This window comes from Vitis vinifera, chromosome 11 (assembly GCF_030704535.1).
Source record: "Vitis vinifera cultivar Pinot Noir 40024 chromosome 11, ASM3070453v1".
NCBI lineage: Eukaryota > Viridiplantae > Streptophyta > Magnoliopsida > Vitales > Vitaceae > Vitis > Vitis vinifera.
This window is the reverse complement of record NC_081815.1, coordinates 15,064,252-15,208,430: the sequence shown is the minus strand read 5'-3', so window position 1 is coordinate 15,208,430 and position 144,179 is coordinate 15,064,252. Positions and strand designations below refer to the sequence as shown.

The window sequence follows — 144,179 nt, the reverse complement described above, 5'->3', positions numbered from 1 at the left end:
AAATTAATATAAAGATTTTGTATGAATTATAATGCTATGAGATAAGGTGGTTTAATTAGAGGCATTAGAATGTAATAATGAGTTAGATTAGTTAGTTTAGATTGGAAGTTTTCTTTTTAACATTATTGAATTTAGATTGGAAAGAAAAATTTATATCAGGATTACCCACCTTATTTGCAGAAAAAGTTAGACAAAAAATAAGAAATATTCATAATGGTAGGATTCCTTATGAGTCATTAACATATGGAGAATTAATTACTTTTGTTAATAATGAAGGTTTAGCCCTTTGTACAGATCTTAAATTAAAGAGTCAAATGAAAAAAGAGAAACAAGATAACATAAAAGAATTAGGAAGTGTTATTATGCTTAAATTTCTGTAATAAATTAGACAGTATTAGACATTAAATATTTCAGTTTTTATGCTTGGAGATAATTAGACAGATTTAATTATTTAATTATTGCGTGCACGAACTGTTGTACGTCCTGGGTGCAAATGGTATCAGAGCCATTTTCTGCTTGAGAACCGAGTGGTGTTACGAGTTGGAACAGTGATTAATCGCAGATTTAGTCCTGACTTAGTTCGGGTTGAATTTCCTGTGAACGGATTGGTCAGCCTGTGATAAGCGGTGTTTAAGGGCAGAAGGAGCGTAAGTCCCGTGTTGATCCGCTTGTGGTGGTCCCTGTTTAGGAAATTATCTGAATTGATTAAGGATAAAATTGTGATTATTTTCTGTGACAATGAGTAATATTATTAGGAGATTAAGTAGAGGTAGTTCTTCCCAATCACTTAGGTCTAATGATAGTTCTGCATCATCTTCTGCATCATTAACTGCATCATCACTTACTCAAAATATAGTTAATAGTCAAGAAATAAATATTGCTCAAATAGAAAGTCAACTTCATAATTGGTTAATTCCGCACATGAAAATTAATACAATATATCAACAAGGAAATTTTGAATTTAATCAAAATTATTCAATAAAAACTGAAGAAAAAACTATATCTCTTAATCAAAATTTAGAAAGTCTTCAATTATTAAGTCAAAATAATATTAATCATCATAGGAAGAAATTTAATTATATTCACATAGGATTAGTTCAAGTTGCTATAAAACCTTTATTTAGGCTAGGATTAGATATTCCTGTATTTGCATGCCTTAGAGACGCTAGATCTATAAACTTTACTGATTCAATACTTAGCATGATAGATTCAAACCTTGCTAATGGTCCTATTTATTTTAACTGTTTTCCAAACTTTTCCATGAACATAAATGATCCTAGTACACTTTCTAGTCTAACTTTAAATATTAAAACTAAAAACATGAATTTTGTAGAAGAAGCTCAAACTATAGCAATAATTTATAGGATATATTATAAAGTCATGACTACTCAATTAAATCCTAGAGCTATATGTCAATCTGTTAAAGATGAAACATTATTATTACAATATAATCCTAATAATACTCAAGCTTTTGTTCCTAAAAAATTAAAATGGAATGAAATTACTCAAGGTAGTCAATGGGAATTAAAAGATTTAACTCATCCAAAACCGATTAAGCCTTTAACAACTCCTTCAAAAATAATTCAACATATTGATGGTACTATTCAAATAGAATTTTCTCCAGCTTCTAGATATTCTTTTAATCAAGATTTCGTGTCTTCAAGACCTTCTAATTCAAATGCTAGCTTAAATAGTGTCAATTTTGCTCCAAAAATTCCTATTCCTGTTTATCAACAAAATGAATCTCCTCCTGTGTCTCCTACTCATTCTGATATGTTTCCCAATCAAGTCAACATAATTCATAAGAAAAATTACAAAAAGACTCCTTTTACTCTTAATGTAGAATGGATAAAATCAGATTATTTTTCTCCTAAAAATGATTCAAAAAGAGCTTATTTTCAAACATTTCCTCCTCAAACTAGAAATGCATTAAGAAAACAATATGAAAAATATATGAATCAAAAGAAAATTACTATTCCTTTTTTCTATTGGTTTTTCAAACTTAAAAAACAAAGAAAACAAATTATAACTTTAAGAGATAAAGAAGGACACCAATTAGCCTTAAAACACTCAGAAAATATTCAAAAAAGAATTTTAACAATAACCTCAGAATTAGGTTCACAACCACCCTTAAATAATCATCAATTCAATTTTGATAATAATTCAATTTCTGCATCTCCCTTTAAAATCCCAAGAACTAAAGATGAACAAAGTCCCATAATTTACAAAGACATTAGACAAATTCAACAACAATTAAATTATACAAATCATTCTCTTCAACATGTGAATCAACAAACAACAAAAATTTCTCAAATTTTGTTTTCTTCTGCCCCGGGAGAGAGGATAGGAGAAACAACATCAAAATTACAATTTTCTTCAAAAGTTTCTTCAACTTTATCATCATCATCATCTTCGTCACCATCATCTTCTAAGTGTTTAGACCAACCTTTTATTATTCCTATAAATGCTGCAAAATCAAATATTCAACTAGCAACACCAACAGAAATAATGTTAAAAGAAATACAAATCAGATTAGATAAACTCAATATTAATGGTATTAATCAAACTAAGAATCAAATTCAAACCATAACAAAAGGAAAATCAGAAATCAATAAAATAGAAGAACAATTCAAAATGTCTCCTGATTCAATAGTAAAACCTCCTGCAACAGTCAATGCAATTTCTAATAATTTTGTAAGTAGAAAAAATTATTATTCAAAACCTTCTTTTCCTGATGTCCAATTAGAAGAAAGAAATTATCAATTAGCTGCTAGTTATGATGGTAGTAGTTTTTATGAATGGAATATAGATGGAATGAGTGAACATCAAATAATCAATCTGCTTCATGAAATGATGATGGCTGCTAATGCATATAGAATCAAGACTAGTAATTCTGACTTTCATGCTGCCGGTGCCTTAGTCATAGGATTTACTGGTTTGCTTAAAGGATGGTGGGATCATTATTTGAGTCAAAATGATAGGATTAATGATTGATAAAGAAAATGATGAATCAAGTGAAAATTATGAATCAGAAGAAGATAATCAAATCCTTATAACTCAAGAAATATCAAGTGAAGAGTCAAGTCTAGAAGAAGAATCAGATAATCAAAAGGATTGTGATGGTATTTGTGCATGCTCATATAAGTCAATAAATGTGATTTCAAAATATTTAAAAACTCATTTTAACATCATTATTAGAAATTATGTTCCTCTCATAAACTCAACATATTTTCAAATTTGGTATGATAAAGATAAAATCATTAGATATTTGTTTTATTCTTCAATAGAGATACTAACATTTAAATTTTGTCTACAGATGGAGCAAGAAAGAATTACCTTTGGGAAATTTACTCTTCCAGTATTTCCTAAATGTAATCTATCATTTCGAATTCATAAAGATATTGAAGGTTTAGACAGATCACAAAAATGCATTTTAGACAACCTCTGGAATGCAAAAAGTGATATTCAAAAGTTGGAAGCTTTAAATGCCTTATCTTTCCATTTTAAACAGTTAAATGATAAATTAGAAAGTTTTTCTAATCCTTCAAGTTCTGATATACATTGCACCCCAATGGATACAGATCTTGAAAATTTCATTTGCAGGAAAAAAGCAAAAGGATCCAAAGATGCATTTTCAAAAGATTTTCAAAATGAATTTCAAAAAGAACTTTCAAAACCCAATGAAGATTCAAAACTTTCTCAGGAAGGCCAAGAATGTCAAATTTCCAGATTTTCATTTTTCAAGTTGAAAATTTTGGACCTTCTTGAAAGCATTAGACATATGATATGTGAAAAGGCTAAAGCTATAGGAGAAGCAAAGCAAGAGCATATCATGCAATTTCTTGCTGACTGTAGCACTTTTGGAATTACTATTCAAGGGATGAGCTTCACTTGGATTTCTTTTTATGACAACACTTATAATAATTGTCCAAAGACCGATCCCTTGTGTAGAGAAATTCCATTAGAAAGGCATGACTGTAAGTGTGCTCTTACTTATAGTATATGCAAAGCCAACATTGACCTAGACAGTTATAAACCAATAGTCATTAAATTCAACAATGAGTCAATAGAGCTAACTCCAACCCTCCTCATGGACTATGGAGTTCTTTATCAATTGATTTTCTCTCATCCTGATCAAACTGATAAATTTGGAAGAAAATTAGCTATTTGTGTTTTAAATGCCTTCATCAATAATTTCAAATCTGTTGAACTCATCATAGAGAGTAAACCTCCTGAATGGTCGAATGATGGAGGAGTCTACCCTGCTCAACATCTCATTTTACTCAAAGCCAATTAGAGAAAACATCAGTTGTTTGGTACAGAGGACCCTTGGCCCTGTACTAAATCCAGTCTCAAAAAACAAATCAGACATTGGAGATCAAGAATGATTGCAAGAGACCTTGATTCTGAGATTTATAGTTCTTCTAACTATAATCTCATTACTGAAGACAATATTCAAAAAATCATCTCTGCAAATAACTTTCATGAAGTCCCTCTTTTGTTTCAAACTCAATTTACTTATCTTGTTGATAAGTACAAAAAAGAATATGTCCTTGAAGAAAAAGCCAGAAAAACTTTTGAGAAATATCTCTTAGAAATGCTCAGTTAAGAGATATCAAGAATCAAGAATCTTTTGTACATCTGTAAAGTAGCTCTCTTGTGATTATTCAAAAAAAAAAAAAAAAAAAGAGAACAGTATATGAAGTCTGAAGAAGTGCACAGTGCACAGATTGTAAAAAAAAAAAAAAAAAGTGAATAGTGTTTTGTGAATAGTAAATTCCGTCCTTTAAAGTAAAAAGCAAGATGACTCATTGCCCATGTGACAAAATGAAAAAGAAGAAAGGAAATTTACCTCCTGCATACACGTGGAAGACATCAAAGGCATAAAGCCTTCTTGATAGCCCAAAGCCTTTGCTATAAATAGGGCTCAAATGCTTCCTCCCAGGGCAGAGGTCGGCAAGGGTTCGAGAGCTCTGTAAAGAGTTAGCTGCAAGAAAAAAATATTGGAGAGTTTCAAAAAATTCTGAGAGTTCAAAAAATATTCTCTTGTAATTTTCTTTTTGAGTTAGAGTCATTCCTCTACTGTCAACAACCTGTAGTCATCAACTCTCTGTAATCAACGTATATTTTCAATAAACAATATTTTCAGATTCAAATATTTGTGTTATTATGCTTAAATTTCTGCAATAAATTAGACAGTATTAGACATTAAATATTTCAGTTTTTATGCTTGGAGATAATTAGACAGATTTAATTATTTAATTATTGCGTGCACGAACTGTTGTACGTCCTGGGTGCAAATGGTATGAATTATAATGCTATGAGATAAGGTGGTTTAATTAGAGGCATTAGAATGTAATAATGAGTTAGATTAGTTAGTTTAGATTGGAAGTTTTCTTTTTAACATTATTGAATTCATTCTCCATACTTGGTTTTATATTAGTCATTGAAGACTCAAGATCATCAATTTAAACATGTGATCATTCATGTTAGTATTATTGAGTAGGGATGGTATGAACAATGGCAACAAACGTATTTGTGTGTGTGTGTGTGTTTTTTTTTGGAAATATAAAAAAACTGAGTAAGAAAAATGTAACAAGAGACTGAAAAGTCCTAATAGCATTTAAATGCCCAAAAGTGATCAAGTGGCCCTTGTGAGCACTTAGCACCAATGGTGACTTAGGGGTTTTATTTTTAAATTTTAGAATTATTTGAATTTAAAATAACGTTATTGAACTTGGTTCATTAAGGTTTCCATTATATAAATATGCCTTACAATGTTGAAATATACACGTGTCCTAGATTGATATAGCTATTATTCCTTCATTCATTCCCAACACTTTTAAGAGTCAAAGTCATTGTTAGATGATTGGAAAACAAGTTCACTAATGATTTAAATCATATGAAGTTTTCAGGTTTCAATGAAGAATTCTAAAGAAAACTCAATTAAGCTTGAAAAAAAATCAAATGACATGAAAAAAAATTGTAGATATTTTAAAGACTTAAAGTATCTAGAAAATCAATAAGATGGTATTGTTGGGTATATTTAGGTCTTAAAATCTATTTCATGCACTTCAAAGTTGTTTTACTTCATCATCTCTTGAGTTTAAAATTGACGTTTTATAATGAGATTGGATGAATATGTGTTTTAACTCAAAACCTTGAGTCTATTTTTTTCTAAACTGACTTAAAAAGGTTTTTAAAAGAGTTAAACTAGTTATTGTAAGCTTAGAACCAAAAAATGGAATTTTTTTTTGCCCTCTTAGGTGCAACTAGCTCAGGCTATTTGAAACTAGTTGAACTGATTGGGAATCGACTCAATTGATTAGGCTCACCAGGTTAAGGGTGCACAAAATTTTCTCTCTTCTATTAGTTGGTATGTTGTCAATTAAGGTTTTGACTCACCCGATCAAGGGTTAGTCAAACCTTAAAAGCATCAATGGTCACTTGTAGTGTATTAAATGCATTAACAACTAGTTAATTGATCAAACTGAAGCTTGATCGATTAAGGACACTTTTTATGGTTTCTGGTGTCTAAAGTTACTGTCTCTAAATTGAAGAACCACACCATTTTTATTGAGATGAGAACAACTGCATTGAATTGAAAACCTTTATTTTCTTAGATTCAAAGTTTTTCATTTAAGTGTATTGAATTCTAACTTGCAAATTTCATTAGTACACCTTCAAAATCCATCCTAGTTTCTTATGTATTATGAATCATATTTGTTCTAGGATTGAAAACAATAAAATCTCTCCTACTTATCCATTTTTTAGTGAAAAGATTCCAAGTTGGTAGAACACTTGAAGGGTTTGTGAAGGTCCATTGGAACCTAGTAATCCAAGTGTAAGAAGGTTGAAGACTTTGGTCTTAAAGTCTTGATCATGCTATACTATTTTTTTCCATGTTTTAATTTTTTGACTCAATATGTGGGACAACTTTGATGTTAGATCAAGGACAAGAAATTTTCATTGCCTTTTCTAAAATAATTGTATAACCTAATTTAAACGTACCATTATCATATTTATATCCAGATTGTAAAACTCTTTAAGTGCTTCAACAAGTGCAATACCTTCATCTTTCGTCCATAATCGACGATCTCTAGTCTTGCCTTTCTCTTTAGGTTGAAAATTTGATGCACTTTCTATTCCTATTTGTGTCATATAACAAATAATATTTCAAACACTTGAACAACAAACATATATCATTATATTATTACTTTTTCCTATTTATGCAAATAGTTTCATACATTTATTTCTTCAAAAAAATTAAAAATTTTAAAACAATGTCAACAAAAGATCATATGTCCATGAAGAATAGAACATAATATCATGTCTTAAACAAAAGAAAAAAAAATCAAAACTATTTGACAAACTAAAACCTTGATTGGGCATAATTGAAGGTCAAACTCTAACATTATCCATCAACCAAATAAAAGACAAGTTTCCTTCATATCAAAGACAAAATGATTGAACATGTGTCATCAACAATTTCAAAAATCAAAGTGAAAACAATACTTAAATCCAAACAAAACATTAAACAAATACCCTCTCATCCTAACCCTCTATTTCCTCACCACTCATTGAACATTTGCATTGCCAAGTTGGCCCTCCATTGAGACCACTGATTGGATGCTTCTATGGTAGCAATGGGTTCATCATACTCTAAGTTAAGTTGCATTTCACTTTCTACTTCAACTTATTCTTCTAATGGATATGTTGGCATTTCCATTCTAAATAGATTATGAAGAAGACAACATATGGTGATTATGCGACTTTGTGTTTTTACTGGATAATATGGACTCCTTAAAATACCCCAACGTAACTTAGGCAAACCAAAGCATTTTTTCAATAACATTTTGTGCGATAGAATGCTTCATGTTAAAAAATTCATCTAGGGAATTTGACATATTTCTCTCTCTCCATTCTTATGAATGATATCTCTGTCCTCTAAATGGAACAAGAAACCCCTCACTATTTGTATAGCTTGCATCTACAAGATCATAATAACCTAACCAAAAAAATTAGATGCATTGTTTTAGAATATAAATAAATATTTTGTACTACTTGATTGATGTATAACACTATTAATATAACTATGAGAGATTTTTAACCTATTTTATCTATGTATAACATATCGAAGCACTCTAGAATTAGCAACAAAGCCTTCCCAACCTGATAAAAAATAGATAAATTTCATGTCTTGTGAACATACTCCTAGAACATTGGTAGCAATGTCACTTTTTATAGTACGATATCTAGGCTTCTTAGTATCTGGTACATTCATCCTAATGTATATCCCATCTAGCATTCCTAAATAGTTCTACAATATAAAAAAAAAAAAAAAATTATTTTTGAATTATGATGTATATAAAATAGAAAAGCACTTTCCATAAAAGTTAAAATGCCACTTTGCAATTAAAACATCACTTTCTATATATCCACGTACATATCCCAAAAGGAAATAAAATATTCTATGAAAAGGATAGGTTGCCATATAAATGGGACAAAAAGGACGGTGCGACTTTTTCTTTAGATGGAGACTTTTTCTTTGAGGGGAGATCAACACACGCAAGAGTTTTTTGGAGGGAGCGGTAAAGGACTTGAAGGACTAATTGGGCTGCCATTTCGACACATCAAGAGAGTATTTTTCCGATACAATACAGGTTAGTTTTTGGATTTTTGATACAGTGTTTCTTTTTAGTTTGGGTTTTAGTTGATTGGTTTAATTAATTGTTTGTGATAAATTCTTTTAAATCTTGATTTCGAACAATCTTTTATTTTTCTTAGATTAAATGTCTTTCTTTTATAATTGCAATTCATTAGTTCTATGCTAGTTTATTTTAATCTACATGAACGTTTAAATAAAGTTTATATTTTTAGTTTAATTTTAGTTTATTTTTAATGTGAATGAGTTATTGATCTTAAATCTATTAGTTTAATTGGACTTGTAAGGTAAAGTTTATATTTTTAATTCCGATTAGTTTAAATTCTAGTTTATTTTTAATTTGAATGAGTTATTGATCTTAAATCTATTAGTTTAATTGGACTTGTAAGGTAAAGTTTATATTTTTAATTCCGATTAGTTTAAATTTTAGTTTATTTTTAATTTGAATGAGTTATTGATCTTAAATCTATTTGTTTAATTCGACTTGTAAGGTAAAGTTTATATTTTTTATTGCGATTAGTTTAAATTCTAGTTTATTTTTAATTTGAATGAGTTATTGGTCTTAAATCTATTAGTTTAATTGGACTTGTAAGGTAAAGTTTATATTTTTAATTCCGATTAGTTTGAATTCTAGTTTATTTTTAATTTGAATGAGTTATTGATCTTAAATCTATTAGTTTAATTGGACTTGTAAGGTAAAGTTTATATTTTTAATTCCGATTAATTTGAATTCTAGTGTATTTTTAATTTGAATGAGTTACTGATCTTAAATCTATTAGTTTAATTGGACTTGTAAGGTAAAGTTTATATTTTTAATTCCGATTAGTTTAAATTCTAGTTTATTTTTAATTTGAATGAGTTATTGATCTTAAATCTATTAGTTTAATTGGTCTTGTAAGGTAAAGTTTATATTTTTAATTCCTATTAGTTTAAATTCTAGTTTATTTTTAATTTGAATGAGTTATTGATCTTAAATCTATTAGTTTAATTGGTCTTGTAAGGTAAAGTTCATATTTTTAATTCCGATTAATCTAAATTCTAGTTTATTTTTAATTTGAACGTGTTACCGATCTTAATTCTTTAGTTTAATTGATCTTGTGAGGAAAAGTTTACATTTTTAATTCCAATTAGTTTAATTCTAGTTATTCATGTGTTTCTTAAAATCTAAATGTTAGTTTTTGGATGAAAATTTTGTTAGTTTATTTGATTGGGAAGTTATAAATTTGTTGCCTTAGTGATTGTTGGTCAATTTTTTTTTTGAGGGCCACTGGAAACCCATGAAGGTTGGCCTTTACTCTCACCACTTTAATTGACAAGATTTCCTAAAATCTTTATTTTGTGATCTTTGTTTCCTTTTGTTTTGATTGATATTTTGTTTTCTATTTTTGTTATTTTAAAAATTAATTTCCTTTATTTTAAGACAAAACTCTTTTTCTCAAAAAAAAAAAAAAACCTTTTAAAAGATTTTTTTAAAAAAAAATTCATTTAAAGCCTCTAGAATCAAAATCTCTTTTCTATTTAAAAAAATAACATGCAACCATATCTTAATCGGTTTGCATCCTTCTCAATTTTCAACAAAAATTTTGGTTTTAAACAAAACGCGAATCAAAGCTTGTGGTCCCAAAATAAAATGGGACAATTTTAGGCTAAATTCGTGTATATTAATTTGGGGAATCGGTGAAACCCCTACATAAGAAAATCTTTTTCAAAATTTATTTTTTCTACCACCCTGCTATTTATTGTAATTATATTTACATTTTTCTTTTTAGGAATTGTATACAAGATATGTATGATAATTAATTATTCCATATTCTGATAATTTTTGCTAATTAATTAGATAAGCATGCTAGGATTTATTATTTATTATTTATTATCTAACCCCCATGTCTTGAGGAAGCACATTAGGAGTTATATATGCTATCTAGGTACGTTCCCTAATACCCACTTTCTAAACCTTATGAATATGATTGTCGTTGTGTACTATGCCCATGCTTGCTATCCTGTTTGATTGCCTTGATATATATTTGATGATTGTTTGATCGTCCTTGATAAAATGCATGTCGTGTGTCATATTTTTTAATTAACCATTGATGTTTTATGATAGCGCTTAAGAAGTGGTTCAGGTACGCACCCTAACTCTCCTTTATTGTGATTGATCTCCTTATTTAGCATGCTACTTTTCTGAAATCACCTAACTTACTTAGGTATTTACAATTAATCAATTAATTGCCACATAACCCCCAATTTAGTCAGTAGAGACCTCTTTAGGGCTTAGAGGGGTGCTACCTTCTAGAGGTACCTTCCCAATAAGTAACCTGATCCCCAGACTTAGACTCGGGTTTTTCAAAGACACGTTTTTCCAAAAATTATGGATTCATTTTTTTAGGGTTTTATTTCTTGTTTTATTTTCCCTTTAAAATAAAAATAAAATAAGTGGCGGCTCCAACTTTTCCAAAACTAAATAATTTTTCATAAATAAAAAGCGAGTCTCGCCGATCGAGTGGGGACGCACGTGAAAAATGCGGGTCCACAACGTGGCTTGTGCACATCACACGTGATTCTCGTGCGGATCTCGTGCATGCAACCCGTATAATTCTAGTGCGCTTCTTGTACACCCAAGATCTTCCGCCCAATGACTCTTCCTTATATATAGGCACTAAGATGGTGGAAATCTCAATGGTAGAGGTTAAGGTCACTTAACTTAACCCAAAAAGGTTGCTAATTGATTAATTAACCATATAAGATTCTAATTAGTCAATTAGCCCAATCCAAAGGTATCCCTCACTTATCCTTGTGCAACCTTGCGTAATTACCAAAAAGCCCTTATGCATAAAAGTGAACTAAAAACTCATTTAACTCTCATAAATTGTGCTATCAAGTAATATAAGCTTAAAGTGGAAACCAATAGGACCCATAGGAGTACTGGCTCCCTCATAATCAAGTTCTTAAATTGACTCAACATCCCACTATAGAGAGTTAACTATACTTCAATACCCTATGTATATTACAACAGTCTCAATACCCTCTCAAGATTAAGAGTCTATGTAGTATAATAACTTGGTGAATCATGACAACTGATAGCCTTGAGTCATGATACACATGTTAGTCTTGTCCAATGTGCATTACATACACTAGTGCACTCACCATAGGAAACTCATCCCAACGACGAAAACAAGTCATCCATCCAATTAGGAAGTAGCGCATTATAATCTCTATTGGATTGCCAAAATCCATAAACCAACTATGAACAACTTATCTACTTACAAGGAACCCATGACTTGTATCTTTTGTGCAACTCTTAATGCACTCAAGTCATGTACAACATAATATACATAGATTGAATGCTCAAATCAGTGTAAGTACACCAAAAGGATAGTAAGGGGATAGTTAAGTCTAACTTTGTTACATCATGTCTTGTTTTTAAGGGCTCAATCCCAACGAGAATTGCATTGATGACAACATTAAAATGTCTACTAACTATCTCCTCATAATGAATGAATCGAAAATTTACAACTCGATTCTTTGTGTGATGGACTAAATGTTAGGATTGAGCCCTTAAAAGAAAAACATGATGTAACAAAGTTAGACTTAACTGTCCATTTGTTATCGTTTTGGTGTATTGATATTGATTTGAGCATTCAACCCTTATCTTGTACATTGTACATATGCATTAGGAGTTGCATAGAAGATATAAGTCATGAGTTCTTTATAAGTAGATAAGTTTTTCACAATCGGTTTATGAATTTGGGTAATTCAATAGAGACTATAGTGTACCGCCTTCTAATTGGAAGGATGACTTGTCTTGGTCGTTAGGATAGGTTTCCCATGGTGAGTGCACTAGTGTATGTGATGTAGATTAGATAGGACCTATGGTGAATCATGATACGAGGATATCATTTGTCATGATCGACCAAACTACTATACTGCTTGGACTCTCAACCTTGAGAGGATATGGAACTTGTGTTAAAATCAATTGGGGACTTTGACTTGTGGGTGAGACCCTAAAATAGTCATATATTCCTATGGATTGAGTCACTATTGATAGGGGTTGGTGACAATAGGTATTTTCAATAGAGGCAATATGATTTCTTAAAGAATTGAGACAGTGTATCCCTTTGGGTGATCTAAGGGACATGTGATCATGAAATTTGTGGCCATAATAATTCCTTTAGTAGAATTTGACAACTCTTTGAAGTTGAAGTATGTCAGTTGATTACATAATAAGTGGGATATGTAACTCAAGGATTTGAGTGGAAATCTAAATAGGTGATAACACTACCTTACTAGATTATAGATGCCAATTCATGGGGAGACTGCATATAATGGATAGTAAGTCATAGACCCAAGCTTTGTTTTATTATTATTTACATGGAGGAATAGAGTGCAATTGATTCTCTTTAGTAGAATGTTGAATAAACTTCATAATTGGATTCCAAGGGAATTCGTACTCCTATGGGCCCAATAGTCCCTACTCTGAGCTCATATGCCATGATGTCACGGTTAATGAGGGTTAGATTAGCTATAGGTTCATTCTTGTGCGTACAGGTGTTTTGATGGTTACGGAATGTTGCATAAGGGATAATGAACAAGGTCTTTGGATTAAGCTAATTGATTAATTAGATGACCAAATGTATTAATTAGTTAGGACCCGTTTTAGGTTAGATTAAGCAACACAAGTCTTGATGGGCTCAAGTCACTTAAGCTCAGTAGGCAACCCTATAATTACCCCTCTTAAAGGGTTAGAGTTTCCTAATGACTTTAGTTAGTTGTTTTCCACCTCCATAGAGAGAGAGAGAAGGAGAGAGAGAGAGAGAGAAATAGCCAAGGTTTCCACATTTCTAAAGCCCACACTTTTGAGTGTTAAAATCGTGGTTCAAGACATTGGGTGCATGAGACTTCCAGACTATTCAAACATGTTCTTCACCATAAGAAATTAATGTGAAAACTTTCAGATCCAGGTATGAGGTTGATATATCTAGATCTATAGTTAATAATGGTTTTTATTGTCATTTCATTATGCTACGATAGATTTAGAGATGACTAGGAATAGACACATGCACCCTACGGGATCTAAGGCATGGAAATGGAGTAATCCAGGGTTCCCAACACTAAAATATGCAAAAACATTGCAATTTGTTCCTTAACACGTATGATTGTTGTGTCATGAAGATGACCCATAGAGCAAAGAAGGGAACATAAGATCCTAAAGGTATGCATATCCATCCTAAGCTATTCAATGCAAGGTCTATCATCCGTGTGAATAAGTTGTTGTAAATTTCTCATTTGTAACTCAAACCTATCCTTTACTCTTCTCTTGAGGACATATTTTTTGTAATGTCTTTCTACAATGAGATTTATAATGGTTACTATGAATGTAACCATTAACATGTTAAACTTCAAGTTTAGTAAATAATGAAGACTTCTAAATCCTCACTTGCATTAGTCATATCTGAAAAAATATCAATAAATGTAAAAAAAAAAAAAAAAAACCATTTAATGAACTTAGAAAACCATGAGGAAATGAAATCATTCTGTAGACCCTCCATTTTGTCCTCCTAGCAAATATCCTATTAGGTATTTGTCCCGTATTTTACAGTAATTCCCTAGTGGCCAATTACTACTCGTGTAGCCTATCTTTTCTAAGCCACCTTGGGGACTTTGGTTGAGGGATTTATCTATCCCCATTGTGACTCTTGGTAACCCTAATTTAGACTTAGGTTCACTTAGACACCTTAGGATCACTTAGACACCTCAGACCCACTTAGGCACCTTAGGATCACTTAGGCATCTTAGGTCCACTTAGGCACCTTAGGTTCACTTAGACACCTCAAGCCCATTTAGACTTAGGCCCACTTAGGCACCCTAGGCCCACTTAGGCACCTTAGGCCCATTAGGCACCAACTTAGGTCCACTTAGGCACCCTAGGCTCATTATGCACCACCCTAGGCCCACTTGGGCACCTTAGGCCAACTTGAGCACCTTAGGCTCACTTAACCACCTAGGCCCACTTAGGCACCCTAGGCTCATTAGGCACCACCTTAGGCCCACTTAGGAATCCTAAGCCCATTTAGACACACATGGCCCATTAGGCATGACTAGCCCACTTAGTTTTACCAGTCTTGCCTAGGTCACCTTTTAGGCACATCTTACATGATTGCATGACTTTATGGCTCACATTTTTGCATGGCTTGCATGACTTTCCTTTTTATTATTATCTATTTAGCCATTTTGTATATTACCTTGTGTATTTTTTTTTTTTTTTATCATTTCATAAAACACTTATATTCAATCTGATAATTTTGTAAAATACTTTCATTTATTTGAATCTAATAATTTTATAAAACACTTTAAATATAATCTAATAATTTTGTTTAATTTAATCTAATAATTTCATCAAATACTTTTAGTTAATCTAATAATTGTATAAAATATTATATTTTTTGTCAATTCAATAATTTTTTACTCATTTCCTAAAACACGTTTTTTTAATTTAACCTATCAACTTTGGAATTTTTTAGGGAGATTTATCAATGGGGAGTTTGGCTTCTTTAGGAAAGGAAACTTGGAGGTTGTGATTGAGAGATATTCAGTCCACGTTTGAAAAAAAATAAAGAAAGGAAAGAGAGGCCCGGGATGGAAAGATAGTGTGAAACCAAGGTTTGGTTAATCTTGATTTTGATGATAACAAAACAAGGTTTAGAACTAATGATCATATTTCAAGTGTGATTAGGCAAGACGATTTCCAAAGTGGTAATCACAAAGACAAATCAAGCCAAGGAGAAATCATGAAGAAGAAAACCACCTCAAAGAGAAGAGTTTTTCAAGACTAAAGCTTCATAAGATCTCTTTGTAAGGTTGTTGGTGCACTAGGACTTTCATGCATTTCATTCTTTATTTATGCACCAAAATCATCCAAGAGTAATATTGTTTTCAATATCTTAAGAATTGGATGATTTCATGTTTTCAACTAAAACCTTGTGTTAAATGATTTTCAAACTTGTGCTAAAAGGTTTTAAGTTGAAAAAAGTTGGGTGTTGAGCCAAAAAATGGCTTAATCGGTTCAACTGGTTGTGCTCGTCCGGTCGAGGACCGGTTGAGGGAGGCCAAAAAGTTTCTCTCTCTCCCAATGGCCTTCTTTTCCCGGTCAAGGTTGAACCTCAACCGGTTGAGGTCCGGTCGAGGTCCGGTTGAGGTCGGTTGAGGCCTAATGGTCACTTGCCAAGCATTAAATGCTAACGACTAGTCAACCAATCGACCCCTAGCTCGACCGGTCGAACCCCCAACTGCTAGTTTGACTTTTTTCTTCTATAAATAGGCTCAAATCTTCATTGTTTCAAATGCTTAACCTTCCCAAATCTTTCTTGATTATATTTAAGCCTTAGAAGAGTATTTTTGAGTGCACCATTATTTCAAAACTTGCATATCTTTAGTGCACCATTCAATCCTAGTTTTTCTTATATCATTTGAGCTTAAGGTTATTGAGCTAGGATTTTTGAGAGGTCATTCATTTGTAAATCTTTGAGAGGAAGTTTCTCAAGTGTGAGGTATCACTTGAGGGATTGTTCAAGAGTGGGATATCTCTTGAGAAGTGTAAAGGGTGCTTGGAGCCAAAAGTCCAAGAAGGTGAATTGGAACCATAATCCAATTGTATTGCTTGAAGGCTTGGTTTGGAAGCCTTGGATTAGTGGAACCTCAAGCTTGGGATTGAAGCTAGAAGAGAGTGGATGTAGGCCGGGTTGTGCCGAACCACTATAAACTCTTGTATTTGCATTCTCTCTTCCCTACTCTTTAATTTATATGCTATTGTCTATATATTGATTATTATATACTTACATATAATTCTCTTTTGCATTCACTTGTTTAAATTTGTGAAAAGAGACCATCACCCTATTCACCCCCCCTCTAGGGTGATTACTATAGGTTGGATTAGCCTTAAATTCCTAACAAATAGGAAGATGTTTTTTTTCAGGCCATGATGTTTACAGAGAGTAAGTCCACGTTCAAGGAAGATGGGGAAAGTGCAGCCGCATGATTGATGGAAAGAAACATGATTTCTCAGGCGAAGAGGAGCATACATGAGGAGAATTGATAGAAAATTTTTTGAGGGGCTGAATGAATCTGACTTTCGGGAAAGATACAAAGAGGTTTTGAAAGGCATTATGGGGATTTTGAGGTATGAGATTCAGAGTTTTATAAAAAAAGAAAGAGAGTTTTCTGGAAGGAGGATTCAATCGAAAAGTGGAAGAGGAGAAGAGAACATTTTTTTTTAAGGGATTAGAGGCTGCCGTTTGGGGGGAGATCGACAGCCACACCAGAGAGAGAGAATGTTTCAACGCGTAGAGAGGTGCAGCCGCACCATTCTGGAGCAAGAAGGGAGCCATTCAGATTGAGAAAAGTAAAGGTGCAGCCACACCATTTTGGAGCAAGAAGGGATGGGTTCTAAGTCAGCCGCACCATTGAAGCTTCGGGGAAAGAACGACTACCTCTGATACCACGCACCATTTGGATTGTTTTGGAGCACGCATTGTTGGTTGATTTTTGATTCATCCTATCATCCCACATGATTGCCACTTCGAGAAGCATACAACTCACGCACCCCACCAGTTGTGTGAGTTACTCCTTTCATATGGGCATTCTTTTGAAAATTTTAAGTTTGGTTTCAATGCAATTTGGATTTATTATGTTGAGTTAAGAGACTTTGATTTTTTTTTTAACTAGTTTTAGTTTAGATTTGTTTTGTCAAGTGATGGCAGCTAAAAGAGGGAAGTCGTCTTTTGAAAAGGAAGGTCTTCAGGTCGAAGCTAATGACATTGAAGTTGGAAAGAGAACAAGGGTTTAGATCTTAATGTGGGTCTTGAAATGGAAGACAGTTCCATTTGGATGACTAGGAACCAGTAGACACTCTAAACATGTACGGTAGTAACAAGAAGATGACTTTATGGGTTGTGGTATTTGAAAATAGGATGTCTTGCATTATTGTGAGTTGATGTTAATCAATTTTATTAGTAGTCTCTTTCTAGGACCTGATCCAATTCTGTTAGATTGAGGGCTGATCCAAGTTAAACCAGATTTCTTCTAGGAACTCTATATTGTCAACAATCAGGCTCAACGTAATTGCATTGCCCATCATACTTCTAATAAAGGTATAAGAACCTTAAACCCAGGAAATATTTGGTCGGTATACACATCCTAATCACCAACTAACAACTAGAATATTATTAAGATCATTACGATCAGCTGAACAGGGATTTTCTTGCCATTGATCCATGGCCATAAAATAAGAACATACATTCATCTTTGAAATCAAACGAATTCCAAGAATACTACTGTGATTTGACTTGCTACTGATTCATCTCCACAAAATGGATGGTAATCTCTATGACTCTTCAAAAGACACGTGCTTCCTATTCCCGATACCATTTGGCTACAAATACCTGACTGTTTCTTAGTGGAATCATCATCCTCTTTGCTGTTTAGGATAAGAGGTACTTCATGGGACCCACTAAAATTCCTCTTCAATTCTTTAATAACATCAAAATTGCAACTACCCATCGTGAGTTTATTGTTGACTTTGTAAATCTGAATTTTATACCTTGTGGAGGACATTTTCCTAACGCAACAACATGGCCATTTTGAGAGGACAATTCTAGTGGTGCAAAAATTTTCAAAAACTTTTTTTTTCCTTGCTGCCAATTTTCATTCAGCCACTAACCCTTTAGATTTAAAATTCGTTTTAGCAAATTTAGAATGTTTTTAAAAATTTTCCAAAACTTGCATGACTTTCCTCACTTCTTGGACTTGAATTTAAAGTTTCGTTTGAGTTAGAAAGCCATTCTAAAATAGAAGATATAAATGAATATTTAGGGGGACTCCATTTTCACCCAGTTCTAAACACCTGAGATATTTTTGAAAAATAAAATACCAGAAGACCTTTTCAATTTGATTAAATATTTTTTCTCAATTATAGGCTTCTTGAAATTGATTTATATACATAAAATATTAAAAAATATGCCTCTTTGAGGGAGATATGATTTTTCAAATTTGTACCTATTGTGCATGATGGAATCTGGACATCTAATTAAGTTGGAGAGTTTTAAAAATATTTTTGAGCTCTAACCAACCCTAAATTTGTTTTCTTTGTGACATAGACACCTTGAGTAATGTATGTGATTTTTTTTTACGAATTTATGTGATGTCTTATTATTTTTAAAATTTTCGTTTATGCATGTCACCATTTTTTACCTAATCTGGACCTTCTGGAACTTTTAGGTGTCTTTGCTGCAATTTGTCATTTGAATGAATGTTTGGATTTTGGCATCTTGTTCTATATATGTAGGCATTGCTTCTTGAAATTTTTTGTGATTAAATTCCACTCCAAGACATTTTTTTAGCAATTGTTTTATGATGTTCCCTTTACTATATGCATACTGATGATCATGTATTTTGCCTAAATTTATTATTTATTTTTAGGGCCATTTGACTTATTTTGGCTTAGTTTTGGTTTTAGTACTGTATATTAGACACTATGAATATGTTACATAATTTATACTTGTCCTAACCACTCTAGCATTTTTGAAGGAATCTTATGAATCATGCATGTTATCCAGGTATACTCTCTATAACTTACTTTTCAGAATTTTATGAACATGCATGTTGTTGTGAACCATATCTATATTTGATTCCATCCTTGGGTGTCTAGATGTCTGTTCAATTTGCTTTGATTAGATGCATGTCGTGTGCTATATTTTTGTGCTAACTTTGATGTCTTTTGATAACGCTTAAGGAGTGGTCCAGGTACGCATCCTAACTCTCCTTTATGAGTATGATTGGTTTTTCTTGTTTGATATGTTAGTTTTGAAATCACCTTTGCCTACCTAGGTACCCTCAATTAATCAATTGATTGCCACATTTTCTTCAACTTATTTAGTACAAACCTTTGTAGGGATTAGAAGGGTGCTACCTTTTAGAGGTACCTTCTCAACAAGTAAACTGATCCCTGGACCTAGACTTGGGTTTTTCAAAGACATGCTTTTCTAAAAACTATAGAGTTATTTTTTAGGGTTTTATTTCTCGTTTTGTTTTCCCTTTAAAATAAAATAAAATAAGTGGCGACTCCGACGTTTCAAAAAATATAATTTTTCATAAATAAAAGTGAGTCTCACCGATCCAATGGGGACGCACATGAAAAATGAGGGTCCACACATTCATTTTCAATTTACACAATAGTTAAATAATATATTAAAAGGCAACCAAGCCAGTATCCTCCATCAAATATGTTAGCCCAAGGGTTCTCCTAATCGGGTTTTGATGATAACAAACCATGATTAAGTAACTAATTGGTTTAATGTTTAAGAATCTCAGGTATAAACTCGAAAATTCATTAAAGGACCAAATGGATACAAGATCGAGACACTTGGAAGACTTGTGATCATAGGAAACTAATGTAAGGTGAATGCATGAGTGCACTTAGGATTTTCATACGATTCATGCATCCAAGGATTGAAATATCGGTTTTTACGGATATATCGGTACTTCAATTTTACGGATATATCGGAAATATCGGAGAAATATCGGTGGATATTTTTTCATAAATATCGGTGGAGTGAAAATTATTTAAAATTAATAGGAATGCTTGAAAAAACTTCAAAAAATGATAACATAAGTAAGAATACACATTTTAAAGTTATCTTGTAAGTGTAATTGATATATATATAATTAAGAAGAAAAATATCGTAAATAGAGATATATTGGTAGATTCGATATTTGAATTTTAAAAATAATATATATGAATTTTGAAAGTGTATAAAGTTAAAATTGAGTTAAGAAATATGAGATTGCAATAGTCCTTATACTAAGAAAGATATCGATGTAGTTTCAATATATTATTAGATGAAGGGAGTTCATCTTGTTGAAGACAGTATTTATTTTAAAAATTTTAAAATATTTTTATTAAAACATATTGTATTATATTTTAAATGAAAAATTAAATTAATTTATATAAAATATCTTATTTGAGATTTAATTTTTAAAATTTTATTAAAAATATGTGATAATAACTTTTTCTATTAATATTAATTTATTTAATAATAAAAATAAAGGTTGATAATTAATAATTATTTATATAGAGAGTGGAAAATTGTTCTCATGATTTTTTTACATATTTTATTATATTTTAAATGATAAATTAAATTAATTTATATAAAATATCTTATTTGAGATTTAATTTTTAAAATTTATTAAAAAATGTGATAACAACTTTTTTTATTAATATAAATTTATTTAATAATCCAAATAAAAGTTGAAAATTAATAATTATTTATAGAAAATTGTTCTCATGTTTTTTTTATTTTTTATTTTTTATTTTTTTATCTCCCCTAAATCTAAAAATAAAAAAGGCACCCACTTCTCTCTCGGGCATCAAGAACCCTTTTCTGAAGGTGTCTTCCAGCGAGAGAATCCCTAAAAAGCCCTATTTTCCTCTGCTACTCTCAAATCTCAATCCTCGCAGGTACTAATCTAATCATGTTATTATTATTTTTTTTTTTGCAACCCCCGTTTGATTCCCAAGAAAATCCATCCCCATTCGATTTCCGGGAAAATTCATCCTCGTTTGATTTCCGAGAAAATCCATTCAAAACTCCCAAAGAAAACCAAAAAAATTGCTTTTCTTTTGCTCCCTGTGTTTTCTGGATCTGTTTTAGGGGTCTCTTTGCTGTTGTGCCATTGGATTTAAATTTCACGAACCCTAAATCCACGATTTTTGAGCCAGGCTGAAAAACACAACTGCGCGGGCTGGACTGGTAGGAAATATCGCGATTTTTCTCCGATTTTTCGGTGCTTCACCGATATTTCGCCGATATATCGGCGATTTTGTCGATTTTTGGCCGATTTTTCCGTCGATCGATAATCGGTGCCGTTTATCGTTTCCATGCCGCCCGATAACCGATATTTCGACGAAATATCGGCGACATTTTCCGATTTTTCAATCCATGCATGCATCTTAGAAAACTCGGTTTATTTTTTAAAATGTTGATTTCATTAAAACCCGAGTTTTTAACTAATTTACTTTAGGCAAAATGTTTCAAAATTGGGTTAATAATTTACCTAAAGACCTTGCCTAAGTGTTAGAAAAGAAAGGAATAAAAAAATAGGTTTTTCGGGGCCAAAAAAGCTCAACCGGTCGAAACTATGGCCAATCGGTCAACCGGTTGAGGAACCGATCGACCGGTTGAGGTTGTCCGGTCGAGGACCGGTCGAGGAAGGTCAAAAACCTTCTCTCTCTCCCAGTAGCCTTCTCTTCCCGGTCGAGGTCCCGTCGAGGACCAGTCGAGGTCCAGTTGAGGCAACGATAACTTGTCATGCATTAAATGCTCCAACGGCTAGTGAACCGGTTTATCCCTAGCTCGATCGAACGAGGTTGCTTTTTGCAGTTTTTGACTCCCGAGCTTAGAAACCTATAAATTGAGAGCTCCACTTCATTTATTGACAAGAGAACACTTGCATTCAAAGCTCACCTACCTGTTCTTGATCAAAAAGCTCTCATTTCTTTCATAGTGCATTAAATCACCACTTGCATATCCTTTAGTGCACTCTTGTTGTCATCCTAGCTTTGTCTTGTATTTGAGTCATCTTTAAGCTAGGTTGAGTGATTATATTTTGTAACAATCTGAGTGTTAAAACCTTTAAGAGGGTTGAATCTTGAAGAGGTTGTGTAAGAGCCCATTGGAGCCAGAATCCAAGTTTAAGAAGATTGGAAGCTTGGTTGAAGCTTCAAGTTAGTGGAACCCTCTCTCGGTTAGGAGGTTGAGGAGAGTGAACGTAGGCAAGGAAGTGTTGAACCACTATAAACCCGAGTTTGAATTCTCTCAACTCTATCTCTTTACTTTACTTATATTTTGTTTAATTTTTTTGTGATTGAAAAGATTTTAAAAACCTAATTCACCCCCCCCCCTTTTGGGTGTTTTTTTTAACTAAACATAGCCTTTGTTTTCTCAAAATATAATCTACTTGTTAGCATTCCCAATCGTCGTTCAAAATTCAGTTTCTAGCTTATTTTAGGAGTTAAAAAAATAACGACAAAATATTTTAAAAAATATTTTGTCATTCCTGAGGTAATATTTATTTGGAAAGGCATGAATTACAAGGTTCTTTCGTCACTCCACCATTATTACCAAGGTAATATTTATTCAAAGAAAAAGAGAAAAATACACATACAAGAAACTCTCTTATTGAAAATTTCAAGCTTGAAGATTTGAATTTCTCCATTTGCATTTACACTTTTTCTTTCTTGTGTTATGGGTGGTTTTGGTTGAATTCTTGTAGTTGATAGACCATATAGAGACAAATCCTTACTTCACGAACCAAATTTTTTTTTTCCAAGAAACCCATATTTAGGAATGATGATTTTAATGCATCAATGGACTATAATTATATGACTTGTTTGGCTTTATGTACTATGTCATAGAAATGATGACAATGTATTAGTATAATGCACCATATTCTTCACATGCTTGTTCTTTTAATCATACTAAAAAAATTTCAATCCCTTGTCTTTTACTATCAATTTCCTCATCAATTTTGCTCAAGTTTCAAAATATTTTTTTTTCCATTTTTCACAACTTTTCCCCTCTTTTAAATTTGGAAATAATATTATATGGGTGTTAGAAGTAAAAAAAGTTGAGTCATTTATAAAGCATTTCCTATTGACCTACTAACTTTTTAGGCAACTAAAGAAACATTTCAATAGAGAAAGAAGGTTAGGAATCTCAATGGAAAACAATGGAAGTATAGAAAAATAGTGCATATTCAAGGGGCCCCCATACAAATATAGTAGTTTTGAAGTTGTTGAACATAATAATTAAAAAATTAATTGATTGGGAGTTTGTTTAGAGTTTTAGAAATTCAAAAACTTTCATTGAATGTCATATTCCAAGCCTCCAAACAATGGTTAGATCCTTGGAATCCTCTTTGTGTCAAATACAAGAGGAATCAAAAGAGGGAATAAGGTTTGATTAAAAAAAACTTATCATATGTCATATCCCTCCATTCAACACAGGAAACCTTTTACTCCATTATAGTAGAAAGATGCTAGAAAGCAATTGTTAGAATAAAATTTGGGCCATAATAGAAAAACACTAGGATCGTGTGCTTTTGTCATTGAGAGTGATAGTTGAGGGTAGTGATGTATGAGGGCTTAAAGCCTTAAAGGTGGATTCCACTAAAACACCCCCTTTCACGCTTTGTTGCCTTTGTCTCATTACCAAACAACATAGAATTCAAACCCACATTCCCACCCACTCACTAAAAGCCTCTTTGACTCTACCTCCATATCTAAAACAACACTACTCTCTTTGTCTACACTGAAAAAATGTATGAAAATTGCAAAAATTCAAAGCAAAGTCCCTAAATTATCTTGCTAATTTCTTTTGAGATTTCCTAAATTGCTGCCAAAGAATAGATATTGATTGATTTGATGTTTCTAGTTCCAATCAGTTTGGGAGTGGATCATAATTCATCAAGAATATATGGAATAATTTAATAGATAATGTGCCAATGGCCCAACAAGTAGCCAAAAGAGTCTAGAGTTTCTTCATCACATACCTATTAAATCCAGATGATATTGAATGACTTATGGCCTAGAGAAGTAAACAAATCCTAAAAAGTTTGAAATTCTGAATACTTAACACTTAACACTAGTTGTACAAAGTAAATGCAAGAAAGCTAAGAAGAACATATAGATTCACAAAAAACCAATTGGAACAAAGGACAAAATTCAAAACCCCAAATTCATTTCTTAGCCCCACATTTGATTTACAATAAAAACAAAAAATAAATCATAAATAAATAAGCTAAAAATAGACCTGAGTTCCCCAAAGAACAAATAGAAAACCTCATAGTTAGGTGACTAAAAATAAATTAAAGAGAAAATCTAAAATAATAAATTATGAAATCTAAGGAAAAAAAAAACCCTTGAAAGATTCTCAGGAAATGAAACACTTACCTTCAACCATCCAAAGCTTCACTGGTGGTTGGAGACAAGTAACCCTCTCTTAGAAATCCTCTGATTTGCTTAGAGCTCATCTATCACAAATGTCGGCTTGTATCGGGTTTAGTCTTTTAAGAGGAAATGAGATGAGATTTTTTAATCCTTGGATAAGTATGTCCCATGTTAATGCATGAGATTTTTAAATCCCTTGTATGAAGGATTAAAAATGAGCTCCGGATGAGTAATCCTGCCTCATTTCCTATCCAATTACAATCCAAACATGGGATTAGAATTTTAAATCTTACCCTCTCTTGAAGAAGCCACAATTACAAAATTTGCAACTTGCAAATTTTTATTTGTTCGAGTATGTAAATAAATTGTGAATATGGTCCAAGTAATAAATGCCCAAGTTTCTTTTGGGTCCTAATTCCAATATGACCCTCATGCCTCTTTAACCCACAGTGCTCCCAAAAGAATACCTATGGTTAAATTAAATGGTTCTATTTTTTAATCTTTCTGACTTGCTCATACAAACAAAGGTCAAAAAGATTGAAAAAATCAATCATTCACAACCATTGATGAAGGATTCCTCGAAAAAGTTGAGGCTTAGTAATCCTTTTTAAAAATCAAATGGATTGGGTCTTATACATATGTGAGGTTAGACTATTTGGTTGATTGTATTATACTGTAAGATATGATAAGAGAGAGAATACTATATCGTATCTCATTTTTGGTTGGTGATGAGATATGATAATTTCTCTCGTTACTTATACTATCTTATATTCAACTAAACATGGGAAATAGATAACTGGTGGAATGTATTATTTTTATTTATCTTTCTTAATATCCTTTTTCATATGTGATATGTTTATCTTATACTAAGATATGAGATATACATATCTCATGTATCATAATTTTTTTTTTATATTTTTATATACTTATTTTGTAAAATAAAAATTTTCATTATAAATTAAATTTATGGTTAAAAAATAAAAAATATTTTTTTTATAAAATATATTATAAAATAATATATATATATATATATATATATATATATATAAATTTTATATGTCGAATAACATAATATAATTTTTTATTTATAATATTTAAATATTTTAATTACGAATATTGTTAAACATAAGAGAAAATTTATTTTTTTAAGTAAAAAATATTAGAATATAATATAATTTTTATTTTAACCATCAAAAAATATATTTCATGTCATTTTTTTTATTCATTTCATAAACTAAATATAATATAATATAATATAACATAACATATTCTATGAGATATGTTATTTTAAGCTATCATGTGCATTAAATATAATATTTAAGTATATTATATCTTATTAGAAATTATATTTTACTATATGGATTTTTTATTAAATGAGATATAATATCCTAAAATATACATATTTTATCTCATTCTGTCACCCAAACATAATTTTAAAATTTTTCATTTTTCTGTTATATCAATTCAAACAAAATATAAAAAAAAGTTAAATTAGTTATGAATATAGTTATAATAGTCTTGAGATATTAAATAAACTTTAAAAAACATGATTTGTGACAGGGTTTGTAATCAGGAGGAAAATGAGTTCAGCAATAAAGAGCTCTCACGTAAGAAACCCAAATTTGATCAATAGCATGATAAACAGTAGTTGAAACAAAACCACACACTTCAATTTCAGTGTGATCTGTCTCTACAGCTCTTATACACTTGCATTCTTTCAAACTCTTATGAAGAACAATACCCATTGATTTCTGGAGTATTGTTCATCCGCTTTTTGGCAGATGGAATTAACCCATTATGCCTCTTGTTCATCACATTATCTTCCCAAGTTGCTCTCTCCTCACAAGCCTCCCCAATGGTGGAATCCAACTCCAAGAGGCAAAAGCTCAAACAATTGGTCTGCAAAACCCTCCAACATGAGATTCTCCAAGTGGGTCGTTGCTGCTGTAGGTAGTGGGGCTGAGGCCGAGACTGTGGTCGTGGAGAAGCCCAAATTACAGCCGTTTCTGGTGTTCGAGGGTTGTCCCGCTCCGTTGGGTGCCACTGCTAGAGACGGTGGGGTGAATTTTGCGGTATACTCGGGCAATGCTGTTTCGGCGACTCTTTGTTTGATCAGTGCTTCTGATTTGGAAGAGGTGTGTGGATGGTTTTTCCATGTGGGTTTTACTTCTGTTGGAATATTTTTTATTTTGAATTTGATGCTTAGTGAATTGAGTTTGAGGGGATTGGATTTTGCAGGGCTTTTTGTTAGAATGTAATTTTCAGAACTTATTACCTAATATAATATATGGGTAGAGTTTGAATTTAACTATGATGGAGATGTTTGCTTTAAGTTGACTTAATTGTTAGGTATGCAACAACCCTACGGATTGGGAAATAATGGCTCAGTAAATGAACCTGCGACGAGTGTGTTTGCGAATGCCTGGGGATGAGTGTTGCCTCACGATGAGTGTGAGGACAACTCTGGATGAGTGTGATATCAAATGCCATAAGAAGATTAACTTGACGTGACTTGCAGTCAATTAATTGGTTTTGGTTTTAGATGAGATGTCTAAACCTTTGGGCCTAATAAGTGGTATCAGTCATGGGGGCATAATGTTGGGGAAATGACAGATCAAGAAATAACCCCCAGGATGGGTGTAAATGCCTGGAGGAGTGTGGACCTTGGGATGAGTTTGATATGACATGGCTCAACTGATGAGCCCAAAAGTGGTATCAGTCATGGGTTTTCACGAACAGTTTTGTATAGTACAATTTTGAATTTGAAATGCTGTTCTTTTGATTTAGTGTGATCTCTTCTATTTTTTGAATTGGGTTCAGTTTCTTAAACTCTATTTTTCTTGGGTTTTGGCTTGAAAATCCCATTCAGTTTTATTTTCTTTGGCTTTTATTTATATTTTTTTATTTTTTTGGATTAGTTTGTTAGTGGATTTGAGTTTGTTTGAGTGACTTTGTTATTGAATTAAGCATAGTCTGCTATTAGAATGTGGGTTTCAGGACTAGTCTTCTAAAAGATTATATGGGAACAATTTGGATTAGAATGCATTAGAGATATTTTCTTTTAGTTGTAGGCTGATTTCATCAATCCTTGGGATTGCATTCGGTACAACAGATGATTTTAACTCTGTGATTGACACAGTCCTTTATCTCTGCAAAGTCAAAAATTTTGTCACACTGTCCAGTGATTTGATTATAACTTGGTGAGAACAATGATGAAAACATGCTAGATCATTTTTCTCATTGTAGTACTAAAGCAGGAAGCTTAGGTTGGTTAGCAGCAATTTTTTTATCATGTTAACATGATATATGAATTTTGAAGGCAAAACATGAGGACTGGATGGGAGCTGAACCCTGTTTTCAATCTCTTTATTTGAATTAGAATTTGTCTGTTGAATGTTGTTTGATTGTCTTGATCTTTTGTTGCAATCTTTTTATCATGTTAACATGATATATGAATTTTGAAGGCAAAACATGAGGACTGGATGGGAGCTGAACCCTGTTTTCAATCTCTTTATTTGAATTAGAATTTGTCTGTTGAATGTTGTTTGATTGTCTTGATCTTTTGTTGCAATCTTTTTATCATGTTAACATGATATATGAATTTTGAAGGCAAAACATGAGGACTGGATGGGAGCTGAACCCTGTTTTCAATCTCTTTATTTGAATTAGAATTTGTCTGTTGAATGTTGTTTGATTGTCTTGATCTTTTGTTTCTCTACCAGTGTGCTCATCATCATGATTTCACATTGACATTTTTTTTGGCTTGTCAAAGAAAATTTGTAGGATAGAAGTAGGTTTTGACTTGAACCCAATTATATGCTTCTGAGAAAGTAGTGGAAGTTTGGTGTTGGTGGTGTCTGGATTTGAATGTAGTTAAGATGGTGGACAAATGGTTAATGAATTCTTTGTTAAAAAAACTATGGTTAGAATGGGATGTTCCTTTTTGTTGGCTCCTTGCCTAGCTAATCAAGTGGTGGGTCTTTTAATCAAAAGGAGGAGTAAAATTCCTGGTGTCTTTTTCTGTTGGAGATCTTTTGCCTCCCTGGGCTATATTTAATGGGTTCCTCAAGATGTTTCTGTAATTTCTTTCAATCATACAGATTGTTTTGACTCTTTTGTTGGGAGATTTTCTTTGTTTTTGTTTTAGTGATTGTACATCATGGGAAGATGTGTTATTAATCCTTCTTGTTTCTTCTTATTAGTAAATAAAATAGTTGTTTCTGAGAAAGAAGTTTATGGCCAGATGACCTGTCACCAGCTGTTTCATCATATTGTCTTAAAAAATCTTTGCCATAGATGTTGGCACTTCCTTTCCGTCTCTGTGATTTAAACTCTGGATGTTTTTGGTTGAGGCATTTTTAACCAGCTTTCTTTTAACACAATACCTGACCTATAAAAAACACGTGGTACACTGGTGGTTATCCATTAGTTTTTATGCTATAGTAAACTTGAATGCTCAATTATATGTTACAAGTTTTTTAGTTTCTAAGTCTGTAGCACAACTAATCATTGCCTTTTATCTGATGCAGGATAGGGTGACTGAGCAGATTTCTCTTGATCCATTGACTAATAAGACTGGAGATGTCTGGCATGTATTTTTGAAGGGAAATTTTGAAAATATTGTGTATGGTTACAAATTTGATGGAAAATTTTCTCCTGAAGAAGGGCACTACTATGATTCATCTCGGCTGCTGCTGGATCCTTATGCAAAAGTTAGTGGCCTGTATAGGGGCATTTGCTTAAAACTTGTTGTAGTGTTTTGTTTGGAATTCTTTTGCTCCTTCCTTTCACTTTAGGACAAGATATCTCCTTGCTTCTGGAACCTAGATTTTATTGTTTTGTATATTTTTGCAATGAGTCAGCACTAATTTTCCTTTCATGTTTGTAGGCAGTTATTAGCAGAGGGGAGTTTGGTATTTTGGGACCTGAAGGTAATTGCTGGCCCCTAATGGCTGGAATGATACCTTCTTCTGATGCTGAGGTACCAAATGAATATGTGTGTATTTTGCAGAACCTAATCAAAATATGCATAGCCACTTCTCACTTCAATAACTCTGCTTTATTTTATGCACATGCTTTACACTCACATATTTTTGGTTGTCCAGTGTTAAATACCCTTCCTAGATTTGTAGAACTTTTGTTTCTGGGCTCTGAAAATGTTTTCCATTCTCCATGTACAACATTTTTAGATATAATCCTGCTTCCTTGGTAAAGTCAGGCTTATCCCTCCCTCTCTTCCTCTCCCTCTCCCTCTCCCTCTCCATTTCTTTTATTTCTAGGTTATACAGATATTTCTACTTTGGAAATTGTCCTTTCTGATCTGCTTCTTGTCTAAACACTATTTCAAGTTGTTTTTTCCCTTCTTGTAGGGGATTAACCACTGAAATTTTCCACAGGGACATATCGTATCCTCTCTAGCTTGCTTGTTTTCCTACCATGATTCTTTGTTGAATTTTGAGTAATTCTCAATCTAAATTGAGTTAAGTCTATAAATATGCTGTCATTACTGTTTATAAACTTGCTTCAGATTAAAAAGCTGTAACTCTGAATCCTTATTCTTATCAAGAACTTTATACTTTCCAATAAAGCCTCCCTTCTGGTTTGGACTTCCTTTCTTATTTCATATTTGGCAGGATTTTGAGTAGATGTGTTTCCAGATCCCAATCTAAAAGATTTTGTATTTTTATCTTTGATTGAATGTATGCCTTGTCCTTCTTCTCCAATAGTTATTTCTTCATAAAGCTTGTTTGAGGTTCTGTGTTATTCAAAAGTTAGTGAAACATCATTTTCAGCATCTTACTGTTGGAAACTGACTTGAAGGCCCTAGAGAATGTTTTCAGTAAAAATAATATCATTTTGAAAGGTTTTGGAAAAAAAATTGGAGCCTCAAGGGTCAAAAGTTACTTTGCATAAATCCACCACTTTTATTTTAACGAATTATTTTAAAAGAAGCTCGATTTTAATTTTAAAAAGGATTTAGTATACTTCTTAGATCTACCACTTTTGTTACTATGTTTTTCATCTTAATTAACATAATTTAGTTATAATAATAAATGAATTATATGTATATTTATGATCAAATATAGTTTAACTTTACCTTAAAAATATATCATAAATAATTAATAATAATAAAATATGGTGAATTATTAAATTTGGTTCATCATGAGTTTTTTTTTTCTCTTTTAGAAAACGTTTTAGGATATGGTGGGTTCTCAAAAAATGTTGAGAAAAAGTTGAAAAAAAAAAAGAACAGGGAAAATCATTTTCCTTGTTTGGACCTTTGGGTGACATGGAAAATGAGATAAAAAAAACAAGAAAAAAAATATTATACTAAAATTTAAAATATTTTCCCAAAAAAGAAGTAAGGAAAGTTTGGAAAAGTGCATTTATTAACAATTTAATTATATTTCTCTCAAAATTTTCATGGATAATTGTCAACTTCTTGATTTGGACAATGCAACACCAAGGCTTCAAGTTTCGTGTGGTGGCACCTTGCACCCGTGAATGCCTAAGGCATGTGGGGAAACATGCATGCACAAGACAAAGGTTGATCACCAAGAAGGTCAAGGAAGGACCATGCAAACTTGGTGGAGGCTTGGAGGTGCAACAAACATTGCTAGCACATAGGGGGCAGTGCATAGCACTTGGGCTAGCATGTGTGGACAGCACATCAGTGGCTTGACATGACAAAAACTCAAGTGTGGGATTTTGGGTGGCTAATAATTTTCCTTCAAATAGGAGGTTGGAGAAGGGGTTTCCAAGTGAAATTTCTTGAAGACAAAAATCAAGGGAAGTGTGGTTGAAGGAAGGGGATAGAAATACTAGTTTTTTCCACAAGATGGCTAACATTCACAGGAGGAGGAACTCGATGGCTCGAGTTAAAATCAATGGTACTTGGTTAATAGAGGAGAATGAGATTAGAGATGGAATGGTTAATGCGTTTAAGGTTTTGCTGTCTACTGCAAGAAATTGGAGACCCGACTTTAGTGGCCTTTCCTTTGCAAGGCTGGAGGCTTTTGAAGCAGCTAGGCTGGAAGAGCCTCTTTATGAAGAGGAGGTTTTTGAGGCTCTTAAGGGTTTTAGTGGAGACAAAGCGCCATTTTTTTTTATGGCTTTTTGGTAGTTTTCTTGGGGGTTTGTGAAGGAAGAGGTCATGGATTTTTTGGTGAGTTTTATGACCATAGCTGTTTTGTCAAAAGTTTGAATGCAACTTTCTTAGTCTTGATCCCAAAGAAAGGGGGAGCAGAAGACTTAAGGGATTTTAGACCAATTAGTTTGGTGGGAGGGCTATAAAAGTAGTTGGCTAAAGTACTAGCAAATAGGTTAAAGCTGGTGGTGGGGAAGGTGGTCTCCAAGGCCCAAAATGCCTTTGTGGAGGGTAGACAAATTTTGGATGCTGCCCTTGTTGCTAATGAAACTATAGACTTGATTTTGAAGAGCAATGAGTGTGCGATGATGTGCAAACTGGACATTGAAAAGGCGTATGATCATGTGAATTGGTCATTCTTGCTTTCAATTTTGAGTATGATGGGTTTTGGGGAGAAATGACTAGGGTGGATGCAGTGGTGTATTTCCAGAGCTAGGTTCTCCATTCTGATTAATGGGACTTCCTTAGGCTTTTTCCAAAGGTCTAGGGGATTAAGGCAAGGGGATCTTCTCTCTCCATATTTGTTTGTGATTGCTATGGAGGCCACTTAGTTGTTTTCTAAAGAGAGCTTTGGATGGGGACTTTTTGACAACTTGTAAGGTGAGGGGTAGAGGTGGCGAAGGGGCCCAAGTGTCCCACTTATTGTTCGGAGATGATACACTTGTATTTTGTGAGGCTTCTCAGGATTAGATGACGTATTTATGTTGGACACTTATGTGGTTTGAGGCCATTTCGGGATTGAGAATTAATTTGGAGAAAAGTGAGTTAATTCCAGTGGGGTGTGTGGAAAATGTGGAGGATTTGGCTGCAAAACTTGGTTGTAAAGTAGGGAGTCTTCCTTCCTCTTACTTAGGATTGCTGTTGGGTGTGACTTTTAAGTCCGTGGCTGCTTGGGATGGTGTGTATGAGAGGTTTCAAAAGAGATTGGCAATGTGGAAGAGACAGTACATTTCCAAAGGAGGGAGAATCACATTGATATGGAGCACTTTGGCTAGTTTTCCTATTTATTACATGTTTGTACTTTATTTACCTAGGACGGTCAGATTGAGGTTAGAGCAGATTCAAAGGGATTTCTTATGGGGAGGTGGGGCTCTTAATAGGAAAACTCATCTTGTAAGGTGGACGACTATTTGCTTAGACAACAAAAAAGAGGGGTTGGGGGTGAAGTGCCTATCTATCCTCAATAAGGCTCTTCTATGCAAATGGAGTTGGAGGTTTGTAATTGAGAGAGGGGCCTTTTGGAATCAAGTGAGAAGGGGAAAGGATGGGGAGGAGCAAGGGGGATGGTGTACTAAGGAAGTGAGGAATGGCCATGGTGTGGGGTGGTGGAAAGCAATTAGGAAGGAGTGGTACTTGGTAAGTAGTAGACTTTCCTTTATGGTGGGTATTGGACGGAGGGTGAGATTTTGGAAGGATAATTGGTGTGGGACTTTACCCTTTTGTGTCTCTTTTCCTTCATTATTTGCTCTAGCCGTCTCTAAGGACGCTTGGGTGGATGATGTGTGGAGTTCCGCTGATGGAGGGGGGAGTTGGAGCCCGCTTTTCTCTAGACCCTTTAATGATTGGGAGGTGGATGAGGTGGACAGATTCTTATTGAGTCTCAATGGGAAGAGTGTTAGCGGGATGAGGAGGATAGGGTGCTTTGGAAGGAGACTAAGTGTGGGAAGTTTTCTGTTTAATCCCCATACAAAGCCTTAGAACCAAGCTCTACAATTTCCTTCCCATCAAATATCATTTGGAAATCTTGTGTGAGTTTTTTTGGGTTGGAAGCAACATGGGGAAGAGCTCTCACTTTGGATCAAATTTAGAAGAGAGGATGACTGTTAGTGAATAGATGTTACGTCTGTCAAATGCATGAAGAATTGATAAATCACATCCTTCTCCATTGTGCCAAGACAAGGACCTTGTGGGAGCTGCTTTTCACTCTCTTTGGGGTGCAGTGGATGCTGCCTGCTTCAGTTAGGGAGACTCTTTTAGGATGGGATGGGTCCTTTGTGGGTAAGAAGAGGAGGGAAGTTTGGAGAGTAGGCCCCTTATGCATTTTTTGGACAGTTTGGAAGGTAAGGAACAAAATTGTGTTTGAAGATGATCCATCCAAAGACTTAAAAGTTCTTTTGTTTGTTTTCTTTGGTCGGAGATGAAATTGTTCATAAAAGATGGTCCTTCGAAGTTAGTTGGTTTCATTGATTGGTTAAGCTCTTATTGAGGGTGGGATCTTTTTTGTTCCTCCTTGCTCACAACTATTTTTGTTCCAGCTGGGTGGGGGTTGGTGTATCCTTTTTGTTTTCTTTGAGTTGCTGTTTTGGCATCTCTTTATAATATATTATTACCTCTCTTTACTTATAAATAAAAAAATAAAAAATAAATATTTCATAATAAATAAAAAAATGTACTACCTAATTTATTGCGTCATCATTTTTATTTTTATTTTTTTATCAAAATCATCTAAAGGAATATAATTGTCATTTTCAGTTTTTCATTAACCATTTAATGAAAAAATTAGTTCTTATAAATGAATTGTGTAGAATTTATTTGGACTTCTAATTTTATTTTAAGTGGTTAGCTCGTTTATCATACACCCCATAGAGTCTTCAACTCAGTCATTTACTTGGCTTTCTCTTAAAAATCAAAATTCTTCTCTACCATGGATTCTCAAAGTAATCCTAAGGCATAAAAGATGAAAAAGATAAGAATTTTGAGTTTCTCTCTATTGAGAAAATATCTTGAGATCCATTTTTGAAATGTTTTGAGGGTTTTCTTCAAAAATCCATGCCATGGAAAAATAAGAGAGTAATGTTTTAGAGTTCTTCAAAACACTAGAAAACCCTTAACCATTCATTTAAATAGTGGTTGGTGCCAGTGTGATCTAACAAGGAGCAAGGAGCATCAGATTGTGGAAAGTTGAGTATTATGGGTAAGTAGGACTGTATTGCAGTTGGTGCATAAATTGCGGTGTTCCTTGTACGAAGTTTCTGAAGTGCTTTCTTTAGAGGTGGCCATGACCCAGTGGTTTTGCTCTGATTTGAATGAGTTTCACATGTGCCAGCATTTGTTTTCTAATTTATATTATCTGCTAGCAGATGAATAATATTTGAATATTGGACAGGGGATTAAACAGATAAAATCAGTACAGGCTTAAAATTAGTTTTATTAATTGTAATTTAAAATTGAAAGTAAAATAAAAAAAACATGTTCTCCCACCTCTCAGTTGTTTCCTGGCTATCAATGATCTAACCACTGGTATCTGCGCATATATTTGATCCAAATATCTAGAAATTACTATGTTTTTCTTTTCATTTTACTGCTCAGAATTCATTAAATCTTGTGACCATTGGATGTTTTCAGTTTGACTGGGAAGGGGATCTACCTCTGAAGTATCCACAAAAAGATCTTATAATATATGAAATGCATGTTCGTGGGTTTACAAGGCATGAATCTAGCAGGACCAAATTCCCTGGTACTTACCATGGTGTAGTGGAGAAGCTTGATCACTTGAAGGTACTTATTTTAGTGCTTAAGAGTTGCCTAGAAGTATTTCTGAGGAAGTTTTGTTTTTGTAATTACAAAACAAGAAGTTTACCTCTTAAAGCAATTTGGTACTAAGACTCTTGTTTGGACCCTATTGATATGTTCTTTGTAGAATGGTTATTCAGACGGGAAAAGTAACTAAATAAATATTTTATTAGTTATCAATAAATGGGGTCTCCCATAAGGATTTTGTTTTATATGTTCAAAATCTGTAGGTTGCCTCTAGTGAGAAGGCAAATTGGATTGTAGGATACAAAGAGGTTAAGATACAAACTGCATGCATACTGGGATGGAATTGCTGCAAGGGTCATATGGCAATGCTTTTGTGGTTCTGGAGAACATCAAGTGTTTTCATTTTTTCTGCTATAGAGGTGGTATCATTTTGGGCTGGTACATCTGGAGTAGCAGCTTGTTAAATAAAATGGTATTTGGCTCTTGAAAACCTGCTTTATCTTGAAGTCCTAGTTCAGAGATCTGCATTGATTATGGCTCATTAGCTTCATAAACAAACGAAAACTTTACAATAATTGATGCTAGAGTTCAATCTATTTGCATTGCATTTTTTTAGTCTTTCAAATCTATCTGGGTGCTTTGTTTTGGGGAAAAATTCCAATTTGTTGGCCTTGCTGCTAAAAAAATGGAGGAGCAGAAGTATAGTATTTTTATCCTTCAAGTTAAAATATGACAGATCACTGATTTTGAATCTAATTAACTTCTGCTTTGGGAACTTCAAACAAAGTAACAACTTGTGCTGCTTCCTCTTTGATATCTTTTAGAATTGAGACGAAATATGATTAAATGGAATGCATTCCATTGAATGGACTCAAATATGTTTTCCTATTCTGAGTTTCTTGTGGAAACTTGCCCACGAATTTGTTTTGGATTGGGAGGATGGTTCCAGTTAATTAAAAGTAGTTTGGAATAACTTTTCATTTTTTTTGCATTGGCTAGAAGTTGAAGTTCAAGTTAAAGTCATAATTTTGAAGGGGTAATTCTGGTATTATAAATTTTCATTACACAAAATAGTGTATAAGCCCCAAATGGGCTTCTATAAGATGCAACATTTTCCCCGCTTCCATATTAAGCCTTATTAATAAAATTACACAAATAGATGTAGAAGCTTTTAGTGAGCTCAAAACAGAGGTTTTGGCTTCTTAGAAGCCGATCAAAACAGAGCATTATCTTATCAAAAAAATCAAAACAGGACCTTAAGAGTCTAGGGCAGTTATCTCATAGATCAAATATTAATATGTTTTTATTTATTAAACAGAAAGGTGTGTTCTTTTTTAGATGAATAAAAACTAACTTTATGAAGTCCCATGTTGCTCTTAAGTTATACCTGGCAAAGATCAAGGTTATTCTCCATAGTCTTTCATTATCTTTTTTATTTCTTTAATCTTTCTTTATATAATACCAATACATAACTTTCATTTTACTATGTCTCAGCTTTCTAATGTTTCAGATTTTCTGGAAATTAATGTGAATGCTTAGTTCTATGACCCTCAATTATATAGTTCTTCCTTTATCATTTATCATAAACTCTATACTTTCCAATAAAAGACATGTTTATTATAAACTCCATGCTTAAGAAATATTTTGGCTCTCATGTGATTTCTCTGAGGTTGCCCTTTTAACTTTTTATCTGACAACTTGTTGTTAACTGCTGTAAAGATACTGTCCAGTAGTCTTAAAACAATCCAATTATACATTGTTGGCTGCTGCTTGTCATTGTAAGTATTTCTAATTGTGCAGGAACTTGGAGTCAACTGTATAGAGTTAATGCCATGTCATGAGTTCAATGAACTGGAGTACTTCAGCTACAATTCTGTCTTGGATGACTATAGGTACACAGTACCTACCTTTTTTTAAAGAATTTTTTTCCCTTCCTTTGTTATCCGTAACATGTTATTAACCACCTTGCAAATTAGTCCGATGATAGGTCATTATCTAATATACTGAGCATTATCTTACCTTTCGTCTCAATCTAACTGATACGAAGATTGTGGATCTTGAAAGATTAATGTCCCTACTTTTCATTATTCATTTGACCCCTTCTGTTCCACATGCGAAAGCTTGGGTGCTGTCCTCTTCAGGAGTTTTCTTAGTAAAATTGTTTTTTTCAGCCTTATCAGTTTTGTCAGATTTTGTTCCATTCTACCCAACTAATTTTTTGTGGAATTCAAGTCCTCCTTCTAAGGTCAGGGCCTTTGCATGGTTAGTGACACATAAGAAGGTAAGTAGCAATGACATGCTATAGTTGAGAAGACCTTTTTAGCCCTGATTGGTACATCCTATGTAGGAGGAGTAGTGAGACCATTGATCATCTCTTGCATCCTCCGATTACTTTGGGATTATGGCATAGGATATTTACACAGGTTGGGATGGAGTAGGTTCCACTAGGCAGTATCTGTGATATGATGGTGATCTCCTTCGAGTGTTTTGGGAATTCAATTAGAGGTAGAGCTCTTTGAGAGATCATGTTTCTTTCTTTGTTGGATTCTGTGGAGAGAGAGGAATGTGTGGATTTTTTAGGAAACTTGAAGGATGCCAGAGTCATTGTGGGATTTGCTTCATTTTTATGTTTCTTTTTGGGCTTATTGTATAGACATTTTTAAACCCTATCCTTTGGGTGTTATTTAGCTTAGTTGACTTTCAATTTGTACACCATAGGGTTGGGTCTACAAGGTTTAAAGTTGTTATGCTTGTATATGCCTTCTATCCCTTTTGTATAGCCTTCTTTGTTTAGTGGAGGTTTACTTAGTTCTTTTGATCAGGTTTGTACATCTTGGGGAGGACTTCTCATCCTTCTCATGTTTTTATTTTCAATTAATACATTTGTTTGTTTCTGATAAAAAAAAGAAGAAGATATTATTATTCTAGTTTTTAAAAATAATTTGCATTTGCGTTAAGTTTGATTTTTCATAGTTTTAAATCTATTGACCTACAAATTCTTTAGTTTGCAATTTGCTATTACAATGTGAAGAATTTCTGAACTCCTTTATTGATATAAATCGGTACACACCATACACATATATATACACAAATGACTGAATAAGAAAAAATCAATCTAGCTTAATTCTCTCCTAAAATTAGGAAACTAAATCATAAGGAAATATCCTAAATGATCTCTCCTTTTTTATTCCTAAATTAAAGTCCTAACTTTGGCATTATTTCAACACTCCCCCTCAAGCTGGAGAATATATATCATATAATCCCAGCTTGCAAGTTAAGTCTTCGAAGTTAGGCCTAGGTAAAGCCTTGGTGAGGATGTCTGCGGTTTGGTGCTTGGTAGGAACATAGTTTAATTTGACCGTCTCACTAGTCACCTTCTCTGTGATAAAGTGTCTGTCAATCTCAACATGCTTGGTCCTGTCATGATGCACGGGGTTCTTTGCTATGCTTATAGCTGCCTGATTATCACACATCATCAGAATTGGAGATGAACTCGTTTGTCCCAGTTCACTAAGAACCCTTTTTATCCAAATCCCTTCACAGATTCCCTGTGCAAGAGCTCTGTACTCAGCTTCTGCACTACTTCTGGCTACAACTGATTGCTTCTTACTCCTCCAGGTAACAAGATTTCCCCAGACAAAAGAACAATATCCGGAAGTGGACCGCCTGTCAATGATGTTTCCTGCCCAATCCGCATCTGAGTATACTTCAGTGTCACGGTTCTCTGTCTTTCTGAAGAATAGGCCTTTCCCTGGTGTCATTTTTAAATATCTAAGAATCCTGTAGACTGCTTCCATGTGTTCCTCAGTGGGGCTGTGCATGAATTGACTTACAGCACTCACTGCAAAGCCAATATCTGGCCGAGTGTGTGAGAGATAAATCAAGCGCCCGACAAGCCGCTGATATCTCCCCCTGTCTACCGGTGTACTTTCTTTCTCGATACCAAGTTTCTTCTGACTATCCATAGGAGTATCAATTGGTTTGCATCCAAGCATACCGGTCTCCTTAAGAAGATCGAGTATGTATTTTCTTTGAGAGACTACGATTCCCTTCCTTGATCTAGCCACTTCCATACCAAGGAAATATTTCAAATTTCCAAGGTCTTTAACTTCAAACTCTTCTGACAAATACTTCTTCAAATTCTGTAACTCCCCCATATCATTTCCAGATAGAATAATATCATCGACATAGACTATCAATATGGCCAATTTCCCGGCATGAGACTTCTTGACAAATAGAGTATGATCAGCCTGACCTTGTTTGTAGCCCAGCTTCAGGACTGCTTTTGTGAATCTATCAAACCAGGCTCGAGGAGATTGTTTAAGGCCGTACAATGATTTTTGGAGTTTGCAAACCTGATTCTTTGCCATACTTTCTTCGAAACCAGGTGGTATTTCCATGTAGACTTCCTCTTCTAGGTCCCCATTTAGAAACGCATTTTTTATGTCCAGTTGTTGCAAGCACCAATCTTGATTGACAGCCAATGAGAGAAGGATCCTGATAGTGTTCAGTTTTGCAACAGGAGCAAAAGTCTCCTGATAGTCTATCCCATAGGATTGTGTAAACCCTCTAGCTACCAAACGAGCCTTGAATCTTTCGACTGATCCATCTGCTTTGTATTTTATGGTGAAAATCCACTTGCACCCCACAGGCCTCTTCCCAACCGGCAAATCTGTGATAGTCCACGTCCCATTCTTCTCAAGTGCATCAATCTCATCTTGTACTGCCTTCTTCCATTCTGAAATTTTTAATGCCTCTTGTATTGTGTTGGGAACCTGAGTATCATCAAGAGAAGTAGCAAATGCTCTGTAAGATGGTGATAACCCTTCATACGTAACATAATTCCCAATTGGATGATCTGTACATCTCCTAACACCCTTCCTCAATGCAATTGGCAAAGTAGAATCATCAATGCTGGGAATTAACACCTCTCCAGCCCTATCCTCACCTATGTTCTCTTCAGGAAGACTTGAATTGGAGTCAATATATTGGCCACATGTTGACTGTGATCCGTGCTCTAATTCCTGTCTTTTCCTCCTCCTGATGTAAACTTGTAAGTTCTCATTAGCAAGTTGTGGGGCTATAGGTTGAATAGGCATGGGAGACTGGATGGTCACGGGAGAAGGAACATTTGTGTGCTGGGCTGGCTGAACTGATGGCGGCATGGGTGTGGACAACTCAGTGGGCGCGAATTGAGAAGGATTTGGTGACTCTGAGTGAAAAGAAGGTACACCCTCAAGAAAAGACTCCCAAACTTGATGTTCATTCATGCTCTCCCCCTGAACATGAGATTTGGGATAGAAGAAGACATGTTCAAAGAAAGAGACGTCCATGGTGGTGTAAAATCTTTTGTTGGTTGGAGAATAGCATTTGTACCCTTTTTGGGTTGGAGAATACCCTAGAAAAATGCACTTATTTGCTCGAGGAGCAAATTTGCTACGATTTTGAGGATACACATGAACGAATGCCGTACAACCAAATACTTTGAGTGGTAAATCAGAAGAGGCGGCATGGGTGTGAGGAAACTGTTTTAAGAAAAGTTGACGTGGGGATTGAAAGGTAAGCACTCTGGATGGCATACGGTTAATCAAATAGGTAGCTGTGAGAATAGCTTCCCCCCAGAAATAGTTTGGAACATTAGAGGAAAACATAAGGCACCGGGCAACCTCCAAGAGATGTCTATTCTTGCGTTCGGCCACCCCATTTTGTTGTGGGGTGTCAACGCAAGAACTTATGTGGATAATGCCATGATTTTGAAGATAAGTACTGAGACTACTAGTAAAGTATTCCTTTGCATTATCTGACTTGAGGACTTGTATTTTGGAATTGAATTGATTTTGAACCATAAGATTGAAGGTTTGAAAAATGTGCCCGACCTCTGACTTTTCTTTCATAAGGAAAACCCATGTTACCCGAGTATGATCATCAACGAATGTCACAAACCATCGAGTGCCAGAAATATTTTTTATCCGAGAGGGACCCCACACATCACTATGTACTAGAGAGAAAACAGTCGAAGGTTTGTATGGGATTTGAGGATATACTGTTCGAGTATGCTTTGCAAACTGACAAATTTCACAGTGATAAGATGCTGGATTTTTATTGATAAATAATCTGGGAAACAATTTTGCAAGGTAAACAAAGCTAGGATGACCAAGGCGATAGTGTAACATTATAATCTCACTATCTTTATTGACCTTAGAATTTGACACAGAATTGAAAGACTCTGACATACTCTGAGACTGTACGCAACTTGCTTGAGAGACTTGGTTTGAGAATTGGCCACATGAAAGGAGGTAGAGCCCGGAACACAGTTCAGCACTGCCAATCATCTTCCCCGATTTCAAGTCCTGAAAAACACACAAGTTTGGATAGAATTTAGTAACACATTGGAGATCATGAGCCAATTTGCTAATGGACAAAAGATTACAATCCAAGTTTGGAACATGGAGAACAGAGTCAAGATATAAGTCTTTAGTAAGTTTTATAGAACCTGTCCCGGCAATTTTTGACTTTGAACCATCAGCAATATGGACGGATGAATGACCATTACTTGGCTTGTAATTTTGAAGAATGGCAGCATCTCCTGTCATGTGATCAGAAGCACCTGTGTCTACTATCCACGGCCTCATTCCTCCTCGATTAGCAGTGAAGGCTACACCGGTAGTACTGCCACTGCCAACTTGGCTTAATAATTTCTGTAGCATCTCCATCTGCTCTTTGTTGAATGGACTCGGCTCGGGAACAGATGTGCTCTCAGAGTTGGCAGCCACGTGTGCTCTGCCATCTCTGTCAAACCGTGGCTTTGGTTTCCAATCAGCAGGTTTGCCATGAAGCTTCCAGCAAGTCTCCTTATAATGGCCTGGTTTCTTACAATAATCACACCAAGGCCTATCCCGTTTCTGACGATCTCCACCACTACTATTAAATGACCGAGCAGCAAGGGCAGAGGCATCCAATGTTGGGGCAGGTTGCTCTTTTGATCCCATCATCACTTTCTTTCTACTTTCTTCACGCCTAACCTCTGAAAAAGCCTCCCTGAGACTTGGCAGGGGTTTAATGCCCATGATTCGGCCTCTAACATCATCCAATTCCCTGTTTAGTCCTAGGAAGAACTTGAACAGTCTCTTTTGTTCCACAATTTGCCTGTATGTTGCTGCATCATCCGAACATTTCCATGAATGAGTCTCAAATAAGTCAAGTTGCTGCCAATACCTTGTGAGTGTGTTGTAATACTGAGTAACTGACTGCTCTCCTTGGCGGAAGTCATGTAGAGCTGATTCAACCTGAAACAGTTCTGAAGTATTTTCAGAACTTGAGTAAGTTTCTTTGGCTGCATCCCATATGTCCTTTGCAGTCCCAAACAGCAAGAAATTTTCGCCTATGTCATTGTTCATGGAATTGATAAGCCATGACATGATCATGCTGTTTTCAATCTTCCACTTCCTGAAACCCGGTTCTGTAGTTTCTGGCATGACTGCTTCTCCAGTGAGGTACTCATCCTTTCCTTTACCGCAAATGAACAGCAACACAGATTGTGACCACTGTAAATAGTTATGGCCATTTAATTTGTGTCCTGTGATGAGAATAGGAGAGGAATCATTGCCACCAAGGTTTGGAATTTCAGATCTGCCCCCTGATTCTGGTGACGTGACGCTGGATACTTGTGATGATGCCATTCCGTATTTTGTCATGGACCGGAAAGGTAGAAGAACACTTTTCAAGGCACGTGCAGGGACTGGAGTTGAGAAAAAATAGCCGGAGGACGCCGGAAAATCTGATCAGAGGACCCGCGGAAGCAAAAGAACCCCAAAAGAGGCACGTGCAGGGCTCGGATTGCACAAACAGGTAGGAAGGGTGGCTGGTCGGCGTCAGGCGAGCCTGGAGGAGGAAGCGCGTCGTCGGAAAGTGGCTCACGCGCCCTCACGCGCCGGCGCGTGAGATGCAGTAGCCGGCCGGAAAAACGCGCGTGGGCGGCGCGTGGATGGGTTTCTGGTTCCGGTGCTTTGGGACAAATTGGAGATCTCCTCCAGGCGCTCCTTGCGGTGTAGAAAAAAATCGTCGCCGGGAAAATTCGCCGGAAAAGTTCGCCGGAAAAGTTGCCGGCGGTGAGTGTTTTCTGACGACGATTCGACTGTCCGGAAAGCGTTTTCTCCCTTGGCTCTGAGAACAGGGACTGATGATCGGAATGAGAGAGAGAGAGAGAGAGAGAGATGATCGGATTGAGATATGGCCAGAGAGATTTGGCCGGAATGAGTGATGGCCTGAATAAGAGGTGGTCAGAAGGGATTAGGGTTTCAGAAAACTGGCTCTGATACCATGAAGAATTTCTGAACTCCTTTATTGATATAAATCGGTACACACCATACACATATATATACACAAATGACTGAATAAGAAAAAATCAATCTAGCTTAATTCTCTCCTAAAATTAGGAAACTAAATCATAAGGAAATATCCTAAATGATCTCTCCTTTTTTATTCCTAAATTAAAGTCCTAACTTTGGCATTATTTCAACACAATGGAATGAAAATATTATTGTTAGAAATTCTTCTACCACGTTAATTCTATGGAAATATCTGATTTGAAATTTGGTTTTAGCTGTAAATTGTGTGTTGCTACTATTTATAGTTTAAGCTACTATTTATAGTTTAAGCTCCAATAAACTACTGGTTTTCTTGAAAGTTTAAACTTGTAGATTTGGATTTACAATGTATATCATGTTTTTTAACACCCTCCCCCACTTATGGTCCCGTACCCATATGTGGAGAGATACATAGGCCCGTAGGCAAAACAACCACTAATAGCCTTTTGGAGTCACAATAAATTAGGGAAACAAATTTGTAAATGGGGAAACAAACATGTGGTGAGGGCTCAAACACATGACCTCCTGCCAAACGAAGCTTTGATACCATATTAACCTATCAATTTTCTTAAAAGTTTAAACTTGTAGGATTTGAGTTCACAATGTATATTATGCTTTTTAACACCCTTCCTATTCTTGGTACATACTTTTTAGAAAATGGCATTGTTTACCACTCTTCGTGTAACAAAACTCCCCAACAAAATTGAGTGATAGAAAGAAACAATAGACACCTTCTTAAGATAGCCTGATCACTCATTTCCACAGATCTTGTCCCAAAATAGTTTTGGGGTGAGTCTATTTTAACTGCTACTTATCTAATAAATAGGATGCCTTTGTAAGTCCTCGGTTTTGTCACACCTCTGTCTACTTCCACTCAACTTTATTTGCTACAAAATTATTCACTTTTCTTTCTCCAAAAATCTTTGGCGGCACAACATTCGGTCATGACCATGATCCTCATCGTAGTAAGCTTAACCCTATATCCATTAAATGTCTTTTCTTAGGATACTCACCAACCTAAAAAGGGTACAAATGCAATAATCCTATCACCAAAAAGATGTTTGTCAGCCTTAATGTCACCTTTTTTGAAAAACCAACCATATTATGCCCACGCTTACCTTCAGAGGGAGAATTCTAGTGAAGCCTCATTTTAAGAAATCATTCCTCTACCGGTCTCATCACCCAAGAGCATGCCTTCTACTCTTGTTCGGAGACCTATTTGTTCTCCTATACCTTTCCTCACCTTCCTCACCTTTGTCGTTTCCCTTGTCTAGAATGCCAACAGAACAACTAAGGGAAGAAGGTTTACCACAACCAGAGCTTCATGTCTACTATAGGAGAACTACTTTGAGGAGGACAAAATAACCATCACTGCACTGCTAAGAACCCAAACCGATATCCATTGATTTGGAAGGCACAAGTAATTCTTATTCTTTTCTCGTTGTTGATGATCTTGATTTACCTATTGCTCTTAGAAAAGGAACCTGGTCTTATACACTTAATCCAATTTCAAATTTTGTGTTCTGTCATCGTCTCTCATATTCCTATAAAGTTTTTTTTGTCTAATATGTCCAGTGTAGTTGTTCCTAAGTTAGTGCACGAAGCTCTCATTACTCCTGAGTGGAAGAATGCGGTCATGGAAGAAATTAAGGCACTTGAAAAAAATGGAACTTGGGATTTGGTGAAACTGCTAGAAGGAAAGTCTCATGTTTGGTGTAAATGGGCTTTTTCAGTAAAACACAAACCAGATGGGATTGTTGATCTATTCAAGGCAAGATTGATGGCAAAGAGATACACCTAGACATATGGAATTGACTATGTCAAAATATTGTGTGAATGACCGAATACTTGGCCTTGAGTTTTGTATATTATATATAGACTTTACAAGGATGCTTTACATGGAAAGCAAATAAAAGCAAATAAATTCCAGCATGATTCTAGCCCTATACATGTAAACTATAATCTGTCAAATAATATATGCTAACTGTACAAAATAATAAATGAAGAAATAAGGAAACAATTGTGGGCTAAAATAAGGAAAGAAGGGTGGGCTAAATTAAGGAAAGAAGTGTGGACAACAAGTGTGGGCTAAAATAAGGAAGGAAGAGTGGACAGCAAAGCTGTCCTAATGTGGATAGCAAAGCTGTCCTTTGACCAGCAAAGCTGTCCTAGTGTGGACAGCTGTCCTTTGACAGCCCCCCTCAAATTGATGCAGGTTGATCAACAAGCATCAATTTGCTACTCAGCAAGCAATGTCGATGACGAGGGAGAGCCTTGGTGAAGATATCAGCAATTTGTAAGTCGGTGGAAATATGTGGAAGAGTGATAACACGAGCTTCAAAGGCTTCACGGATAGAGTGACAGTCCACTTCAATATGCTTTGTGCGCTCATGATAGACAGGATTGGCCGTGATCTGAATAGCGCTTGTATTATCGGCATGTAGAGGTGTAGGATCAGTCTTAGAAAAATCTAACTCCGCAAGCAAACCTCGAAGCCAAATGATTTCAGAACAAGCAAGAGACATCGCCCGGTACTCAAATTCCGTAGATGACTTAGAGACTCTGTCTTGCTTCTTACTTTTCCAAGATATCAATGCATCTCCTAAGAACACACACCAACCAGTGATGGAGCGACGGGTATCCGCACAACCAGCCCAATCAGCATCACTATAAGCAGCAAGGCGAGTAGAATTGCCTGCAGGGAAGAACAAGCCACGAGTAGAAGTGCCTTGAACATAGCGTATGATCCTACGAACAGCAGCCAAATGAAGATGACGAGGAGTCTGAAGGAACTGGCTGACTTGCTGTACAGCAAAAGAAATGTCCGGTCTAGTAATGGTGAGATAAACAAGGTTACCCACCAACTTCCTGTATAAACTGGGATCAGCAAGTAAGTCGCCCTTCTCTTTGCGAAGCTTGACATTTAATTCCATGGGAGTATCAACAGAAGTAGTCCCTTGTAGACCAGCTGTAGCCACCAAGTCACTCGCATACTTATGTTGATTGAGGGAAATACCAGAGGGACTATGATGCACCTCAAGACCAAGAAAATATGTGAGAGACCCAAGATCTTTCATATGAAAGGACTCGAAGAGATGAGTTTTGAGCTGACCAAGTAAAGCAGAATCGGAACCAGTGATCACAATATCATCAACATAAACCAAAAGAACAACAATACCCATGTCTGATTTTCGAAGAAACAAGGAAGTGTCATACTTGCTCTGCCTGAATGAAAATTGTAATAAAGTGGTGCGGAATTTATCAAACTAGGCCCTCGGAGCCTGTTTGAGACCATAAAGAGAGCGACGAAGCTTACACACATGTGAAGTCGGAGAGGGAAACAATCCCGGGGGTGGCTTCATATAAATACACTCTTTAAGATCGCCATGAAGAAAAACATTTTTTACATCCATCTGATGTAGTGGCCAATCACTGGAAGCAGCAAGAGCTAGAATCGTACGAACAGTAGTCATTTTGGCCACAGGAGCAAAGGTCTCTTCATAATTGACACTGTTGAGAGAGAGAGAGAGGAGAAAAACCTTATTCATTCATTGTAATCTCTACTTACAATTGAGAGATATATATATACAAGGCTAGGAGTTCTAACTACCATACATGTGACCTATATTAACAAGGAAAGATAGTATACTATACATACATTATATTCAACACTTCCCCTCAAGCTGGAGCATATACGTCATATGCACCAAGCTTGTTACAAATATATTTAATCCTAGGACCTCTTAGAGATTTAGTGAAGATGTCTGCTAGTTGATCATTTGAATTGACAAAACTTGTAGCAACACATCCTGATGCGATCTTCTCTCTAATGAAATGACAGTCAACTTCAATATGCTTGGTCCTTTCATGAAAGACTGGATTGGATGCAATATGTAATGCGGCCTGGTTATCACAGATGAGTTTCATCTGTTCATCATTTCCAAATCTCAACTCCTGAAGAAGATGTCTCAACCATATGAGTTCACATGTTGCCAAAGCCATAGCTCGATACTCGGCTTCAGCGCTAGATCTGGCCACTACATCTTGTTTCTTACTCTTCCAAGATATTAGATTACCTCCAATAAAAACACAGTACCCTGAAGTGGAACGTCTATCTGTGGGTGAGCCAGCCCAATCTGCATCTGTGTAACCAACAACTTGAGTATGACCTCTGTTCTCGTACAATACACCTTGGCCTGGTGTACTTTTGATATATCGAAGGATACGGATTACGGCATCCCAATGGCTATCACATGGTGACTGTAGGAATTGACTAACAACACTCACAGGAAAAGAAATGTCTGGACGAGTAATGGTGAGATAGTTCAATTTACCTACGAGCCGTCGATATCTCCCGGGGTCTCCTAAAGGCTCCCCCTGTCCTGGTACAAGTTTGACATTCGGATCCATAGGTGTGTCTACCGGTTTGCAGTCTAACATACCGGTTTCTTCCAGGATGTCTAAAGCATATTTCCTTTGGGAAAAGACCACACCAGAACTAGATTGAGCTATCTCAATTCCCAAGAAATACTTGAGTTTCCCCAAGTCTTTGGTCTGAAAGTGGGTAAAAAGATGTTGCTTTAGTTTTTGAATACCATCCTGATCACTGCCTGTAATGACGATGTCGTCCACATAAACAACCAGATAAATACACTGCCCCAAGGAGTTATGATGATAAAAAACTGAATGGTCTGCTGTACTACGAAGCATGCCAAACTCTTGAACAACAGAACTAAAACGGCTAAACCATGCTCGAGGGGATTGTTTCAAGCCATATAGAGAACGGCGTAACCTGCACACTAAACCAGACTCCCCCTGAGCAACAAAACCAGGAGGTTGCTCCATATAAACTTCCTCGGCAAGATCACCATGAAGGAAGACATTTTTAATATCCAACTGATAAAGAGGCCAAGAACACATAGCAGCCATGGAGAGAAGCAAGCGGACAGAAGCAATCTTGGCAACAGGAGAGAATGTGTCACCATAATCAGAACCATAAACTTGAGTATAGCCTTTAGCAACTAAACGGGCCTTAAGGCGATCAACCTGACCATCAGGACCAACCTTAACTGCATAGACCCAACGACAACCAACTGTAGATTTACCAGAGGGTAAAACAACAAGATCCCAAGTGCCATTAGAGTGCAGAGCAGCCATTTCATCCACCATTGCCTGTCGCCAGCCTGGATGGGAAAGAGCTTCATGGGTGCTCTTTGGAAGAGAAACAGAGGATATAGCAGAAACAAAAGCAGAATAGGGTGAAGATAATCGATGATAACTCAAAAAATTGTAAATAGGATGAGGATTACGAGTAGAGCGAGTACCTTTCCGAACAGCAATAGGTAAGTCATTAGGAGAAGGCAGAGCCGGGGCAGGTGAAGCCGAAGGGATAGGAAGTGAGTCAGCAGGTGCCTCAGGAAAAGGGAGAGGAGCAACGACACGAGGGCGACGATGATAAACCTGAAGTGGTCGAGGGGGCATAACATCAGGTGGGGAGACAATGGGAATGGGCAAGACTTCAGAAACAGGAAGAGACTCAGAAGTGGTGGAAAAGAATGGTGAGTCCTCAAAGAAGGTGACATCAGCGGAGATAAAGTATCGATGAGTCTCAAGGGAATAACAACGATAACCCTTCTGAAGTCTGGAATATCCCAAGAAGAGGCACTTCATGGCTTTGGCGGAAAGCTTGTCCTGTCCAGGAGTGAGAATATGAACAAAGCAAGTACAACCAAAGACACGAGGAGGAAGGAAATAAAGTGGTTGGTCAGGGAAAAGAAGGGAGTGAGGAATCTGATCGTGTAAGACAAAGGAGGGCATACGATTAATCAAATAACAAGCGGTAAGAACAGCATCCCCCCAAAAGCGAAAAGGAACATGACTATGGAGGAGGAGAGTACGAGCTGTCTCAACAAGATGTCGATTCTTGCGTTCAGCTACCCCATTTTGTTGAGGAGTATGAGCACAAGAAGACTGATGAAGAATCCCATGATGAGACATAAACGAAGTAAATTGGGCTGAAAAATATTCCCTGGCATTGTCACTGCGTAACACACGAATAGAAATATTGAACTGGGTTTGGATTTCAGTATAAAATTTCTGGAAAATAGAGAATAACTCAGCTCGATTCTTCATTAAAAATAACCAAGTACATCGAGAATAGTCATCAATGAAAGTGACAAAATACTGAAATCCTAAAGTAGACGCAGTCCGACAAGGACCCCAAACATCAGTGTGGACAAGCTCAAAAGGAGACTTTGCCCGATTATTCAAACGCTTTGGGAATGAGACACGAGTATGTTTCCCAAGCTGACATGACTCACACGGAAGCGACGACAAAGTTGAAAAACGAGGAACCATCTTCTGGAACTTGGAGAGACTAGGGTGGCCCAGACGATTGTGAATGAGGAGAGGAGCATCAGTGGAAATGCAAACTGCAGGAGATGAATCTGAGGTGAGGTGATAGAGGCCTTGAGACTCACGTCCTATGCCAATCGTCTTCCCCGTACTCCGGTCCTGCAAGGTCACAAATTTATCAGAAAAGGTAATAGAGCAATTAAGAGTACGAGTGATTTTGCTGATGGAAATAAGATTAAAAGGACATTCAGGAGTATAAAGGACAGAAGTGAGAGGTAGAGAAGGCAGAGGAAGGGCCAAACCAATACCTTTAGCCACAGTTTGAGAACCATTAGCTAAGGTAACAGTAGGTAAATCAGAGGTAGTAGTAATAGAGGAGAAAAGATCCTTATTACCAGATAGGTGATCAGATGCTCCAGAATCTAGAATCCAGGGTCCAAGAGAAGATGTGTGGGTAAGGCAGGCAGAGGCATTACCAGGCTGGGCAACAGAGGCAATAGAAGCCTGAGATGTCTGAGATGCGGAGGAGCTCGGAGGCTGAGACAGCGGAGAATCAGAGGACTGGGCCATATGGGCAGTGCGAGGAGGCCTTCCATGTAACTGATAGCAACGATCGCGAGTGTGGCCAAGTTTATTGCAATAGGTGCAATGAGGACGTTGGCCTCTACCTCGGGTACCACTGCGTCCTCCTCGAGAGGTAGTTTGAGAAACTAACATAGAAGAATCTGAAGCGCTATCAGATGGCAAAGTCTGAGTGGACGAGATACGAAGGAGGCGAGCAAACACATCATCCAAGGACGGAACTGATGAACTACCAAGAATCTGATCACGAATAGGCTCAAGATCCGGACGGAGGCCAATAAGAGTAAGGACCATGAAGAACTTGTCAAGCTGTGTTTGTTGAGCCCCAACATCAGGAGTAAGAGGCATCACAGTCAAGAACTGCTCTTTAAGAGAGGCAATCTGACCAATATAAGTAGATAGATCCAAGTCCTGTTGGCTGAGATGGACAATAGCAGAAGCCACCTTATAAAGACGCTGGATATCATTCGTGTATAATCCTTTGGCCTGAGTCCAAAATTTAAAACAAGTTTTATAGGCCTGAAGATGAAGAAGAATCCGGGGATCAACCGATTGCCATAATACACTACACAACTGTGCATCTATCTTCCTCCACTGTACGCGGTCAACCTCAGGGATATCTGCCTCCTGGGTAACCAAATGATCCTCATATCCTTGACCCATAAACCAAAGTTCAACAGAGGCAGACCAGGAGAGATAATTCTCACTGCCAACCAATTTCTCTGAGGTAATCAGAGGAGATCCAGAGAGAACAGACGTAAAGATCTGATTTTTGGTGGTCATATTCACGTATTTGGATCGAAGAGAGCCCTAAGATGGGTTCAGATTTCGGCGGAGAGAGAAAAACAGTGAAACCACGGCTGTGAGAGGTGCAATCAATGGAGAAAAAAGGTCGTGACGTGCCTGGAGAGGAAGAGAAGCAGCACCCAAGCCTCGGGGATGGAGGGGGAGCCCTGTCGGAGGTGGCCGGAATGGCAAGAAGGCCAAAACCAGGGAAAAAATGGAGATGCAGGGCTCGGGGAGGACTGCCGGAGGGCTAGAAGGCCAAGACGGCGCCGAACGAGCCTGGAGAGGTGTCGGAAGTGGCCGGAAAGTGGGCCACGCGCCGGCGCGTGGGTGACAGGCCGGAGGAGAAGGGCGGCGCGTGAGATGCCGGTTGCCGGTGGGGTTTTCACTGGCGTGTAGATCAGCCTCCGGCGGTTCGGAATATGTGGTCGTTTCCCGGAAAAAAGGTCGCCGGAAAATGTCGCCGGAAAAGGTTGCCGGCGTGATGGAGATCCGACGGCGATGAGGTTGTCCGGGGTGGTTCGGAAAGAGAGTGAGGGGACCGGAGTGAAAACACGGTCACGGGACGGTTCGCCGGAATTGAGTACACGACTAAACCGAAAAAAAAAATTAGGTTTTCTCCTTTGGCTCTGATACCATGTTGAGAGAGAGAGAGAGGAGAAAAACCTTATTCATTCATTGTAATCTCTACTTACAATTGAGAGATATATATATACAAGGCTAGGAGTTCTAACTACCATATATGTGACCTATATTAACAAGGAAAGATAGTATACTATACATACATTATATTCAACAGACACCATATTCCTGATTATTCCCAAGTGCAACAAGCCGAGCTTTGTAACGATCCAAACTTCCATTAGATCGGACCTTGACTGAGTAAACCCATTTGCAACCCAGAGGAACAATAGTGGGAGGACAGGGCTCAATGTCCCAAGTGTGATTGGCCTCTAGAGCGGCAATTTCTTCCTGCATAGCTTGTCGCCAACAATCATGCTTAGCAGCATGTGAGTAGCATGTGGGAATATCAAATTTGGACAATGCAGCAGTAAGGGCTGAAATAGAATTTCCAGAACTGGAAGAGGGAAATCCATACCTATTCGGAGGTACAGACACTCGAGAAGAGCGATGTACTAAAGGTGCTGCAACTGACTGCATCTGGAGCGTGGTAGGATCAGATATCGGGTGAGCCACCGAAAGAGACTGTGGGCGGGAGCGTCTCGTATACACAATACCTGGTTGAAAGCGAGAACTGACTGGATGAAGATCTGAGAACTGTTGCTCAAAGGAGGGAAGGACCACAGTAGAAGAGGATGACACAGTAGAAGAGGATACAGGAAAGAAATGTTGATTTTCAAAGAAAATAACATTCCTAGAAATACGTGTACGATGTAATGTAGGATCATAGCAAACAAATCCCTTTTGACACATATTATATCCCAAGAAAGCACATCGAACAGATTGAGCAGATAATTTATGTCGCTCATGATGAGGTAAATGAACAAAGCATACACAACCAAAAATACGAAGGTGATCATAACTAGGTTGCTTAGCAAATAAGCGGAAATAGGGAGACTCCATATGGAGGACTTGAGAAGGTAAACGATTAATCAAGTGAGTAGCAGTTTTTAGAGCCTCTACCCAAAACATGGATGGAACAGAAGATTCTAACAAGAGAGTACGTACCACATCTAAAAGATGACGATTTTTGCGTTCGGCAACTCCATTTTGTTGAGGAGTAGAGGGACATGAACGTTGATGAATAATACCCTTAGAAGCCAAGAATGCTTGAAACTCAGTAGACAAATACTCACCACCGGAATCTGTGCGTAATGTCTTAATAGAAGTAGAAAATTGATTGTCAACATACGCTAAAAACTCAGTGAAAGTACGAAAGACCTCAGATTTAGAGCGAAGAAAGTAGACCCAAGTAAATCTGCTATGATCATCAATGAAAGTCACATAATATTTAAATTTCTCATGTGAACTAACTGGGGAAGGTCCCCAAACATCACTATGGATAAGATCAAAGCAGTGAGATGCTCTACTTGCATGCAAAGGGAAGGGAAGAGTTTTACTTTTACCAAGTTTGCAAGAATCACACTCAAGAGATAAAGAATAACGATCCTTATTACCAGGTAAATCAGAGTTCAATACATGAGATAAGATCTGAGTATTAGGATGGCCTAAACGACGATGCCACACCATACTAAGATCTGAAACATTATTACAAGCAAAAGACTTAATAGAAGAATGTGGAGTAAAATCTGGAACAGGTAAAAATAGTGGAAACAAGCGCCCCACTTTAGGTCCCTTCGCGATCGGCTTCCCCGTTACCTGGTCCTGCACAACACAACCATTACCAGAAAAATTAACAGCACAATTGTTATCAACTAATTGGCCAACAGAAATAAGATTCGTGGAAAGCTGAGGGGCAAGAAACACATCAGTGAACTTAGAAGAGGCATCGCCGATAGCAGCTATGGGCAAAGAACTGCCATTGGCAGTCTGAATGAAAGAGTGACCAGCGTAGGGCCGAACATGACACAAAGCGGTGGGATTATTAGTCATGTGATTAGAGGCCCCCGAGTCCACGTACCAGAGTTTAGTAGAATTGTTACCTTGAAACCCCATTGCTGATAATGCTGAAATTAACATCCGTTGCACCATTTCTGGGGTGCAGTAATCTGGTGCAGGAGGTGCAGGAACAGAGCACGGAGCTGAAGAAGAGTCGTGTGTTGCTACAGGAGGGACAATAACCGAAGTCTGAAATGCTTGGGCCTGACGATTCTGGGGGCGAATACGACATTCTTTGATAATGTGACCTTTCTTCTTGCAATAAGAACAAAACTTCTTAGGGCAAGTGGCAGCAATATGCCCATATTCCTTGCAGCAAAAACACTGCAAGTTTTTAGAATGCATAGGTGGTCCGCGTCCTTGGGCAGCATAATGTCACGGACTTAGTCGTTCACTAAGCTCGTGCGGCATTTAGGCAAGTCAAGACGCTTGATCTTGCTAAGTCAGCCTTGATCCCCAATGCTTGGCTAAGACACTCGCGACTCGAAAGTTTAAGAGCTTAGTAGGCAACTCCTTAAAGAATGGAAGCTTTATTATCTCAAGAAAGCCTTTACAAGTGCTTGGATGCTCACTTGCTTGGTGCCTTGGCCAAATGAGGCCCTCACCTATTTATAGGCACCAATGGAACTCTCTAGAACCTTGGAGGGTTCCTTACAATTCATGAATATTCTAAAATGTCCTACACTATTCTAGAATATTCAAGAGACTTCTAGATTTCTCTAGAAAGCTTTGGACCCTTCTCATGCCTTTTACCATAGTGTAGAGTTGTGTGGACTTCTCTAGGCATTTCTAGAACCTTCCACACTCTTCCCACTAGTGGCTAAGTGTGGATGTCTCCAAGGGTCTCTAGAAGCTTCTCACCTCCTATATAAGCCATGGGGAGGGTCATTTGAAGCATCTTGTGACACTCTCCCCCACCTAAGCCGCAGACGTCCTCGTCGTGTCTTCTGCCCGGAACCGCTCAATCTGCTCCTGGAACTGCCATAGTGCATTTGCTGGCTCCCAACTAGCCTCGCTTTCTGGTAGTCCCTTCCATTTCACTAAGTACTCCGTAGCAGGAGGCACACCACGCCTTCTGATGATTCGGTCTGTAATGATGTGTTCCACCTCCTTGTCATAGGAGGTCACAACCGCTGTAGGTGCCCTCTTAGAAAGCCCTCGGCTTGGATCATCCTTGTCTTCATGATAAGGCTTCAAGTAGCTTGCGTGGAAGACAGGATGAATCTTCAACCTCGAGGGCAGCTCGACTCTATAGGACACCTTGCCGACCTTCCCAAGTATGGGGAAGGGTCCTTCATACCTCCTCACAAGGCCCTTATACACCGGCCTTAGGGACTTGAATTGTTGAGGAAGGAGCTTGACAAGCACCATGTCTCCGACCTTGTACTCTGTGTGTCGTCGCTTCTTGTCAGCCCACTTCTTCATTTTCTTAGCGGCCTTGTCCAAGTATGAGCATGCTATATCAGCTTGCTCGTGCCACCCTTTCGCGAACTTGAAAGCCGCTGGACTTCTCCCCGTATAGCCAATCGTTAGAGTGTGAGGAGTTAACGGTTGCTGTCCTGTAGCTAGCTCGAACGGACTCTTATTGGTCGCCTCACTCCTTTGCAGGTTGTATGAGAATTGGGCTATGTCTAGCAACTTAGCCCAATCCTTCTGGTTGGCACTCACGAAGTGCCTCAAGTACAGCTCCAATAAAGCGTTCACCCTCTCGGTCTGCCCATCCGTCTGTGGGTGAAAACTTGTGGAGAAGTGAAGCTCCGAACCCATAAGCTTGAAGAGCTCCGTCCAAAACTTCCCAGTGAAACGCGGATCGCGATCACTGATGATGAACTTCGGCAACCCCCAATACTTGACTACGTGCTTTAGGAATAGCCTCGCCGTCTCTTCCGCAGTGCAGTCAGTCGGGGCTGCTATGAAGGTTGCATACTTAGAGAACCTGTCTACCACCACTATGATCGACCCGCTGTCCTCTGACTTGGGTAGCCCGATGATGAAGTCAATGGTGACGCTGTCCAATGGGCGCTCTGCTATGGGTAATGGCTCCAACAGGCCTCTAGGCTGTCGTTGCTCCACCTTGTCTTGTTGGCACACAAGACAAGTCCTCACATAGGCCTCAACCTCATCCCGTATTTGAGGCCAATAGTAAGCCGACTCGAGTAGTGCCCTAGTGTGTCGTTGCCCAGGGTGCCCTGCCCACTTGGTGTCATGGCACTCCTTAATCAGGTTCCGCCTTATGTTCCCCCACTTAGGCACGTAGAGTCGTCTCCCTTTGGTGTAGAGTAAGCCGTCCTCCACCCAAAACCGCTTGGTCTTCCCTTCATGAGCCAGGGCGATGAGGCTCTTAGCCACTGGATCATGTTTCAGTCCTTCCCTTAGAAGATCTATTATGTCTCCTTGGGGCTAACTCGTCATAGACGCTAGCTCGGCTTTGCGGCTTAGGGCGTCGGCCACATGATTAGCACTTCCCGGCTTATACTCCAGCGTATAGTCGAACTCAGCCAGGAAGTCTTGCCACCTAGCTTGTTTAGGACTCAGCTTCTTCTGTGTCTGGAAGTAGCTAGTGGCCACATTGTCGGTCTTCACTATGAAGTGAGACCCTAGCAGATAGTGCCTCCAGGTGCGCAAGCAATGGACGATGGCAGTCATCTCCTTTTCCTGTACCGTGTAACGCTTCTCCGTGTCGTTTAGCTTGCGACTCTCAAATGCGATTGGGTGCCTTTCTTGCATAAGGACTCCCCCAATAGCGAAGTCTGAGGCATCTGTGTGTACCTCAAAGACCTTGGTGTGGTCAGGTAGTGCCAACACTGGCTCCTCAGTCACAGCCTTCTTCAGGTCCTCAAAGGCTTGTTGGCATCTTTCATCCCATTCCCATGCCTTATTCTTCTTAAGAAGATCAGTGAGTGGAGCAGCCCTTCCCGAATAACCCTTTATGAACCGCCGGTAGTAATTAACTAAACCAAGGAAAGATCTGAGTTGAGGTACCTTGGTTGGTGGATCCCATTCTTGGATGGCCTTCACCTTGCTATCATCCATCATCAACTTGCCATCTCTAATGCGATGCCCTAGGAAGCTCACTTCCTCCTTAGCAAACGAGCACTTCTCCTTCTTCACGTATAGCTCGTTCTGCCTTAAGATCTTAAAGACCTTCCTCAAGTGCTCTTCGTGCTCCTTTAGAGTGTTACTATAGATGACTATGTCATCCAAGTATACCACCACAAACTTGTCTAAGTATGGGTGGAAGATCTTGTTCATGAGGGTGCAGAACGTTGCTGGGGCATTGGTGAGTCCGAAAGGCATCACTAAGAACTCATATGAGCCATACTTGGTCACACATGTAGTCTTCGGCTCATCTCCCTCCGCAATCCTGACTTGGTAGTAGCCTGACCTTAAGTCCAGTTTCGTGAAGTACCTTGCCCTTCCAAGTTGATCGAACAAGTCAGCAATGAGCGGGATGGGATACTTGTTCTTCACCGTCACCTTGTTGAGTGCCCGGTAATCTATGCACATTCGTAGGGACCCATCATGCTTTTTCTGAAATAGAACCGGCACGCCATAGGGAGCCTTGGATGGTTGGATGAACCCCGCGTCTAACAACTCCTTAAGTTGTCTCCTTAGCTCTTCCAATTCAGGTGGTGCCATCCTATTTGGCCCCATAGCAGGGGGCTTGGTTCCCGGCTCCAACTCAATCTTGTGATCTTCCTCTCTTATAGGAGGAAGTCTCTTAGGCAACTCGGGCGGCATTACGTCCTTGAATTCGTCAAGGACCCCCTCAATTTCCTTAAGCATGAGTTCTCCCGACCCATCATCCCTTTCTTCCTTCAGGGTGGCGAGGTAGGTCACCTCTTCCCTCTTTAACCCCTTCTTTACTTGCATAGCGGATAACATAGGGGTCTTGAGCGTACCTTCAGTGACCGTAGGGACCATGCACGGCTTCTCCTCCTCTAGGATAGCCATTGAGCGTAGGAAAGGTAGTGGCACGGCCTTGACCTTCTGTAGGAAGTCCATTCCTAGCACCATCTTGAAGTCGTCCATGGGTGCCACTGTGAAGTCGACCCTTCCTTCCCACGAGCCGATGTGCATAGTCACCCCGCGAGCTACTCCATGTGATGGCTTAGCGGCTGAATTGACTGCCTTGAGCCATCCTCCTTCCTTGGATGCTTGGAGCTCCAGCCTTCTTGCCTCATCCTCCGAGACAAAGTTGTGAGTGGCACCTGTGTCCACCAGGGCCTTGGTGGCCTTCCCATTCACAAGGGCCTCCACATACATCAGCCCTTTGCTTTGAGGCGTCTTAGGCATCGGCTTGGCCTTAAGGGCATTTAGGAGCTGCAACGATCCCATCTTAGCATTGTCTTCCTGCTCCTTCTCCTCGATCATAGCATTTAAAGCCTTTCTCTTAGGGCAGTCCCGTGCCCAGTGCGGACCATCACACAAGAAGCAATTGGTCCTGGGCGTGAACTCCTTTCGCTTGTCCTTGCCTTTGCCATCCTTGCCACTAGGGCCCTTGCTTGATCCTTCCTTAGAAGTGTGGCCTTGCGACCTCTTGTCTCCCCCACCTTTAGCCTGGTTACCCTTGGATGGTGGCTTGGGCTTGGAAGAGTCTCCCCTTCTATAATCCACCAAGGACTCAGCTACTGCCATGGCCGTGGCTAGGTCTTGGACACCACGTGTCCTCAACTCTTGCTCGGCCCAGCTTTGCAAGTTGTCCATGAAGTTGAACAGTAGCTCCTCCTCAGCCATGTTAGGTATCTCAAGCATAAGAGTAGAGAATTCTTTGACATACTCACGGATCGAGCCCGTGTGCTTGAAACGCTTCAAACTCTTCCTTGCTAGGTAAGCCACGTCTTCGGGATAGAATTGCCTCTTGATTTCTCTCTTAAAGGCATCCTATGTGTCTATGGTGCACGTCCCTCTTTCTATGTCGGCAAATCGTCGACGCCACCATAGAGTAGCATTATCAGTGAGGTAAAGGGTCGCGGTGCGTACCTTAGTGGCTTCATCCGTCAATGCAATTGCCTCAAAGTAACGCTCCATGTGCCACAAGAAGTTATCTAGCTCCTTGGCATCCCTCTTGCCACTGAACGTGTGTGGCTTGGGCACCTCCACCCTTGGTGCCTCATGAGTGGCCATGACTCGTGTTGATACAGCGGTCTTATAGATGGCCAACTCTTGTCGAATCTCTTGGTCTCGGGCCTCCACTCGTGCAGTCAAGGCCTCCATCCTTGACTCCACACTAGCGAACATGCTCATGACCTTGTCTTGGAAGGACATGAACTCCTCGTGTGACACCGGCTGAACTTGCGAGACCAGCACCCCCTCGCGAAGGTCTTGGATCTGCTCCCTTAGATCCTCTAAGCCCTTCTCCATGCCTTGCTCGATCAAGTCCACCCCTTCCCGGGTGTCTGCCATGGCTAGCTCCACCTTGGCTAACCTTGCCTCCATGTTGGCAACAACATCACGAGATGTATCCTTCTTACCTCTGCCCCTGCCCCGTGCAGTAGGCTCGGCCTCCCTCCCACGGGTTTGTTCGCTAGTCTCCTCCACGTTAGAGCCCGACATGCTTCCCTTATGCCCGCTTCGTAGCCACGCTCTGATACCACTTGTCACGGACTTAGTCGTTCACTAAGCTCGTGCGGCACTTAGGCAAGTCAAGACGCTTGATCTTGCTAAGTCAGCCTTGATCCCCAATGCTTGGCTAAGACACTCGCGACTCGAAAGCTTAAGAGCTTAGTAGGCAACTCCTTAAAGAATGGAAGCTTTATTATCTCAAGAAAGCCTTTACAAGTGCTTGGATGCTCACTTGCTTGGTGCCTTGGCCAAATGAGGCCCTCACCTATTTATAGGCACCAATGGAACTCTCTAGAACCTTGGAGGATTCCTTACAATTCATGAATATTCTAGAATGTCCTACACTATTCTAGAATATTCAAGAGACTTCTAGATTTCTCTAGAAAGCTTTGGACCCTTCTCATGCCTTTTACCATAGTGTAGAGTTGTGTGGACTTCTCTAGGCATTTCTAGAACCTTCCACACTCTTCCCCCTAGTGGCTAAGTGTGGATGTCTCCAAGGGTCTCTAGAAGCTTCTCACCTCCTATATAAGCCATGGGGAGGGTCATTTGAAGCATCTTGTGACAATAAGCTACAGTTGTCGTCCCGGAACTGCCATGAGATTGCTCCAAAATAGCTTGAGTACTAAGGCGTTGCTCTTCGCGAAGTAACTCACCAAAACAAATATCAAGAGAGGGAACAGGAGCTCTATTCAGTAAAGAGGAGCGGACAGATTCATATTCCGAACGTAGTTTCATAAGAAACTGATCACGCCGGGTAGTCGCATGAATAGTCTGAATAGTTGAGAGAGCGGCAATAGGAACATCCGCTATAACCAAATCAGCATATTCATGCCAAAGAGTCAGAAATGCCGAGTAGTAGTCCTGGATGGAAAGACTACCATGTTGAAACATGGCAATCGCATGTTCTAATTGAAAGCGACGAGCATCGTTATCCTGATGATAAACTTTCCTCAAATAAGCCCACATAGATTGAGCGGAGCGATGGGGCCGCAAGTGGGTGACAATATGAGGCTCCACTGAACCAAGAAGCCAAGACATGATGCGTGCATCAAGCACAGCCCATGAAGGAGAAGTCCCAACATCCTGAGATTTGTCAAAAGTGGATGGTTTTTCAACATCCGTGCCATCAATATGACCCCAAAGGTCTTTTCCCTTGAGAAAAATTTCAAACTGAAATGCCCAGGTAGAATAATTTGTGCCTGTAAACTTAACACACAGAGGTGCGGAATCCATAGAAAATAAATAGAACCCGAGACAAAAGGATGGACCAAAAAAAATCCCAGAAGAAAACTGACCCACGACAGCCACAGAAATACTGAGTGCAGCACGGATCAACATAGACTTGACCGAAAGACACGAGAGGCACCTCCGAAACCGAAAAGACAGAAAAGAATTTGAGGGAAGAAAAATTAGCAACCTTGCTCTGATACCATGTCAAAATATTATGTGAATGACCGAATACTTGGCCTTGAGTTTTGTATATTATATATAGACTTTACAAGGATGCTTTACATGGAAAGCAAATAAAAGCAAATAAATTCCAGCATGATTCTAGCCCTATACATGTAAACTATAATCTGTCAAATAATATATGCTAACTGTACAAAATAATAAATGAAGAAATAAGGAAACAATTGTGGGCTAAAATAAGGAAAGAAGGGTGGGCTAAATTAAGGAAAGAAGTGTGGACAGCAAGTGTGGGCTAAAATAAGGAAGGAAGAGTGGACAGCAAAGCTGTCCTAATGTGGATAGCAAAGCTGTCCTTTGACCAGCAAAGCTGTCCTAGTGTGGACAGCTGTCCTTTGACAGACTATTGGGAGACGTTTGCACTAGTTGCCAAGATGAATACTATAAGAGTTTTACTATCCCTTACGACAAACTTAAATTGACCTTTCCACCAACTTGATGTCAAAAATGCCTTTCTAAATGGTGAACTTGAAGATATGCAATTATCACATGGCTTTGAAAAAAATTATGGTAGAGAAAAGGTGTGCATGTTACACCAATTGTTGTATGCATTAAAACAATCTCTTAGGGCTTGGTTTGATCATTTTTAAAGTCTATTGAGGGAGCAGGGCATCTACAAATTTAGTCAGATTGCACCATGTTTTTCAAATTTTCTGAAGAAGGTAAAACTACCATCTTAATAGTATATGTTGATGACATAATTCTGACAAGAGATGATGTGTTTGGAATCGATCACCTAAAAAAGGAACTTGCAAAGGAATTTGAGATGAAGGATTTAAGTCTTCTAAGATATTTCTTGGGTATGGAAGTGGCGCTTTCAAAGACTGGTATTGTAGTCACATAGATAAAATATGCACTTGACTTGTGGAAGGAAGTAGGAATGCTAGGTTGCAAGCCTACTAAAGTGCCAATTGATCCAAAGAATAAAATTGGCCTCACCAAATGTAGTAGAAGTGTTAATAAGGGGAGCTACTAGAGACTTGTGGGAAAGTTGATTTACTTGTCACATACCAAACGGAACATAACCTTCTCTATTTGTGTGGTAAGCCAGTTCATGCATGCGTTTAAGGGGGAGCATTTAGAAGTTGTGTACAAAATCCTAAAATACCTTAATAAAACTCCCAAGTATGAGTTTATTATTAAAAAAGGATGAACAGATTCAAGTGGAAGCATTTATAGATGCAGATTGGGTAGCTCGATTATAGATAGAAGATCTATTTCAGGTTATTGTACGTTTGTTGGTGGAAATCTTGTAACCTGGAGAAGTAAGAAACAAATAGTGGTGGCAAGAAGTAGCACCAAGGCAAAATTGAGAGTTGTGGCTCATGGCATGTGTGAGCCCCTTTGGTTGAGAAAACCACTTGAAGAATTAAGGATCAAGATTGAGGGACCAATGAAACTCTATTGTGATAATAAGGCAACGATAAATATTGCTAACAATCTGGTGCAATAAAACATAACCAAACATGTTGAGATAGATAGACATTTTATTAAAGAAAAGTTGGAGAGTAGATTAATTTGCATGCCTTTTGTGTCAACTAATGAACAACTAGCAGATATCTTCACCAAAGGTCTACCCAAGCAAGCATTCAAGATACTAGTCAATAAGCTAGGTCTCATTGATATTTTTAGAAAAAGCATGAGGTGGAGTGTAGAAAGACAACTTAGACTATCCTTTGACTTCCACAATTAAGGCCGAGATTGTTTCCTAATTTAAACTCTTAATATCCTGCAGTTAAGGATAGGATCAGAATTAGGAAAATAAGGATTATTCTTTAGTGTATTTCCATGTATATTACAACTGATTTCTAGGAGTTCTAGTTGTATATGTTTTTTCCTTTTCCTATATATTTTGTATCTCTAGAAGAGAGATTGAAGAATAAAAGGTAGAAAATTCTTCTTCTTAATTTTTTTTTTGTTGTACAGAGACTCGTACATGTATATATACAAAAATCTTAGGACCAAAATTAGGGACTTTCCTAACTTAATTACAACAAAATCCCTTTGATCATGAGATTGCCTAATTCTCTCTTCAGAATTACAACTTTCCTTTTTTCATTCTTCCACAGTATCTATGTTCATATTGTAAAGTATCAGAAAAAGTCTTTTTCTATACAAATCTTTTATTTTGGTTTCTCCATGGCTGCCCACAAGTTCAATATGCAAGCTTTGTCCTTTCATCTTATGATGGAAGATAGGACACTTTTGTTCATATAAGTTTTAGAACTTTTGGATGAGAATCATCTCTTTTGTGCATCTTTACTTTCTTTCATGAGTACATTATGAATACTATAGAGCTGTATTCTATTTTTGAAAAGACAAATTTATTAACATAGAAAGAAAAGGTTGAAGCCAGTTCATTCTAGGCATACATGGACTATTAAGTCCCTATAGCCAATAAAACAAACAAAGAACTATAAAGGAATATCAAATAGTAATTGTAATGGATTAAGTTAAGTCAGAATCAATATGATATGCTTCGTTACCATAATCAAGTAAGAAATCAGACTAGATGTATTTTTTAGAGCAAAAGAGATGGTTAGATCCTAGCAAGTCCAGTTTGTCCTTGACCAAATCGTAGATCAGGAGAGGTGATTTCTAAGGTACAGTTAGGTATCGGTGTTCTGTTGATGTGAAGTACTTGAAGTTCCATTAAAAGAGAGGATGTCAGTGGCTTCTCCCGGAGGTAAGTGCTAGTTCGGTGTGGATTCAAAGACCTTTGAGATTTCAGTCGAGGAAGTCAAAGGGAAGGTGACCAGGAGGATTTGTGAGAGAGGTCCAAACTTCTCCTCTTGGGTTAGATTTAGTGGCAAGGGCTTGGCTCTGCTGGTGGAAGGAGGAGAGACCTGGAGTGCTCTCAAAGCTGGGGAGCGTTTCAGAAATGCTTGGGGGGAAGGGGAAAGACGGTACTTACTGGATTTACGCAGCAATAGAGCAGGGCGTTTTTTGTTTTGTTTAGCTTGGGATGTGGAAGGCAAGAAGTTCTTGAAGGAAGGGGTTTATGGGTGGGGGGGTGGAAGATCTTGGTTGACAAGCTTAGAAGCCTTGGTGTGTGCTCGGTTCAAAGGAGAAAGGAGCCTAAAGCTAGCTCTGTGGGGGGGCTGGTTCTTGTAGGGACCACCCCCAAATGCACACGTGGCAACCCCGCAGAGCATTCCTCTATGGGACATGTGGCACATCAACTCTTTGTCCGGATTCCCGCAGGGGGGCATGCGACATTCTTAAACTCGTCGTCCAGACGACCCCACTCTCTTGTCCGGACGTCTTGTCTGAACCCAGTGCTAGCGTCTTAACCAAAAGCCTTGGCCGCGAAACGCAAGCCATCATTGTCTACACTGCCAGAAGCATGCTCGACGAGACTCTCTTGAGTCACTTCAGGCATCCTGTTACAGCCTACATCCCGCCGCCCGCAGAACGAAAAGGTAAGGATGACGGCAAGTCATCCCTCCCACAATTTTTGACAACCGCTTGCAGGACAATGATGACTCTGCCACCACTTCAGTACCATCATGACGAGCCAAAAAGTCTTCTCACCATTAAAGGGGACAGAGCTCCTGACACTATAAAAGGCCCTCACATAGTGAAAGGAGGTAAGTGTTCTTACTCAAAAAAGAGGATAGACTAAAACCATGAGGAAAGAAGCTAACAAAACCATTGGAGGGTGTGTCCGGACCCCCTGTCCGGACATCTTTTGCAGGTTGATTGAAGCGAGTATCATCTTCAGTTGAAAAGACGCGTCCATCTGGCAACTGCAGTGGCCTCGGTGACGTGAGGCTTCAACATTGGCGCTGTCTGTGGGAACCGTAGCAATGACAAAGATGTCTACACTTTCTAGGAGCCGTTCGTCAGCCAGAGGAGACGAAGGCTATTTCGAATGGCGCGAAACCATGGAAAGGCGACAGCTAGAGAGTGAGCAAAAAATGCAAGCCCTGCTCCAGGAAACAACGAGACTTAGAGAAGAAAACGTGGTGCTACGCATCCAGGTTTTGTCCTCAGGACCTCCTCACGACCAACAGTCGAGAGGCTAAGGAGTGAATTCTAGGCCTAACCTAGAGTCAGTGAACCCTGGAACTACAAGGGTCATCCCTGATATGCGCGATGAGCGATCTTGGGAACGACCCATGCCCACGTATCATGCTCCACAAGATGAAAGCTCAGACTTTGCCCGTCTCTCGTCAAAGAGATAGTGTGATAAAAGACCCCAGTTGTCAGACGCAATGCATGTGAGGTTGGGACCACAGGAGCCTGGTAAGGAGAGGCCGCTGATGGCCACAACCTGGGAAACGTATCCTAACCCCCTAGTCGCACCCACCGTCCGGAACAACCCCCCGCACCAAGCGGTACGACAAGCTGGAAGGAACTCATCAAATGAACCCCCCCCCCCCCCCCCGGGTTCCATTAGCAAGCGGCTGGATGACATGCTCTCCACGCCTTTTGGCTCACGTATTATCCATTATGATCCCCCAAGGGGATTTCTCGTGCCAAAATTTTCTGCGTATGACGGGTTTAGCTATCCGTTTGACCATATCATGCACTATCGGCAACTCATGACTCTCGACATAGGGAATGACGCGTTGCTGTGCAAGGTATTCCCCGCCAGCCTACAAGGCCAAGCTTTTTCATGGTTTCACCGACTCCCTCTGAGCTCTATTGATAACTTCCGGGATCTATTGGAAGCTTTTGTGGGGCAATACCTGTGCTCCGCCCGGCATAAATAGAATATCAGCACCCTGCAAAACATAAAAATGCAGGAGAATGAGTCTTTGAGGGAATTCGTAAAATGGTTTGGTCAGATTGTATTACAAGTAGAGGTCTACAACATGGATGCTGTCCTCCAAATCTTCAAACGAAGCATATGCCCGGGTACTCCATTATTTGAATCACTCGCTAAAAAACCTCCCACAACTATGGATGACCTGTTCCTGTGCGCAAGCAAATACTCAATGCTGGAAGATAATGTGCGCGCAACCACCCAACAAATTCTGGTCGCCGGACAGTTAGCCAGAAACAACTCGGAAAGAAGTTCCAAACCTCCGAACCAGCCAAGGCCGTCTGGCCGTGGGCAGGGAGAGCAAAGTCACTCGGAGCTGCCACCACTCACACCCCTTACTGTGTCGTATGAGAAGCTTCTTCCCATGATCCGAGACCTGTCCGACTTTAGGTAAAGGCTTGTTTATTGAGTGAAATAGTTCCCATCTCTTTAGGGCGGGGTAGAGCAGCTTGGTAGCTCGCAAGGCTCATAACCTTGAGGTCACGGGTTCAAATCCTGTCTCCGCAATATTAAATTTTTTTTTTAATAATTTAAAAATGAAAGTATTTACCTTATGAATTCTTGAGAGGAGTCTATAAAAGCAACTTTTTAAGCCTGGACCTATCAGAGCGAATCCAGCCAAGAGGGATCATAGCAAGAAGTGTGCTTATCATAAAGAGCATGGGCATACTATGGAGCAATGCAGAAGTCTCCATTACTTGGTAGAAAGGCTCATAAAAGCGGGGCATTTGAAGCAGTACGTCCGCTCAGAAGCCAGAGTCGGGGATACTTCTCAAAGTTGCGACTCTAGGACCTCCAGGGCCCCAGTCGCCCCCAGAGCCGTAATCAATTACATCCACGGGGAACCCCTGGACGAGGAGTACGACTCCAAAGGAAAGAGGCAAAGGCTGCTGCGAGCAGCATCGGTACGTGAGCGGGTCAATTCCATCTGGCTCGGATTAACTGGTGGGAGCGTCCACCCAATAGATGGAACAATCATTTTCCCCCAGTAGATCCCATATGAATATTACAACCACACCGTGACGCCTTCATCCTATCTCTTGGGATTGGAGACTTTGATGTGAGACGGATCCTAGTCGACCTAGACAGCTCGACCAACCTCTTACAGGCGTCAGTAATCAAGCAAATGGGAATCGAGCTATCCGGCCTAGAAAACCCTGGGCGGATTTTGTCAGGATTCAATGGAGCGGCAACCACCTCCCTTGGAGATGTTGTGCTACCGGTCCAAGTAGGCCCGATCATTATTAACGTACAATTTTCGGTAGTAGAAGATTTGTCCCCCTTTAATGCCATCTTGGGACGCTCATGGTTGCACTATATGAAAGCCATCCCTTCCACATACCATCAGATGGTAAGCTTTCTCATTGAAGATGGACAAATCGATTTATACGGTAGTCAGCTAGCCGCCTGTCAGTGCTATCAGATAGCACGAGAAGCCGGACCCAGCAAAGATGGCGAGCCACTCTCCGAACCTGCCAACATACCTGGCCAATAGCAATTACTAAACCCGGTGGATAAAGATCCCCCGGTGGTAGATCCTTTGCGGACAATCCAAATCTTGGAGGAAAGCACTCATCTCACACATATCAGCTCACTCTTGACACTCGAAGAGGCTCGGGATATCGAGGGCACACTCCGACAGAACCACGACGTTTTCACATGGGCGCATTCCGACATGACGGGAATCCATTCTTCAGTTGCCTCCCATCGGCTTAACATCTTACCTTCATCAAGACCTGTCCGGCAGAAGGTTAGGCGATTCCACCCGGACAGGCAAAAGATTATTCGGGACGAGGTTGACAAATTGTTGGAAGTCGGGTTTATCAGAGAAGTGGAGTATCCGAATTGGCTGGCAAATGTAGTGGTGGTCCCCAAAAAGCAAGGGAAATGACGAGTGTGCGTCGATTACACCAACCTCAACAATGCATGCCCAAAAGACAGTTTCCCTCTGCCACGGATAGATCAAATTGTGGACTCCACCTCCGGGCAGGGAATGCTCTCCTTCCTAGATGCCTTCTCCGGATACCACTAGATCCCCATGACCCTTGCAGACGAAGAAAAAACAGCCTTTATAACGCTGCATGGGCTTTATTGTTATAAAGTCATGCCATTCAGACTCAAAAATGCCAGTGCCACCTATCAGAGACCGATGACAAAGATCTTCAGACCCTTGGTTGGCCGCACAGTGGAAGTATACATTGATGATATAGTGGTCAAAAGTAAAACCAGAGAGGATCATGCGCACCACTTGCAAGAAGTTTTCCACCTACTAAGAAGGTACGATATGAAGCTGAATCCATCCAAATGCGCCTTGGGCGTAAGTGCAGGGAAATTCTTGGGGTTCATGGTCACCCAAAGGGGGATAGAAGTCAGCCCTGGCCAAATTAGGGTAGTCATGGAGGCGCCCCCTCCCTTTCCCCAGGAACAAAAAAGAGTTGCAGCGCCTCACAGGCAAGCTCGTCGCACTGGGACGCTTCATAGTCCGATTCAATGACAAATTGCGACCCTTCTTCCTAGTATTATGGAAAGCTGGCACGACTGGATGGACAGATAATTGTTAAAGCGCTTTCGAAAAGATTAAACATTACCTCACACAGCCACCCATCCTAAGCAGCCCCCTGCTCGGAGAGAAGTTGTACATGTATTTGGCTATGTCAGATTGGACAGTTAGCGCTGTTTTGTTTTGTTGCCCAACACATAAGGAGTAGAAACCTGTTTATTATGTCAGCAAATCATTGACCGATGCAGAAACGAGGTATTCGAAGATAGAGCAAACTGCCTTAGCCTTGCGAAGTGCCGCCCAGAAACTTCGTCCCTACTTCCAAGCTCACCCGATAGTCATACTTACCGACCAGCCCCTTCGCAACATCCTACACAAGCCAGATCTGTCTGGAAGAATGCTCTAATGGGCCATAGAATTAAGTGAGTATGAGATCAAATACTAACCGAGATTGTCCATGAAAGGGCAGGTAATGGCTGACTTTGTAGTAGAATCCCCCCAACGACCGGCTCGAGAAGGGAAACTACACAAGAAGGAATGGTGGACTTTATGAGTTGACGGAGCCTCTCGATCATCGGGATTCGGAGTAGGACTTCTACTATAATCCCCAACGGGTGAACAACTGGAACAAGCCATCCGGCTGGGCTTCCCCGCATCGAACAATGAAGTAGAGTACGAAGCCATTCTATCCGGACTGGACCTCGCCCTCGCACTATCCGTCTCCAAGCTTCGAATTTACAGCGATTCTCAACTCGTGAGACACGTACAGGAGGAATACGGAGCCAAGGACGAGCGCATGACGCGATATCTAACAAAAGTGAGAGACATCCTGCAGCGCCTGGGCGAGTGGACCATCGAAAAAATCCCACGGGTTCACAACGTACGTGTCGACGCCCTGGCAGGAATAGCTGCCTCACTTCCCGTCAAAGAGGCCATACTATTGCCCATATATGTGTAGACTAATCCCTCCATCATAGAAGCATCCACTTGCAATACTATTGAAGAGAGCCAAGGAGAAGGCCAGGAGTGGATGAAAGTCATAGCAGAGTATCTCCGGACAGGCTCTCTACCTGATGAACCCAAGTAGGCGCATAAGATCCGGGTACAAACTGCCCGTTTCGCCCTGATCGGGAAGCGCCTTTACAAGCGATCTTTCACAGGCCCCTACCTTAGGTGCCTAGACCGCTCAGAAGCCCAATACGTATTAGCTAAGTTACATGAGAGTGTATGTAGCAATCACTTCGGAGGACGATTTTTGGCACATCGAGCGCACTCACAAGGGTACTATTGGCCCACTATGAAGAGAGACGCGGCGGCTTATGTCAAGAAGTGTGACAAATGCCAAAGGCATGCACCCCTACCGCATGTGCCATCTGAAACGTAGAAGCCGATTTCCAGCCTTTGGCCGTTTGCGTAGTGGGGGATGGACATTAGTGGGCCCCTTGCCAATTGCAGCTGCCCAGAAGAAATTCTTACTCGTTGCCACTGACTATTTCAGTAAATGGGTAGAAGCAGAAGCATATTGTCACAAGATGCTTCAAATGACCCTTCCCATGGGCTTATATGGGAGAAGGGAAGCTTTTGGAGACTCCTAGAGCCATGTACACTAAGCCATTGGTGGGAAGAGTGTGGAAGGTTCTAGAAATGCCTAGAGATGTCCACACATCTCTACACTATGGTGGAAGGCATGAGAGGAGTCTAAGGTTTTCTAGAGACTTCTAGGAATCTCTTGTATATTCTTGTACATAGGGTTGTACATAGAAGATGGTAGGATGTTCTAGAATATTCTTGATTTGTAAGGAACCCTCCAAGGTTCCAGATAGTTCCATTGGTGCCTATAAATAGGTGAGACCCTCATTTGGCCAAGGCACCACCCAAATCACTTTCTAACCAAGCAAGTGAGCTTCTAAGCACTTGTAAAGGCTTCTTTGAGTTAATAAGAGCTTCCATTCTTTAAAGAGTTGCCTACTAAGCTTTTTAAGCTTTCGAGTCATGAGCGTCTTATCCTAGCTAGCTAAGCATTGGGAGTAAGGCTGACTTAGCAAGATCAAGCGTCTTGACTTGCCTAAGTGCCGCACGAGCTTAGTGCACGACTAAGTCCATGACAATATGCTAGCATCAAGGACAAAGATGTCACCAAATTCGTTTGGAAGAATATCATTTGCTGGTTTGGAATCCCTTAAGCAATCATAGCTGACAATGGTCCGCAGTTTGACAGTATTGCCTTTCGGAATTTCTGTTGGGAGCTTAAAATCCAAAATTTGTACTCCACACCACGCTACCCCCAAAGCAATGGGCAAACAGAAACGACAAATAAAACTTATTGACTGCCTTAAAGAAGAGGGTGGAGCGAGCCAAAGGAAAGTGGGTGGAGGAACTGCCCGGTGTTTTATGGGTCTACCGGACCACGCCTGGGCGACCCACGGGAAACACTCCCTTTGCCCTTGCATACGGCATGGATGCAGTCATCCCCACGGAAATAGGCTTGCCCACAATCCAGACTGTCGTACAAGGATAGAGTGATGAAAGTACGGAACTAGGAAGAAACCTAGACTGGGCTGATGAAGTAAGAGAAAATGCGTCCATCCGGATGATCGACTACCAATAAAGAGTGGCTGCTCACTACAACCACAAGGCACGACCCCGAGTCTTTAAAAGCGGAACGCTTGTTCTCAGGAAAGTTTTTGAAAACACCGCCGAGAGAGAAGTTGGGAAGTTCCAAGCAAATTGGGAAGACCCTTATATCATAACTAAAGCAGGTGAAAACGGAACTTATCACCTACAAAAGTTAGACGGAACCCCATTACTCCGTTCATGGAATGTATCTAACCTTAAGCAATATTACCAGTAAAGAGAAACAAAGAGTGAAGAAAAGCAAAGAAGTATAAGTATTTATAAATGACTGAAAAATTGTCTTTACAAAATTGGCCGCACCACATACGGCAAAAGAAAGAGAAAAACTATAAGGAGGACTGCACACAGAGAAATCTCATCGGGGAGGGCCTCTGGGTATCGCATTCTCATCATCAGAAGGGAGAGAAGGAATATCGTGCATAATGCCATTCTTCTTCATGCAGCAACGGTAGTCGAAGAAATACATCTCGTCTATTTGCCTTTGATACTCCGTCTCCAGCTCCTTCTGAGCGGCAAATCTGGCCTCCATCTCCTTCCTTTGAGCAACTAAGCCCGCTTGTAGGCCCTCCGTTTCCTTCTTCTAAGCTGCGAGACTAGCCTGGAGTTCGTCCACCTCCTTTTTGAGCTGAGAATTCTCCTGCTCCACCCCTTTGACTTGACCCTCCAGGGCTTCCTTTTCCCCCTTCAGCGGGTTCGCCTCAGCCCGAATAGCCCCCTTTTCCTCCTTAGCCAGATTCAGCTTCTTCGCCCCATCCGCTACAGCCTTCTGAGCAGTGGCCAAGTCAGCCTCCACCCTTTTTAACCGCGAGCGCATTTCCTCAATGCCGCCCGGATGGTGGGAGATGAAGGCGTGCATAGCCTCTGCCACTTCCAGTCGCTTGAAAAGCTGCTCGCGCGTATGCATCATATAGCGGATGCCGGCCACAACCTGGGCAGAACAACAACAAAAGATAATACCAGGCGACGGAATAAAAATTGCTAAGGAAGAAGGAGAAAGCAGCACAGAAAAGATTACCACTTCTGCAGTCTTGGGGATCTTCCATTCCTGCAGATGCTGAATGCAGGACACGGCGGATTCAGGGGTGCCAAAAGAAAGCCGGGCCTTGACGAAGGTAGGAGGGTCACCACCCATGTTCACAGAGACCCACTTGGTGAGCGGGAAGAAGTCAGACATCCTCATGGAAGGAGCCTCCGCATTCGTGAAACACGACACTCCCTTCAGTATCTCCATCATTTCCTCCAGCTTGGAGGAACCGCAGCAGCTGGATTACTCTTTGCGTCAGGAGCCTCCTCGTTGACCACGACCTCTGGACCCTCCTTAGTCCCACGGGCCTCCACTGCAGACAGGACGTTGCTGGGGGTAGCTACATTCAGATGAACCACGACTGTTGCATTAGGCCTCGCAATGTCTGGCTGAGTCGCTGCCGCCGCGCTAGGACCCGCCTCGTCTGGGTGGGACATAGTTGTTGGAGGGACCTCTGCCGCCGGATCCTCCTCAGATCTCTCCGGGCAGACCCTCTTGGCTGGGGGAGGGACAATATTGATAATGTGAAATTGTTTCATTTTTAGAGGTAATGAAAGAAGCCAAATCACAGGGTGCCTCTAATATCATAATGTGGGGAGACCCAACAAGAATTCTTTCATGGCAACTTATGGGAGGAAAGGACCATGGAGATATGCCCTTTAGATGTGGGGCTCTCTAGAGACTAGGGATGATCATTCACTTGGACGCCTAATTGGCTAAAAGGCTGCTAAGTTAGCCAAGGGAGAAGTTAACCAGCTCAAAATGTTTCACTTCTCTGTTATGTACGTTTACTAAAACCTAATTATGTAATGATCTTGGTAAAGAAACAACAGAGAAAAGATCACCATGGCTTGTAGTATTCCGGATTATCATCCTTAGGGAATTAAAAAATTTAACTAATCTTATTTACATCAAATCAAGTAATGACCTTTAAATGGAAAATTGATTGGATTGAAAATATGATTTGATTGGTAACTGAATTTTTAATTGGGAAAACAATGATAAACAAGTTTGGAGATCTTCACAAATCCGGGTTTTAGAACTAGGATTGAGGGATAACTAGTATTACTTGAAGAATTTAGGTCTTTCCAAGATTGAATCACTAGTATAGATTATTCACATCTAGAACCATATTTTAAATCTTGAAATCCATTCTTTATTAGTTTTCCATAAATAAGTTGATAAGAAGTTTTAATCTTTAAGACATTTAAAACCTGATATTCATTTGGTAGATTCTCCTCAATTATCAATCACATAGAATCACACCAGGTTGACCATTGATCATAATCCTTTATGCATCAATGGACCCCTAGTATGCATTCTATGTACATAAAATCACCTTTTCTTATCATCATTCTCTCCTAGATCATCTACCTTCATTGCTACATCCCCAATGAGAGGATTTAACCACTCGTACTCATATTAATACCATGCATTGAATTAAATTGAACTATTATAGATTTTATTCAAAACCAAACAATTACAAAGATTGTATTGATCTCAAAAGTTCCTCTCCTTTTTTTTTCCCCTAAAGTTTCACTTCCTAATGGTATATAAATTATCAACTTAAAAACATAATTAAAATTCCTAAAATGTCCAAAAATATGTAAAAGAGTTGAATGGGGAAATTCTTGAAGTGAAATTCTAGGAGTTCGCAACCAATATAAAATATTTCAATGCCTCTCTTATGGTATCGAAATGTATGTAGATGAATGCTAAACTCATTGGATTTTAGGGTGTTTCTAATGGGGTATCGGATTTTGCTCTTTATATTGAAATGATATCAAAATGCATCTTCTGTATCAAAATGGTATCGGAATTCATTTCGGTAATCACTTGAATTTTCTATATCTATGGAATGCTTCTGATGGGCGATTTTGATACCTGCATTGTATTGAAATGCATTTTATTGAAATGCATTTTAATATATGAAACTGAGAACCTCTACTTTACATTCATACTGATTGGTATCGAACTGCATTTTGATGTACGGGACTGAGAACCTCCACTTTACAGTCATATCAAAATAGGTTCCTGGTATCAAATTGGTGTGTTGCCTGGTATTGAAATTCATTTCGATAACACCCCAAACTTAGTGTACCTGGATTGACTATTTCCTTGTATCAAAGTGGTGTCGAAAGCCACTCTCTTGCATCAAAATTCCTGTTTTTCTTTCTTTTTTCATATTTTCTTGCACATCCAGGCTTCTCCATCTTGCTTCCATAATCCTTGGATCTTTGCCTTACCATGCACTCACATTCCTGCACATGTTATCCTCTTTTTGCTGCATTCTTCACTAAATGTGAACATTGATCTTCAATTTGGGCTTAACATATATTTAAGCTAAATGATAATGTTTTGCACTTAAAAGTTATTCAAAAATCAATTTTTCTATATGGAAAAACACCAGTTTTGAGTGTTAATTAGAAGTTGCCAATTGTCTTTCACACTAAGACCATAGGCATCTGGCCTTTGTTGGGGCTATATGTTGATCTCTTTTGTCTTCTTATTCTTCTTTTCTTTATGTTTTTACCGTGGACTTTCTTCTAGCTCGAAGGATCTCCCATCCTTCATTATAGATCCTTTTGTTATATTTTTTTTTTGATAAATAAGCACAAAATATATTAAGGGGCCAAAAAGCCACAAAGCATACAGGGAGTATACAAAGCAGCCTGAATAAAAGAACGCAAAAAACACCTCACCAGCCCTAAGTGGCTGCTAGCCACTCCAAAAAGCCTAAGAGCGAAGAGGACTCCTCTCCAATATACACCCTAGCCCAACTCCACAAATTACATACAAATTTTTTTTTGAGTTTCTGCATAGCTAAAGAACCCCCCTTAAAAGCTAATCTATTCATTTCCTTCCATACCGTCCAAAAAATACACAACGGAATGGAATTCCAGATCTTTTTCCTTTTTTTCCCTACAAAATGGCCCCTCCAACTAAATAACACCTCTTTGATTGTCTCTGGAAACACCCTCTGAACCCTGAACAAGGCAAGGATGATCTCCTAGAGGACCCTGACCACTATACAGTGTAAAAGAATGTGATTTACATTTTCCTCTTCACAACCACACAAAAAACAGTGATTAGGGAGCTGCCACCCTCGTTTTTGAAGCCTATCCAAGGTGAGAATCTTCCCCCACGTGGCCTCCCAAGCAAAAAAAGCAACTTTGGTTGGGACCTTATCCACCCAAATGCACTTATTCGGGAAGGCAAAGGCGTTGGGAGCAACCAGCAGAAAATAAGCGTCCCTAACCCCAAAAGTGCCACGACCTCCTCCTTTCCATAACACTGAGTCCTCCTCTGAAGATATCCTGAAGCCCCTCAGCATCTTAAGCAAATCTCCTATCAAATCTAGCTCCCAATCATTAAAATCTCTAGAAAATCTGAGATTCCAATCTCCTTGACCAAGGCTTGAGTCCCACACTTCATTGACCATTGCATTCCTATGGACCGCCAAGGCGAATAACTGGGGGAAGTTTTAGGACAGCACCGCATTGCCACACCAATGATCAGTCCAGAACTTGACTCTAGTCCCATTACCCACCTTAAACTCTATGTTATTCCAACACCAATTTGCCTCCTTCAGAATCTCCTTCCAAACCCCCACTCCAAACGTCCCGCGAGCTTCATTAGTCCTCCACCCAAAACCCTCTTGGCCATACTTCACCTCGATCACCTTCTTCCAAAGATTTTCCTTTTCAAAGACAAATCTCCATATCCATTTACCCAGCAAGGCCTTGTTCAAGAGATCAATCTTCTGTATGCCTAGACCACCCTTCTCCTTTTGAGTACACACCACCTCCCAATTGATTAAGTGGACTTTCCTTTCCAAGCTTCCCCTTCCCCAAAGAAAGTCTCTTTGTAATTTTTCGAACCTTTTTGCGACAATCTTGGGCATTCGAAAGAGGGACAATTGGTAAATAGGCATGTTGGCCAGTGTGCTCTTGATGAGGGTGATTCTCCTGCCCTTAGAAATATATTGTCTTTTCCACAGGGCTAATCTTCTCCTCATTCTCTCTTCGACCCCATCCCACATAGACACAGCCTTGTGATGGGCTCCAAGGGGCAGCCCCAAGTAAACAGTGGGCAAAGACCCCGCTCTACACCCTAGCTCCACTACCATTTCCTCAATCTCTTCTACCTCCCCAACAGGAATTAATTCGCTTTTAGCTAGGTTTATTCTTAGGCAGGAGGTCGCCTCAAACCAAGCCAAAATCTAGCTTAAAGAGGTAAGATGCTCTTTCCTTGCTCCGTAGAAAATGATTGTATTGTCAGCAAAAAGTAAATGGGAGACATTCGTCTCCATCCTCCCTCTCCCCCGAAGTCTACAGCCTGAAATGAAGCCCCCATCAATAACCCTTCTTATTAGTGCACTTAGCACTTCCATACCCAAGACAAAAAGGTAAGGAGAAAGAGGATCTCCTTGACGCAGCCCCTTGGTGTTCGACAAGAAACCTGCTGGCACCCCATTGACCAGGACATAAAATTTGGCAGTTGAAATGCACCACCAAATCCACTCCATCCACCGAGACCCAAAGCCCATCTTATGCAAAACCTTCATGAGAAAATTCCAATTGATGCTGTCATAGGCTTTTTCAATGTCCAATTTACAAATCAGCCCTTTCTCTTTACATTTATGCTAGAAGTCAATCACCTCATTAGCGATAAGCGAAGCATCCAAAATCTGTCTGCCCCTCACAAAGGCATTTTGATCCACAGAAACCACCTTTCCTAAAATCTTCTTCAGCCTATTCGCCAGCACCTTGGCCAAAAGCTTGTACAGTCCTCCTAAAAGGCTGATGGGCCGGAAATCCCCAAGGTCCTCAGCACCACCTGTTTCTTATTAAAAAAAATGATGCTTTCTTATGGTCTATCTTCATTGCTTCAAAATTTTAATAATCAAGTGTTTCCATGTCCTCTAGGAATTACTGAATAGTGAACTTGCTTAAAATTATTTACCTGGATCATTATCTTAGAACCCTTGTACAATTTATTAAAAAGGTTCAATGCCAGAATTTATTCTTCATTGAAGTTGTTTCTATGCATGCATGCATATGGTCTTTGAGAACCTTTGAACTAGTGTAAGATTTATCTGGATGCTAACACATTTATTGGGAACCCACTACTCATGATATGACTTGAAAGTTTAAAGTTTAATTTTAGAGAAAAACAAAATTTTTCCCTAGATTTTATATCTTGATAAGGTACTGCTCAACATGACAATAGAAATGTTCTCTTGGTTGCACCTCCTTCATTGTCTTCCTAAAAGCAATAAGAAGCATTCTTCAACTTTTTAAGCTCTTCAAAAGGTAGAAAAGAAAACACGACCATGCCATAGTCAATATATCTAGAGAATAAATAAATCGATGATGAATAGTAACAATTTGTTTTGAACAATAACTAGATGTCTTCGACATCCAACTATAATAATGAATGGTTCCAAAAAAATGTACTTCTATGTCAAAAAAGTGTATTCATAAAAATTTTTGGAAAAGGAAGGGATGGTGGGCCGCGTTAAAGGGAGTTTTGGACTTGTGAGCAGATTGGTTCCTGAAACCCAGCCCAGTGGGCCTTTAGTGTTAGCAGGTGGGTTGGTTGGTGAAGGTTTTTTAAATTTGCCTAGTGGGCCTTTAGTGTTATAGGTGGGCTGATTGGTGAAGACTCTTTTAATTTGGGCCATGGGCCCTTAGAGCTTAAGTTGGGGAAATTGAAGTCTTCTAGGGCTTGTGGTGGGGGTGGATGGTGTGACGAGGGCAGCTGGGGGTCGTTTTCAAGTTGTTTGGGTTTTCCGACATTGTTGGTTGGTTGTTTGCCCACTGACGAAGCTCTAATGGAAGAAGGTGATAGATTCCTAGATAAGTCTTTTTCTCCAACTCTTTTTTTTGGGGTGGGGGGGCCATTCTTCTTCTACTCCTTTGGCGGGTGGGATTGAAAGGGGATCAGGGGCAGAGGGGTCGTTTTCCTACTTGTAGTTAGTGGAGGTTGAGGGTAATGTTGGGATGGCCTCGGAACCCCTTCGGATGGTTTTGGTCGATGGAAGTTTAGTGGATTACAAGGGTTTTGAGGGTAAGGAGATTGTGGTAGAGGAAGTTATTGCTTACGGTGAGGCGAGAGTCCTAGTTTGTAGGCGAGGAGGACAAGGGATGAGAGAAGAGGGAGTTTTTTGATAGGTTGGCTGCCTTTATTAGGTTTTTGGGAATGTCAACTGAGGGCTATGAGGAGGAGATTTTGTCGATGCTGAAGCAAGTAAGGGCTCGTAAGGGTCTTAATGCGTAGAAGTGTGATAGAAAGAAAGGCAAATCTGCATCTTCTTGATCTGAAAGGCAGTTGAAGAAACTGGAGTGGTCGGTGAGCCATAAGGGCACAAACTTATAGAGTGGTAGGGTTAATGTTTGGGGGACAATTTCTACAGGGGACTCATGAAGTTAAGAATTTTGTCTTGGAATGTAAGAGGGGTTAATGAATGTAACAAAAGAATTGTGCTGAAGTCTTTCATCAAAACGCATAAGGTAGATTTGGTTTGTATTCAAGAGACCAAAATCCAATATATGACCTTATGAGTGGTGCAAAGTCTAGGGACAGGGAGATTCATTGAATGGGGTGCGGTCAATGCGAGGGGAGCGGGGGATTTCTAGGGGGATTGTGGTGTTTTGAGATAGTAAAGTTCTTGAGTTGGCAGGTTTGAAGGTTGGGGTTTACTCAATTTCTTGCTGATTTAAGAATTGTGATGATGGTTTTGTTTGGTTTTTTATTGGGGTGTATGGTCGTACACAAAGGTGTTAGAGAGGATTTTTGGGCGGAATTGGGGGCTATAAGAGGACTATGGAATGACCCGTGGTGTATTGGGGGCGACTTCAATGTTGTAAGATTCCCTCAGGAGTGTTCTGGTGGCAACTAGAGGTTGTCTATAGCAATGAGAAGATTTTTAGAGGTCATAGATGAGCTTCAATTTAGAGATCTTTACTTGATAGGGGGCCCTTTTACATGGAGAGGGGGGGGGGGGGGGGGGGGGGATTTTGAATAATCAAGTCCTTGCACGGTTAGACCACTTCTTGGTTTCCGATGATTGGGAAGGCTACTTCCTTGGAGTGTTAGCCTAGACCCGTTTCAAACCATGCTCAAATTCTGTTGGATTGGTGGGGGGTTGGGGGGGGGGGGGGGTTGTAGAGGCCCTTCTCCTTTCAGGTTTGAAAATATGTGGTTGAAGGAGGAAGGTTTTAAGGAGTTAGTGAAGTCTTGGTGGATGACCCTTAATTTTAGGAGGTCTCCCAACTTTGTTTTGGTAGAAAATTGAAAAGCCTTAAAGGTTTATTAAAGAGGTGGAACACTGAAGCTTTTGGGAATGTGGCTGTTAAGAAATTAGAGGCCCTGTCTCAGGTGGAATTATGGGATTCTAAAGAGGCGCAGGGTACCTTATCCTTTGAGGAGGAGTCTACTAGGGAGAGCTCAAGGGTAGAATTTAAGAGATGGGCTCTAATGGAAGAAACAAGTTAGAGGCAGAAATCTAGGGAGGTCTGGTTGAAGGAAGGTGATAGAAACACCAGTTTCTTCCACAAAATGGCAAATGCTCATAGGAGGAGGAATACTATGGCTAAGGTGAAGGTTAACGAGGTTTCTTTCACAGAGGAGGCTGATATCAGGGAAGGGATTACTCAAGCTTTTCAGTCACTTCTATTGGAACCGCTAGACTTATCAGGGAAGGGAATGGTCTGCTGTACTATGGAACATTCCAAACTCCTGAACAACAGAACTAAAACGGCTAAACCATGCTCGAGGAGATTGTTTCAAGCCATATAGAGAACGATGTAACCTGCACACTAAACCAGACTCCCCCTGAGCAACAAAACCAGGTGGTTCCTCCATATAAACTTCCTTAGCAAGATCCCCATGAAGGAAAACATTTTTAATATCTAACTGATAAAGAGGCTAAGAACGCATAGCAACCATGGAGAGCAATAGATGAACAGAAGCTATCTTGGCAACAGGAGAGAAAGTGTCACCATAATCAGAACCATAAACCTGAGTATAGCCTTTAGCAACTAAGCGGGTTTTAAGGCGATCAACCTGACTATCAGGGCCAACCTTAACTGTGTAGACCCAACGACAACAACCTGTAGATTTACCAGAGGGTAAAACAACAAGATCCCAAGTGCCATTGGAGTGTAAAGCAGCCATTTCATCTACCATTGCTTGTCGCCAGCCTGGATGGGAAAGAGCCTCAGGGGTGCTCTTGGGAAGAGAAACAAAAGATATAGCAGAAACAAATGCAGAATAGGGTGAAGATAATCGATGGTAACTCAAAATATTGTAAATGGGATGAGGATTACGAGTAGATCGATTACCTTTCCGAAGAGGAATGGGTAAGTTAGCAGAAGGAGGCAAAGCCGGGGCAGAAGAAGCTGAAGGGATAGGAAGTGAGTCAGCAGGTACCTCGGCTAAAGAAGGAGGAACAGCGACATGATGACGACGATGATAAACCTGAAGTGGGCGAGAAGGCACTGCATCAGATGAGGAGATAATGGGAAGGGGTAAGACTTAAGAAACAAGGAAGAGACTTAGAGGTGGAGAAGAACGGTGAGTCCTCAAAGAAAGTGACATCAGCGGAGAGAAAGTAGCGATGAGTCTTAGAGGAATAATAACGATAACCCTTTTGAAGTCTGGAATATCCCAAGAAGATGCATTTTGTGGCTTTGGCAGAAAGTTTGTCCTGTCTAAGAGTGAGAATATGAACAAAGCAAGTACAACAAAAAACACGAGGAGGAAGGAAATAAAGTGGTTGGTCAGGGAAAAGAAAGGAATGAGGAATCTGATCGTGTAATATAGATGAGGGCATACGATTAATCAAATAACATGCTGTAAGAACAACGTCCCCTCAAAAACGAAAAGGAACATGACTATAGAGAAGGAGAGTACGAGCTGTCTCAACAAGATATCGATTCTTACGTTTAGCTATCCCATTTTGTTGAGGAGTATGAGCACAAGAAGACTGATGAATGATCCCATGTTGGGACATAAATGAAGTAAATGGTGCAGAAAAATATTCCCTGGCATTGTCACTGCGCAACACACGAATAGAAATATTGAACTAGGTTTGGATTTTAGCATAAAATTTATGGAAAATAGAGAATAACTCAGCTCGATTTTTTATTAAAAATAACCAAGTACATCGAAAATAGTCATCAATGAAAGTGACAAAATACTGAAATCCTAAAGTAGACGCGGTCCGACAAGGACCCCAAACATAAGTGTGGACAAGTTCAAAAGGAGATTTTGCCCGATTATTCAAACGCTTTGGGAACGAGACACGAGTATGTTTCCCAAGCTGACAAGATTCACACGCAAGCGACAACAAAGATGAAAAACGAGGGACCATTTTCTGGAACTTGGATAGACTAGGGTGGCTCAGGTGACTGTGGATGAGGAGGGGAGCATCAGTGGAAATGCAAACTGCAGGAGTTGAAGGCAAGGTGAGGTGATAGAGGCTTTGAGACTCACGTCCTATGCCAATCGTCTTCCCCGTACTCCGGTCCTGCAAAGTCACAAATTTATCAGAGAAAGTGATAGAACAATTAAGAGTGCGAGTTATTTTGCTAATGGAAATAAGATTAAAAGGACACTCAGGGGCATAAAGGACAGAATGGAGAGGTAGGGAAGGGAGAGGATGAGCGAAACCAAAACCTTTAGCCATAGTTTGGGAACCATTAGGTAAAGTAACAGTAGGTAAGGCAGAGGTAGTAGTAATAGAATGGAAAAGATCCTTATTACCAGATATGTGATCAGAAGTGCCAGAATCTAGAATCCAAGGTCTAAGAGAGGATGTGTGGGTAAGACAAGCAGAAGCATTACCAGTTTGGGCAACAGAAGCAACAGAAGCTGACTTGGTTGCTTAATAGAGGAGATAGTCATCATACTCACTGTCAGTGAGGGAAATACCCTGAGATGTGGAGGAACTGGGAGGCTGAGGCGACTAAGGATCAGATGACTGGGCCACGTGGGCAGTGCGGGGAGGCCGCCCACGAGTGTGGCCAAGCTTATTGCAATAGGTGCAATGAGGACGTTGGCCTCTACCTCGGTTACCACTGCGTCCTCCTCGAGAGTTAGTTTGAGAAACTAACACAGAAGAATCTGAAGTGTTATTAGATGGCAAAGTCTGAGTGGAGGAGATACAGAGGAGGCGAGCAAACACATCATCCAAGGATGGAACAGAGGAACTGCCAAGAATTTGATCGCGGACGGTCTCGAGATCTGGACGGAGGCCAATAAGCGTAAGAACCATGAAGAACTTGTCAATCTGTGTTCGTTGATCCTCAACATCAGTAGTAAGAGGCATCACGGTCAAGAATTTCTCCTTAAGAGAGGCAATCTGGCCAATATAAGTAGATAAATCCATGTCTTGTTGTCTGACATTGACAATAGAAGAAGCCACCTTATAAAGACGTTGGATATCATTCGTGTATAGCCCTTTCGCTTGATTCCAAAATTTAAAGCATGTTTTGTAGGCCCGAAGATGAAGCAGAATCTTAGGATCAACTGATTGCCATAAAACACTACATAATTGTGCATCTATCTTCCTCCATTGTACTCTGTCAACCTCAAGGATATATGCCTCCTGCGTAACAAGGTGATCCTCATAACCTTGACCTATAAACCAAAGCTCCACAGAGGTTGACCAGGACAAATAATTTTCACTACCAACCAATTTCTCCGAAGTAATCATAGGAGATCCAAATATGACAGAGGAAAAAATGGAACTTTTAGTAGCCATATCTACTTATTTGGAGAAAGAAATATGTTTGGATCGAAGAGAGCCCTAATACGGCTTCGGATCACGGCTGAAAGAAGAAAAACCGAGGATCCACGGTTGTGAGAGACCAAATAGTAAAGAAAAAAATGTGGCACTACTGGAAGGGTAGAAGAAAACTTCCTAAGACACGTGCAGGGCTCGGGGTGGAGAGGAAGTCACCGGAGGGAGCCGGAAAGGCTGTTTAGAGGGTCGGCGAAGACAAAAAACCCCAAAAAATGCACTTTCAGGGCTTGGATGGCACAAGCACAGATGAATGGTGGCTAGACAACGTCAGGCGAGGTTGGAGGTGGAAGCGCGTGGTCGGAAAGTGCTCCACGCGCCCTCACGCGCCGGAGCGTGAGATTTAGGCCGCCGGAGAAGAAATGTGCGTGTCTGGCGCGTGGATGAGAATCTCCCTCTGGTGCTTTGAGAAAACTTGAAGATCTCCTCCTTGCGCACCTGATGGTATGGTCGGTGTCGGAAAAGGACTTCGTCAGAAAAAGGTCGCCGGAAAAGTCGCCCGCGGTGAGAGTTTTCTGACGGCGATACGGTTGATCGGAAAGCTTTAGGAGATGGGAAAGGTGATCGGAATGAAACACGGTCACTGAAAGATTTCCCAGAATGGATTCACGGATAAACCGGAAATAATTAGGGTTTTTTCTCCCTAGGTTCTGATACCATGTGAAAAGAGAGAAAAGGGAGAATCCCTAATTATTGTTATTGAAAAAACTGTTAATAATACACATTGGACTTGAGTATATATATACATATTAGTGGGACCCACAATACAATAAGGAAAGAAAAGGAAAAGTAAAAGTAAATAACCTAAATAACTGTACACTATCTAACATCCCTTAATAAGGCTCTCCTTTGCAAATGGATTTGGCGCTTTGCTAAAGAAAGGGATGCCTTTTAGAGAGAAGTTATTTGTAGTAAATTTGGGGAATTGGAATGGGGTTGGTGCTCTAAGGAAGTGAGGGGCAGCTATGGTGTTGGTTTATGTAAGGCTATAAGGCTTTTATGGGAGTTGGTTTGTTCCAGAAATCTCTTTGTAGTGGGCAATGGGAGAAGGGTCAAGTTTTGGAAAGACAGATGGTGCGGGGCTGAGCTTTTATGTTTGTCCTTTCCCTCCTTGTTCGTTCTAGCTAGCTCAGAAGAGGCTTGAGTGGCGGATTTTTGGGTGCACTCTTCTGAGGGGGATGGATGGGACCCAAGCTTCTCTAGACCTCTCAATGACTTGGAGATTGAGATGGTGGAATGTTTCTTGTCAAGGATTCAAGACAAGGTGGTGATTGAGGAGAGGGAGGATGAGGTGTTTTGGGCGGTTACAAAGAGTGGATCCTTTTTTGTTAAGTCCCTCTATTCTATCCTTGAGGAAGTAAGGATAAGCTGTTTCCCTACTAGTATTGTGTGGAATACTTGGGTCCCTCCTAAGGTTAGTTTTTTTGCTTGGGAGGCAACATAGGGGAAAGTTTTGTCTTTAGACCAATTGCAAAGGAGAGGGTGGTCTTTAGCCAATAGCTGCTCCCTTTGTTATGCTCATGAGGAGTCAATTGACCATATACTCTTGCATTGTGGGAGCTCTTGTTCTCTTTGTTCAAGATGTGTAGGGTGGTAGGGCTCGTTCATTAGAAGAAAGAGAAAGAAAGTGTGGAAAGCAGCGCCTTTGTGCCTCTTTTGGACAATTTGGAAGGAGAGACATAGATCTTTTGAGAATATGAAGCTGTTTATTATCTTGGACAAACTTGTTTATAGAACATACTTCTATGTCCTTAGTTGATTTTATTGATTGGTTGGGGACGGATTGAGGGAGGGAGTATTTTTGTTTTCTCTATCCTTTTTGGCACTATTAGGTGACCGTTGTATACACCGTGTGTACTTTGGTGAGCACTTTTTGGCGTTTTTATACAATTTGCACTTATAAAAAAAAATAAAAAAATGCCAATATCATGTCTGATGAAAAACATGATTTCTTGTCTAGGGTGAATTTTTGGGGATATTCAACCGTCAATTACTTTTCACCGATGATAAGATACTCATCTGCGGGCATCCATAACTGTGGTCATGATGCAATAAATGAAGTCAAGCTTCTTATTAGAGAAGCACATAAACGGGGAATTGAGGTGACAACTCATTTCAATGTGCTGTAGCATTCTGTTTATATTTTGTGGATTTTTTTGTTTTCTCTCTCTCTCTCTCTCTCTCTCCTAATTTTACTTTGACAGGTTCTCATGGATGTGGTTTTCAATCACACTGCTGAAGGGAATGAGAATGGTCCCATTTTGTCATTTAGAGGTGTTGATAACAGTGTCTATTATATGCTTGCTCCTAAGGTATAACTCCTGAAATTATTCAGAGTCGTTTCTATTTTTAGTAGATCTGTTGTTAGTAAATAATGGAAGATTCTGGAATATAATTAATGAACACCCTTGTAGATTATAACTAATTTTGTAGACACCTAATTTTAAAGCTTCTGCAATTATGCAGTTTGTTTGAAATCTGTTGTAAGTGAACATACCAGATGAAAATTCCTGTAAACTGTTTGGTCAATATTTGACAACAGTGCCTCTATTAGTCAATTTGACATGTGGATGAGGAGATATATATGCTTGTTCACCTAATTTTTTTTATCTTTTATGGTTCTCTTTGATTGTTTAAAAGAAACATGTTGCCCAAATGAAAGAATAGAAACTTGTGAAACTGAGATGTTACAGCTTGGTGTATGATCTCCATCTTTGTTTGTATTTGTTATTCTGTAGGAAAATGAGGGACAAACTACCAATATGTATTTTTTATTTTTATATGAGAATGGAGTATACCATTGCTCACTCTGGACTGGTTGGTTGAACTGGAAGGGTTTTAGGAATGGGCCCATAATGTATATTATGCTCTTTAACACTCTCCTTCACGTGCCGCCCCATCCTGTATGTGGCACATGGAGGGGATGGACAGGCCCACAGGCAAACAAATAACTGATACCTTCTTCAGGTTTGTACGTAAATTCAATTAATTGGGGGAAATAAGCATGACAGTGAGATTCAAACTCATGATGTTTCACTAAACAAGCTTTAATGCCATGTTGGATGACTACTTCTCCCAAAAGCCAAGGTTGTTGGGATTTGTGCCAATAGTGTATATTATGCCCTCTAATAATTTTACTCACTCTAGCCTATTATTATTATTTCCAAAACCAAATTCCCCTACTGTATGGAGATTATGACACTGGGCTTGTGAATCTTTATTTATTTCTTTTTTATTTTTTACTTTGTATTCCTTTGAAAAGGATTGCCACTATTATTTTTATTTTTATGAAAAAGGAATATTATTTTGCATAATTTTTCTAGCTTTTGCGTAGTAGTTAATAAGTAATAAAACACTGGATTGATCGGGTATAAAAATTCCCATTTTAAGGGATAAGCTGAACACCTACTTAAATGATTTGAAAACATTAGGATTTTTGTTTCCTGTCAAGTTTGCCAAATTTGATTTGCAATATTGGTTTGAGATTTAGCTTAACTGCCCTTGAGGCCAAGGCAATTTCTTACACCATCTAGTCTAGTACATGTTTTAAACAGTTAGGATCTAATTTGCCCTTTTTTTTTTTTCATTTTGCATATGAGAGAACTTTTTTTTCTATGGTTTTACAGGGAGAATTCTATAATTATTCAGGTTGTGGAAACACCTTCAATTGCAACCATCCCATTGTGCGCCAATTTATTTTGGACTGCTTAAGGTAAGTTCATCATTATTGACTCTACGTATAGGTTTTTTTTAATCATTTTTTTTAATGATTTGACTACTCACTTTGGTGGGTCTGCAGGTGTGTGTGTGTGTATGGGTGTGTCTGGAGGTGTCCCTGCACAGTGCACTTCCACATGTGTGGGTGTATAAGCATGTTTTTGGGTGTGGATGTGTGTGTGTGTGTGTGTAGGTGGGTTGTGCACATGCTTGTGTGTGAACACCATTCCATTGTGACACTAATTATAATCATACGTGCACATATTTATTTCAGTTATGAAGTTGTTGACAATGGGATGTCAGATAAGCATGCATGTCCTTTATTTTATTTTCCTTTCTACTTTTCTGGGTGTTTATATGCAACCTCATGCTACAGTTTTGAACTTATTTAGTCTCAATCCTTCCTTAATCTTTATTGGTAGATGGAGTTGAAAGGTTTTTGAGTTAGTTTCTTGTCCAACAGATATTGGGTAACAGAAATGCATGTGGATGGCTTTCGCTTTGATCTTGCTTCTATCATGACCAGGGGTAGCAGGTTACTGTGCAATCTGTCTGATATTTTTTTTTATCCTTATTCAGTTTCTATTGGAGATTGATATTTATTTTGGTCTTTTATTTTCCTTTCCCATGAAGTCTCTGGGATGCTCTTAATGTATATGGGAATCCAGCAGAAGGTGACTCACTGACCACTGGCACCCCTCTCAGCAGTCCTCCATTAATTGATATGATTAGTAATGATCCAATACTCCGTGGAGTGAAGGTATTTACTATAGGTTCCTTTCTTTATACTTCTCTTGAAAATCCCAGCTTTTAGTAATCTTGCCTCTTTATTTTATTTATTTTTAAATATAAAATCAAAGAAATGAATATCTTATTTAATGGATTAAGATTCAAAAAGTGGAAGGAGAAGACATCCTCCAACAGAAATGTAACTAGATTAATTACAGAAGATAAGAGAAAATCCCCTATGAGAATAAATATGGGATGGAAATGCCCATACAATCCTCCATTATGTTCCTTTTTCTTCTCCTTCTCAAAAACCCACCACCATAGTAGCCATCTGATGCACTGGTCTGTCTACTAATCATCAATGAAAATGGGTCTGTGGTGTCTAAAATATCTTCATGAGCCTTGGGGAACTGAACTTGCTAATGTATAGCAATAGATTAATGATGTTCAATAAGAAGATTAGATGAATTGAGCTGTCTGGACTCTGGTCCTTTGTTAGGACTGTTGGGTAAACTGCATCTCATCCTTAATCCCTTTGGTCCTTACCTACCATAACACATTGAGAAGCAGTAAAAGATATGCCTCACATTTTTTGACCCAGATCACCTAATGACCACATGGTTTCTAAGTACTGAAGAGTACTGTTACATATTACTCCATACGTGTCAGTGTCAGTGTCATTGCTTGCCAGCCTGGAAATCACCTGGATATAACTTATACCTGAAACTAAAAAGTACCATCCACGTTGCACATTTGATCAATATGTGTCTTGGTCTCTTTCAACAATTGGTACATATTGGCACTGCTTGTATGCAATATTAGTATCAATGGATTCCAAAAGATGTTGGGGTGCTGATGTACATTGGTAACACTGCTTGACAACTAAAGGAGTAGTCAAAGCTGATTTTTTCTTAGTCTTTTTCTTCTAAAGAAAGAACTGCCCTAATCTATCAACAGTGTTTTTTTGTGCTTCCATTCAAGATATTAAAGCCCCTAAACTTGAGATTTGAAGAAATTCGAATCTTGAGGTTTTGCTCTAACTTTTGAAGGTTAAGTGTTTCATCCCATAAAAATTTTCATTTTAATTGATCTCCATGCTATGCATGGATTTTTATTTTAATTTGTTTGTTTCTACTTATATTAACTTGATATACATTGTGAGTTCATATCCTAATAGTTTAAGCTTTTAGGAAAGTTGGCAACTTAGCATAGTCTCAGGTTATTAGTCCAGTATACATTGTGGATTTGTATCTTTTATAACTTAAACTTTTAGGAAAGTTGGTAGCTTAACAACTTTAATGTAGTTTTTTAATCATTAAACCTTCCTGAAAAAACTGACTATGGAGGTGTAAAACAATCTCAAGATTGATGTGTCTAAATCCTTGGTTGCTGTCTGTCCCTTCTTTTGAAGATTGTGCTGCTATGGTCATTTTCCTGAACCAGAGAAGTCTTATCCAACCATGTAGGCCCCCAATAAGATAGTTGAGGTGTGTCTGAAGTTTAGCTATCCTGATTTCTAAATCTGATCCTGACAAAGAAATCGTGCAATAAGTCCCAACGGTGAGATATGATGATCATTGATGCTGATAGTTCAGACCTCACATGTGCATGCATACACATGTACACATGAAGAGGCAAAGAAAATAGGATATGACATCCTGATTGATCATCAATATGCCTTAAAACCCAAATAGTATAATTAAAAAAATAAAATAAATACAGACTGCTAATTGTTGCTGCTTTTCCCAGGAAGATGCTTCTGTAATCATGTTTTGCAGAGGAGTGAATCCTACATAAAACAGTTTCATTTTATCATTTTCTTTGTTCACTGGCAGTTCTACGTGCCATTACTATTGGAAAGGTAACTGACCAAATTTTGTTTCTACCTTCAAATAGCTTATTGCTGAAGCATGGGATGCAGGAGGCCTTTACCAAGTTGGCATGTTTCCTCACTGGGGTCTTTGGTCAGAGTGGAATGGGAAGGTCAGTACCGAAAATGGTGTACAATGTGCCATGTCGAGAATTGTCAGCCTGTGTTTGTACTTATGATAAATTATTATTATTATTTTTCATTGAACAATCCAGTCACATGATCTTAAGAGCTTGAAAGGTCTTACATAGGTAGAAACATAAATCTACATCAGTTTTTCATTATTCCCATATTTCCCAATTGTTTCATTTCACTGTTATACTTAATGAGGCAATCTGCTAACTTCTGCTTGCTTGAAGGAGTATTGGACATAGAAGATACGAAGTTTTCACTTGATTACCTCTTCATATATGGAGGGTTGGCTGAACTGAGCCTATGAACTAGCAATTATTCATTTCTTTCTACATGTATTTGAATTACATGTGATTTGATAATTCTCTCCTACTGAAGACACATCTGGAGGCAATATTGGAATTTTTTTTAATGAACATTATGTTTAGCAATAATGTGTAGTCTCCTTAATATGCCATTTCAGGAAACTGATTTCCTTTCTATGATAAAATCTCCTTTGATAAGATTCTAAAATCCAGGAAATGTCCTTTCCATGTCTCATTTCATTCTTATAGTCATTAAATTTCAATTTTCATATATATTTTTTTTAGCATAGCCCCTAAATTTGCAATATTTTGATAGCTTTTGAAGGGACAATTTTGTTTCTATTCTTCAAACCTCTTCCCGTTTAAACAATATGACATTTTTCTTATACATCTTCCTCTCAAACATTCTGCTGCTCTCCTCTCAAAGCTTGAGTCTTAACAATTATGCACAGTGCATTTCCTAGTAGACTAATTCACATGATTTGCATATTAGAACTGCATTGTTATTACATAAAGCTTGGGTCATGTTTGATTTGGATATTTTTCAGTATCGTGACATAGTGCGGCAGTTTATTAAGGGTTCAGATGGATTTTCTGGGGCTTTTGCTGAATGCCTTTGTGGGAGCCCTAATCTGTACCAGGTATTTCTTTTCTTATTTACTTGTCCTTCTAATGCTCATGACCTTCAAACCTGTTGGACAACTATTAGTTACACTAGGTAGATATGTCTGGGTAAGCCCTGGTAAATGGCTGAGATTCTTGAAAGAGCAAAACTCTTTGTGGTACTCTGTTGTTAAGAGAAAATGGGGAGGATTAGAGGAAAGGGGGTGGGGGTGGTTGGGGGTTTGGTTGGGGGTTTGGTTTGGTTTTATTCCTTTGTGACATTGCTTATAGAGAATCCTTCATTTGTTTGGGGTTTTGGATCTGTTCTTTGTTTGGAGGTGTAGATCGACAAAGCAGGTAGCTGATTTTCTGGCCAAGAGAGGAACTAGGTGCCTTAAATGTTCTGTTCCCTTGATTTTAGCTTGAGTACTTTCTTTAGCTGTCCTGTTGGTTTCCTTCCGTTTCCCATTGAAGTATCTCTTCTCCTTCTCCTGTAAATGCTGTAATTCTGATTTACAGAGAGGAACTAAGTGTAAATGCGGTAATTCTGGTTTTGGATCTGTTCTTTGTTTGGAGGCCTAGATTGACAAATTGTGTAGCTGATTTGCTGGCTAAGAGAGTAACTAGGTGTCTTAAATGTTCTGTTCTCTTGTTTTTAGCATGAGTACTTCTTTGGCTGTCCTGTTGGTTTCCTTCCATTTCCCATCAAAGGATCTCTTCTCCTTCTTTTCTTCTCCTATAAATGCTGTAATTCTTTGTTTGGAGGCCTAGATCGACAAATCAGGTAGCTGATTTGCTGGCTAAGAGAGGAACTAGGTGTCTTAAATATTCTGTTCCCTTTTTTTTTAGCATGAGTACTTTCTTTAGCTGTCCTGTTGGTTTCCTTCCGTTTCCTGGTGAAGGATCTCTTTTCCTTCTTCTCCTGTAAATGCTGTAATTCTGATTTACAGAACCTTTTGTTATGTATATATATATCAGAAGCTTCACACTTGTATTCTTTTACTTATAATTTTTTCTCTGTTTTTCCCTGATATTGTGTGGAGTCTGATTCAGTAGATGATTCTTTTGGAGCCATGCCCTCCATTTCATCCATCAGTTTTTATATTTGAAATTTCTAATATCTGTTAAGTCTTTGCTCATTTTGTGAATCAGGAAGGAGGGAGGAAACCTTGGAACAGTATCAACTTTGTGTGCGCACATGATGGTTTTACGTTGGCTGATTTAGTGACATACAACAAGAAGCATAACAATGCAAATGGAGAGGACAACAATGATGGGGAGAATCATAATAACAGCTGGAACTGTGGACAAGTAAATATTGATAGCCCATGTGCACTCACAATCACATATTGCTGTAGTTCCTTTTTTAATGCCAAATTTTCCTCTATGATAGAATCAGCAACACAGTTCCACTTATTGGGAACATTCATAAAAGGTGTCCAACATGCTGGCACAACGTACCTTATTGTGAATGTCTTCTCTTAAAAAGCTCTTATGTGATAGAATGCCACCCTAGCTTTACTAAAAAGAGCTTTTTGGCTTCAAGCATCTTCTGGTTTAAAGTGTTATAGTTATAGACAAATGTAGAGCTCTTTTTTAACTATCAAATGAAACTTTACATAATAATAAAAAGTGGCTCCAAATGGGGCATTAGTGATACTTTAATCGTTTGGTAGCATTTCTTGGAAGGTTAGGAGTAGTTCCTAATTTTTCAAAGCTCTTATAAAATTAGGCCTTGACAAATTTTTTAAATCACATTTAGAAATCTAGAAAATATTTAATCTGTTTTTTGGATTTGCACTTGAACGTGCTTTTTCGCAAAACTGTTATGTGTTGAAATATTATGCTGCTATCATCTTGGGATTATCGTTGAGATTGTGTCTACATATTTTGTATTTATTTTCTTCCTAAAATAGAATTGTATAGTCGTGTTTTTAATAAGAATTATGTTAAGCAATCAATTTTCCTAAAACCTTAGCTTTTAGGATTTGGGTCCACAATATATATTTCAAGGTTCAAAGTATCAACCGAGTCTAGAATGACTCAACCAAGTTGTATTCGCCTTGGATCTTTTTGCACCATGTTCGATATCCAATAACATTTTCAACACAAATTTGGTCAAGAATTAGTTAAACTCGGTTGACTCCATTGAGATTCCGAGTTGACTCGGTTGAATCATTTGAGTTATTGAAATTCTCACTAGTTAAACCCAAAAATAATTTATTTATTTATTATTATTATTTTATCAAAAACAAACAATTGTATTAAATGAGAAAAACATGAGAAGGATGAGAAGTCCTCCCCATGATGTACAACTAACCAAAAACTAAGTAAACCTCCATGAATTAAGGAAGGCTATATAAAAAGGACAAAAAGCCTATACATGTATAACAAACTTAGACCCTGTATACCCAACCCTAAGGTGTACAAATTGCAATAAAGGGCAACCAAAACTAAGAAATCCTTAAAAAATTAGAAATTTTCTTCAAAAGGAAATGTTCTTCAAGACCCATGACTCTACCCATGGTTATGATAAAGAAGAAAGAAGACATTGGTTGTGCCAGCGATGTCGTTGTGGTGACCATTTGACCGGTGAGAAACATCGTATTCTTCCATTGACAACAAGCTCCATGTGTTGGTGTTGCCTCTCTTTGCTCCATTTCCGTTGTGTTACTAGTGTGGTGTGGGTTGGTGGTGTTCTGGATTGGGAATTTGAAGAAAAAGGGTAAATGTATTGTTTTATATAACAATGATTTATACTTAAAATGCTCATGTATGTGCATCAATTTATCTTATATGCTGTTAGTGTTTGGACTTGGGAATTTGAAAATTATTATTTTATATGTTAATTATTTTATTGTATAGTTAATGTATTATTTTAAATGGTAATGGTACCATATATGGTGTATTATTTTATATGCTAATTTGTTGTTAATAATATGTTGAAACCATTTTATTTGTTATTATGTTAATATATTTTAAGTTTATTAGTTTCTTAATTTATTTAATTATACTATTTTAAAAAATATTTTTTATTGCTTTTAGACAAATCCCATGTTTCATTGCTTTTAGAATATATACCTTTAATGTGAGTCTTGCTCCCTTGGTGAGCTCATTTCCTCTTCATGACCTAGAATATTTATAAATTCCTAACACTTTTTCATAATAAAGAAGTATACCTATTGCCATAAGAAAATTTCAAAGAAGGAAATATTTTATACAGTATTCTCTATTAGAAGAAATTATGAACAAAATAGAAAGCCTAACCATTTTCATTGCCCCAAACATTAATTATGACCAATTCTTATTTTTATTTAAAGAAATTCATAAATCACACTACCAAACACATTGAATTGTTTATTGAAAATTATATAGTTGTTCTACTAGTATAGCTCAATTTCTCATCAACTTTGGCAATGGATATAAACTTAGGGTTTTAGGTTTAGGTTTTTGTGGTTTTAGGGTTTTAGGGTTTAGGATGGGTGATTAGAGATTCTAATAGAATTGTAAAAATGGTTGCCAGTAGGCATATAGGTAATGTATCAATAATTATTGTGGAATGTATGGCTTTAAGAGATGGTGTGCTAGCTACTAATAATAATGAGTTCTTGAATCTAAAGATTGAAAGCGACTAAAAAATAGTGATAGATTGTTATAAAAAAAAAAAGAATAACATTCCAAGTTCTATTATATTATTAATGGAGGATATTTGGAAGTTATCAAGACCTAAATATTTACAATTGTCTACATATTTATAAAGCAAATGGTAAACATATTACTTAGCTAAGAAAGGTATTTGTAATATAGAGTTTATCATTCGGAGGTCAAATTTTCTTAGAGATGTTATAAAGGCTAGATATGAATATTAGTGTGGTTCATCTTTCAATAGAATTTGTAGATATATTGTTTCGTAATCTCTTTCCATCAAAAAATAAAAAATAAAAAATCAGTGCTATACTTTTGAATGACCTCCATCACCATGGTAAATGTAGAGATAGAAGGGGAGGTTGCATATGTTATGATACAACCCTTAAAAGCATGACGCGATTTAACAAATATGGATTTATTATTTAATAATATTCCAATTTCACTTTTATCTATCTTTAAAATTGGAAATATTCTAGATAGTATTCTCTATTAGAATATATTATGAACAAAATAGAAATTTGAGGCACTTTCAAAATGAACAAGTTTATTTCAAGAAGGAAAGAAATTAGAATTTGATCTAGTACAGGATCTTTCCTAGAGTTCTGGCTGGATAAGCTCACTTGATTGAGTTTACACCTTGACGAATCAAAGAATATTTTTTTGCATAGATGGATCAAGGGCTTGTCTTGATTGATCAAAAGTGAAAACTTCAACCTGAGCAGATTGAGCCAACTCTAGAATCAACCATATGACGTTCAATTTTTTTTTTTCTTTAGCTCTTATTTTTGTTAAAAGTGATGCCATTTAAATATACAAATCGTTTTGAGTTTTTTCATACAAATTCAGACTGACTCCTTAGTTACGGACTTGAATTTGCTCAAAGACTTTATTATGGAGATTTCTTAAATGAGTTCTTTGGCTGCAATCTTTTCAAGTTGATGGTGGATGGATCTGTCATAAACAAAACCTGGAAACAAAAATACAACACTTTTAGAGTGGAATTGCCAACATAATGAACTTGGTGACGATTTTTAAATCCTAAAACTTTTTCTAAAGGTGTCTAATCTTTTTGTACTCACTCGGGGGGTTCTCTTTTTGGGTTAGAGACATACATGACCTAGCTAGGGGAATGATGATAAATTTAAGGAGGTGAACTTTTTGCCCTTGAATGAAATAGCAACTAGGAAAGTACTGGTGGGTGATATCTTTGATTAGAGCTTTGATATTCCTTTTATCTTGTTTCTTTTCTCTCCCTTTTTTTTTTGTGGTTGTATTCATTTTTTTTTAAAAGGAAGAGCTCTCCTTGTATTTTATACAATAATTTCATTTATTATTTTTTAAAAATAACTATTTGTGATTAGAAAGTTGAGAATGTCTACCAGTTTGCTGGTATTTTTTATTGTTTTCTATTAAAGGAAGTCTTTTCCCTCTCATTTCTGTTTCTTTATACAGGTTTTTCTTGATTGCTCATGAATAAAAATTGTTCTATATATATAAGACATGACGGTACATAATATCTTGAATTCTCACTCAAATGAAATACGAGAAACTTTTTTTAACAAATGGGGCTCAAGTAATTGAAGGAGGCTTGGTAAACCTGAGGAGGTTAAATGTTTCCAATAATCTTTTGCGGAGCACTATTTTTCAACTCTGTAAGGGCTTGTTTTTAATTAAAGAGTAGAAAGAATCATGCATTTACTGTGATGGAATAATATGAATCAATCTAATATTTGAAACGGCCTGAAAGTTATTTTGTATGTGTGCATGCATTGATATCTTCCAAAGGTTGTTGTAACTTGTAAATGTTTATTCCTACTAGCATGCTGAACTTGTAAATTTTACTACTTTCTGATGCATCTAACGTTTATTTAGGAAGGAGAGTTTGCAAGTATTTCAGTAAAGAAATTGAGGAAACGACAAATGCGAAATTTCTTTCTTTGCCTCATGGTTTCCCAAGTAAGTCTAAATGGTTTTGAATCAATTTTTTTTGGATACGAAATGTTCTTTCCACTGTATGGTAAAACATTAAATGTAAATGTATAGGTATGAATAGGTGTTTTACTTGGTTAGTTTCCCTAAGCCACCTACTTTATATCCCTTAATTTGTTTGGTAGTGGAAATGATCATCTGTTTAAGTTTGACCAAGTTGACCTTGAATACTCCTACCATGTTCTCCTGATTGAACTCTATACACAGCAAAGTAAAATGAATTTCTATTGTCCTGTAGGGTACTTGTTGTCAAAGTCATATTAGAAATTATATTAGTCTTAACATAGTAGAAAATTTGACTTAACGTTGTCCATTGGAGGAGGCATCTATGTAGGGAATATCTCCTCTACTAATATAGTAGATGTACTAACCGTGTTCCAATCTAGTAGTATCATGCTCAAAGGGGTGCCCACAAATGGAGCACTAGCTAATGTCCAAAGTGAAGAGAAATATATTACATCTTATATTCTCCTAAAGTGCTCTGTTGTCCTAAAAAACTCATTGTCCTCTCCCTCCATATAGTCTAAATTACTATGAGAATAACAATACCCCATAGTGACTTCCCTTTAGGAAGACCTCCAAAACCCTGAGAAGCAATGGTTATCATCTCCACCACACTCCTTGGTGGAACCCAGTCAATCCTTGCAAATCCAAACAACTTACTCCATAATGTCAATGCTACTAAGAAATAGAAAAAGAGATGATCCATTGATTCTTCACTCTTCTCACATTACACACCATGTTGACCTAAGGGCTTTTGCAATGTCATTAGTATTAACCTTCATATTTGCCACCAATCATGCGAAGGTCTTGACTTTGAGTTGGACTTTAGATTTCCAAATGTAATTTGCAAGAGGAAAGGATCTAAAGCTAGTAGAAAAAGAAAAGGCTTTAGAGAACAAACTGACGGATAATAGACACAATGATGTCAATGACCAACCCTCAAATCTAGGACAGTGGATGATAGGTACACATTGGTTAAAGTCAACATCAAGATAGTAGTTCCTCAATTTTGTGATCGAAAAGGTTATGTTAGAAATTGGAATTTCAAGACGAGGGAGAAGATGAGATCAAAGCTGAAGATACATTAGAATTTCTTAATCTCACCATTCTATAAAGCCTTCAAATTTAACACAAAAGCGTTGGTTACCCCATCCAATATCTTCCTAAAACCAAATTTTAGTATCATCACCCACTAAATAGCAAGTGAAACATGAGAAGAGAGGGACACCTTGAGTAGTGGCCTTCCAAGGACATCAATGAGATCATCTAATATTCATATTAGCATCTCATCCATTAGAATTTAGTCCACAGATACTTAAGATAATCTTGTGCCATAAAGCATTACACTCCCTTAGGAACCTCCATTGCCACTTACTTAAGAGTGTCCTATTCCTCAAGCCTATCTACACTATACCTAGAACCCCTTCACTCTTTGGTTTACACCCTTAATCCTAACCCACAAGATAATTTAAGCTTTCTTCTTGTCTCCAATGCAAAAACACAAAAAATTTCTTTACAACTTCTCAATTTTGTTGGCTGCTTTGGTTGATGTTAAAAATATACCTCCCCCACTCCCTCCAAATAAATAAATGAAGAATAAGGGAATGTGGGCAAGCACGATTAAACTAGGGTTATTCTAACACCTAGGGATAGTAAGCTTTTTTCTAACTATCTAAGTGATGTAATATTCTATCCATAACTAGATCTCATAAAGATTCAACTCTAGAATTCCTACCTTACCCCAAAGAAAGACCCAGATAAGATAAAAGGTCAATTGCAATGTTTACATTCATTCTAAAGTGGCAACCAAATCAAGAAGTCGGTCTTGGTTCACTTTGATTTCTAGTAGGGTACTCTTGTCTAGATTTATCTGTAGTCTTGATATGTATCTACAAAAAAATAAAAAAATAAAAAAAGACAAAAAAAGGACTTTAGATTTCATAACTCATTTAGATAGGCTCTTGAAAAGAAAATGATGTCACCGGCAAACAATAGATGGGTCACCCTTGTTCCCCTATTGCCCACTAAGAATCTCTCAAAGATACCACATTGCTCTACTTTGAGCATCAATTTATTTCGCACATCTTCATAATGGTAAAGAGAAAAGGACAAAGCAAATCACATTGTCTTGAACCCCTTCAAGCCTGAACCCATCCTTTAGCACACGCTTTTATTAGCATTGCAAAACTTACAGATGATGAACAACCACAAATCTAAGATAGTCATATTTGTCTAGCACCTTTTCTTTCTAAAGCATAATCTAGAAACTCCCAATCCACATGATAATAAGCCATTAATCCACAGGATCTAGAAACTATTGGAGATTTTTTCAGATAATTGAGATTATCTAAATCAGTTGAAGAGGTTTGAATTAATTCAAATTATCCAAACAACTTTGGATATTTGAGTTCATTTGAATTATTTTAAATTTGTTTTATCCATAGAGTAGTTAGAGATTAATTCAAATTAATCTCCTAGTTTTTAGGATGTTTCTGGTTTCCTAAAATAAAGGACTTAGGTAGTACCTAAGTTTATAAATTAGTTTGTAATTTAGTTCAATAATAGATTAGAGCAGATGAGGAGATCATCTCAGCCATTTAATCTACTTGCAGGTCTTTGTTTAACGACGGGAGAGAGCGAGAGAGAGAGAGTGGGATGGAGAGGAGGGAGAAAATAGCTCGGCATCTCGCAGAAGAAGGAAGGAGAGCAGCTTCACAGTGGAGTCCAAGGCGTTCGACATCGTTGTAGATGAACGGAAAGGAAAACCCTAAGTTCTCATCGTGGAGAAGAAGGGAGGGATTTCGTCATGGGTCCGACTGGGACCGGAAAGCTTAGGGTTTTTCATAGAAGGCCTAACCCAATGCATCAAGGACGAGAAAGAAGTAAGATGGGGAAGGAAATGGAAGGAAAATGGGAGATTGTATTCCATGACGCGAGGGATAAACAGAGCGGGGGGGTTTATCCGGCTAGGGGTTATTGATCTGGAAAGGAAGAGTTTTTGCATCTTCATCTTGAGAGGCAGAGGGGACAAAAGGGGATGGGTGATTATGGCAGAGAAGCTTCATCAACTGGTAGGAGTTTTTGGTAGAAAATCAAATAACCAGGAAGCAAGGGCCGTGGGGAAGTCTGTCGTGGAAAGCTCATATGCGACAGTAGTGAAGAGACCAATTTAGGGAAATACAAACTCAATCGCAGTGAAGGTTAAAAGGGAGGAAACACTAGGAAATCTACAAAAATTGGAACATTGCGTTGTGGCGGGTTGGAAAGCCAGTACAGAGGGAGAAGAAGATCTCGAAAGTTTGGGAAGATTATGGGCAAAGTCTTGGGGTCTAAGAGGAAATTTAAGGTTGGCTAAGTTGGAAAAGGATAGATTCTTGTTGGAATTTGAAGATCTGGAAGAAGCAAAACGCATCGTATCCTCAGGGAATTGCTCGATGGGAGGATTCCAGGTAGGGCTGGAGCATTGGAACCCTAGGAATGGTTGCTGGGTAGAGGCGGATGTAGGAAATGAAGTCTGGGTGAGAATCGTTGGGCTTCCAATCTCGTTATGGAGTCCGATGATTTTGAAAAGAGTGGGGGAAGAATGCGGTGGTTTTGTTGCAGTTGATGACCAGACAAAGACGATGGGTGAGATCCAGTGGGCTAGAATCTTGGTCAATCGAGAGGAGACGTCAGGCCGAGTGTACTGGAAATCGAAGTGGAGGAGGATGTCTATGCTCTGTCACTGTGGTGGGAGTGTCGACCAGTGTTGAGGAAAAAGTTCAGCGAAGAGGCTGGACAAAAGAGCGACAAGGTTAAGGGTGATGTTGCTTCACGCTCGGAGCAGCACGTGGAGGAGGAGCGGGTAAGCGTGAGGTTTGAGACGCTGAACTTGTCAGATGAAGAGATGGGTGAGCAGGGGGGCGGGTCGGGCCGGGTGACGGTAAACTGAGCTCAAAACCCGACAATCCGGGATTGGGCCTCAACCGGTGAGTTATTGTCTGGGTCGTCTTCCTTAGGCCCAATCGTGGGCCCAAAAGAGGCGAGGAGGGTTGGTGGGTTTGGCCTGGCTAATGGATCTTTGGGCTTAAAACCGAAAGGAGTGGCAACTAGAGAGGATGGACCAAGAGTAGGCCCATCGTCAAGGAGGTGGGCTGTCATGCCTCAAGCAAAGGCCCAGTCACGTCAAAAGAACAAGCCTTAAGCAAAGGCCCAATTATTTCAATGGGCTGCCAAAAGCTGATTGAATTAGAAGGAAAGGTAAGGGCTAGCCCAGTCTCGCCAGCAGCCCAAGCCTCGAGCGATGACTCTCAGGAGAAGGGCTATATGTTGGAGCGCACCATTTCCAGAAATGGGAATTCCTCATAGATAGAGCCCTTTATCGCATGGGAGTCAGAGGAGCTAAGGAAGCAACAAACTTTTGCTAGTTATTCAGTGACAGATAGGGCGCTTGAAGAGGAAGCCTTGAGGTATGGGTCGGGGTTTTGTTCAAGGGGAGAAAGGGTTTTGGGGGCTTCTCATCTTAATCCTTTTCATTTTGATCGGGCTCCGAAGGGGGAGTTTTACGATCGTTCTGGGGATATAGAGGAGGAAATTCGGGTTGATAAAACAATGTGGTTAACAGTGTATGAGGGATACAATGAGAAGGTTAGTGGCTGCAGGGATTTGGGAGTAACCAAGAGAAGCAATGATAAAATCAGGGGGACAGAGGGGGCCTTTGGCACACCTGAAAGACAAGCTGTGAGAAATGAGCCTGAGGAAAAATGGGAGGAGAGTAGTTTGGAAAAATTCAGTCATTTCTTGGGATTCCCGACGGAGAGATTGAAGAAGGAAATTCTGAGTTTTTTGATTAAAATCAGAAAGAGATGGGAGAAGATACATAGTAAAGAGCTTCTAGAAAAGTCAAAGTTCGAAAGGGAGTTAAAGAGATTGGAGTGTTCTATAAATTATGAGGGGGGGAATAAGCAGAAAGGCTCGGTACAGGGCAAAGGGAGCTAAATTGTGGTTGTCCAATGAAGCTAAAAGTCATGAGCTGGAACGTGAGGGGAGCAAACGATAGCTCCAAAAGAAAAATTATTAAGGCTTTTATAAGAAACAAGAGGGTGGATTTACTTTGTATTCAGGAGACAAAAGTTCAATCTATGTCGGAGGGTATTGTGAGAAGTTTAGGCTCTGGGAGATTTTTAGATTGGAAAGCTCTAAATGCGGAAGGGGCTTCGGGAGGAATTCTAATTTGCTGGGACAAGAGGTCTTTGGACATTCTAGATTGGGAGGAGGGACATTTTACTTTATCTTACAGATTTAGGAATGTAGAAAATGGGGCTGTTTGGGTGTTCACGGGAGTTTATGGCATTTTCTCCAAAGTGGAAAGGGATGAACTATGGGAAGAGTTTGGGCCAATTAGAGGCCTTTGGGAAGACCCCTGGTGCCTAGGGGGGGATTTTAACATCACCTTGTTCCAAAGGGAAAGGAGCAATCAGAGGAGAATAAACTCAACGATGAGGAGATTTGCTGAGATTGTGGATGATCTAGGGCTGGTGGATCTTCCTTTACAGGGGGGAGAGTTCACCTGGAATGGGGGCCACAATAACCAAGTTTGGGCAAGATTGGACAGATTTCTTGTGTCCCCTAGCTGGTTAGACCAATTTAGTGGGGTTACTCAAAGTAGGTTGCCTTGGCCGATTTCAGATCACTTCCCAATCATTCTAGTGGGGGGTGGGATAAGACGAGGCCCAACTCCATTTAGATTCGAAAATATGTGGCTTAAGGTTGAGGGATTCAAAGACCTTATACATAGCTGGTGGTAGGGGATCGAAGTTAGGGGTAGCACTGGCTTTAAATTGTCTGCTAAGATGAAGGAAATCAAGCAGAAGTTGAAAGTTTGGAATAGAGAAATTTTTGGGAGGCTGGACTGCAACAAATCTTCAGCCCTGCAACAAGTGGATTTCTGGGACCGGATGGAAAGTGAGAGAAGCTTGACTATGGAGGAAACAAAGTTAAAAAAAGAAGCAAAAGAAAATTACAAAAAGTGGGTGCTTCTGGAGGAAACTCATTGGAGACAGCTTTAAAGGGAGATCTGGTTGAGGGAGGGGGATAGAAACATGGGTTTCTTCCATCGTATGGCAAGTGCTCATCGCAGAAACAATTCTTTGGACAGAATTAAGATCAATGGGGAATGGCTTTCAGAGGAGCAGGAGGTTAGGGAAGGAATTGCTAATGCTTTTCATCAGCTGCTTTCAGAAGATACGGGGTGGAAGGCGGACATTGGGAGGCTTCAGCTTGATCAAATCAATCAGCAAGAAGTGGAGAATCTTGAGAGTCTTTTTACAGAGGATGAAGTTCATACGGCTTTGATGGAGATGAATGGGGATAAAGCCCCTGGTCTGAATGGCTTTTTGGCAAAGTTGTTGGGACTTTGTTAAAGAGGAGATCCTAGAAATGTTCAAGGAATTCCACGAGCATAGCTCATTCCTCAAGAGCCTCAACAATACTTTTCTGGTTTTGATTCCCAAGAAAAGTGGGGCTGAGGACCTTGGAGATTTTAGATCTATTAGTCTTCTGGGGGGGCTTTATAAGTTATTGGCTAAAGTGCTAGCTATCAGGCTTAAGAAAGTGGTTGGAAAGGTGGTCTCCACTTCTCAGAATGCCTTTGTGATGGGAAGACAAATTCTTGACGCTTCTTTAATTGCAAATGAAGATAGACTTGTGGCAGAAACAAAACGAAAAGAAAAGGGTCTTATTTGCAAATTGGACATAGAAAAAGCTTACGACAGCATCAATTGGAAATTTTTGTTGAAGGTTTTGCGAAAGATGAGCTTTGGCTCTAAGTGGTTGGGGTGGATGTGGAGTTGCTTGTCTTCAACCAAATTCTCAGTTTTGGTTAATGGAGTGCCTGCTGGCTTCTTCCCTAACACTAAGGGCCTTAGACAAGGAGATCCCCTATCTCCTTATCTCTTTGTTAAGGGAATGGAAGTGCTGGATGTTCTTATTAGGAGAGCCGTGGAGGGGGGATTTTTATTAGGGTGCAATATTAGGGGTGACACCAGATCCTCTTTGAACATCTCCCACTTATTTTTTGTTGATGACACAATTGTGTTTTGTGAGGCTAGTAAGGAGCATCTAACTCACTTGAGTTGGATTTTATACTAGTTTGAAGCGGCTTCAGGTCTAAGGATTAACTTAGCCAAAAGTGAAATTATTCCAGTTGGAGAGGTGGAGAAGATTGAAGAGTTGGCTATTGAGTTAGGTTGCAGGGTGGGGTCCTTACCCTCTCAGTATTTGGGACTTCCTCTAGGGGCTCCTAAAAGAGCTCCTTATATGTGGGATGGGGTGGAAGAGAGAGTAAGGAGGAGACTTGCGCTTTGGAAACGACAATATATCTCCAAAGGGGGAAGAGTCACTTTAATAAAAAGTACTTTGGCTAGCATGCCAATCTATCAAATGTTTATTTTCAGAATGCCCAAGATTGTTGCTAGAAGGCTAGAGAAAGTGCAAAGGGACTTCCTATGGGGAAGGGGAAATTTGGAGGGAAAATTCATCTAGTTAATTGGGAGGTGGTTTGCACAGACAAGGAAAAGGGTGGGCTAGGCCTTAGGAAGCTAGCCATGTTGAACAAAGCCTTGCTTGGCAAGTGGATATGGAGGTATGCTTGTGACAAAGACAATCTTTGGAAACAAGTGATTACGGTAAAGTATGGGCAAGAGGGATGGAGGCCAAAGAAGACTAATGGGGCGGTTGGAGTAGGGGTTTGGAAGGAGATTTGGAAAGAATCAGATTGGTGTTGGGATACCATGATATTCCGAGCTGGGAAGGGCACCAAGATCAGATTTTGGACAGATGTTTGGTGTACTGATACAGCGCTGTCCCATTGCTTTCCTCATCTCTTCGTCATAGCGGTTCAAAGGAGTTCAACGGTTAAGGAAATGTGGGACCAAAATTCTGGTCAAGGAGGTTGGAACCTAAATTTCTTGAGGGACTTCAATGATTGGGAGCTAGATATGGTTGGGGACCTGCTCCATGTGCTGAGGGGTCATAGGCCTTCTTTGGAGGAAGACTCATTTATTTGGAGGCAAGGAAGAAATGGTCAGTTCAGGGTTAAGGAAGCTTATAGCTTGTTGACCAATCCTAATGATATCGGCTTCCTTCAAGAAGTATTTGGGTGGCTAGGGTGCCAACTAAAGTTGCCTTCTTTGCTTGGGAGGCGACATGGGAGAAGGTGCTTACCTTGGATAGACTCCAAAGAAGAGGGGTGCAACTTCCGAATTATTGTGTTTTGTGTGGGTGTGAAGAAGAAAATGTAAATCATATTCTTATACATTGTATAGTGGTTAGGGCTTTGTGGGATATTGTCCTTGGGTTAGTAGATGTTAAATGGGTCTTTCCAGAAACTATAAAGGAGGTCTTAATTAGCTGGAGGGGCTCCTTTGTGGGGAAGAAAAGGAAAAAGGTTTGGGAATTCATTCCGTTGTGTATTTTTTGGATGATATGGAATGAGAGGAATAGACTAGCTTTTAGGGGGGGGTGTTGAATATTCAGAAGTTAAAGAATTTTTTTGTTTGTAATTTTTGGAGTTGGGCCAAATTGTATTTAGGTGAGGAGGCTTTCTCTCTTATAGGCTTCCTGGAGTGGGTAGCATCCACTTAAGGGGAGGTGATTCTTTTTGTCTTTGTTTTTTGAGGCCCTAGCCGCCTTATATACCCCTTGTATGCTTTGTGGCTTTTTGCCTCTTTATTAATGCATTTCTTTTTACTTATCAAAAAAAATAAATAATAGATTAGAGCAGTGTTTGAGTTTTTCTTCCTACTGCCTGGAAACATGGTATCAGAGCAGGCTGTGTAATTGAAGAAAATACCATGGTAAAAACTGTCATGATAGGAACAAGCAAGGGTGACGACTCAAACGTGTCTTCAAAACCTTCTCAATTGACCTCTACAATTGTCCCCACTGCTATCGATCACTCATCCCTTCAAATAACTACTCACAAGCTTAATGGAAAAAATTTCCTTCAATGGTTAAGGGCTACTCAGATGGTTATTTGCGGACGCGGGAAGATAGGATATGTCCATGACACAATAAAGAAGCCAAAGAAGACTGATCCTACATTTCATATCTGGGATGCCAACAACTTAATCATTATAGCCTGGCTCGTGAACTCGATGGAAGAAAACATTGGTGAAAATTACATGTATTACTCAACTGCAAAGGAGCTTTGGGATACTGTGAATCGTGCTTTTTCAGACCTTGAAAACTTAGCTCAAATGTTCGAACTAAGAGACAAAGTTCGAAATCTGAGACAAGGTGATATGGATGTAATACAGTACTTCAATATTTTCAACAAATTATGTCAAGAAATAGGTATGTTTCATGATTGTGTGTGGAGTTTTGCTAAGGATAGTGAAAGATACAAGAAAATAGTGGATAAAGAACAAATATTTGATTTTATTGCTTAACTTAACAAGGAATTGGATGAGGTTTGGGGACTGGCTACTTGGAACAAAACCATTGCCCTCAATTGATGAGATTTTTGCAGAAGTGAAGAGAGAAGAGTATTGTAAGTGTGTCATGCTTGGAGAATAGGAACCACTGCCCACATCAGACAACTTGTGACATCCCACATCAGATAGGAGGGAAAGTTCCTAACACTATATCAATATGGACTCTTCGTAACCTTGTAGACGCGTTTTAAAGCTGTGAGGGCCCCTTTGGGTTCAAAGTGAACAATATCTACACGGTTGGGAGTGGGTCGTTACAAATGGTATCAGAGCCGATCCCTGACCTCGGTGTGGGGTTTGTTTGGCCTCATAAGGGTGTTTGTTTATTTGGCTCCGCAATCTCGTGGGACACAACGAGGACGTTGTGTTTGCATGGAGGGGTGTTTGTGACATCCCACATTGGATAGGGGGTAAAGTTCTTGGCACTATATAAGTATGGACTCCTCGTAACCCTGTAGACACATTTTAAAGTCGTGAGGACCCTTTTGGGTCCAAAGTGAATAATATTTACATGGTTGGGAGCAGGTTGTTACAAATGATACTACTTTGTCACGCCCCAAAACCCACTCCAAGGGCATGACGGTCATTTCACACCTCAAGCCCAAAGGTTCAAAGCGGAAACGACACAACATTCGTATTGTAATTGGAAATTTACCAATTACCAAATTCCTGTTTAGAGTAGTAAAATAAATAAATTCTATGATCCCCAATTCTCAACTTTAAAAACTAACACATCAACCAGAGTTGTTATTGTCCAAATAACTTCAAATTCAAATGATTTAAACAAGTATTAAATTTTAACATCTAAAAAATGTCCAAAATTAAGTTTGAACCAAAATCCTAACAAAGAAAAATTCCCTAGCCTAGCCATCACTCCTCACTCGAATTGAGAGTACCTGAAAAATTATCAACGAAGGGGCATGAACTTCAAGCTCAATAAGGAACATCAATATAGTTTCATAGATCAAACATTTTTAATCATGTTTTCAAATAGGGGATATAATATATACTTATTTTCATAAAAACTTTTGAATTCAAAATACTAATACATTCAAACTTTTCAACAAAACTTTTTTCGTATCCATTTCAAAACAATTTCTCATCAAAACTAAATCCAATGCATTCCAAATATCTTTAATCTGGTTATCAAATAACAAATGACGCTTAGTTAAGTGGGATTTTACAAATGAGTGGCTAGTTTCAAATTTGTTCCATTAAAGGTGAACAAAACGAAAGGTTAACAATTATAACCCGTTGACTAGGGCTATATAACATCAACTATTATAACTCGTTGACTAGGGTCATAGAAATGTCAATAATTATAATTTGTTGACTAGGGTCATAGAAATCAGAGTCAAACAATTTATTTCATTAATTCAAACTTGCAAAACAAAATATCATATCTCCAAAATTTTTATTTAGTCATAAACAAATAAAATGTTGAAACATATTTTTCATACAAAATTTATATTTGATCCATGTATAGAAATAAAAAAATAACATTTTTACACATTTCAAAATACAATATAAAAAGAAAATTATTTCCTTTTATAAAATCCGCATTAATATCCCTTACTTTGAAAAAGCACTCAAAATTTTGAAGTATTTATCTCTGAAAAATTTCCTCCTAACCTAACATAATATCATACACAATATTGATTATTGATTATTTATCTAAATATATAAATTTGAAAATCTTAAAAATATTTTATTTAGTATTAGGGATACTAATTAATTTCTCATACTAATATTATTACTACTCAATATTATTTTTCAACTTACTAAATAATAATAAATTAATTTAGTGAGTTTCCAAATTATTGTAAAATTCATTTTCTTTTCTAATCTTACCCTCACTATTTATTTCTTTATATACTTGAATTAAATTAAAACCTATACAGGAAATTATTATTATTATTAATATTTCATTTGTTAGCTTAAAACTAAATATTATAATTTTTATTAATTTTCAAATTCAATACATAACCAACCCATTACCCTCCTATCTTCATTATATGCACGAAGCCCTAAGAATAAAACAGTAAGCCTCATGTTTCTTCTCATTATTTATTATTATAATAATATATTTACATATACAATCTTTTCCGATGCCTAACTCAACACCTTGGCAACAAGCGTACTCCATTTTATTTTATTTTTCAAATCTAAAGCCTACACAAATGATTTATTTATTTATTTTCTAAATCTAAAATTTCTTTTCTTCCATTGATTCTTCATTGATTTTGTTTTCTATTTAATTGAAATTTTCTAAATTTTCCTATTTTCATCACAAATTAATCCACATTCATAAATTTCTAGTCTTTTGATTTAAAAATTAATTTAACAAACCCTAATTTAGATTGAGATCTTCCAAAGAATATCTAAAGTTTTTAAAACTAATTAACGAATATAAAATATTAATTTAAGGATTAAAATCTTACTTGAAAAATTGATCTTCAAACCCTAAACCTCCAAATCTTTAGCTCTATTATCTGATTTTTCTGATCTCTGTGTAAAAGGGTTTTCTAAATAAAGAAGATAGGAAAAATCTAATTTATATATAGGGATTTTAAATACGAAAAGACCTTTTTACCCTTATTAAATTACTTTAATTAATTAATAATTTGTAAATTATGATTTTACTCCTAAATTGGGTTTGAGGCATTACATCTTCCCCTCCTTAACAGAAGTTTAGTCCTCTAAACTTGACATACATGAGTCTTGAAATAAATGAAAATGTTTTTCTCTTATTTCTTCATCTACTTCTTAAGTGACCTCTCGAATACTAAGATTACTTCACTAGACCTTTATCAACCGGACAATAATAGAACATAGTATCTTTTCCATCTCGCACCGCATAGGCATAAAACCCTTAATAACCTTTCCCAAGCAAGGAACTAGCCCATAAAGCCAAGATCATACACAATGGTCTAACCACATGTTTTCCCTTAAAACTAAACTTATATTGGTCAGGAATATGGAAATCACCCTTTTACCAAAATAATTAATAGAGACATAGAAGGAAACTAACCAATCCATCTCCTAAATCACATCAAAATCCTAAAGGTCAAGAAGTACTAAGTTACGTAACATCTCCATATAACTAGTCATCATAAGACAAGCTCCAAACATTATATTATCCACAATAGAATGTCCCATAGGAATAGCAACAATCAAATCAAAGTTTTGGCTACCAACAAACATACCCAACAGACCAACAAAAGATATTGAAACAAAGAGTGTGTTGAGTTTAGGTCAATCAAGGCTCTAGCAATAAAGTGTAAATTCGAATAGTAGTTGTTGCCACATCAGAAGTGGCTTGAGCATCTTGATGAGTCATAGCAAACATCCGCCCTTGGACTCTAGGTTTCTGTTTATCCTCCTTATTCTCCTCCTTAGGCTTCCCAATTATAAACTTCTTATTCTTTGGACAATCTCGAATCATATGTCCATGCTTCCCACAACCAAAGCAAGCTCCATACTCTTTATAGCAAGGTTTACCCCAATGTTTCTTACTACAAATAGAACAAGTCACATCTAAATTTTGCAGTACTTCCCCTTTAATCTGACTCTCAGTTGAAACAAACCTTTTTGGTGCTTGGTTATCATGAGCACTATCACTCCTACTCCTCTTCCTTTGTTGCTCTCTGTACTGCTGAAACTCTTTATTATCTTTTTCCGCTATAAGGGCTCTATCTACAACCTTTGAATAGACACTAAGCTTCAAAATAGATATTTTGTTCTTCAGATAGGGTTTCAATTCATCCTGAAACTTTAATGCCTTTTCCTCCTCTGTAGCAATCAATTATGGAGCAAAACGTGACAACTCTGTAAATTTAGCTTCATACTGGGCCACCGTCATATCCCCCTGTTCCAAACGAACAAACTCTCCTATTTTTTGTCGTCTAACACTGTCGGGAAAGTATTTTTTGTAAAATGTCTCCTTAAACTGTCTCCAAACTATAGGTCCCTGATCCTCTAAAAGCCTTTTGGTCATCTGCCACCAATGATTTGCTTCTTTATCTAACATAAATGCTGCACAAGAGGCCTTTTGCTCCTTAGAGCAATCTATAACATCAAAGAATTTCTCTATCTTAAGAATCCAAGCTTCTACTTCTGTTGGATTTGAAGTACCAGAAAAGTAATGAGAACCTAACTTCTTAAAGTCATCAAATGAGCTACCCCTAGAAGATGAGGGTTGTCCAAGAGCTTGAGTCTCAATAGCTCTAGCTTGATGCTCAACCAAACCAGTTAAAGTCTCAAGATACCTATAAAGCCCTTCTGCATTCCTGGGAGGCAAACCCTCAAGTGGAGGAGGTACATCATTATTAGCCTGACTGTTTGGGAGGATGTTGGTCTTCTTGGTGGCATGTTGTCCTATAAAGCATTAGGTATAACTAAATTAGTCACTAGAAAACCAATTAGACAATTTAGATTCATAAGGAAGAATAGGAATTTATACAAGATGAAACTGAAACTTAAATTAATGCGTCACTCATCCATCCCCAAAGTAAACTAAAACATGTTCCCAACAATATCATAACCTAGTGCTCTGATACCACCTGTAACGACTCGCTCCCAACCGTGTAGATATTGTTTGCTTTGGACCCAAAGGGGCCCTCACGGCTTTAAAATGCGTCTACAAGGTTACGAGGAGTCCATACTTATATAGCGTCAGAAACTTTCCCCTTTATCCAATGTGGGATGTCACACAACTCAGCTCTAGCTGTTCGTGGTTCAAACTCGGCAAACAAAGGAGATTCCCATAGCAATTGGAGAGGAAATCGGCAATGGTGCGATCATTGTCAACGTCCCCATCATACCCGTGACACTTGTTGGAAAATACATGGAAAACCAACAAATTAGAAGGAGAAAGTCAACAAATCTGATTCAAAAGGTTATCAAACTGCAGCAATATCGAGCCCTAAGCCAAATGATAGCAAAGTTAGTGTTTCCCTTACTAAGGAACAAATGGAACAACTCTACAAATTGTTGAAACCAACATCATTATCAAATAATTCAAGTACATCACGATTAGCTCAAAAAGGTACATTTTCATTTGCTTTGAATGGTGTTACACAAAGACAACAATCATGGATTATTGATTTGGGTGCAACAAATCAAATGACAAGGTGTTCAAATTTGTTTTCAACTTATACATCCAATCTCAGAAATTTTAAGGTTAAAATTGCAGATGGTTCCCCATCAACGGTTGTAGGCATGGGTACATCAAGCTCAGGAATGTTAAGGTTTGTAGGGGATAAATGTATACCTAAATTTGGTTTAGACAAGTGACCATGCTGAAGGTTCACTAAATTCTCTACTCCTTTTGAAATATTCCTCTGTGAATAAACACGTAAGTCAGGCTGTAGATGCAAATCTCCCCTTGTCGTTGATGTTGAGGATTTGTTGTACAGTCATCATTGGCTTTGGATTGGAAGGCTCAAGTAAGCTGATTGGTGGACTGGAAGACTCAGGTAAGCTGACTTGTGGATTGGACAGTGAATTCAGTGGTGGTTCAGGTTGTGGTATCTGCGGCTTTAGAATTTTTGGAGTTTCTGGCCGATTTAAGGATTATGGTGATGCTGGTATACCTATGGATGGTGGAACAGAAGGCAGGGTAACATTCCAAAAATTTTCTTCACCTAAGTTCTCCCCCTAAAGGGAATTTTTGGTGTAAAAGGGCTGATTTTCAAAAAATGTAACATCCATAGAGATAATATTTTCTTTTTTTTGGATAATAACATCGATATCCCTTTTGAATGGCAGAATAACTGAGAAATACACACTTAAGTGCTCTAGGTTCCAATTTGCTACAGGTAGGGTCATGAATGTGGATAAATGAGGTACAACCGAATATTTTCAATGGAAGGGAGGTGAAGGTTTGTGTATGTGGGAAATAAGATTGAAATTTTTTTAAAGGTGTTTGGAATTCCAAAACTTGAGAAGGCATACGGTTTATCACATAACAGGCCGTAAGAACTGCATCCCCCCGAAAGGTTTTAGGTACATCGGTGGTGAACATTATGGAACAGGCTACTTCAAGAAGATGACGATTTTTCCGTTCAGAAATCCCATTTTGTTGAGGACTGCGACTATAAGAACTCTGGTGTATGATCCCGTTTTGTTACAAATATTTGCCCAAAATTGTATTAAAGTATTCACCTCCATTATCGATACAAAAAACTTGTATTTTTGAGTTAAACAGATTTTGGACCATTAGATGAAATTTTTTGAATGTTTGTTCAGTTTCTGATTTGTCACCACAATCCTTAAATCGACCAGAAATTCCCCCTTCTTGCAGGTATACCAACATCACAGCTTTCTGTTCCACCTTCCGCATGTATACCAGCATCACCGCAATCCTTAAATTGACCAGAAACTCCAAAAATTCCAAAGCTGCTGACACCACAACCTGACCCACCACCGAATTCACTGTCCAGTCCACAAATCAGCTTACTTGAGTCTTCCAGTCCACCAATCAACTTACTTGAGTCTTCTAGTCCACCCAAGCCAATGATGACCATGCACAACAAACCCTCAACATCAACGATAAGGGATGATTTGCACCTACAACCTGAGTTATGTTTATTCACGGAGGAATATTATAAAAGGAGTAAAGAATTCAGTGAACCTTCAGCATGGTCACTTGTCTAAACCGAATTCAAGTATACATTTATCCCCTACAAACCTTAATATTGATGAGCTTGATGTACCCATAGCATTGAGGAAAGGTGTGAGAACTTGCACTCAACACCCAATATCAAATTTTGTCTCATATGATCATTTATCAATTTCTCTTCGAGCTCTAGCAACTAATCTGGTAGGTGTTGATATTCCGAGAACAGTACAAGAAGCTTTGAAGGAACCAAAGTGGAAAAAGGTAGTTGAGGCAAAATACATGCTCTTGAAAAAAATGAAATATGGGATTTGGTGAAAAAGCCCGAAGGAAAAATTCCAGTAGGTTGCAAGTGGGTATTCACAGTAAAATACAATTCGGATGGATCGATTGAACGGTACAAAGCAAGGCTAGTTGCACAAGGATTCACTCAAACATATGGGGTAGACTATCAAGAGACATTTGCACCTATAGCTAAGTTAAACACCATCCGGGTCTTTCTTTCTCTAGCAACAAACAATGATTGGCAACTTCAACAATTAGATGTAAAGAATGCCTTCCTTAATGGTGATCTAGAGAAGGGGTATATATGGAATTGCCACCAGGTTTTGATGTGGCAAGGGAAGATGGAAAGGTTTGTAAACTGAAAAAATCTCTTTACTGACTGAAGCAATCGCCAAGAGCTTGGTTCAATCGATTTACTAAGACAATCAAACAAATAGGGTACGAACAACCTCAAATGGACCATACCTTGTTTTACAAACACGAAGATGGTAAGATCACTGTTCTCATTGTTTATGTTGATAATATTATACTTATAGGAGATGACAAACAGGAGATGGAAGATTTAAAGGAGAAATTGGAAAGGGAATTTGAGATAAAAGACCTTGGACCAATGAGGTACTTTCTCAGCATGGAAGTGGCTAGAAATCAGAAAGGTATATCTGTTTCTCAAAGGAAGTATACCTTGGATCTTTTAAAGGAAACTAGAATGATGGGGTGCAAACCGGTTGATACTCCAGTGGATCCAAATTTGAAATTGACAGAACTCCAAAACAGCAGCGTTTAGTGGGGAGGTTCATTTATCTCTCTCACACTAGACCTGATATTGCATTTGTAGTTAGCGTGGTAAGCCAATTCATGCATACACCATACAATGAACATATGGAGGCTATGTACCGAATTCTAAAATATCTCAAAGGGGCGGTTGGAAAAGGTCTACACTTTGCAAAAAATGAAGCAAGAACAATAGAAGCTTATACGGATGCTGAATGGGCAGGTTTGGTGAACGATAGGCGATCAACTTCTGGATATTGTACCTTTGTATGGGGAAACTTGGTAACTTGGAGGAGCAAAAAACAAAATGTCGTGGCTAGAAGCAACAAGGAAGCTGAGTTTAAAGTTGTTGCTCAAGGCATATGCGAGTTACTTTGGTTAAAACTGCTGTTGGAAGAGTTAAAAGTCACATCACATCAGCCAATGAAGATCTACTGCGATAATAAAGCTCCCATAAACATATATCATAACCCAGTTCATCACGACTGAATGAAGCGTGTTGAAGTAGATCGTCATTTCATCAAAGAGAAACTGGAAGAAGGAACCATTTGCATGACATACATTCCATCTGCACAGCAAGCAGCAGATCTACTAACAAAGGCCCTTGCAAGACCAATATTTGAGAAGTTATGAGACAAGCTGTACTCAATATTTTTATCCTAGCTTGAGGGGGAGTGTTGGAGATTTTTTTCAGATAATTGGGATTATCTAAATCAGTTGAAGAGTTTTGAATTAATTCAAATTGTCCAAACAACTTTGGATATTTGAGTTAATTTGAATTATTTAAAAAAATTTTTATCCATAGAGTAGTTAGAGATTAATTCAAATTAATCTCCTAGTTTTTAGGATGTTTCTAGTTTCCTAAAATAAAGGACTTAGGTAGTACCTAAGTCAATAAATTAGTTTGTAATTTAGTTCAATAATAGATTAGAGCAGTGTTTGAGTTTTTCTTCCTACTTCCTGGAAACAGAAACTCCCAATCCACATGATCAAAGTCACTCTTGCAAACAACCCTCTCCTCTTCCACACATCTTTTCCCATCTGCCACTAATACTGTATCCAAAATTTGTCTAACTTGAAAAAAAGGCTGCTTATGAAGGATGGATAGTTTTATGCAACACCTTACATAGTAATTGAGACAACAATTTAGCTATTATCTTGTAGAGGCTAGTCACTAAACTGATAGGTTTGAAATCAATAATCTATTAATGTAAATTTTTTTTAGGTACTAGAGCAATAAAAGTGGCATCAGTACTCTTATTTATGACTCCACTGTCATGAAATTCAACAAATACCTTCAGCAAGTTGTGTCCCAACACTCCTGATACAAAGCTAAAGTGACTGCATCCAGATCAGGGGCCTTCTCCTTGTTCATAAGAAAAATTGCTTCTCATGTTTTCTTTTCTGAAAAAGGGTGTTCCAACCACTAGCACTCTCCTCCAAGATGGGGGACCACTCTAAACCATCTATTCTCCATGAGTCCTCATTTGATCTACTATAACGTTTGCTAAAGAACTCAAGATCTCTAAAATTCTAGCTTGGTCACCTAACAATGCTCCATTCTCATCCACTAGAGATTTAATGAACTTCTTCTTTCTCCTCCCATTAGCTATTCTATTGAAGATATCGAAATTGCAGTCCCCCTTCTTGGCCCACTTTACTTGAGATACTTGCCTCCAATGAACCTCTTCCCTTAACAACAATTCTAGAAAGTCCATTTTTTTGGTAGCTCTTAAGGATGCTAATTCATTAGTGAGAGATCCCTCCCCCTCAAGAATCCACCATGGCAATATCCCTCATTATTGAATCCGTCTGCTCTCTTGTATCCCTACAAGTAGCCTTGTTCCAAATTTTCAATTCACTCTAATGCCTAGCAGTTTTTGCATGAACTTATGACCTTCCCAAAGTGAAATTTGTATCTCTCTCCACCATAGATTTATACTCTCTTTGAAATCTAGATGTCTCACCCACATATTTTTAAACCTAAAAGGAGCTGGTACCGATCTAAATGGATTGGTGACTAGACATATGGGGCAATGGTCTAAGATGGGAAGAGGTAAGGCTTCTTGAAGGCTCTATGGAAAACTAATGTCCTAATCTATACTCCCATTATATTTTTTAATATCCCAAAGTAACCCTCATAATTTTTCATATTTTCCAAAATTTTAAATTCCCATTCAAACAAAACACATCTTGTTTATTATGTTCCCTAAATGTGAAGCATGACACTTGAATTTATCCCTAAATTGTTGCATCATTAGGTTATGGGACAAACATCAAACTTGCACCTACTTTCTTTATCTTTTGCAATAGATCTTAGTTCTCTAAGCCTTGCATCAAATTTATTATATTCTTTTCCAACAAATTTTTAGAAAAGCTACTAAAAATGCTTTGAATGTGAATTGTCAGAAAGCTTGCATAGGTGAGGAGAAAAAGAAAGCAAGAACTGCTGCTATGTTTAGCCCCTTGTGAAAGCTTGAAATTTTATATAAATTTAATTTTCTCAAAATTTGTGTAGCTTTTAGAATAAAAAATATAATCACTGCAGTAATGTTATTGCTTGATCTCATTTAAATCTCCATTTTTTACTTAAGTGGACCTTGCACTTTAAGTAGTAGTTTCTTGAGGATCTATCTTTCCACACTTTTTGCATGAGTGATACATAAGGACAATGTATTTGAAACTGAATTGGACATTGGTTCTTATAATTATTTGTAATTTTAATAATATATAATTTATATATTTATGATGTCATGCAGACATCATAGTTTGACCATAGTTCAACAATGGTCTGATCAGTGAACTGTGTCCTAGTAATTTTTCTAGTTCAATTACTGGTTTGATTCTAAAAATATTGCATACTGATCAGTATCCTCTTGGCTGCTGACTGAATCTTTTCTTGGCCAGGGTGTCCCTATGATCTACATGGGTGATGAATATGGTCACACAAAAGGGGGGAACAACAATACGTATTGCCAGGATAACTATGTGAATCCTCTACTCCCTGATGATCTTCTTGTTTACTAACATGAATGGAGAGCCATTTATCAATTATGTTAACTAACTACTGGCTATGGCTACAGATGAACTACTTCCGATGGGATAAGAAAGAAGAGTCATTATCTGATTTCTTCAGATTTTGCTGCCTTATGTCCAAATTCCGCCAGTAGGGCCTTCCTTCTTATTAGTTCCTTGCTTTACTTATTGTTTTGTTGTCACCCTATGCGATTCCTTAGTTTTATTTTATTTGAATTACAATTTTCAGAGAATGCGAGTCACTTGGCTTAAATGACTTCCCAACAGCAGAGAGGCTGCAGTGGCATGGGCGCACCCCTGGGATGCCAGACTGGTCTAAAACAAGCCGTTTTGTGGCATTTACAATGGTACTATACCATATTGCATTCTCTGATGCATATTCATGCATGATTGGTTTTGTTCTCTGGAAAATTAAAATGGTAATTTAAAGATTTATTATCAAGTATTCTGAATACCAAACATAGGGAGGCAGAAGGTTCTAAAGACATTCTCAAACTGGTAAGAGGACCGTAACCATAATTTCTTAAAACCCTTCCTAGAGCTTGCTAGAAAAGGTCAAAAACATTGTAGAAGCTTTTTGATTGTGAAGTCCTCCAGAGAGTGAATTTACTGAGGTTGGGTGTAGGTCTTTAGAATAACGTGGAAAGCTCTGGAATACTATCATTGTGTGGGACTCGCTAAAGTCATGTACAAACTAGGAGTATCTAAAATAATCCAAGAACTGTGGATGCTATACAGAATTTAACAATTATAGGAAAGTCAGAGATTTTCAGTAACCTCAAGGATTTCAGAATTTTCCCAAGTAGCCTGTAAATAGATGAAAGATGAAGGTCTGACAAAATGTAGCAAGGTTCTGAAGAGTCTTGAGCAACCTTAGAGATTCTAGAAATTTTAAAGGAGGCCTATGAAAGGTGAATGGCCCATTTGGCCAAGCAACCTGGAGTTGAGAACTCACTTAACAATGTCAAGCAGAATTGAGTTGAACAAGTGCTTAAAAGAAGCTAAGTCCATAACACTAGGTACGTATGTATTATAGGAAATATGTTTTTATTTCTGTCAGAAGCAATACTAATGTAAAAGTAACTTTCTTAGAATCCCCAACTTGTTTTGTGTTTCTCTAGTGTAAACTTGTCTGATCATGGTTACAAGGTGGAAATGGGATATTTTCAGTATTTTGCTCATTGGGAAATAGGCTGAGACTTATCATGAGCAGTTCTCAGGAGATAATGACACATCTAAATGGTCAAAAAAATGATTTAAAAAGACTTCTCTTTGGTTAGTGTAAGAGTTATTAGGGAAAATTCTTTATTTTCCATGTAAGTTTATGTTGGGATGTTTTCAAAAAAAAAATTAGAGAAGATGTGGCAAGAGAGGTTTGGTAGACTTAATGCTTAAAATCATTTGTTTTTATTTAAAAAAGAATACCACTACCTAAGCATAACTTTCGGATTTGAAAATAGCTGAGTCTTTTTGGAGATTCAACTTTCAAGCAATTGCTAAGATTGACACTAGGATGGACAACCTTAGCTGAAGTCATTTTCCATAGGAGGAGACCATCTCGCCTTAGAGTTTCCATAGGTCTGTCCTCCAAAATCCAGTATCTACCCAGCTGAATCATTGTGTCATGTGCTTCATTCTTTTGCTTTGCCTTTTGTCCAATCTTTGCTTGATATGAGCTTCAAATGCAGGTTGATTCAGTGAAGGGAGAAATATATGTTGCCTTCAACACTAGTCATCTGCCGATCATCATTACACTACCAGAACGGCCTGGTTACCGATGGCAGCCCCTGGTGGACACCAGCAAACCTGCACCATTCGACTTCCTCTCAAACGATGTACCAGAGAGAGACACGGCGGTTAAACAGTATTCACAGTTTACTGAGGCAAACCTGTACCCCATGCTTAGCTATTCTTCCATAATCCTATTACTCTGTCCTGTTGATGAGAACGCATAGTCCAAGGCATGTGAGCTGAAGCAGATGATCAAGCGATGAGATGGATAATGTGACTGTCAATAGAAGTTGAAGCATGAGACAAAAATGAAACTAGAAATGTATTGTATATGCATCTTCATTATATATATGACTTCTCTCCTCAAAACGTGATGGCAATGCAATAAACCTGTTTATTTGCGCACAAACATCAGGAGTCATAGTTTCAAGTCTCGAGCACAAATACCAGAAGGGATCCGAAATTTTGTTGATTTCAAAACTGAAACAGAATGAAAGAAAGTCATCAATGAGTTGCATCATAATGAAACATTAAAACATGTTTGGGTTGGATGTGGATATGAATAGACTTGCGAGAATGTCCAAAGATCGTTCATTGGAGCATTTCGATTTGCTTGGATCTTACGAGGAATTTCCATCATGGACCTACCTTCAACATCCAATGTATATAAAGGTCTTACTTCTTAGTGAGCCACTTGAGTAGAATGTACTTTGCAATGGAGAGCTGACCAATGAGCTCAGCTTTCTTTAGAAAAAGAGCCCTAGGCCCATGCCATCCCTTTCTCTCCTTTTCTTCCTCAATTGCAAGTCCCATTTGGGAATTGAGGGTTCAATTCAAAAACAACAATTGTAAATTGCAATTTCAGCTTAAAAATAAAGTTTTAGTTGATAATTGAGGCTTTAACTTAGATTTTGAAATAAAAATATAGGTTTTTTTATGATATGACTCTTAAGTGGTAATAAAATGGTTAATTTGAATATAAGTTTTGGAAAGAAGCTAAACTTTATATATATATATATTTCTATAAAATAGTTATTTTGCCTTAGAATGTGTTTTTTGAAGAGACATTTTTAGTATAAATTTAATTTTGTGGAATCTTCAAAAGACACATTTAATATAAATTTAATTTTTTAATGTGTTTGATTGATAAAAAAAAATGGTGAAAAATGTCTCTTAAAAAAATACCTTAAGTATAAATTTATTTTTTTTGAATTGTGGAAAGTGTCTCTTTAAAGACACCTTTAGTTTAAATTCATTTTTTTATAACGAATTTTATTGATATAAAAATTGTAAAAAGTGTAAGGAAATGCCTTCTAATATGGTATAAAGTAAAATAAATTTGTCAATATTTTTACAATTATCATTTTTAAAGATGTTTTTTTTTTAAAAGTTGCTGTAGAATTAAAGAAAAAAACCCTGGAATGGCAATGAATTCATTTAATCGGGGTGGAGATATGGGATGAGGGTTGCCCACTCCATTGACATCCATGATCTCCAATGATAGGATTTATTAAGAGAGCAACCACTATTTGGCCTCCTGTATATTTGTACATATACACATTTGGCCTCCTCTATATTTGTATATATACACATTTGGCCTCCTGCTATTTGAAATGACAATTTTCTTCTTGTTTCCTGTTCATCGCGTAACCTTCTGTTTATTAGTGAAAAATAAAAATAAAAATAAACTATTTTTTTATTGGTAAAAGAGGGGGAAATTGTCTATATAAGTATTTGGGCTGGCTAGTACCACAAGGGCAATTGCAAGCCAGACCAGGAACTTGAAGCTAATGAGGCCTACTTTCTTGGGCCCATTAAATCGTGCTCGGTACAGGTCTAAGCTTGGTTTGGACCAGACAGGCCATTGTGGTGGCTTATTTTCATATAGACATATGTCTGTATCTGTGGATCCTGAGCAGTTTCCAATCAGGTACATTCAATGACCTGGATCATCACCAAGTAGCAACTCTTGCAAGTTGTTTGGTTCCAGGAGACAAATCAACTGAGCAGATACATTTGAGGACAGAACTTTCTAAACCATTACAACGACTTCAAGATAGTGCAAGGTGTGTTATTTAAGCGCGTTGATCATGATTTTACGAAGTAGTTTTAATCCTTTTAAATATTAAAAATGGTAAAAATACTTCTTAAAATCACTATCAAACACACTTTTAATTTCTTACTTATTGTTCTTCAATTTTCCCATGAAAAAGAGTTAAAAGCAACTTACTCTAACACTCTTAATTTCTTACTCATTGTTCTTCAATTTACCATGAAAAACAGTTAAAAGCAACTACCTCTAAAAATGATCACAGATACAACATGAATGCAAATTGGAAGTGAATGTGGTTGAGTTTGTGGAATCAACAGTGGGGCCATACTTGATGGATGTGATCTACTGTTGGTCAAAGGTAGGTATACAAAAATGATCAGTAAAGGGTATGCCATCTTTGGAGGTGGACTAACTCCCTTATTCTATGAGTTTGTCTAGCTGTCCTGCTTAGGGTGATTGAAAATGGTTTAGTCAGTAGGATTTCTTGGTTGTTTTTAGAGTTGTCATTTTTCTTATTTCTCTTTTCTTTCCTTTTTTTCCCAGTTAGTCTTTGCATTCAATCATTTTCCTTCTGTTTCTTGCCCAGGGTGGCGGAGGTTATACAAATGACTGATATCTTCGAGGGTAGTATCATTAGAAGTGCTAGAAGGCTTGATGAGTTTTTGAACCAGGTATGTTGATTGAATCTTCAGAAGTTCCATTCTCTTCGCCTTGTGAATGATGGCAGTGTACGTAAGACTGTCTTTTGATGATTGTACTCGCCTCCAAAAAAAGAATAAAAAAAAAAAGGGAGCAAAAAAGAACAGAAAATTCTTTATCAAATCCATGGTTATGAGTACCAGAGCTGTCACAGTTCTGATGCATTCCCAGTTATCTGTGAAGTGTGAAAACTAGTGCTTACAATGTAAAATAGAATGCCCTATTGTCAATGCAGCGCATTGCAGAATGATAGGTCGCAGTTTCTTCAGACTGCTCACTGAAACATTAAGTGGTCCTATTGTCAATGCCGCATTGCAGAATGCCCAGTATTTCACTTTGACTGACTCTGTTAAGTTAGTTCTTCCTTGAACAGGCCAACTGAACATAGTTGTTAATTTCATCAGCGGCTTCTTACCTATGTTTCTTGATGAACTGAGCTTACATAGAGCTTGTGAACTTGTGCTTGAATGGTGATAGCTTGAAAATTGAAGACAGTGCACTAATCCAATGTTTTGGATTTTTGATTTCCTGGGCCTTGTTCAGTTGCGAGGTGCTGCTAATGCTGTGGGAGAAGTAAATTTGGAGAATAAGTTTGCAGCTGCCAGTGAAGGCCTTGGTCGGGGTATTATGTTTCTGCGAATTCCATGTATCTATAAGATGTCTTTCTAGGGGGTTGTGGTTGCGGGGTGCACTCCAGGGCAAGAAGTTTCCTTTGGCATTAGGAAATGCTGAGTTGCCATCTGAGATACCATGAACCGACATAAATGGTTCCATTTTCCTTTCCTTTTCAAATGCATTTAGTTTCCCTTTTTACAGCATTGCTGTTGTAGATTTTCTTGTTTGACCCATTTTACCCATATTGTATACATGCAAAATTTAGGAAACATTGGAAAGGAACACAACACGTAACAGAAAAATTTCTACCTTCAGGTTTTCTTTGGATTTTTCTGTTTAATAGTAACACTATTTCTTTGTCTCTTTCATGAATGGTGAGGGTGACCCTTCGTGGGGCCTCTTGCTTAGGAACTCAGAAGTAGTGCGTTCTACCTGGTCCATGGAAGTTCCAAGCATCCATAGAATTTTCTTTTCCTTTCCCTTTTATGGTTTCTGAAACAGTACACAAGGTTATTTTATTCATTTCACTCCGTAAGAATGGCACCCATCCTTTACACAAGGTACAACATCATGACTTTTAGGCAACAAATGGAGAAAAAAAGAAATCAAAAAGTATAACTGAACTTGAAACATAAACAAAATTATTAACATAAGTTTTTGACTAAACTATGCGGCGATTGGAGTGAAAGCGACTGTAGAATGGTTGGCGATGTGCAGGCTAAATTGGCCTCCTTTTTCGGACACGTCAATCTTCTCCACCCCGATTGGAGGCCTCATTTCAAAGTTCATGACCAATTTGGCGATCACAAGTGCTAGGATGGGAAGGGCGAGTATGATCCCTGGACAACTCCTCCTACCCACCCCAAATGGCAAGAAGCGAAAATCAACCTTCCCACCTGCAACAGCGTCTGTGCCAGACTCCTCTTCCAGGAAGCGCTCTGGGCGGAACTCCTCAGGATTCTTCCACCAACTGGGGTTGTTGGCCAGCCACCAGGCATTAACCACCACCTTGGACTCTTTAGGGATGGTATAACCACCAAGCTTAGCTTCTTCAAGGTTCATATGAGGTACGAGGAGGGGAATTGGTGCGTGTAACCTGAGGGTCTCCTTCACTGTGGCCTGTAGGTATGGAAGTTGGTGGAGGTTGGATTCAGTGACTGCATCCCCCTGGAGGATGGTGGTGATTTCATCCCGAATTTTGCATTGGACATGTGGATGGTTAACCAGTTCAGCAATGGCCCATTCCATGGACCACAGAGTGGTCTCTATAGCTGCAACATTTATGTTCTCCACAATGTAAAGCACATTTGCTTCACTGATTTCTCCCTTGAGTTGAGCATCTATTATGTGATCAATGGCACACCTGATCTTGTGCTTCTCTCCATTAGCAGCCATTATTTCCCTATATATACAGAAGAACCGAGTTAGAGTCAAAAACTCCTGAATTTCAGAGCCTGTACATTCAACATGCATGTCGATTGAAAAACAAACAGTTGAAAAACCAATGCGTTGCATGCATGATTTACCTTCTTTTCTCAACAAAGTAGTTGTTGAAAAATGCAAGCCTTCTGCTCTGCAGCTCCCTGCACTTGTTCAAGTAACCTCTCAAAAATGGCCTAAGGAAAGGAATGAAGTCTCCATAGTTGTAATCAAAACTCTGAGCCAACCGGCTTCTTTCAGAGTTAAACCGCGTTGCCTGTATGAACAGCGGATCCTCTTGAGACTCAAACTTGGAATCGAACATCATCCGGTACATGATATTGTACAGCATCAACTGCAGACGCTTCCTGATAACCAGGCCTTCACTCTTCACACTCTCCTTGTTCCTCAGGTCATCAACCACTAGCTCCATTTCCTCCTCCCACATTTCACTGTAGTGGTGCACCACCTTGTTAGTGAAGAATGGAAGTGTCATAATCCGACGCATTTTCCGCCAGTGGTCGCCGTAGACGGTGAACACCATGTCCTGCCCGTTCCCCGTGAAAATATCAAACACCACATTCCGCGGCCGGGATCCAAACTCCACACCTTGTGTGTGCAGCACCTGGCTAGCCAACTCAGGATCCGACACCACTGCCAAGTTTTTTGACCCAAGTTTTAGTAGGAAAACCGGACCATACTTTTGTGCCATGGAGGCCAATAGCTGGTGGTTCAGGTCATTCCCAACTTGGAGCCAATTGCCAAATAGTGGTATGGAGAGAGGCCCTGGAGGGAGGGAGGCGGAGCGCTTGGAAATTGAGTAGAAAAGGTATAGAATTAGAGGAGCCAAAGGGAGAAAACTAGCTATAAGGGGGGGAGAAATGGACAAGTAGGAGGCCAACAACCTAGTGGATGAGAGGAGAATGATTGTGAGAAGAGTACTGAAAAATACGGGCTTATTGAGAAGATGGGCCATGGTTTTTTCTTCACCTTCTCCTTTTGTGTGTATGGAATCTATGGAATCTATGGATTGAGTTCAGAGGAGGGGATGGAGCTATATATATATATATACATGGAGAGGCGACTCTTGGCGGGTTGGTAGAGTTGGTGGTGCAGTGGTTTTGAGAAAATCTATGGGCTCTCTTGGAATCAGGGTAGGAGGATGAATTATTAATCCCCTGTTCAAGTCAAAAAAATGGGGCGCTTAATTGGTAGGTGGAGTGCCTCTTCCTTAAACCAATTTGCTAACTGCTCAATCATCTCAGTTTTTTCCCATTTTATAATGATTGAAATTTGAAAAGAAAGACAAAACTTCGCGTTTCCTTGCAAATCGTTTTGCAGACGATTCCTAACCAATACAACAGTCCCATATTGATTACAACAAGAAGTTTGCAGACGGGGTTTCGGATGCCCTATATATCCTGGCTATGTCAACGAAATAAAATAATTGCTATGCCTCTTCCGCCATTAAGTCTTTGCTTGCATCAGCATAAATAGACTGATCATGTTTTTGAATGTAAACAAGGCTGAGATAAATATGGGCACATTTATTTGACTAATCAATTTCTTATATTTTATGAATGCTTTGGAATAAAATTGAAATATGCGAAAATAATGGGTATAACTAATATAATCAAAATTCGATTATTGAATTAGAAAAATTATTCCACGGTTTGGTAATGGGATTAAAACTTAAATCATGACTTTTGCATGAAGTCTTAAATTGAAAATAATTATAAAAAAATTTAAATTATATATAAATAATTAAAAAAATTATCTTCCATATTATCAATATTAAATCATGAAATATAAAGACATTAATATTTTTTATTTTATTAAATAAAAAAATTATAATATTCAATTGTGAAGTAAATATAAGGGAATCGAATTTTATTATGCCAAAATATTCAATATCCAATAGTAAGTAAGAAATATAGCCCACAAAACGTTTAGCCTAGTGACAGTATATTCCAAAATTAACCTTTTGGACAAGGGTGAAGCCTCCTCTCCCAAAGAAAAGGTGGCGCTAGTTATGAAAAGTACGAAATCAGTTAAAACTTTGGTTAGTTTTCCAAAAAGAAACAAGTGAAAAATGTGCGGGTTTGAGTTCAAAAATGGTGGAGCCTGCCACCGGCTCCACCATGCTATTTTCTTGACGTTTGAAAACATGACCCACCGGTTTGGTCGGCTGACCCGCTGGTTCTGGTCGACCAATTCACCGGTTCAAAGGTGGTTAAGGGATAAGACGGTTCAAAAGTTGAACCAGGCAAAACACATGAGTGCGTATCTTAAAAATTAAAGACCATAGGGTAGTAGAACTTACCAAGTTGGACCCATGCATACACCTTCGATATATTTGTTGATCTATGAACCAAATACAAGGTAGTTAATGGGTTTTCAACTCCCGAGCTCCAACTAGTCATTGACATGGAATGGGACCAAGTTGACACTCGCCGCTCAAGTCTACTAGGGCCTGGGCCTTTTAAGGTAGTGGTTTCCTATGGTCAAAGAGAGAGTAGGGCAACTAGGGTCTTATGTTTGGATGGTGCCTACTGATAAACTATGATTGCTTACCCCAGAAATCCTTTTTTGGGCACTCATCCCCCTCTTCCTATACTCACTTGCCTAAAAAATATCCCATAGGATGACACATGCTCAAGAACTTCTTGGAGAGGGAAGTTGATCTAGACTGAAGAGCTTTAGAATTTTAGGATTGTGGTGACCTTTATGGGTTTAACTACTGTCGGAGCTTGCTTCTTATTGAGCCCAAGTCCTCCGAAAGAAATTTTAGTTACTACTGTTGGCAATGGAAGTAAGGCTTGCTTCATATTGAGTCCATGTCCTCCGAAAGACATTTTAGTTTCTAGTCTTGATATAACGAGACCACCTAGAAGGTGGTTAAATATGTAGTCTTTGAATTACACCCCAAATGGATATTTTACTATTTTAGATTTGCTCCTTTATATAATTCTTTGGAGAGAGCAAAAACTTTATACAAATATTAGTAATTAAAATCAATCACACAAACGAACATAGAAATATAACATGAAAAAACCACCTAACAACTTACTAGGTGTAAAAAAAATCATAAATGGTCTTTCAACCGCTAAATAATCCACTAATTATAATAAAATGGTACACAATTTTACCTAGTTAGATACACCTACTCTCTAAAGTTTTATACCATTAGCACCTATACTTTTTTCCATGTCCTCGATGCAATACTCACCTGTACTTCTTAATGGATCCTTCAAAGTTCTTATCGAAGTTTGGCGATGAGATTTTTAACCTTTGTTAAAGTTGGGAGTTACTCTATTAAAAAAATCTTGAAAGTTTAAGAGATTGAGAATTAAACTATGAATGATTGTACTCTCTTAGACTTCATAAAAGTTCATCCTCCTTTTAAATAAAATATCTCTATTTATAATTATAATTAGAATATGGAAAGTTTCCTACTTCTAAAATATTCCAAAAATCCTTTTTAAAACTAAATACTAATTTAAGGATAAACACAATTTTAAAACTTACTAAAAAATATTCCAAAAATTCTTTTAAGAATCAAACACAAATTTAGAGATAAGCATAATTTTAAAACTTCTTATCAAAAATAATTTTTTGGAATTAAAAATATAGTAGAAACTAAATTAGGAAATTCAATCCAACGAAGAGAAAACAAAGTTCCAAAAGATAATCCAAAACACAATAAAATTTCTCTCTCTAATATATCATGAACATTGTAAATCTCTGAATCCCTAAATCTTATTGACTCAACTTTCAAAAATATATTCTACCATTACAAGAAAGTTCAAATTATACCCTAAATTCCCAAAAATCAAGACTGAAAACTTTTGATACTTCATGGAATACCTAAACACTCATAGAATTATAATTTGGAGAAAATTAGTTGGAAATTAAGTAATTGAAATATGATAGAACACGAAAAATTATTTATCAAACAATGAAGAGGAACAAAATAATTTAATTTCTAGAATTCAAAAGATTTTCAAGATTAAGTAGAATTAAACATGAGTGAAGAAAAAAAACTTCAATTCCAAGAAACAAAAGCATAAACAACTCGAGATTCTCATTCCATCACTCATCATTATTTAAACTAATTAATTTAAGGTTTTAAAGTAGACACATTCAATTTGAAATTCATCCATTGTATTGTCTTTCAACTTTGAGAGAATATTGAGTTTGTACCAAAGTTGACAATGACTTTGACCTATGGATGAGATCCTTAAGTGATTGTATATTCCCTATGAATTTGGTCACTATTAATGAAAGTTTGTAGAAATAGGTATTCTTAATAGAGGCACCATGCTATCTCATTTATTATTAGTAGCTCATATTTATGTTGATGATATAGTTTTTGGAGCTACCTTTAGTGATCTTACCCTTAGTTTTGTTGAAGAAATGAAAATTGAATTTGAGATGAGCATGGTAGGTAAATTAATCTTCTTCCTAGGATTGTAGATTAGGTAACTAAAAGATTTTCAACCCAAGACATAAAACATTTCATAAATCTAAAGATAAATTCTGCAAATATAATTTAAAGCATAAAAGAAACATAATAATTGAATTTGAAATAAACTTTGTATTGAAATAATACCTTGATACAAAGAGTTTGAATCTTGATACAAGCTTGTTGACAATAGAGGTTTTTGATTACAAAGGAAAATTTTTTGAAAGGAAGGGGATTACAAAAGACTAAAAAGGATTTTGGGAATACGCTCCTAGCTCTCACTTGATTGTTTATATTTCGCTTTGATTGCCTCTCCCTTGTGATGAAGGGCATAACTTTATTTATAGAGAATTTTGATGGATTTGAAACTTGTTGAAATCCATTGGCTTGAAAGTTGTTGAAATCCATAGACTTGAAACTTGTTGAATTCCACTAATAGCTTGAAGCTTATCTTGAATAGTTCTTGAATAGATTTGATATTTTGTCTTCTGTTATTCACTTCACATCACATCTTTTACTATTCATAACTTTGTAGGTTTTTTATTTATTTTTTAAGACATTGGATATATACAAGGTTTACATATGTCATGAAAGATAATTATCTAGACTAACTCATAGGTCACCATATAAGATAAATTCTGGTTCTACATATGAATCATCTAAAAATGTTATATCTTCATTGTCTCATTTGATGGGAAAAACTCAGATTTCTTCGTTTCCCAAGTCCGGATCAAGTTAGGAACATGCATAACTATCCTAGGCTTTTTCTAAATCCTATGTACAACGAAAAAAAATTATACGTTAAAATGATTCAGAAAGTGCTAATGAAAACCATACCTCATATTCGGATGTTCCCGAATCAAATCCACATGGTAAAGATAAAGATCGAAATCGCAGAAGTCTTGTAAACCCGAAGTCTTTCGCCCAATGACTTAAACCTTGATCTTAGCACACTTCCAATGGGGAGGAAAGATGGTGGAGGCTATGACTCTCAATCTCTCTAGATGGTGGAAGACAAAAGCTATGGAAACCCTAACCCCTAAGGGGTATTTATAGGATTCCTAAGTGGGCTTAAGTGACTTGAGCTCACATGGGCTTGGGTCACTTAATTTAAGCCAAAATGGGTTCTAATTGATTAATTAATCCAATAAGGCCTACTAATTAATCAATTAACCCAATCCAAAGACCTTGTTCACTTACCCCTATGTAACATTGCGTAATTACCATAACACCCTTATGCACAAAAGTGAACTTATAGTCAATCCGACCCTCATAATCCTTATCAACAAGGTATATGAGCTTAGAGTAAGGACCATTAGGACCCATAGAAATAATGACTTCCTTAGAATCCAATTATAAAGTTGATTCAACATCCCACTATAGAAAATCAACTGAACTTCAGTATCCTATGTAAATAACAATGAGACACCAAGTGTTTGGGTTCATGACTTGCTATCCATTGTGTTCAGTCTCTCCATGAACTGGTGTTTGTAGTCTACTAACATAAAAGTTATCAGTTTTTCAAGACTACCTCTACCATCCTTGAGTTACAAATCCTCCTATTATGTGTTTAATTGACACATCTTAACTCTCAAAAGAGCCTATATTAAGTTTCACTTAAGGAACTACTATGGTCATAGTTTTCATGAACACACATTCTTAGGATCATCCAAGGGGACACACCATCTCAATCTCAAAAGATATCATAGTGCCTCTATTGAGAATGCCTATTGGTATTGGAACCCAATCCATAGGGAATATATGATCAGCTTACGATCTCACCCGTAGGTCAAAGTCATTGTTAACTTTAGCACAAGCTCAATATTCTCTCAAGGTTAAGAGACAACACGATGAAATAGCTTGATGAGGTCATGACTACTTGATAACCTTAAGTCATGACTCAATGTAGGTTTTGTCCAATGTGTAACCATACATACACTAGTGCACTCACCATAGGAAACCCATCCTGATAGCCAAGACCAGTAATCCCTTTGATTAGGAGGTAGTGCACTACAACCGCTAATGGGTTGCCTAGACCCATAAACCAATTTTGAATAAGTCATCTATTTGCAAGGAACCCATGACTTAGATCTTCTATGCAATTTCTAATGCACCTAAGTCATGTACAATGCAAAAGATGCAGACAACAATGCTCATAAAGTATAATACATGGAATGATGATAAATTAAAAGTGAAATTGGAACATCATTAAATAAATAATGAATTTCAATTTCATTACATCATGTCATGCTTTTAAGGGCTCCATCCTAACATAATTTTTCTTCATTATTTTGATTATCACTAAACTACTTGAGAGATTGAATAAGTCCTTGTCAATATTGTTTCTAGATCTATAGCAACTGCTAATGAAGTTTGACATTTACTTTTTAAGGTCAGAAATTCTACTTGAGTTGGCCCTTGAGTATAGATACTTGTTGAATCTTTTAAAGTTGATGAACTTGGTCTTGAAATTATTTGTAAAATCTTTTGTTGACACATGGACTCTTGATTAAATTTGTCCCACCATTTGATACTAAATTCCCTAAAAAGAGAAAAGGGAAAAGGAGAAGGTTGCTCTTGTTTCTTGATATAATTCCAAAGAAAGAGATTGTGATGAAGTCTTGCTCTTATAGAAGTTGTATTTTTCTTGAATCTCTGGAGGAAATATTTACTCAATTAAACCAAAAAAGGTCCACCATTTTTTAAACCAAGCAAGAAATTTGGCATTACAACTTCTTGAAAACTAAATAAACCATGAATGTTGATAGCTTTATAAATAAAACATATTGTACAAGGCATTCATATAGTTTATAAAGTTGAAGCTCATAGGATAGAAAGGTTGACTAAAGATTTTGCAGGTGAAAGGATTTTTATTCCAATCAATTATGGCATGTGGACCCGCATTTTTTATGTTTTCCCCTACTTGATGGCAAGACTCACTTTTTAATGGTGAAAAATCATTTTTGGTAAAATCAGAGTCACCACTTATTTTATTTTATTTTAAAATGGAAAATAAAATAAGAAAAAAAAAAGTGACTCTATAGTTTTGGAAAAACATATCTTCGAAAAGTTTGAATCTTGGTCTAGGGATCAGGTTACCTATTGGGAAAGTACCTCAAAGAGAAAACATCCCTCTAAGACCTAAAAATGTCTCTCATGGCTATGTTGAGGAAAATATGAAAATTAATCAATTGATTATGGATACATAGATAGGCTAAGGTGATTTCAAAATTCTGCTAACTTTAGCATGTTAAACAAGAATTAAAATTGCAATCATAAAGAATGGTTAGGGTGTGTACCTAGACTACTTCTTAAGTGCAATCATAAGACATCAAAGTTAGTTAAAAAAAAATGCATTTTATCATATATAATCAAACAAGTATCAAGACAATTAAGTACAACATCAAACATGGACATAGTTCACAATGACATGCATATTCATAGAATTTTGAAAATGGGTGATAGAGAAAGTACTTGGGTAGCAAGCTAAGTGCTTCAATAGGGAACAAAGTTAGCTCAACATTAAGTATAAACAATCTTATATGTATCACAGGATGAATCAAAGTCAATCAAATATCAAACAATCATCTCACTCAAATCATTATCAAATAAGAAATCATGAATGTCAGCCCCTACCAAGGCCCAATTCGCTTTTAAATGAATTGATGTTATGAATTCCACTATTTTTGGAATCATAGAGTTTATTCATGCTCACTAAAAATTGAGAAAATTAAGAAAATTGTTGAAAATTGAAGAAAATTATGAAGGTGCATGCCAGGGGAAATATGACAGCAAATTTATATAAAAAAGAATTTAGAGACTTAAAAAAAAGTCTAAAGATGAAATTTAAAAAAAAAATGAGACTATTTTAAGGAAAACGATTTTGAAAACCAGATTTAAAACATGTAATATCACAAGGGAAAAAAATGATGTATTAAGAAGAAGGCAGTGTGTGCCAAAGTGGCCATGTTGGAGTGAGGTCCAGAGTAGGCAAGCATGTTCATTTCCAGATCAGATTCCCTATGCTACTACTCATTCTCCAAGAGTCTGTAAGTCGCTTCACCCATATCCCCATGCAACAGATGAGTGCTTCAGTTTTCTGGTTTTCTAGCTCTCACCCTTGTTTTCGCTCCAATTCAAGATTGTCCCCCTGCACCTCGATCTTTCTCTATGCTGAGATTGCAGAATCCCAATAACAAAATCATTCTTTTTGAGCTCACAAAATTAACCTGACAGTCTCTTCTTCCGAGAACTCAAGTTTTTTATTGTGTTTAGTAGTCTTCCTAGGCAAATCCTCATAGCTAGCATTAGTTCTCGCCTTTGGAATGCAATTTGTGTTGAGAAAATTTGGATACAATGGAGAAAAGAAACACTCTCACACACTCACTTTGATACAATAAAACTCTCAAAGATACAAAATAAGAACAAGAAAAAGAAGAACACAAGAAAGGCTCAAACAAGTTCTTGGAACTTTGTCCAAAGACTCTATTTCCTCCCACCTCTAGAAATCTTTTGGGAACTAAATGGAAATAGTCTTGGGATTGATCAAGCCTTTTCACTTTTCTGCATAAGATTTCAAAAAGAAGAAAAGTCATGTATAGCACTCTTAGGGTTGAAAAAAGGTTACAAGGATGAGAAAAACCCATTGTCTTCCTCAATCTTTTCATCTTTGTAACATTCAAAAATTAAATCATATGTTTAATTCACACATTAAACATGATTTAATCTCAAATGTGTAACTCTCTTACACTTAACCTCTCAAGTTTAAAAAGTTACAAAGATGAGAAGACTCATTGTCTTCCTCAACCTTTCAAGTTTTGTAACATTTCAAAACTTAATCATGTGTTTAATTCACACATTAAAAGTGTAACCCTTCTTACACTTTATTTTCAAAAGTTATTTTCTCAAAAGTGTAACTCTTCTTACACTTTATTTTTTAACCAACAATATATATATATATATATATATATATTTATATAAATATAACAATCCCCCACTTGGTTAAAAATAAACATCAACCCTTATAACCTTAACAGTGAAAATGCATAAAATAAAATATCTTTCGATTTGAATTTTACCTTAGTGTAATTGTCACAAAGCTCCGTTGAAATCCCAGGTTGCTTATAGCATTGAACTAGTTATTCCTTGTAACGAAACCGGTAACAACACACACACTTCCACTAACCACACGAGTGCCCATTATTTTCTTGCTTAGCACTTTTATGGCCATGTGCTCAATCCATTCATGAACTTTCTTGAAAGAAACTCCAATCTCATGAGAGGCGGCACCACCCCTAAGTTCACATAGGTGAAATTCTTCCAGCATCCTTGTTACCTTTAAGATGCTTGTCACACATAGACTGAATTTCATTAAAAGCTTTAAGCTTAACCCTCCAACGGTAACAACCAGCATTAATCATCACAGATGGAACTCACATGTTCTAATGCTGCCACAACTCACTTATCAATGACTTGTTTTTACCCATTGAACTTAAGACTAGTCATTTCGTAGTATTAAGTTGGGTTACCATCATTGGTGAATTTTATTTAAGGAGTTTTAGTCCCATCCCTCTAGATGTTATCCTTACTAAATCTCTTGTAAGAGGTTTAGTAAAAGGATCTGTCAAGTTTCCACTTGACCTCACAAATGAGATTGAGATGATTCCATATTGAATCAATTGTCTCACATACTCGTGTCTAATGCTTATATGTCTAGACTTCCCATTGTACACTCCACTGTACGCACGAGCTAGAGTGGCTTGACTGTCACAATGTATCGACACTGTTGACACATTATTGCAGTAAAAGGGATGTCCATCATGAGATCCCTAAGCCACTCAGTTTCTTTTCCAATTGCAGCTAGAGCTATAAACTCTGCCTCCATGGTTGAGTGTGATATACAAGTCTGTTTCTTGGATCCCCAAGAGACAGCCCCACCACCAAGTGTAAACACCCAACCTGTAGTAGATAAATTATCTCCCACACTCGATATCCAGCTTGCATCTGAATACCCTTCAAGGATAGCAGGAAACTTTGAATATTGGAGGCTTAGTTCTTTGGTATTCTTTAGGTAACCAAGAACTCTACCAATAGCTTTCCAATGTTCCACTTTTGGATTGCTAGTAAACCTACTTAGTTTACTAACTGCAAATGAAATGTCAGCCCTAGTACACTGAGCATCATACATAAGACTTCCAATTGCACTTGCATACTCAAGTTGAGTCACCGATCTACCATCATTCTTTTCAAGTTTTATACTTGAATCAAATGGAGTATTAGCATCTTTAATCTTGAGATGACTAAATTTGCTAACTACTTTATCAATATAGTGGGTTTGGTTCAAAGCATAACCCTCACTATTTCTTTTCATTTTGATACCCAATATAGTATCAACTTCTCCAAGATCTTTCATCTTGAAGGTTGAGGATAGAAACCTTTTCGTTTCTATTATTCCTTTCATATCATCACTCAAGATTAACATGTCATCCACATATAGACACACTATGACCATATAGTCATCACAAGTCTTAGAATATAAGCACTTGTCCACATTGTTGTGTCTAAATCCATCCGAAAGAATAGCATGATCAAATTTTTCGTGCCATTGTTTGGGAGCTTGTTTTAAACCATATAATGATTTGACAAGCTTACACACTTTGTTTTCATTCCCCAGTAGAACAAAACCTTCCGGTTGTTCCATGTAGACCTCCTCATTGAGATCCCCATTCAAGAATGTCGTTTTGACATCCATTTGATGAACAAATAGATTATGAATTGATGCCAAAGCAAACAATATCCTAATCGATGTTGTTCTAGCCACTGGTGCATAGGTATCAAAATAATCAATACCTTCTCTTTGTTTAAACCCCTTAACTACTAATCTAGCCTTAAAGGTTTGAATCATGCCATCGGTGTGATATTTCCTTCGAAATACCCACTTGCACCCTATTGGTTTAGATCTTGGTGGAAGGTTTACCAATTCCCATGTTTAGTTGGACATAATTGAATCCATTTCATCATTGATAGCCTCTTTCCAAAAGGCAACATCTCTAGAAGCCATAGCTTCTTTGTATGTTTTGGGATCCTCCTCTATTTGAAGTACTATAGGAATTTTTCTTATAATATCTTCTCTATTTCCTTCTACTAAGTAAAAGGAAATTCTTTGAGAGTCAATCTCATCCGATCCCAACACTTTCTCTTTTCTAGCTCTTTGGCTTTTCCGAGGCACAATGGGTTGCTCAACAACCTTTGAAGGTGTCTCCTCTAGAGACTCTCCAACACTAGTAGGTACTTGAGAATTGCTATCACTCAACAAATTCTCAAAGAACTCTACCTCTCTTGATTCAATTATCACATTAGACTCCAAGTCTAATAGCCTATAAGCTTTGCTATTTGAGGCATAGCCTACAAATGCACACTTAATGGCTCTTGGACCCAATTTTGTTTTATTTGGATCCGTTTTCTTGCAATAAGCAAGACACCCCCACACTTTGAAGTAACCTATATTAGGCTTCCTTTCTTTCCATAACTCATATGGAGATATCTCATTTTTCTTCCTAGGAATTCTATTCAAAATATGGCAAGCAGTCAACAAAGCTTCACCCCACAAATTGAAATTCAATTTAGCATGCAATAACATAGCATTCACCATTTTCAAGAATGTTCTATTCTTTCTCTCCGCTATGCCATTGTGTTGAGGTGTATAGGGTGCGGTGCACTCATGTATTATGCCATATTCTTCACAAAAAGAATTGAATTCACTAGAGAAATATTCACCACCTCTATCACTTCTAAGCACCTTAATATTTTTTCCTAGTTGATTTTCAACTTCGGCTTTGTAAACTTTAAAGGCATTGAAAGTTTCACTTTTGTTTTTCAACAAAAACACATAGGTAAATCTAGAACAATCATCTATGAATGTAAGAAAATACCTATTTCCACCTCTTGTTAACATGCCATTAAGTTCACAAATATCACTATGTATTAAATCAAGCAAATTAGATGATCTCTCAACACTATGAAAAGGCTTTTTAATCATCTTTGATTTAACACATATTTCACACTTTTCAAATTTCTTGGTATCACAAGCAATCAAACCACATTTCACAATTCTTTTAATAGTGCTTAAACCAACATGTGCAAGCCTATTATGCCACAAAAATAAAGAATTTGAATCACACATATAAGCGGAAGTAGAAGCCATTTTAATGATATTGTCATTGGTACAAAGTTTGATCATCCCATCATAAGAATACCCCTTTCCCACAAAGTTCCCCGATTTGGATAAAATTAGCTTATCGGATTCAAACACCGCTTTGATACCCGGTTTGCCAAGCAAATCCTCACTAACCAATTTTTTATTCATATCGGGGACATACAATACATTTATAAGGGTAACCTCTTTGCCGGAGGTAAAAACAACTTCAACAATGCCCTTGTCAAGCACCTTGGATCTTCCTTCATTGCCCATTTGAACCTCTTGATCTCCCTTTGCATCTTCAAAGGTCTTGAAAAGAGATTTGTCATAGGTAACATGAACCGTGGCATAAGTATCATACCACCATCCTTGCACCTTTCCTTGGACAACACACACATCGCTTAGTGTTGCAATGATCTCCTCATCAATTGCATTCACCACAGCCCCTTTTAGGTCCTTTCGGTACCTACACTCCCTAGCATAATGCCCTGGTTTTCCACACACAAAACAAGGACCTTTCTTGCCCTTAAATTGCTCTTGATTTTTCTTGGGGCTCATATAATTTCCGGAATTCCTTTTGTTGTTATTTTTACCTCTAGGATGATTGGCCTTTGAAACCGCATTGGCTTTGTTAGTCCCACCATTGGACTCTTCCACCATTTTTGTCTCTTGATCTCGATTCTTCCTCAATGCGAAGATGTTTTTGAATCTCTTCCAAGGAGTAATCTTCACTCTTGTGGAGAATCCTCTTCCGGTAACCTTTCCAACTTGATGGTAATTTAGCCACAATAGCACCAACTTGGAAGGCCTCCGGAAGTTCAATTTTGAGAACTTTCAACTTATTCACAATTACTTGCAACTCATGAATTTGTGGTAAGAGAGGCTTTTCATCAAAAAATTTGAAATCTATGTATTGAGAAATAAGAAACTTTTTGGTATCTTCTTCCTCAGCTTTGTACTTGTTTTCAAGAGCCTCCCAAATCTCCCTCACGGAATTGGTGTTGGTGTAGAGATCATATAGCCTATCGGATAAGGCATTCAAAATATGACCCTTACATATGAGCTCATCCTCCTTCCTCTTCTTCCTTGCCGCCGCCACCACTTGAGGTGTGTCATTTTCCTTTGGTTCCAGTAATGGTGCCAAGGTAGGATCAAGGATGTAGAAAATCTTGAGAGTTGTGAGAAGGAATCTCACCTTGTCTTGCCACCTAGTGAAGTTGGAACCATCAAAACGATTCAACCTCACAAGGTCTTGGTTCATAATCTTGATAGTCTCTCCTTCCATTGAAACTTAGAGTCTTTGATTGTTGAGAAAATTTGGATACAATGGAGAAAAGAAACACTCTCACACACTCACTTTGATACAATAAAACTCTCAAAGATACAAAATAAGAACAAGAAGAAGAAGAACACAAGAAAGGCTCAAACAAGTTCTTGGAACTTTGTCCAAAGACTCTATTTCCTCCCACCTCTAGAAATCTTTTGGAAACTAAATGGAAATAGTCTTGGGATTGATCAAGCCTTTTCACTTTTCTGCATAAGATTTCAAAAAGAAGAAAAGTCATGTATAGCACTCTTAGGGTTGAAAAAAGGTTACAAGGATGAGAAAAACCATTGTCTTCCTCAATCTCTTCATCTTTGTAACATTCAAAAATTAAATCATATGTTTAATTCACACATTAAACATGATTTAATCTCAAATGTGTAACTCTCTTACACTTAACCTCTCAAGTTTATAAAGTTACAAAGATGAGAAGACTCATTGTCTTCCTCAACCTTTCAAGTTTTGTAACATTTCAAAACTTAATCATGTGTTTAATTCACACATTAAAAGTGTAACCCTTCTTACACTTTATTTTCAAAAGTTATTTTCTCAAAAGTGTAACTCTTCTTACACTTTATTTTTTAACCAACAATATATATATATATATATATATATATATATATATATATATATAAATATAACAATTTGTGTCCTTGTCCTTAGTCACAAGGAGCTTCTCCTCTATGCTTGGAGGCATATCAATTTCCAGGCACCTGAAGTTTCTCCACTCAGAATCATAGGGTTGTCCACGCAATCTTCATTGATGTATTGTCAGTGAAAAGATGTAAAGGTATCTCCTGAATTTGAGATCCTCACCTGGTTTGCATATTTTTAATGACTTCATCACCTTTGTCCATTGTCAGACCAACCTTCCCATTCAGTATATCAATCTTTTTGCTCGTACCCTGGTAACTGTAGAAACAGGAATTGCCAAAGGAGCTACAATGATAAGCTTCTACCCAACATCAGAAGGAACAGAGCTGAGCCTATCAATGTTGAGCAGAGAGTAGTAACAGCTCCAAAAAGAAACCGAGAGAGGTTTAAAACAAGGTTTGATGCGGGTGGTTCCGAACATTTCAAAACATCGAGTTTGCTTCTCACAAGGAAACTGAAATAAGCCAAAGTTGCAACCGTAACTATGCAGTCCAGCTCATGAAAGAAGAAGCTAAGCCTACAGAAAAAAACCTCCCACTGTTTAGACAAGTGATCAGCATGGTTCCTTGGTCCTCTAATGTCCCACAGTGACCAGATGAACATTGGCATCTCAAATGCACTCTAGGATGATATCAATTGAGTTAACCATAGCAGGTACAACAAAATCTTTCCCTCTTTGAGTCGAACCATTTTGTACGACTAACTCCACTTCTTTCACCAACTCTTTCTTTCTCAGTTGTGATGTACCTAACCTATCCCGAGAGCCTCCATGGTTCTTGCCACTTCCATGAGCCTTGCACCATCTGCATGTGACTCTTCTTTTTGTTTGTAGCATTCTTCAGTGCGCTCAAGTTCTAAAGCCTACAGTCTGTCTATGTAAGCTGGTGTCTTCTTGGCCATGTCAACAACCCACGTATACTTCGTCCATTGATTCAGATATTGAAATGCTAAGAACTAAAAGAAAGACCCAACAAGGACAACAAGAGGACCCGTTTTAAGACCATAATATGCATGATAGCAGTAAGCAGCATTGTAAATGACCTCTTCTGGATGAGCAATTACATAACCATACACCTCACACATGGCCTCACCTTTCAGAATCTCATAAGCATTTGCAATTTAAATGAACAACTTTCTGGATTCCAGATCCGGGTTTCTATCTAAGTGATATTTCAATGACAGCTTGTAATGAGCTTTCTTGACTTCTGAAACATTGGCCTTTTGAGAAGCACCTAGAAGGTCATAGTAATCGTCTTCGACGTAGTGAAAGCCCATGGTTGGAGAGATTATCAAAAGGATCAGTGACATATGTTTCCGTGTTGAGTTGGCCTGAGACAGTCAAGAATGTTAGTTTACCAAAGAAGTCTTATGACCAATCAGTTAAACCATCTTTTACTATAGGAACGACATCAGGATGTGAGGTGAAGATGGCCTGATCTCAGTATCATGGGAATATGCCTTAATTAAGACCCCCTTACCATAGGAAGGATGGAGGAATACAAAGTCAGGGCTAGGCCAATTGTCGTTGAAAAAGGAAGCAATGGTGTGTGGAGATGCTGGAATGGGTATATCTTCAGTATTTTCTACTCGGGTGAGAAAGATTTTTTTTTACTTTTAGACATTGACAAAGGTTGATTTTGATCATCAAACTCAGGATAGATCATCATCAAACTCAGGATTGATCTTTCTACAATGTCAGCCATACTAGAAGTCTTTCTTATTATAAATCATGAACAACATCATGCATGACTACCACTTCTAGAAACTCTTGGGGGTATAGTTTTTTCATGAAAGCTAGCATAATGTCACAAGATGCTTCAAATAACCCTCCCCATGGACTTATATAGGAGGAGGGAAGGTTTTGGAGACTCCTGGAGCCATCTACACTAAGCCATTGGTGGGAAGAGTGTGGAAGGTTTTAAAGATGCCTAGAGATGTCCACACATCTCTACACTATGGTGGAAGGCATGAGAGGAGTCCAAAGCTTTCTAGAAGATTCTAAAGATCTCTTGTATATTTTTGTACATAGGGTTGTACATAGATTAGTGTAAGGAGTTCTAGAATATTCTTGATTTGTAAGGAATCCTCCAAGGTTCAAGAGAGTTCTATTGGTGTCTATAAATAGGTGAGGGCCTCATTTGACCAAGGCACCACCCAAATCACTTCCTAACCAAGCAAGTGAGTCTTCCAAGCACTTGTAAAGGCTTTCTTGAGTTAATAAGAGCTTCCATTATTTAAAGAGTTGCCTACTAAGCTTCTTTAGCTTTCGAGTTGTGAACGTCTTAGCCTAGCAAACTAAGCATTGGGAGCAAGGCTGACTTAGCAAGATTAAGCGTATTGACTTGCCTAAGTGCCGCACAAGCTTAGTGAACGACTAAGTCCGTGACAATAAACTATGATTGATGGTCGTGCAGTTACGGTTGACGTTGACGTCTTCAGAACATAGCACATCATCATCTTCTATATCGTCGTCAAAAGCAAAGTACGAGTTTGCGCCCTAGAAATTTGACTAGGTAACTTTCCAAAAGAACTGGCCTGAAGCAGCTGCTGAAATGCTGCATGGAATTAGATCATTATCAAGGAAGTGGCAGATTTCTCAATGCTACTGTCCAAATGGTATTCAGGAGCTGAGACCAAGGCTCATCATTTTGGAACTGAGTATAAAAGAATAATCTGGGTTGCCCTTGCTGAGTTGCCAAAATAACTAAGCTGACAAATCTCCTCCCATAGAGTTGGCTCATAATTCTGACCTGAGCTTGGATTGAAGCAATGACCAGATCCAAGTAAAGTAGCATCCAAATAAGGTTTCCCACACTCACTGAACTCATGTTGATCAATATGCCCATTTCCATTGGTGTAGGTCCAATCAATGTGTTCCATGAAAGATCAAACGATAGAAGCCTCTGCAAATCTCCAATCTCTTAAGAAATGAGACCAGTGAGTCCACTCTGACATTATTTTCTATTGAGAGCATGGCAACAACTGCCTTAGCTGCCCTCATCCATTGATTTGACTAGATCTTCAATCTCCTTAATTCATCCTTTCGTTCTGAATTTTCAGTCCATGTTGCATCCAGCTGCTCTGAAACATTTTATGCCCTTCCAAACCATGTTCACCGATTCTTTCCCTAATTCCACTTTCTAGGTCCATAATCCCTTTTGATAGTCAATTGAAGGCATGCCTGGAGTTTCGATCTGCTCAACCCCCAACCTTGATGGACAGGAAGATTGCAAACTTGGAATGCTAACTCCTCAACAATAACACTTGATTGCACAAATTTCAAATCATTACTGCTCAAATCATCTCCCACTAAACTCATGGCATCATAATTTCCTCTTGTTATGCAGTTCTCAAGCAATAGGGTGTTTCCCTCTAGATAAGACTGCAAACCAGTAGCAAACATGGTACTACCAAAGACTAGAATTTGCTTTTCTAACTGTGCAGGACACTCGTAAGAATTTGAAGGCAATTCAGGTCCAATTGTTGAGACATCTGAAATACTTGGTACAGAAACTGCATTGGCTGCCTTTTTTTCAAAGCCATGTTGACCATTTGAGTTCTTTCCCGACGTAGAGTTCCTTATCTTCTGCAATAGATACAGAATGATTATGACCAGCTACAAAATGCATGATCTTTTTAGGAAGTGCAGAATCTTCAAGTTGTTCAGTTGTGTAACTTGTATCAACCAATACATCAAGTCGTCTTAAATCATTGAGACTAGTAGCATTATCACAACCAGATTCCATCAAAGAGATACAGACTCTACCACAAGCAATGGAAACAAGGCTATGGTGATCAAACTCAAAGCAAACAACAGGCCTCCATTGTGACTCCAAGCTCCATATAATTTCTGCATTTTACAACAAAGCATCCAAATGAGAAATATGCCATTCAAGCATCATAGCCCTTAAGATCACTGCAAGCAGAAGGTAGAAGCAGAATAATGCAAACGCTGCAGAGCCTAGAAGACACCAGACATCATCTTCAAGAGAAACCCACCAATTTACTGGTGTGTTGGGAATTATGAAGCCTTTCAATATTTGTCCATTATGTTCTCAAGCTATGCAGAGGTCTTGTAATGACCGGATATTTTATGACATGTTAGTATTTTTAGTTTGAAAAGTCTTGTTTTGTGTGATGGTTGAAAAGTCAAAAAGAAAAGTTTTTGGAGAACACGTGTCAATTTCGGATTAGTGAATTTCATTTTATTGTGTCGATCAATTAGACGAGTTGAAATTTTATGCCATGTCACCCTTAGGGTAGAAAATTTCTTAAGATTTTAGAAATTGAAAATTTCCGGAAACGAAAAACAAAAACAAAGAAAAAAAATGAATTAATTAAAAATTAATTAGAATTAATTAAGAAAGATTAAATTAAATTGATGAATAATAAAATTGAGAAAATTAGTTTTAGATTGGTGTTAATAAATAAATTTGTGTGTTAAAAAAAAAAGAATTGGAAATCAAATAAAACAAATAGAATAAACAAAAGAAAAGTAAAACAAAAGAAAAGAAATGAAAATATTCAATGGACTATTAAACTTGGGTCATGTAAAGGTAGTATGGATTGTTAAAAAGAAATGAAATGAAATTGGGCCTTTGGTTTTGGGCTTAAGTGGCTGGTGAATTTTTTTTAAAAAAAAGAGAAAAATGGGTTGGGCTTTTGAACTTTGGGCCAGGCTTGTGTGGCTGGAGGGTTAGTAAAAAAGAAAAAAAAAAAAAAAAAAGGAAAAGGGGAAGAATTAAAAACTGGCAGCACGCAGGGAGAGAGAGAAGGTCACTGTGCAGAAATTTGGTCACTCACCGAATCTTTGACCGGCCGTTTGGACGGCCAAACGACCTCCGTTTCGGCCCAAATTCGGAGGAAGTGCTCTATTCGACTAGAGGAACAAGTCTACGGTGGCTGATTTCATTTTTAACGATCAACTTCTCAGATTTGTGGTAGGGGAAAACTAACCCTAAAACTCAAATTTAATGTATTTTTCATTGGAAAAAAATTATAAATCTGATAATTATGAGTTAAGTAGATAATTTTGATGTTGTGTGAATTTTCTGGAATGATTTGAGATTTTTTTCTGGATTTTTTTGAAATTTCCGGAATTCTTTGTAATTGATAATTAATCGTTTTAGGTTGTTAAAAATTATTAGAAATATAGGAAAATTCCGGAATTAGTACAAGATTTCAAATCTAGTGATTTATGAATTTTTGAAAATTGATTGGAATATTTGCGGTAATTTTTTTGTGGAAAATTAGTTATTTTCAAATATTGGGAATTATTATAATTATTGAAAAATTCGGAAATTGTGATATAAATTCATGTATATTGATGTGTGAATTTTCGAAAATTTTTTGGTGTATTTTCGGGAATTTTAATGTGAAAATTTTATTTTATTGGGTTATTGAGAATGTTGGAATTATTGGAATTGTAGAAATTATTGAGGAATTTTGGATTTTGTAGCATTCACTTGCATCATGGTTGTATGAAGAAAAAAAAATTGTGAAAAGTGTATGAAATGGAAAAAAATAAAATAGTGATGAAAAGTGAAAGCCCGTGTGAGGCGAATTAAGAAGGGAAAGAGATCCCTAGGGTGAAAGACCCAAAAGTTTACCTCGGGAAGACTCCGAATGGGGAGTATATTTGGGTGCGGACGCGTATCCTTCGGTGAAAGCTCGAGAACGATAGTGCATTGTATGACTGTGTGTCACACATTCATATGCATTCATTTAATGATTGGATGTTGTGGGATTGAGTATAATGTTATATGTTAAATTGTGTGACTTGATTTATATTGGTAAACTGTTGTGTTTGGGTTATTGAAATATAGTAATCCCCCATTAACCCTTTGGGTGTTAGGCACCCTACTGAGCAATGTGGAAATGCTCACCCCTTCTTTTTTATGTCTTTTTAGATGCAGATATCACTCCTAAGGATCCACAAGTGGGATAGGGAGGACTTCAGGATGCCCCTGGAGCGGTTTAGTGGAATGTGTTTTATTTTTTATTGTGTTTGTGGTATTGAGACCTTGTAATAAGTGAATTATGAATAATGTAATAAGACCTTAATTTGATTAAGGGGATTTTTATGAAATTTTATTTTGGAATGCAATGATGTTTATTAAATCTTGATGTGTTTGAGTAAAGTTTGAAATATTGTTAGTTGGTGAGAACCTAGTGGGACTTATATGTGAAAAAAAAAAAAAATTCAGAGTGTTTTAGTTGACTGCCAACTTGGAATAGGAGAAACCCTTAGGGTCAAATCTTTGACCTGGGGTCACGGGCCAAATTTTGGGTCACCAGGAATTTGGGTCGTGACAGGTCTCCTCCTAAAAGATAGAATAAATGAATTTTAACCCAGATTTCAACATTCTTTGTCATATCCACAACATGATTTGGATCACTGAGAGCATGTATTCCTATGACTTGGTTGCCACTGTAAAAAGCATCAGACTGAATGATTTTGAATGGGTAATACTTCGGGCCATCTTCATTAACGATCCAACTCTCATCTTTAACTTTGCCAATGAATCCACAAAGTGGATGATCATCATAACACATCTGGAAGTAGAAGTCAATAGTGATTGCATTCCTGAGATTAGCAACTCCATCTCTCTTAAGCTCCCTCTATCACAGGGTCCCTTAACCATGTCTTCTCGAAATTCCAACTCATATAAAAAGGAAGAACCAGAAATGGAAATGAAGGAAAAACCAAGATGAACAAAAAGAAAGCAAACAAACAAAAGGGAAACAAATTGAAGCCACATCTCATTATTTCATCAATGGACCCAAAGGTCAGGTGAGACATCAAAGTAGATTCAAAGAAAATAGTAACAGTGGTAAAATTTTCTGCAGAAACACGACAAAGGCAAGCTACCTACAAGCAGAACCATACGAACAAAATATGAACTAGCAATATCAGAAACTATGGACAACCTAGGACTAAACTAAAAACAAGCATACGACCTAATATCCATAACCAAACCAAGGAAGCAATGCCTATAAGTAGCAAGAAAAGATGAAGACTTATACAGCAATCAAGAAAAACAGAGGACCTAAAGTAGCCATACCTCAAAACACTCTTTTGGTTCTCCCTTCTCTGCCCAGTTTCCCCTTAGTG

The 144,179-nt window shown here is 38.0% G+C and overlaps 2 protein-coding genes and 1 non-coding gene across 3 annotated transcripts; 2 read left to right on the top strand and 1 right to left on the bottom strand.

Annotated features, from left to right (window-relative positions):
• The first annotated feature begins 26,226 nt into the window (after window positions 1-26,226).
• LOC100261768 (isoamylase 1, chloroplastic) lies at window positions 26,227-118,048 on the top strand. Its single transcript, XM_002265928.5, has 18 exons — window positions 26,227-26,797; window positions 29,192-29,374; window positions 29,551-29,643; window positions 35,155-35,307; window positions 37,090-37,181; window positions 84,692-84,833; window positions 84,936-85,043; window positions 86,358-86,443; window positions 86,912-86,983; window positions 87,082-87,208; window positions 89,074-89,160; window positions 90,033-90,125; window positions 91,240-91,398; window positions 95,608-95,691; window positions 115,780-115,860; window positions 115,956-116,038; window positions 116,138-116,255; window positions 117,597-118,048. Exons 1-18 carry the CDS (start codon window positions 26,444-26,446, stop codon window positions 117,861-117,863), a joined length of 2,382 nt encoding a protein of 793 aa, XP_002265964.3. The 5' UTR covers window positions 26,227-26,443; the 3' UTR covers window positions 117,864-118,048.
• TRNAM-CAU (transfer RNA methionine (anticodon CAU)) lies at window positions 66,197-66,270 on the top strand. The gene has a single exon. It is a non-coding gene; the product is annotated as a tRNA-Met (tRNA).
• A 3,422-nt stretch (window positions 118,049-121,470) lies between the features above and the next one.
• Window positions 121,471-123,461, bottom strand: LOC100251539 (cytochrome P450 CYP73A100). Its single transcript, XM_002266001.4, has 2 exons — window positions 122,533-123,461; window positions 121,471-122,408 (listed from the first exon to the last, which is right to left on the bottom strand). The coding sequence occupies exons 1-2, from the start codon at window positions 123,399-123,401 to the stop codon at window positions 121,673-121,675; spliced, it is 1,605 nt and encodes a 534-aa protein (XP_002266037.1). The 5' UTR covers window positions 123,402-123,461; the 3' UTR covers window positions 121,471-121,672.
• Between the last annotated feature and the right edge of the window lie 20,718 nt (window positions 123,462-144,179).

Bases quoted from the DNA above. Each gene is read 5' to 3' on its own strand.
- LOC100261768 (XM_002265928.5), top strand. From the start codon at position 26,444: ATGGAATTAACCCATTATGCCTCTTGTTCATCACATTATCTTCCCAAG. The intron at 26,798-29,191 runs GTGTGTGGATGG...TATCTGATGCAG, and splicing joins GTGCTTCTGATTTGGAAGAG to GATAGGGTGACTGAGCAGAT. The intron at 87,209-89,073 runs GTATTTACTATA...ACCTTCAAATAG, and splicing joins CAATACTCCGTGGAGTGAAG to CTTATTGCTGAAGCATGGGA.
- LOC100251539 (XM_002266001.4), bottom strand. From the start codon at position 123,401: ATGGCCCATCTTCTCAATAAGCCCGTATTTTTCAGTACTCTTCTCACA. The intron at 122,409-122,532 runs GTAAATCATGCA...CTGTATATATAG, and splicing joins TACTTTGTTGAGAAAAGAAG to GGAAATAATGGCTGCTAATG.